At 38.7% G+C, this 109166-nt stretch overlaps 2 protein-coding genes across 4 annotated transcripts; both read right to left on the reverse strand.

Moving 5' to 3' along the window:
- Window positions 1–29270: 29270 nt before the first annotated feature.
- zgc:100829 (uncharacterized protein LOC445149 homolog) lies at window positions 29271–77890 on the reverse strand. Of its 2 annotated transcripts, none has more exons than XM_057820505.1 (6): window positions 77729–77890; window positions 76744–77190; window positions 63122–63263; window positions 62932–63031; window positions 49150–49438; window positions 29271–30112 (listed from the first exon to the last, which is right to left on the reverse strand). In XM_057820505.1, the coding sequence occupies exons 2-6, from the start codon at window positions 76913–76915 to the stop codon at window positions 29901–29903; spliced, it is 915 nt and encodes a 304-aa protein (XP_057676488.1). In that variant the 5' UTR covers window positions 76916–77190; window positions 77729–77890; the 3' UTR covers window positions 29271–29900. The 2 variants fall into 2 exon arrangements, with proteins under 2 accessions (XP_057676488.1, XP_057676487.1); XM_057820504.1 differs by having other exon boundaries at window positions 29271–30118.
- Window positions 77891–83686: 5796 nt separating this feature from the next.
- puraa (purine-rich element binding protein Aa) lies at window positions 83687–102692 on the reverse strand. 2 transcript variants are annotated; one of them, XM_057820506.1, is made up of 2 exons: window positions 102523–102692; window positions 83687–89498 (listed from the first exon to the last, which is right to left on the reverse strand). In XM_057820506.1, the coding sequence occupies exon 2, from the start codon at window positions 89414–89416 to the stop codon at window positions 88538–88540; it is 879 nt and encodes a 292-aa protein (XP_057676489.1). In that variant the 5' UTR covers window positions 89417–89498; window positions 102523–102692; the 3' UTR covers window positions 83687–88537. The 2 variants fall into 2 exon arrangements, with proteins under 2 accessions (XP_057676489.1, XP_057676490.1); XM_057820507.1 differs by lacking the exon at window positions 102523–102692 and adding an exon at window positions 99948–100095.
- Between the last annotated feature and the right edge of the window lie 6474 nt (window positions 102693–109166).

Genomic DNA, 109166 nt, shown 5'->3' on the forward strand with positions numbered 1-109166 from the left:
TCCGATTCTTAGATTGTTCGCGATTCAGCCGTGGAAGATTCGAGAACAATTCACAAACATCCAATTTCCGATTATTGAAATATGCCAAGTAAAGCGGAAGTACAACACACTTAGCGCGCCGCGCGGTCTTCGGGATGCAATGAGCAAGAATGGAGCGAGAGTAGCTAAACATCATGCTTCTCATTACCCGGCCCCTCGGGTAATGCCAATGCTCAACTCACGGCTCTAGCTCAACTCATGCCACGAGATAAAAAAAACACAACATACCTGACTGCTGCCGAAAAGCTGCTACAAAGTACATCCACATAATGTTATGGTAGATATCATTTATAGAGGACTAGATGCCATATAGATTCGGTAGCGTTAGCAGCACATCTACAAAAAGCTAGATGCGGGCGTTAGTAAACGGCCGCCATCTTAAAGCAGTATACTTCCCTGCAAGGCTGTTGTAGCGAACCTTCCAAGCAAACCCAATTAACTTTTTATCTAAAATACTCCTAAATCGGTAAAATATTGACTTGAATATATCTTTAAAATAGTTTTAAAACTTTCACATGTTGAAAGTAGACAAAAGGGAAATTATGGAATAACTGGAGCAATTTTAACAACTTTAACGGTTGATTCACAACATTAAATTAATTGAATGTAGTTTAAAGCTGCTGATACAGAATGGGGACTGGAGTTTTTTATTTACTGCTATTTTTGTATATTTGTTTACTGCTATATGTTAACTTGATACTGAAATAGTAGTTTGGCTTAGCCGGAGAGTATTTTTGAACAATTTTGGAACTAATGTACAAAACATTTTTAAAAAATAAAAAAAAAAAAATTTAAAAAAAGGAGGGGAGTGCATCTATAATCGTTTTATAATAAAATCGGAGCCTCTGAATCGTAATCGTAATCGAATCGTTAGATTAACTCGATTAAAAATCTTAATCGTTTGACAGCCCTAATATATATACAGTATTTTTTTTGTCATGAATGGGACACTCTGAATCTATGTTACAGCTGGGTCCCCCTAAAAACAATTCCAATGTTAACCTCTTTTCTAAGCAGTATACTGGTTGATGTAAAAACTGATAGAGATTAAAATATAGATTCATGAATTTATTCATAAGTAGTTTTATGCATTTATTATGAAGGTATTTATCGGTTAAACAGTGAAAATTAGAGGAAAACCTTGCATGTTGATTTAGAGTGTGCATTCATGAATTTTCTGTTCGCACCCCTAAAATTTTCAATGAAGTGAATTCAGAAGACAGTTTTGTTTGGTGGATAAATAAGCACTTAGTGTGCATGCTAGTAGTTTCTTTCCAAATGGGTAGTGCCAACTACTGGCCTGGCATATGTATTGCAACAGTCTCAGTCGTTGTTGCGGCTTCTTTTAAAGACCAAATGTGAAGTAATTTCATTGAAAAAAGATTTTGGGATTTTTTTGTCTTTTTGGGTCCAAAATGTGGATTATAATTGGTCAGTGAAGAAAACAACAGTCTGGACATGAAGTTCAAGGTGTCCTGAAAAAAGGAACCCCTCTTTGGCCATTGTAAACAATATAAAGGCAACATCAAATGCATGCAAATTCGGCCAAAATTGGCTTAGGTGTTAAAGGGTTAATAAAGAATTTAAGTGTTCCAAAATAGTTTTGTGAATTAATAAGCATCAACAAAAATTTCATTGCTAAATTAGTATTCAAAAAAAAAAAAAAAAGAAAATTATTAGTCGATTAATCGTAAAACTAGTCGGCTGACTAATCAGGAGAAATTTGTCGTTTAGAACAGCCCTAGTGTACCAGAACATATTTCCTCCACACCCTTCTCATCTTTTTAATCCCTGACCCATGAAGAGGGCCCCTGGATATTTTCGCCTTGGGCCCCAAAATTGCCAAGTCCGCCACTGCCGAGAAGCAATGCAACAATACTGTTCCATAGCGGACTTCCCTCGCAGTTTTCTGTGTGACGTCATTTCCGAAGATTTCCGAAGATTGTCGAAGTAAAGCATTTTCATTGTCAAGGGCGTTGCTGTGGGTTAAACAAAGAATCTGGAAGGGTTGCATTAAAAAAATAACGAAAATATGCTTATTATTGTTTAGCCATTGATATTATTCAAAAACATGGTTGGCCAGCCTTACTTCACATTTGGTCTTCAAATATGGGAAGGAGTGATTTGACTTGTCAGCGTGCTCACACAACAAATTAAAACAAGAACGCATGCACACTCACCATCAGCACTACCTCAGCAAACACAGCAAGACAAATCAAAAACATAGCGGCCCAACAGAATTGTACACTACCATATTATTTGTGTCTGACATGCTTCCAAGGCCTCTTGCTGCTGATAGCTCTGAGAGAATGTCTTACATGATTTTATAGCAGAAATCAATGCAACCCTTGTTAACCTTTTTTATTGTCAGTGAACTCTTATTAAACTGACTATGAGCTGTGATGAGACTTTAAGTTCCTGTGTACAGGGAGAGATTGCGCTCTGTAATACAAATTACCCACTGTCAGCTGTTTAAAAAAGATGTCGTATTTGTGTTGAGATAAAATGAAAATGACAACCGGCAGAAATTACTGCCTCTGCAAATAGTATAATGCGGAGCTGCGGTTGACATTGTCAGTGATGTATTCATTTAAAAGTGTATGAAATGAATCATCTGTCAAGTGTTTGTGTAAGTATAAAGGGTACAAGAGTAATTGACTTAAAGATAGTGGTCATGCCATCGCAGATAATTCTAAAACTGCACATGCAGCATGTGTTTAAATATTCATCATTCCCATGTTGCACTAGGAATCCCAATTTGGGCTTATTTCATAAATGTTCATCAGTTTCAAGTGGTGTCTACTTTGTTGGTTTGGTTGTGACAAATTGCTAATTTAATGACTAATAATGTGATATAATCAAATCGCTGAATGAAAGAGTTAGAAGGCCGAGATGAAAATAAATATTTACTTAGTTTGACACGCCAAATAAATGAAGGTCGTTAACAAGTCTGCCAAACTGAAATCAGTAAAAAAAAAAAAAAAAAAAAATCATGTCTATAGAATGAAGCTTAAAAATCAAGAAAAATTAAGCCATTCCCTTCAGTTTTGAACACTGAAGACACACCTTGCTCATTATTCAATTGTTAAGTCAAAAATACAGTAGATGGCACTTTGTCGACGACCGTATTTTTCGGGCGATAAGGCGCACCTGACTTAAGCCGCCACCCACCAAATTTGACGCGAAAATGACATTTGTTCATAAATACGCCACGTCACACTGGACTATAGCCGCAGCTGTCCTCACTGTATTATGGGATATTTACACCAAAAGATATTAACTGGTAAAACTTTATTTGACAGCGGCATTGCAAGACTGTTTAAGACCAAATATACCACAATTGCTGCTTCATTGCTTCAAGAAGCATCATTTGGCCATCACTGCTCCCTTGGGGGAGAGTCACCCTCTGCTGCCACCTGCTGTCAACACTGTTGTCATCCAACATGCCTCTTAGCATGCATTGCAGCAGTTCAGATGTAAATAACAATCAAAAATCATGTTCTGTCCTAAATATTTCTTCAGTTACTGTTCCAGTTGTTTCATAAATTGCTACCTATGGTATTTAGTACCACTTTATTTGACAGTGGCACCATAAAACTGTCATAAAAATCATCATAATTATGACATGACACTGCTATGAGCATTAATGAATGCTTATGATGAATGTCATTTTGAGTCATTCGGAAAATTATCTCACTTTTGAATGGATATAATAGATCCTAGCCGGACATAAATGGAGTTAGTGACATAATTTGCCGGTTGATACTTAATGACATCTGTCATAAGCATTCATCAATGTCCATGATAGTGTCATGTCATAATTATGACGGTCTTGGCAGTCTTATGATGCCGCCGTCAAATAAAGTGTTACCTGTTAACCCAAATAAATCAACAAATAAGCCGTACTGGACTATAAACCTCAGGATTCAAAATTAGGGAAAAAAGTAGCGGCCTATAATCTGAAAATTATGGGATATCCCACAAATGCCTCTGATAGATGGAATACATACATCATACCAAGTCGTCCCATGCTGCGACAACGCCATTGGCGTGGGAAGTGGGGTGCTGAGGCTGCTGCAGCACCCCCTGTTGTTGGGGGGAAAAAAGTTTTGGTTGATTATTTTTGTTACAAATAAATAAAGCACATTGAAACAATAGCATATTTAAAGCAACATTAGGTATTCTGCAAAGATGGCAGAGCAACAAACGAGACAAAAAGTTTTGTCTGAGGAGGGAAAAACAGGAAGGCTACCAGGATATACAGAATAAACATTGGCACGGCTTTCTCTCGCTTGCGTGAAACCCACCCCCCTCAACTGAACTCTTTAACGCTGACGAGTTCGGGTGGGGGGGATAGCCACACTAAGCCACATGGTTTCTCACCGTCATATTCGACTGCTTAGCCACAATTGGATTCATTACCTTATTACTATTCATCCTTCACACAGCCTCTAGAAACAGAAATGTCGTATAATCCAGCTGCAGGTGACCGGGAGATCATGATTACACGACACTGTATGGGTGTCTTCAAGGGAAAAGCAGTCTTCCTTAAGGCAAAACACTACCGCTTTTGTCCACCGGCGTCGCTAAAATCGACCAAAACTGAAGCCTGCCATGTGTTGCTTTAACTTTGGGGATTAAATATATCTGTTGAAAAAGTTTTTGTTTGTTAATAACTAAGCATGTGCCAATAACCGGTTTCAAGGTTTACCTTGGTACGAAAACATCACGGTTTCAAAACCGGAAAAGTTTTCTGTCATACCATCCCTAAGGTATTATCTATTTTTAATGTCGGAAAAGACGGCCGCGGCATAGAGGAGGAGGGCCAACCGACATGTAAAACATGTTTGGGGAGGGTGGCTGCTGAAGAGGCAATACCTCCAATATGATTTTGCATTTATACAAAATTAAAGGTTAGTAAATACTATCATTAACGTTTCCCACCAGCTACGAGAATTATCTCCAGTGTGTTTAGTGTGTCTAGCGGTGGTATTTATTTTAACTTAATATTATACTTATGCAGGGTCCCCCTAGGATTGATCAATCTAAATTCAAGACTTTTAAGACCTTTTTTAATGCTATTTCAACTGAAAATTAATACTTTTCTTGCACCCATTATTTAGATCATATTGAATCATATTAAATAAATAAAGCACTGAACATCAAATTTAACCTCAATTACTAAGTGTGTTTGACAAAAGAATGCACATATATTGAAGATACATTTAAAACACATTTAAAGTAACATTATAAAGTCTGTCAGAATTTTTTTAAACACACACACGCACACAATAATTATGGACAAAAAGAGGAGGAGGACAGGACTCGGACCAGCCATCTTCTGTAACAGGCTAGCCGCTAGTGCACCTGCCAAGACCCCAGTGAACATGGCTAACTCTTGAGTTAAAACGGCAAAATTCACATTCATTCGAAAGGCAAACCGAAATGTTTAACCAGGTCCACTGCCTTTGCATGACCCATAAACTGCAACCTAAAGCATCTGGATGTAACTTGAGCCCCTATCACATACTCCAAAACAACGGGAATGTCGCGGGACTTAACCGTGCAGCAGTTGTGTGTGAAAACAATTTCCCGTGTCGACTGACATGGGAAGCAGTGTGTGTGAAAGCAGGCGTTATATTCCCGGATCACAGCAGATGGCTGATGACTTAAATATCATAGCGGCGGCCGATGTAACCTCCTCCCTCTTCGCAGTAAGAGGAAAAGCGGTAAAGAAACATCGCAATTATAAACATAGCAAGCTGGAAACAGCTATATTAAACTGAAAACATGACCAAAATTAAAATGTCAATTATTTCGTCGGGCCGGGCCAGGGTTCTTTCTCGCTAACTTTTTGAAATAACTATATATTAACCATGTATGAATGATCAACTAAGGAATACTTGTTATAAAATAAATAATTTGGATTAAAAAAAAAGAAGGCGCTGTATGGTCATTGCAGAGCCAGAGCGTGCCTATACGCCCTTTTTAATCTTCCCCTCTGCGAGTCCGCAAAACCGCATCTGTTTATTTATATTTAACAAACTTTTCCAGCGTTATTTCGTTGTGTAAATAAATTTATAATGATCATAAAAATATGTAGTCTATTTAAACATTAAGAAAATGTGCGTTTTTTTTCCTGCCAGCTGAGAATTCGTTATAAAAGACAGGCTTTTATGCAGACATCGTCACAAATATTATCACAGAAAACGCGGGTCGGGCTTTAAGACCCGCGGACCAGTTCCGGTCGGGCTGGATTTTTTAGGCCCGATTTTACCTCTATCTAAAAGTCTTGATGAGCTTATATTGGCTGCAGTTACGACGTCGGGAATGCTCCCTCCGGAAAAAAAACACGATTTGACCAACATTACACTACACCATCTTGGACATCAACTGATCCAATGAACCTACTCAAATTGACAATATGTGAAATTCCATGGCAATCAATGACTTTTTGAATGATATATGAGTTAAAAAAAAAAAAAAAAAAAAAAACTGAAAATAACTGGACTGTAACACAAACATGCTGGACTGTGTGTCCCGGGCTGTTGGGGGACGGGTATCGATAAGCATTTGCTTTTTCCCGTTTTCCTTTGTCTGTCATCGTCTTTTTTTTTTTTTTTTTTTTTCGGGCAAACTATTCCTCAGTCTGTGTCAATGTTTCTCCTTTCTGGCCAAAATATCCCACACTCTGAAACTGTCAATGATTCTGATGATGATGACAGTGACAATAAATTCATTCATTCATTCATTCATTCATTCATTCATTATGTTTAACAAACTTTTCCAGCGTTATTTCATTGTTTAAATGCATTTATAATGATCATAAAAATATGTAGACTATTTAAACATTAAGAAAATGTGCGGTTTTTTTTTCTGCAAACTGAAAATTCGTTACAAAAGACAGTTATGACATCGGGGACGCTCCCTCTGGAACAAAACGCAATATGACCAGCATTGTGACAGTCGATGCCGACCAAAAATGACGTAATATCCGAAACAGATCACCAATGGACTCATTTGAAGTACATGAATGGTGGTCTGTTTTGGTGTTCAGAATCCACAATACTTCTGCCTGCAGGGTTTTCGTTCCACCGACAAACGGACGCATTCCCGATGCAGAGGTGGATGGATTCTCCGTTTTGCCGGTTGTGGTGGTATGGCACGCACGAGTTGCATTTCGATTTGTAATGCAGTGCATCGTAAAAATTCTATGCGTCATCTTCGTTATGGATTTTAAAAAAAAAAACAACAACAAAAACTTAGTCACGGATATAATTTAGGTTGTGCTGAGATGTTCTTGAAAATTAAGACCACGGTGAAAAAATTCCAGACTTACAACAGCTAATTTAATACCTTTTTAATACCTAATTTTAATACCTTTAATAATGGAAAACTAAATTCAATGCTTTTTTAATACTTTTAATAACCCGCGGGCACCATGTTATGTTCCAATTTGCTAATATGTTTTGAAAAATAAAAATCCTGTTCAATGTAAAAAGATTTTTTTTTTTAACCAATATATCTCAAAGTAACACATTTTAGAGGTGTAATTGCAATACCATCATACCGTAAAACACTGATATTTTTGCTTAAGGTTATCATATCGTCAGAATCTCATACCAGAACATGCCTATTAATAACATGGTCACCACGTTGAATAAGGCGCTATTGGAACAGAAACGTTAACTGTTGACAGAGGAGGCATTAAAGTGGTGCGAAAATGATTTTTTTGCTTAATAGAAACAGTGAAATCTTCGAAATTCTTTTCGAAATCTAACTTTGGTGTCTTTAAATAGGTAAGACATGCTTGCATTGTAGCAATATTATTTGTTATTGTTGTTGAGCCTCCACCGTGCAGAGTGCTGTTGATTATTCGTGTCCAACTGACCTGTGACCTTTTAGTTTTCAAATGGGTTTGTGCGTCATTGCGCCGTCTAGCTGCAGTGATTTGCATTATAACACACGGGCGCTTTTATTTCCAATACAAAAACTCCAACACACACTGAAGGTCAAATAGAACACTGTCTTTGTAGTAGCCTAGTAGTAGTACGTCAACTATCCATCATGCGTGTGTGCTGCCGTTGTGTACGCCTTGTATTGAGAAGAAGCGCGAGCATGGCAAATTTGGATCGAAACAGCTGTTTTTGGATGGGAAGAACTAAAAAAGATCCTCAGCACCCCCTGCTATGAGTGACATCCAGCGCCCCTGGACGACGCCGGCACAAACATTTGAAGCCTTAATATGTGATTACATGGCCACTTTGTGCTTGCCACACTCCCACTCATCTTAGGAGAGCTGACTGACAGAGTGACATCATGGTTCACTATCATAGTGAATATGGGAGGTCATTATATAATAAAAGTTTGACAACCGAGATCTTGCCAATCAGATTTTCTGACTAACTAGAACAGCTTGAAAAGTGACATTTTCACAAATCCGATTAAAGGATATAAAATATCGATATTTTTATTATTTTATTTTTTACAAAAGGTGTCCGGTCAGCTTTGAATGAATAATTACTGCAAATAACTATGAATGGAAATTCCGCTTTTTTTTGTTTTGTTTTACTGTATCTGCGTAGTTCACCCTTTGTGTTGTTGATGCTTTGATTCTGTGAATGGGTTTGTATGCACCCCTCCTAGCCAGCAGAGCCCATCAAGGCAATTTATAGTGACTTGTACGCATCTCGTCTTCCCTTTCGAGGCGGCCTCCTCCCACCCGTGATGAAGCACACTTGGCCAACACCTCCCAGGCAGCCTCGACAGTCATGTGCCTTTGTCGTCTATTCCTGGCAACCTCACATGTTTGATTGGTCACACTTCTGTGTGTACGTGCGCGTGTGCGTTTGTGTTTGGTTGAGGGGCTCTGCACGTCCTGTGACTCAGGTGCTCAGGGTGCCCCCTGGAGACAGGGGGAGTCATTACTAGTCCCACATGATGATGACGACGATGATGACGACCACCACAATGATGACGATCGACAACGATCGACAACTTTTCCCCCCACTCCCGCAGTTTTTTAGCTTCTTGGACGAGTATTGAATTGTCACCCCGTGCGCTTAAGAGCGTAGCAGGAAACAGCATCCACCACGCATGGCAACCCCGGCCCATCGCCTAGCAACGCGTGTCCTCTGCCCCAGGAGGAATTCGGTGGTCTCTGCTGTAGTCACACCATGCATTTCCTGGAGGGAAATCAGCTTTTTTCTTCACCCCCCCCTCCCTCCACCTCCATCGCACCGACGCCGGCGCCGTACCTCAGTTACATTCCAGCTGGCTTAGCTGTTTTTGGAAGGAACCTTTACGAACGTGTGCAAATTTCACCAAAAGTGAAAGGGGGAGAAAAAGTAAGGGAAGCCACGATGGAAATGTGGGAGTGGAAGTTTTATTTTTACATTTTGTGTGTTTTTCTGTCGTCACGAAGGAAATTTGCCTTGAACTCACCTGACCTTTTCCAAAATGTCAAGCTCAGAAGTCAAAACCCCCCTACCCTAATAACAAGCCTTTAACGAGCCTTTGTGTGAGAAGAGTACGTCATCGCCATCGCCTCTGCGTGCAACTGCGTGTTTGTTCCTTGCCCGCCTTCCACGCCTGTTCCCACAGTATTCCCATGACTGCCCCCCCCATTCCCCTCAGGGCCCAGACTCCACCAAAAGGCAGAGCTGCGTTGGCGAGCGGCAAGCTGCTTTAGCCCACCTTCCTCACATCTGAGAACCTCTGTGAAATCCTAATCCCCAGAGCAGGGTGAAGCGCGGGCCCAGCTTGCCTGACCTCTCTGGTTGCCATGGATACAGCGCACTATAAATAAAACAGAGGGGCTTTTTTTTCCCGAGCAGTTTGGCAGGGCTGCGTGGCCTGCACGCTGGTGGGTTTTATTTTCTCTCTCCCTCTTCCTCTCGCCCATTCTCTTGTTACCTATCGCTTCATTCCCATTCGACACTTCCTTTCACTTCCACTCTTCATCATTGAGTGTCCCTCTTTCATTTCCCCGCCTCCTTATCAGACTCCATTCAAGGCCTCTCAAACCATAACCTGCCTGTTGCCTCCATATCAACCTCTGTAGGTTAGTACTCAAAGCCCAGCCGTGTCTTAAGATATGAGTGACCCCGACTTATGCCTTTTTAGCAAAGCCATCACTGGGATGATTTTTTTTTGTCACTTGTGAGAGTAACCCTAGGAGGCAAAATGAGGTTAAAAACTAAAGATGTCCCGATCGATCGGGTCCGATCACGTCATTTTCAAAGTATCGGAATCGGCAAAAAAATATCGGACATGCCTTTTTTTAATATATATATATATATATATATATATATATTTAATTTAATCGTTTTCTAATTGTATTTAACGTTACAGACAAAATGTCTTACACTCATCCAGAGTCTTTAGTTTAGGCTTAAAGTAGGGCTATCCAATTTATCGCGTTAACGTCAGTAATTAATGTTTTTTCAATTTAATCACGTCAAAATATTTAACGCAATTAACGCATGCACTGCACGACCCACTCACGCATTGTCGCGTTCAATCTATAATGGCGCCGTTTCACCTATATATAGAGCTAAAAGGCAGCGTAAGATGAGCAGAGTGAATTTTGGCAATCTTTGGAAATTTTTTTTATATTGGCTAAAGCTTTACAATCCCCCTCTCAATAATTAGGTCTATCGTGGGAAGCAATGTAGGGAAGAAAGATAGTAGTTGATCTTTTTCTTAACACCATGTGTTATTTTCCAACGCAGAGAAGATATATCAATTGGTGCCACTATGCACAGTCATGGGTGCACTTCCCATCATGCATTTGGGCAGAACAGTTAAATGGCTACAGTATCATTTACTGAAAGCTCAACAAATACACTAGATGGCAATATTTAGTCACAATAAACAAAGTCACATTTATCCTTTGAGAATTACAAGTCTTTCTATCCGTGGATCCCTCTCACAGAAAGAATGTTAATAATGTAAATGCCATCTTGAGGATTTATTGTCATAATAAACAAATACAGTACGTATGTACTGTATGTTGAATGTATATATTCGTCCGAGTTTTATTCATTTTTTTCTTAATGCATTGCCAAAATGTATATGATCGGGAAAAATTATCAGGAATGATTGGAATTGAATCGGGATTAAAAAAAAGCAATCGGGAAATATCGGGATCGGCAGATACTCAAACTAAAACGATCGGGATCGGATCGGGAGCAAAAAAACATGATCGGAACAACCCTATTAAAAACAATTCATTTTTTAAAATTTTAACCTGTCCAGTTCAGCTGCTTAGACACAGATAATAGGAATCTGAGTAACCTTACAGTCTGAACAGGTTTAATGTATCACATGGGAGTTTGATATACTCCCATTGTGGATGTTCATTATGTTTTATTTATTAGGAGAAAGCAGTGAGCAGGAAGGTTATGAGAGGACAGAAAGGAAAGAAGCAGACAGAAGAGGAGAAGAACAAACAACAACAAGAAATACATTGTTACACGCCTATGCTACTGATAAACATAGTGGGGCTATCGTTAGCTAATTATATTTGACTGTGGACACCATATGGGGGCGTGATACTAAAAGTGGTGGATGAAGTGCTCACTTTTTTTTTTTTTTTTTAACTTAAGTACAGATACAGGTGCAAAAAAAAATAGTTAAGTACAAGTATCTAAGAGAAAAAATACTCAAGTACAATAGTACTTGCTTTAAAATTTACAAGTAGAGCTGAACGAATACTCGAGTGACTCGAGTTTATAAATTGATCAGAGTAATTCTATCCACCTCGAGGAATTGTTTAATTTTGCCAGCTCTAAGCATCATGTTTTGCTCAGGCTACCTTTAATGCGGGACAACGTGCTTACCTCACGTGCGTAAAAGAATAATAAGCAATAATACCTCACTGCAGCCAACAGCCGCGACAAACTATGCCAACGATGCAACAAACTACGCCCGCATGATGCTACGGTGGTAGCGTCTGATGCGTCTCATAGATATCACATGTACGTATACTGTATGGAATTAGATGTGAAATGACAGACTCTGCGGCGTTAGCACATTTATATAGAACTTAAGGATGTAACGGTACATATATTTGTATTGAACCGTTTCGGTATGTGGTACTCGGTTCGGAACGGAGGCGTACCGAACGAGTTTCTGACGTAATGAACCCTTACTTTTCGAGGCTGTGAGTCGATCGGGTTACAGTTTCTTTGTGTAGATTATATTTACTCCGGCTTATCTACTATAATGAGGTTCAACACAGTACGACAGTATAACCCAGAAACGTCAACGGCGCGACAACGTGGCCGCTGCGAGAACGGAGTGAAATGCGGGCGTTAAAGTCAATCAGCCAATGCACACCAGTCGTATTGCGGCCGCGTGTTAGACGCGTCCCAGAAGCGGCTCAACATAACGCACGTGAAAAGAATGGCAGAGTTCATTATTTGACGCGAGGCGCGACCCTCCTGCGTCAATACTACGACCGGTAGCTAGGATAGGGCAGACCGGAAGTCATTCGTGTAAAAATACGGTGGATCCGGTCGATTTTCAAACTAATATGCAATCGTAACCAACCCACTTTTTGAGTCCATCAGATCTCTTGAGTGGTAGATCGGGGCACAGTTGACTTGTCTTTGTTGATTTACTGCTGTCTTCTCTGCTATAAGAATAACCAACACGGCCCCGTGTTCAATACAAAACCCTCCTCACAACCACAACAAAACAAGTAGGAACTAATATTCACATAGGAACTAAAGTTATACAACATAAAATATACAATATAAATGAATACTACATCACATTTGTAAAATATAAACACATAATAAAATAAATAATAGCCCATTTAAATAAAATAAATTGAAATGAGCTAAAACACCTGTAATTAGATATTAAGAAAAATACACAGATCCTGCTAACACAATTAAATTTATTAATTTCGGTGTAGCGCTTTAACTTGAGAAAATCCACCAATAAAGCTTTCTAAAAACGTTCATAAGAAAAAAAAAAAAAGATTCATTGAGGCATTTCATTTGTAAAATACATGTTAAAATCTTTGTCAGTGCGATTGCTTTTCTCTTTAGCACAGGACTTCTTTTTTCTTCTTTCTTTCAGAAAGAAAGCTGACCAATACGCGGGGTCTGAAAGGCAAATTGTTGTTGGATTATTATCTTTAAATACCCGCTACTTTTTGAGCAGAATTCTAGCTTTGTGTAGGCTAATGTTCCTATTGTTGAAAGCACAAAGGTGTGTAATAAACAACTAGCACATTTATATTTTGCATTTTGTTTTCTTACTGTACCAAAAATGAACCGAACCGTGACCTCAAAACCAAGGTACGTACCGAACCGAGATTTTTGTGTACTGTTACACCCTTAATAGAACTAGATGCAAAATGGCAGACTCGCCGGCGTTAGTAAACAGCCGCTATCTTAAAGCAGTAGACTTAGACACAGCGCTAATAAATAAGATTAACGTTACTTTACCATGCTAACGTAACAGCCCTGCGGAGGGCTAGGTTTCTATTAATTATGACTACTGTCGATGCGTGGCTAACGTATCTTACATACAGGCTTTGATTAATCTGTAAAAACCCAGCGCTGTACAGTGATGAGGGTGTAAAATAAACCCAAAATAAAGCTAACTGTCAATTTTAGCTCAGGAGTCATTGCTGGCTAAAACACCAAGTAGCACCGGTGCCTGATGTGCTCCAATAAAACAGCAGGTATCATACATTTATTTTGAACACTGCAAAGCTCCAAATCCTATCAGGACTTAAAATTTAGACTTACTTAAAACTTAACCAGAAATTAAAAATAGCTTGACACTAATGGAAATTCAATTGAAACACGTGGGAAAAACACCTAATTTTTGAGTGATGTGTGTTATCAAGCGTAATCACATTTTTAGGTAAGAAATAATTTTTTTTTTTTAGATAAGATCTAGAAGTATATTTGAAGTTCATCTGTTTTTTTGTGTTTTTCTAGTCACATCTGAGATGAAAATGTTGGCTGTTTTCCATGGTGTACATCGAAAACAAATGGTAAATTGTGTTTTACTTGTAAAGCGCTTTTCCACCTTTCAAGGCTCTCAAAGCGCTTTACACGACATCACCATCCACCTGCTGGTGATGCAGCACCAGGAGCAATGTGAGGTTCAGTATCTTGCTCAAAGATACTTAGGCGAGTTCATCGGGGCGGCAAATCGAACACACAACCTCTGGGTTGGGGGACAACTACTCTACCACTGAGCCACGCCACCTGATTGTCGACATTGATTGTCTGAAAATGGTTCAATATTAGGTGAAATGTCTTGTTTTCTCATGTATAATTATAATTGTTTTATCCGATTACTCGATTAATTGATAGAATTTTCAATCGAATACTTGATTAATAAAATATTCAATAGATGCAGCCCTATTTACAAGTAAAAAAGTAAAAGTATTTTCACCGATGCAAAAATGTATATACAGTACATATACAGTATATACAGTGCCTTGCAAAAGTATTCGGCCCCCTTGAACCTTGCAACCTTTCGCCACATTTCAGGCTTCAAACATAAAGATATAAAAATGGAATTTTTTTGTCAAGAATCAACAACAAGTGGGACACAATCGTGAAGTGGAACAAAATTTATTGGATAATTTAAACTTTTTTAACAAATAAAAAACTGAAAAAAGGGGCGTGCAATATTATTCGGCCCCCTTGCGTTAATACTTTGTAGCGCCACCTTTTGCTCCAATTACAGCTGTAAGTCGCTTGGGGTATGTTCCTATCAGTTTTGCACATCGAGAGACTGACATTCTTGCCCATTCTTCCTCGCAAAACAGCTCGAGCTCAGTGAGGTTAGATGGAGAGTGTTTGTGAACAGCAGTCTTCAGCTCTTTCCACAGAGTCTCGATTGGATTCAGGTCTGGACTTTGACTTGGCCATTCTAACACCTGGATACGTTTATTTTTGAACCATTCCATTGTAGATTTGGCTTTATTTTTTGGATCATTGTCCTGTTGGAAGATAAATCTCCGTCCCAGTCTCGGGTCTTGTGCAGATACCAACAGGTTTTCTTCCAGAATGTTCCTGTATTTGGCTGCATCCATCTTCCCGTCAATTTTAACCATCTTCCCTGTCCTGCTGAAGAAAAGCAGGCCCAAACCATGATGCTGCCACCACCATGTTTGACAGTGGGGATGGTGTGTTCAGGGTGATGAGCTGTGTTGCTTTTACGCCAAACATATCGTTTTGCATTGTGGCCAAAAAGTTCAATTTTGGTTTCATCTGACCAGAGCACCTTCTTCCACATGTTTGGTGTGTCTCCCAGGTGGCTTGTGGCAAACTTTAAACGAGACTTTTTATGGATATCTTTGAGAAATGGCTTTCTTCTTGCCACTCTTCCATATAGGCCAGATTTGTGCAGTGTACGACTGATTGTTGTCCTATGGACAGACTCTCCCACCTCAGCTGTAGATCTCTGCAGTTCATCCAGAGTGATCATGGGCCTCTTGGCTGCATCTCTGATCAGTTTTCTCCTTGTCTGAGAAGAAAGTTTGGAAGGACGGCCGGGTCTTGGTAGATTTGCAGTGGTCTGATGCTCCTTCCATTTCAATATGATGGCTTGCACAGTGCTCCTTGAGATGTTTAAAGCTTGGGAAATCTTTTTGTATCCAAATCCGGCTTTAAACTTCTCCACAACAGTATCTCGGACCTGCCTGGTGTGTTCTTTGGTTTTCATAATGCTCTCTGCACTTTAAACAGAACCCTGAGACTATCACAGAGCAGGTGCATTTATACTGAGACTTGATTACACACAGGTGGATTCTATTTATCATCATCGGTAATTTAGGACAACATTGGATCATTCAGAGATCCTCACTGAACTTCTGGAGTGAGTTTGCTGCACTGAAAGTAAAGGGGGCGAATAATATTGCACGCCCCACTTTTCAGTTTTTTATTTGTCAAAAAAGTTTAAATTATCCAATAAATGATGTTCCACTTCACGATTGTGTCCCACTTGTTGTTGATTCTTGACAAAAAAATTAAATTTCATATCTTTATGTTTGAAGCCTGAAATGTGGCGAAAGGTTGCAAGATTCAAGGGGGCCGAATTTTTTTGCAAGGCACTGTATATATATATATATATGAATATATATTTTTTTCATAAGATCTAAAAGTTTTTCAAGTGAAAGCAGTGAATTGGTCTTTTTTTTTTATTCTACTCACATCTGAGAGGCAATTGTTGGCTGTTTTCAACAATGTACATTGAAAATAAAGACATTGATTGACTAAAAATGGTTCAATATTAGATGAAATGTCTTGTTTTCTCATGCATATTTATAATTGCTCTTTACCTAATTTTCAGTCGATTACTCGATTACTAAAATATTCGATAGCTGCAGCCCTAATTCAGATACTTTTTCACACCACTGTAGCACCTTCCTCAATCACAATAGTTGTGATTCTTCGGTTGTGTCATCACAATGATTTGAATTAAAACATTGAACCGTAATTGATAAACTGTTCAGATTTTTGATGCTCTACTTTTATATGATGCATTTTTTTCATTGAACAACAAAAAAAACATGCTTAGTCATTGGTTACCATTGACGGCGAACTTGGAACAGCTGGCATATCATCGTTGCCAGCCTCTCCTAGCTAAAATGGATTGGACGTCTATTGCTGTCAATAGCCGTCAATGAGTTCATAGTGGCCTCAGACCAAATTAAACATATATTTCAAGGATCCAGCGTAAACGCTGTGACTGAGCCCTAAAAAGAAAGACAAGAGTTATTCCTGAGCCGCAGCAGCAGAGAATAATTTGGTCACGGCCGTGGGAGGTTGATGGGAGCGGGAGGCGTGCGGGGGAGAGAGGCTTTGAAGGGAGTTTGGGGTTTGACCGTCTCGCTGTCGCGCAAACATGCTTGACAGTTCATTCCTTTCCAGTTAATGCGGAGCCGAGCGCAGGATGTTAACCCTCCGCCTGCATTTGATGAGCCGCACCCACTCCTCGCAACACTTCCTGCTTTTCCAGCTGTCCATGGCAGGAGAAGACTGCGTGGTAGAATGAAACACGGGCACGGGAATACAGAGAGAGGCTTTCACCGGAACGCTGGTTAATACATCACAGCCTAGCGTCGCAATGCCAAGCTTCTCCAACTAGCAAATGAGCCAATTCATTGAGACTTTGAACAACAGAATCACGCACAACCCATCCTCAAAGTCAATTAATGTATTTACTAGTGCAGTATTTACCAACTTTCCATCAGTATATTTTACACTGAAAGAAGCTTTTGGTACCTGAACTTCTAGTAGGCATTTACCTGACTAAATATCCTCACGAAAAAAGTTGCATTTATCTTAATTATAAGACAAAAACACACAAAAATATGTAAATAAAAGGTTTCAATTAACTGGAAACTAGATCATTTCCCATAGTGCAGTGGTTGGGAGTCGCTGTACTAGTATACCGTAGTAAGTAGGTTGTCCATAAAATAACATAAAGGTCAAGTATAGAATTTTCGACATTGGAGTTAGCGGGGTTTTACCGTATTTTCGGACTATAAGTCGCAGTTTTTACAGTACAGTAAAATATTGTCTTTCCACAGTGGTATGAAAAAGTATCTGAACCTTTTGGAATTTCTCAAATTCCCGCATAAAATCACCATAAAATGTGATCTGATCTTTGTCAAAATCACACAGATGAAAAAACAGCGTCTGCTTTAACTAAAACCACCCAAACATTTGTAGGTTTTCATATTTTAATGAGGGAATTGGGAAAAAAATGACAAGGAGGAAAAATAAGTAAGTGAACATCACATTGAATATTTTGTGCCCGCCCATTTGGCAGCAATAACTTCAACCATACACTTCCTGAAGCTGCAGATTAGTATGGCACATCGATCAGGACTAATCTTAGTTCATCGATCAGGACTAATCTTGGCCTATTCTACTCTACAAAACTGCTGTAGTTCAGTCAGATTCCTGGGATTTTTGGCATGAATCGCTGTCTTTAGGTCATGCTACAGCATCTCAATGGGGTTCAAGGCTGGACTTTGACTTGGCAACTCCAGAATGTGTATTTCGTTCTTCTGAAGTTGATTTACTTCTGTGTTTTGGATCATTGTCTTGTTGCAGCATCCATCCTCTTTTTAGCATCAGACGGCCTCAGGTTTTCCTGCTAAACATCCTGATAAACTTTTGAATTCATTCTTCCATTAATGATTACAAGTTGCCCAGGCCTTTAGGTAGCAAAACAGCCCCAAGTCATGATGCTCCCTCCACCGTGCTCCATGGTGGGGATGAGGTGTTAATGTTGGTAAGCTGTTCCATTTTTCCTCCACACATGACGTTGTGTGGTAATTCCAAACAATTCAACTTTGGTTTCATCAGTAGACAAAATATTTTGCCAAAACTTCTATGGAGTGTCCAAGTGCCTTTTTGCGAACATTAAACAAGCAACAATGTTTTTTTAGACAGCAGTGGCTTCCTCCGTACAGTCCTTCCATGAAAACCATTCTTGGCCATAGTTTTACATATAGTTGATGTGTGCACGGAAATATTGGACTGTGCCAGTAATTTCTGTGAGCTTCTGCGCTGAACTCTTGGCGTCATCTTTGGTGGACGGGCACTCCTTGGGATAGAAGCAACAGTGCCAACTCTCTCCATTTGTAGACAACTTCTCTGACTGGCTATTGATGAACATCCAGACTTTTAGAGATAGTTTGGTATTTTTCCCAGCTTAATACAAATCGACAATCCTTGATCGCAGGTGTTCAGACAGCTCTTTTGACCGACCCATTATGCACATCAGACAATGCTTTACATCAAGACAATTCTTACCAGGTGTGTGTTTTATAGCGGGAAGGGCAGCTTTAAACTACTCATCAGTGATTGGGCACACACCTGACTTGAGTTGTTTGGTAAAAATTAGGTATGTCAAAATTATCACGTTAACGGGCGGTAATGAATCTTTTTAATTAATCGCGTTAAAATATTTGACGCAATTAACGCACATGCCCCGCTCAAACAGATTAAAATGACAGCACAGGGTCATGTGCACTTGTTACTTGTGTTTTTTGGAGTTTTGTCGCCCTCTGCTGGCGCTTGGGTTCGACTGATTTTATGACCATGAGAACTGTGTAATTATTGACATCAACAATGGCGACCTACTAGTTTATTTTTTGATTGAAAATTTTACAAATTTAGTCAAACGAAACATTAAGAGGGGTTTTAATATAAAATTTCTATAACTTGTACTAACATTTATCTTTTAAGAACTACAAGTCTTTCTATCCATGGATCTCTTTAACAGAATGTTAATGTTAATGCCATCTTGTTGATTTATTGTTATAATAAACAAATACAGTACTTATGTACAGTATGTTGAATGTAGTGCTGCAACGATTAATCGATTAACTCGAGTATTCGATTAGAAAAAACATATTCGAATTAAATTTTGTTGCTTTGAGTATTCGTTTAATTAAACTGGTGGTGTAATGTTTATTTTGAAAGTGCTTGCATTTAGTTTTATTGATTAGGGTGGATACACTGCCCTCTCGTCTACTTCTTTTCACATGGCTGAATCCAACTGCTCCCTGTTAAGACCAACGAAAGTTTTTGTTTGAGCTAATGTTTTTAATGCATTCATAATTTAAGTTTATTGGTATATTGAGCTGTTTTTTTTTTGTGGGAATATGTGTCTGAACCTCATTTGTTAAGATCATTGTAAAAAATACTTTTGCATTTTATAGCATTTAAGCTAGCGGACTTTTCGATGTAAGTTAGCCAATTATTCTTTTGCTGTACATAAATCCTCATTTTAAAAAAAATTATACAGTTTGAGGCTCAGCTCAGGTATTTTAATTTTCCTGTTCCTTATCCGATTACTCGATTAATCAAATTAGTCAGTCCATCGATTTAATCGACTACTAAAATATTTGATAGCTGCAGCCCTAGTTGAATGTATATAACCGTCTTGTGTCTTATCTTTCCATTGCAACAATAATTTACAGAAATATATGGCATATTTTATAGATGGTTTGAATTGCGATTAATTACAATTAATTTTTAAGCTGTGATGAACTCGATTAAAAATTTTAATCGTTTGACAGCCCTAGTAAAAATTGGTTTCAATTCCTCTTGAAGTCTCCTTAGGCAGAGGGTTCACTTACTTATTTTTCCCCCTTCTGTCATTTTTTGCATGCTATCCTCATTAAAATATGAAAACCTATCAATCTTTGCGTGGTTTTAGTTAAAGCACTGTTTTTTTCATCTGTGTGATTTTGACAAAGATCAGATCACATTTGATGGTGGTTTTATGCAGAAATGTGAGAAATTCCAAAAGGTTCAGGTACTTTTTCATACCACTGTACATGTTGCTGTACAAGTTGTGTCCAAATGCCTATTGAGAAAAGGTCAAAGGTCACAGAGGTTAGAAATATGGCGATTTTGCTCTCTTAGAGTGCTCCACTAGTTTATGTTATAGTTACACAGTAACTTAACTGGGAGTAGTATTCAACAGCTTGAAAACGAAATAATTATTCACTATCGGTCAATTGGTTACTTCACCTATTCAGCTTTCATATCTTCAATTTTTACAAAAAAAATGCTCATATCTCTGGCGACTCATATTTCAAGGTATCACTGTTATAGGCAATTCAGAGATTAGTTTTGGTTTTTGGTTTTGAGATTGACTTGCTTGATTTAGCAGGGATTCGTCATGACTTGCTTGAAACCTGGAAGACATGTCTTCCCTGTACGAATTTCATTGTCCAGGTGTGCTTAACGTCCCGACTCACATCTTCTTGTGATGTGGCTACCTCAACTCCGTGAGGCTATGTGAGAAGCCGGCTGTGCCAGACGAAGTAGCTGTCACTATGATTTGAAATTTTGTCCATCACATGCCAGACTGAGGCCTAAGCCACATTTCCTCTATAAACGACACGCCGCCCTGGCACCCGCAAACATTTCATATCGTTGCTGTGGAGACGGAGGTCACATGAGAGGACCGACCCTCGCGTCTGGGCGCTCGGGTGACATTCCCGAGGATTAGAGTCACGATGCTGCGTAAATGTGAGACGCCGCCCTTGGCAAAAAGACAAATACAGTCCAATTTAACGGGGCCGGGATGTGGACAGAGCCTCGTCTAAAGTAGGGGCGAAATGCGTCTCGCATTAGTATGTATGTAGCCCGCGCGGAAGCGTGGGCGTACTGCGAATGTGTGTGTTGACGCTGCTCTGGTGAGCATGGAGTTAATGCAAACAGGGCTGTGGCAGTCCTCCTGCCCCTCAGCCAGATTAATCATGCAGGAGAGACACAGCAGGGCCCCCGTTCGTTCCGCCTCAGGGTGAAGCTGTGCCCGCATGCTCTCCGTATCACATGGCCCTTGCCCCAGGGGTGGGGTGGAGGGGGTGGGGGTTATTGACGGTGTGCTGGAACGCCACGGCACGCAGCGAGGCTTTTATTTCTTTTCTCCACGCTTGCTTTTTTATCACTTCTCTCATCCCTGTCTTTCTTCTCTTTCCTCCATTCGCCCATCTGTGAGCTCAAGGAAAAAAAAATTGGAGAAACAGACGTTCGTCTCCCCTGCAAGGAGACAACAACAGCGTCCCTTTTTTTTTTTTAATCTCCCTCCGGAGGGCCCTGACGACAGCGACGGCCTGGTTCGGTGCGCGATGAAGAGGGCTAGTGTGTCGGGGCGGAGGGACGTGAGGGGAGGGCTGCAGAGGCACTGGCCGCAGATATCTCTTGGAAACGAGTCCACGACGTCTCCGCACGTCAGAGAACAGCCACGGCCATTGTTTGGCTTTCGGGGGCGATAGACGCAGCGGCTCGGTCATTTGAGTACTTTTCCAATACTGCTGCGTGACTGTGGAGGAACATAATGTGTGCTGCCAAAAGCTCTATTGGTTAGAGTTTCATAGTGAATTTCTGATTTAGAATTAATTTGGCTTGCAAGGAAATGATTGGAATTCACCGCCAATGACGCCGATGGATGTGCGATTCATTTTGAACTTGCACTGAATGATCATGCTTTCCAATTTAGGGATGAAAAGGTTGACAACTTTAACTGTAGACCTACGTCATGGGTGGGGTGCATCAATTTGCCAACATTAGCGAGTAGGTAGGATCATTAGTAGACATTTGCAAGCATGAGCACAGCTCCAACAAAGCATGAAGGCATGAATGTGTAAATTTAATTCCATTTTACACCGGTCCTGTATAAGCATTCAGGTCATCGGGTTGGTGTTCAGAGAAGCGTTTTGCTGTGGGGTGATGCTCTGCTCGTACTGACAAAATGAAATAGAATGGAAACAACCACTGTGAAGTTTCCCCCCCCAATAGACACCAATTTTTACTGGTAGTCCCCGGGTTACGATAGACTCGATTTGCACGATTCCGACTTCTCGACGCCGGAGTCTTGTCCGCTCGTCGCCAGTCTTTTTTTAAGCTGCGTAAACTAGGGCGACCAAGCGTCCTCTTTTGCCCGGACAAGTCCACTTTTCACGTCCTCTACGTGGCGTCCGGCCGGGTTTTATAAATTCATCAATATATTCAGTTTTCATGATTTTTCATGGGACCAATTTGAGGAGAATCCCTCCGGCCGCTGGGGGGCAGCGTGTCAAAAAAATACATAACTTAGTCAACCACTAATTGTGCAAGTTCTCCCACTTGAAAATATCAGAGAGGCCTGTAATAATCAACATGGGTAAACCTCAACCATGAGAGACAGAATGTGGAAAAAAAAAACAGAATTGTTAAAGAATTTATTTGCAAATCATGGTGAAAAATAAGTATTTGGTCAATAAAAAAAGTTCATCTTAATACTTTGTTATGTACCCTTTGTTGGCAATAATGGAGGCCAAACGTTTTCTGTAACTCTTCACAAGCTTTAAACACATTGTTGCTGGTATTTTGGCCCATTCCTCCATGCAGATCTCGTCTAGAGCAGTGATGTTTTGGGGCTGTCGTTGGGCAACACGGACTTTCAACTCCCTCCACAGATTTTCTATGGGGTTGAGATCTGGAGACTGGCTAGGCCATTCCAGGAGCTTGAAATGTTTCTTACGAAGCCACTCCTTTGTTGCCCTGGCTGTGTGTTTTGGATCATTGTCATGCTGAAAGACCCAGCCATGTCTCATCTTCAATGGCCTTGCTGATGGAAGGAGATTTTCACTCAAAGTCTCTCGATACATGGCCCCATTCATTCTTTGCTTTACACAGATCAGTCAACCTGGTCCCTTTGCAGAAAAACAGTCCCAAAGCATGACGTTTCTACCCCCATGCTTCACAGTGGGTATGGTGTTCTTTGGATGCAATCGAGTATTCTTTCTCCTCGAAAACACAAGAACCTGTGTTTCTACCAAAAAGTTCTATTTTGGTTTCATCTGACCATAACACATTCTCCCAGTCCTCTTCTGGATCATCCAAATGCTCTCTAGCGAACCGCAGACGGGCCTGGACGTGTACTGGCTTCAGCAGGAGGACACGTCTGGCAGTGCAGGATTTGAGTCCCTGGCGGTGCACTGTGTTACTGATAGCAGCCTTTGTTACTGTGGTCCCAGTTCTCTGTAGGTCATTCACTAGGTCCCCTTGTATGGTTCTGGGATTTTTGCTCACCGTTCTTGTTATCATTTTGACGCCACGGGGTGAGATCTTGCATGGAGCCCCAGATCGAGGGAGATTATCAGTGGTCTTGTATGTCTTCCATTTTCTAATAATTGCTCCCACAGTTGATTTCTTTACACCAAGTGTTTTACCTATTGCAGATTCAGTCTTCCCAGCCTGGTGCAGGTCTACAATTTTGTCTCTGGTGTCCTTCGACAGCGCTTTGGTCTTGGCCAGAGTTGAGTTTGGAATGTGACTGCCTGAGGTTGTGGACAGGTGTCTTTTATACCGATGATGAGTTACAACAGGTGCCATTAATACACGTAACGAGTGGAGCTTCGTTAGACCTTGTTAGAAGAAGTGAAGTGTTGGTGACCAAATACTTATTTTCGGCTCTAATTTGGAAATAAATTCTTTAAAAATCATTCAATGTGATTTTCTGTTTTTTTTTTTTTTCCACTCTCTGTCTCTCATGGTTGAGGTTTACCCATGTTGACAATTACAGGCCTCTAATCTTTTCAAGCAGGAGAACTTGCACAATTGGTGGTTGACTAAATACTTATTTGCCCCACTGTATATTGGGTTATATGTGTACACAGAGATACAGTATATTGTGTTAGTCTTGTATTACTTGTTCTGCGTGTGACAAAATATTGAAATGGTGATATATCGTGCTACTTTGTATCCCAAAAGGTTATCGATATGCTCCTGCCAAGAATTAAGATATCGTTTTAAAAAGGTGTCAATGTCGAAAAAATAAAATAAAAAGGAACCAACAAGTTGCTACCAAAATCTTCCACCATAAGAGTGTCTCATTTAACTCTACGGGTGCATTGGCGGTGCACGACGCCCAATCCATTTAGACTGGGAACGTTCGTTCATTCAAAACCAGAGCATTCAGTCATTCTGTCCGATTTTCAGGGCATTTACAGGTCACTTGTGGTTCATTTTAGGGCATTTACAGGTCATTTCCTGTTGAGTTTGAGTCACTGCCTGTTCATTTGGGTGATTCCCAGGTCACTTCCTGTTCTGTAACTCAAAATAAACAGAAAGTGACCCATAAAATACCCCAAAATCAACATAAAGTAACTGAACATCAACAGGTAAATGACCTTAAATGGCCCAAAATTACCTCATTGCCTGGCATTGGCTGCCACTGACGGCCATAGGCGTCTAATCCATTTGAACTGGGAGGTTGGCAGCGAATGAACGAAAGTTGGCCTCCCAGTTCAAATGGATTGGACCTCTACTAGTGATGTACTCATTCCAATTCACAGCAGAAGCTTGTTTTTCTGTTTATTAGTTGTTTGTAGAATATCCTAGAAGGATTTCCTGACCAATGTATCGATAACTGTTGTATCGCCATATCGTCAGATCATCGTTATCGTGAGCTTTGTATCGCAAATCGTATCTTATCGTGAGGTACCAAGAGGTTCCCACTCCTAGTTTCTTATGCCTCAGGGTTCCGTCATCTATGTTAATAAAAGGAAATACCAAATTGACACAGAGGAGTATTTCTTCATAGTTAGCGTGTGTTGAAATTGACACTTTACACAGAATACTACGGTACTGTGCTGCCTGTGAAGTTTTACCAGAGAGCCTGCCCAGTTGAGTTTTTACGATCAATACGTATATAATGGCAACTGTTGACTTCTGTCGGAGCTTTGTATTGGCTTGATCTGTAAAATCCCGTTTGGTGCCGCATCGTTGCGCTGCCGATGATTGCAAACTTTTAAATCAATGTTTGATTTTGCCTCTGCTGCCAGTGCTCACTAATAGGGTAGCTATCAGTGACCCTGCCATTTATTTATAAATGGCATGGTCATGACAAATAACAGTCTTGTGCTAAATGGAATATGAAACCATAAAAATGCACTTATTCAGGACGACATGGCAAAATTACTCCATATGGTCAAAACTGTCGACTTCACCTTTACTGTCGCACCTCCCGAACGATATTTTATGACACTGGACATTGGACATATGTCATTTCCCTTCCCCGGCTTTGGAGAATATAAACAAACCAAGAGGCGTGACAGCTAGCTGACATGCTAACCCGAACCGAGCAATGTTTCAAAGTCTTCGAAGCGGAAAATCACACATAACTAGCCCGGATTATTTGACATGACGACTGGGTTGTCGATTGTCTTTGCGGACCGGCAAACCGCCCGGCGGAGAGCAATTTACAGCTCGTTCCCCGGAGGAGGGCAGCTGCAGTTGTTGTGCAGCTAACGTGCAGCTGATGTGCATGAGGAGAACTTTTTACATGCCTATCAATGATCAAACGTAAGTGGTCCTTTATTTAAAGAAAGTTGTTTACTTTGTACTCGCTGTATTTGCATTTGACATAATACAAAACAAGATGTTTACTCACTTCCTCGTAAGTCCAATGGTCCCACAGTAGTAGGGCCTGTTTTAGCCAATATCCACGGTGAATGGGAACCTCTTGAAACTCCAAAAAGGCACACACGCCTCTCCCTCATCCAGCAAGATTTTTCCACACACATCCAAGAGGTCCATATCATTCAGGAGCATAAAATACCGCGTGTATTATGAAATAAACACGCTTTTTCGTGTCAAAAATTCGTTGGAATGCTTTTAGCTTTCCAATGATGTATCACACATGCATATCAGACAATTTCATAATTTGGCCAAATTGGGGGTCTCAAAGCGGAACTTGAAGTCACCTGAGTGTTTTCCCCAATATACTTTTTTTTTTTTTTTTTTTTTTAATAAAACTGATTTTTTTCTATCCAGACAGAGGATGCACTTGTTTCCGCCCTCGCGTGAACACACTTTAAATACATTAAAGTGATACAGTATAGGCATCTTTGAGTGAAAATTCAAGTATCTCGAGGCTGGGCCGAGTGTCCTCTTTTTTTTTGGAAACCAAAATATGGTCACCTCAGCCTAAAAATTACCTAATTGTACCACATGCTGTCTTTTTTCTTTTTTTAACTTCATTAACTTGATGTGTTCTGTTCTCACGAAACGAAGTTGTTCAGCTTGACAGACAGCAAACAAGGCGATTGTGGTTTTTGAAGTTTTTTTCCTTCCTTCACTTTTGACAATTTGTAAAACTGTCCCACACATATGTACACTTATGTTCAAAACGGCTCACATTTTAGCAACATAACACCTGACACAGAGCAAATGGTGTTCAAACGTCCATCTCGTCTGATCAAAATGTAAATTTAGTTGATTAAATTAGCCTAATGTGCCTAGCAAAAGTCCGCTAGCATAAATGCTAGGAATGCTAACGTATTTACAATTTTCATGGCAAATCGCTCACATATAACTCCACAAATTTTAGCTCTAAACTTTATTACAATTGCAAACACAAACATATATTATCTTAAAAAACTTAAACTTACAACTTATGTGGGCCAAACGAGAGGGCAGCTGTCCTATATCGACGAGTCTCCCTGTCCTATATCGACGAGTCTCCCAGTCATTGAAGCCAAGGCGACAGTCAGCCACACCCAATGCTACCACCAGAGGGCATGGTTTCCTCCATCATGAAACAAAATAAAATACTTCTGCTTTACTTTTTGGAGTTTTGTTTAAGGGTTAATTCAGATTTACGCGGAAATGCGGTTTACGTCGCCTGCGTAGGAACAGAATTCGTTCGTTACCCGGGGATTACCTGTATAAAAATGATGTCATTCGTTTATACTATGTTTGTGCTGTAAAAAATTTCGTTTGTTCAGCTATTTCTCATAGATATTGCGATATTAATTTCGAGCGTAACAACTCTCAATAACAAAGGGGTGTCCCAACAACTAGCGCAAATGCAGCACAAACGAAAGGCATCCCTTCAGGTGCATTTTGCAGTAGACGGGGAGCTTCGAGTGAAGTCATCACTCGAAATTAATATCTCAAGCCCCCCATTTACTGGAAAATGGACCCAAAGGGGTGCCATTTATTTGTGCTATTTTTGCGCTAGTTGTTGGGATACCCTTCGTTATTTAGAAAATTGGTACGCTCCGACAACCGCGGTAGTTGGATACGGAAAAAGTGCCATGATTTGAAATCAATATGGCGGAAAACACTCAGGTGACTTGAAGTTCCGCTCAAAGACCCCAAATTTGGCCAACTTTTAAAATTGTCCGAAATGCATGTGTGATACATCATTGAAAAGCTTAAAATCTCAATTTTCTGGGGAAAGAAAAATTTTGAACATTTAAAAAAAAAAATGTAAACAGCAAAACCCGAACTGGAGGTGAGAGCAGAATTAAAGACGCCATGACTTTAACGAGATATTGTCGCGTGCTTACCTTGTTTCGATCCAAAAACTCGATGCGCATGTATCACTGAGTGTCAAGAAACAGCTGTGAATGGCCAGAGCTGGATTTTTGGGGGATTTTATGGGTGAAACATGGTAATATAACAAGGGTCACGATGCAGGAATCGCAGACATCAAGGAGTGGTTGGGATTTTCTTTTTCATATATTTACCCTTTTAAATGTTTTTTATTTTCAATTTTTCTTTGTTTGGATCGATTATCCATCATGTAAGATATTGGAGAAAATATGACAGTAACGAAAAAAAAATACAATTAAGCGATAGTTATGAGGTAGATATCCGTGACTTTTTTACAGACACCACTTTTTTCATTGTGACGTAATTTGTTTAAAAGTTTAAAATATGCGAGTGAATAAAAAAGTTGTTTTTTTTAAACGAAATATTAGACATCAATTAATGTTTCTAAGCTAAAAATGACATTTTGAATAATAAATAGAATAAATTACCTTCGTTTTATGGCTGTGTTGAAAACATATCATGTCTCGGCCCAGAAATTCCTTTATTAATTGCAGACATTTATTTTAATAGCGCTTATTTTCATTGGGGATGTAGCTGAGCTAAATTTGGGACTTGGTGGGTACGTTCAGATCGCAGATCTAAACGCAGGAATCCGATTTGGTCGTGTTTTTCCGACTCGAATGAGGCATTAACTTCACGGTCTGAACGGGACAAGTGGCATAGAAACTGACCACTTCAAATCCGATCTGGGTCACTTTCATACGTGGTTTAAATCCGATCAGGGGCACATTTTTCCAGAATGTGGCGGCGGTCTGAACTGTCAAGTCTCCCAAATCGGAATTCATGCAGCAATTACGTCCGCAAAGAGGGAGAGCGGCAGGCAGGTCGGCAGCATAGTAGCTGTGCATTAGCATTAGCGCCTAGCTTGAACTCGGCTTTTACGTAGGAGCCGGGCTTGACCACAATCATTAAAAAAAAAAAAAAAAAATGAACAAAAGGATAATGCGATAATGCTCTGTTTTCTTTCTGTGCAGCAAATGAGCAGTATTGCGTATATGACCGAGTCAGGTCAAATTGACGCACACGCTCAATGGAGCAAGGCAGTCTGAACGGGCACGCCAAAAAAACTGATATGACAAAAAATTGCTACTGTGCATTCAGACCTGCAGTATGAACCTGGCCCAATTGACAGAGTTGGTATACATGAGTCAACTATACTTAGATGCCAACTACATGACTTGACCATTTCCATTTGAAAAATGAGTTAAGATATCATGCCATCTGTTTTTGAGTTCTTTTTAATGTCGTGTGCGCAAACCTGGCAACCCACCAATAGGCTACGATGCAGAGGCAAGATCTGAAGTTGGCTACACTTGGATTGACGCGTTATGTTCAGAGCACGGATATAGTCTGATTTTTAAATACATCCATTTATTGCTTCTTTAAATCCATCACACAGGCTCGACAGCCAAGGTGCCTCAAAATAGTACATACTGAAAATAGTCTGTTACAAATCATTGTCCCTATAGAAAATGTAAAAAAAAAAAAAAAAAGTAAGAGTAAAAAACACACCATACAATTGTTTAATATATCACTGAGACGTAACACTGAGCAGACTTGGATATTTGCCAATAAAAATTATGCATGCCAGAGTTCCATTCAATGGGAGGTTAGGAATTTTTTGGCACTATCATTGGTCCTCAAGTGGTTGCACTGAGTCAAGGAGTCATGTAAAACAGTCTCAGTGAAGTGACTCGATTAAAGCAAGGATACCTCTGTACCACATTCCACCTCAGAAAATACAAAAGAAAACCACACATGACCAAATACAATGTGTATCACATGACAAATGTGACTGTCGCGTATGACATTCAAGCATTTCCATTTTTGTGCTTTGGTAGTGATAACAATGTAACAAAGTGTCTCCGTTGGTCGAGTCGTCCTTCTAACGACTCAAACTCCACAATGGTCCAATATCGTCCAGTGTGGCATCTCTCAAGATTCTTGGGGTCAGCATTGGGATTACCTGACAGAAGAAGTGGCGGCTACGCACAAGTGGCTGGGTTTGGTCGGGAGAGGAGGCTTTGTGCGTGGGGCGGGCTTCGGGGAGTTTGGGCTATCAAGACTGAAGGTTTTCTTCAGTTGGGCTACGCGGCCCAGCCCGGCAATAGGCGGCGTGCTCCCAGATGAGCCCACCTTCACTGAGGATGCTCTGCTGGGTGCTTCTACTGGATCTGCACCTTGAAAACACAAGAGATTTTGTTTTAGGAATGTGGCACCATAGGTAGCACTCAAGTCTAGATTCAGATGTAAATATTGGAGTTGTCTAATAATGACTTTTTAACGGATATCCTTATATTGTCCAACTCAAAAAATCCTACACAGATATCAAATCAATACAGATATATGCGGCTGTGCACGTAACGTGTTATTGCTAATTGTATTGTGATGTCCCACTGGATGTTTTAATAATGATAAATGTAACAACTTCAAAGTTTTCCAAATAAAATCTACATTCTGTGAAAAATGAGAGAACTTCAAGTTAGTTAGAGAAAGTAAACGTGCCATATAAATATTATAAATTGAAAATGAGCCAAAATATCCATACTTAAATAAAAAAGAATCATTCACAATTAAATCACGTTTACAGCAGTTACCCCAAAGGGCCACAAGGATGTGACCAAAGCTTAACAAATACAGGCAGGCAATCATAGGGTATACAGTGGGGAGAACAAGTATTTGATACACTGCTGATTTTGCTGGTTTTCCCACTTGCAAAGCATGTAGAGGTCTGTAATTTGTATCATAAGTTCTCTTCAACTGTGAGGGACGGAATCTAATACAAAAATCCAGAAAATCACATTGTATAATTTTTAAATAATCAATTTGTATTTAACTGCATGAAATAAGTATTTGATACATTACCAACTAGTAAATATTTCGGCTCTTAGTTCTTTTTTAAGAACCCTTCCTGTTCTCTGCTCATTACCGGAAGTAACTGCACCTGTTTGAACTTTTTACCTAAATCGGCAAAATCTTGAATTGAATCTATCTTCAAAACAGTTTTAAAACTTTCACATGTCGAAAGTAGACAGAAGAGAAATTATGGAATAACGGGAGCAATTTTAACAACTTTAACAGTTGATTCGCAAAATTAAATGAATTGAATGTAGTTTAAAGCTGCTGATACAGAATGGGGACTTGAGTATTTTATTTACTGTTTAAAAATGTTAACTTGAAACTGAAATAGTCGTTTATTTAAACCTGAGGGGCTTTTTATACAATTATTGTAACTAATGCACGAAACATTAAAAGCATCTAATAGCTTGGGGGGTTTGTGGGATTTTCCACTGAGGTTGTTTGTGTGTTTTGCTTTTTTAAGACAGTTTACAATATTATTTGCACGTTTTACTGACTGACTATGCCATTTCTGTTTGTTATTTATAATGTTTTGTGTTTGTCACTGAATAAACAGGTCAGTTTCTTGTTACCAACTGTTGTGTGTTATTCAAACTCACCTAATTCAGCTGGCTAGTTGTTATCAAGAGTACTAAAACCTTTTTCAACATGAGTCTGACAACTAAGTAAAGAGGCTAAATAACTTTAAACTTTAACACATGCTCAGATAGGTCGGTATCGGCCAGTATCAATATCGGATCGGAAGTGCAAAACAATATCGGTATCGGATCGGAAGTGCAAAAACCTGGATCGGGACATCCCTTGCTCTCGATTGTATTTTTATTTTAAATTGCCTTTAAAGATGACATATCTGTTCTATGTGTGTTGTATTTTATCAAGAAAATTGCCCCCAAAAATGCGACTTATACGCCGATGTGACTTATATATGTTTTTGTCATCTTCGTTGGGCATTTTATGGCTTGTGCGACTTATAGTCCGAAAAATACGGTACTTTCTTCACTGTACATATATATGTAGATTAGTGCTGCAACGATTAATAGATTAACTCGAGTATTTGATTAGAAAAAAAAGATTTGAATTCAATTTGGCTGCTTCGAGTATTCGTTTCATTATTGTGGCGTTGTCATGGTTTATTTTGAAAGTGTTTGCAATCAATTTTATTGATTTGAGTGGATACAATCCCTCTTGTCTGCCTCATTTCACATGGCTGAATCCAGCTGCTCCATGTTAAGACCAACATAAGCTAAGTTTTTGTTTGAGCAAATTTTTTTTAATGCATTCGTAATTTAGTTTATGGGTATATTTAGCCGGTTTTTGTGGGAATATGTGTCTGAACTATTTGTTAAGATTATTGTTAAAAAAAAAAAGTTAACATTTTATAGCATTTAAGCGAGCGGATTTTTGCTATGTAAGTTAGCCAATTGTTCTTTTGTTGTACACAGTGTTGTTAATAACGGCGTTACAATATAACGGCGTTACTAACGGCGTTATTTTTTTCAGTAGTGGGTAATCTAATTAATTACTTTTCTCATCTTGGCAACGCCGTTACCGTTACTGCGGATGGAAAGGCATGCGTTACTATATTGGTCGAAAAGTCTGAGGGAGACGGACTCACCGAGACGACAGAGCAGAGCAGGAGTTGGGAGGAGGCAAGAAAGTTGTGACGCCGAGCAAACGCGATGCTAGGTAGCTCCAATAATACATGTTGTAGCCGATAGCCTACAAACTACGCCCGCATGTTATGGTAGATATAGTAGACATGGTAGATATCACATGTACTGTATATAGATACAACTAGATGCAAAATGACAGATATGGCACTAAATGCGTTAGTGGACAGCCGCCATCTTGAAGCAGTAGACTTTTTAGGACGGCTCTGTTGTAGAGAACCTTCCTAGCGAACCTAAGTAACTTTTTATATAAAACACTTCTAAATCGGCAAAATCTTGACTTAAATCTATCTTTAAATGATGAAACAGTTTTAAAACTTTCATATGTCGAAAGTAGAGAGAAGGGAACTAATGCAATAATGGGAGCAATTCTAACAACTTTTAACAGTTGATTCAGGGTAAAGAGTAAATTAGGGCAAAGAATTGGGCTCGGGCCAATTGTACCAAAAAACTTCACATAGTGTGGCCAATGTTTTTTTTTTTTTTTTTTTTTTTTGAGGAAAAAAAAAAAAGTAATTATCACCAATTACTTTGCCAAGTAACTAATTACTCTTACATTCAGGTAATTGAGTTACTAACGCAATTACTTTTTGGGAGAAGTAATTTGTAACTATAATTAATTACTTTTTTTCAGTAAGATTAACAACACTGGTTGTACATAGATCCTTATTTATTTATTTTTTTTTTTTATACCGTTTGAGGCTACGCTCCGGTATTTTAATTTTTCATGTTACTTATCCGATTACTCGATTATTCGACAAACTAGTTCATCGATTAATCGACTACTAAAATAATCGATAGTTGCAGCCCTAATGTAGATATATATTCAATACTAGGGAGTATAAAAATACTCAGTCTGTGGTTTTGGTAGTACAAACTCAATGTATCCATGAATCACACACTTACTGCTTACACACTTTTCCCACAATTTCTTTAGAACACCTGAGGGAGTATGACGGTGCCAAAAAAGGTGAAAATAATCCAAAAATATGTTAAGCAAATAAACCTGCAAACTGGGCCCGATTGTTATGAAAGCTCGAATTCTTTCAGCGACTCTTTATCATTTCCTCTTTCCAAAGACTGCGAACGCGTCTTTCTTCACTCCACTGTTGTTTTGTTGTTTTCTTTTCCCTTTCCGCCTCCCTTCATCCCACTCTGGCTGAGCAGAGGTCATCCTCCGTGGAAGTGCAGCGGGGACACAGCTGGCTGTACTTTGTGTGTGTGTGCTGGCTGAGGTAGTGTGTTGGGAGAGGGTGTAATTGAGGGAGGAATGGAGGGAACAGGCGCAAGAGAGGGGAGGAGGGAGGCAATGGAGAGCAGACAGACGCTGCTCAGACACCAGAAGGCTTGAGGAGCCACATATTTTTAGCGTCATCCCCGGGGGACGCGGATATGTGAGAGTGTGTGCGTGCGTGCGTGCGTGCGCAAGCAGCCTCCACGCACACAAAATAGAGCGACAAGCATGCGTCTCCGTCAGCGGGGATTTGAAGAGACGCATTCTCACGCCACACAACAGCAACGGCGAGGCTCACGCGGCCCTCCCGCTCGCCAATTCGCTCAGGCGTGCGACCAATCTCCGCTCAGCCGCTCCTGAGGCCTTCTCTTTGAAAAAAATGAACGTATGAAAGCAGGTTGTGCGACTGTTTATTTTTGTTTACGCTTCACCTTGGTTGTTTTTAACCCCCCGCCTCCGCCGCCTTCCTCTGACCTCTGACCCCGCCCCCCGGTTTCTGTGTTAATGTCCTCTCGCCGCGCTGCGTGGGCCTGCCCCTGATTGTCTCGTTGTGTTGTGCAGTCGCCACGGAAACCTTGGGCAGGCTCCAGCAATTGAGGCTGACACACATTCAGGCACGCACCGAGTGCGCACAAGGCGGACACACACGCGGATTTGTGCGCACGCATCCACAAACGCACACTGAGTGGCGGTCAGAGTGTGTTTTCTGTGCTTGGAGCCTTGGTGCAGGTCTGAGTGGAATACTTAATAAACGTAGTGGCAGACAGAAAGAGGGAGTTTGTGTTTTTTTTTTTATTCAGCGTCAACTAAGGTGAGAAAATAATAAAAAAATAACCCAAAAACAAACACACCCAGTCTGCACAGAATGTAGTCATTTGGCAAACAATTGAGGGAAAAAAAAGACTTGTCTGCATCGAAATAAACAAAAATATCTGCGCTAAATCACCTGAGATTGATGAATAAATCTCAAATGTAGATCTCTCGCATGAACAGTGTTGTTACGGATTACTTAAAAAAGTAATTTACAGTAATTACTAATTACTAATCTAGTTACTTTACTGATTACTTTATTATCAAAGTAACTAAGTTACTTTAAAAGTAACTTATCAGTTACTTTTTACCAATTTTTTTGCTTTTGCTGCCTCAACATAAAAATAACAGAAAAATGTCATCGCGTGTAATTTTTTTCACATAAGGCTTACCATAATCTTTGAGTTAGCGGGGGTTTAATTAGTCTACCACCATTGACTCGCCCTAGCTTAGCCATTCCGGAGCACTGAAACTAACAAATAACTGACAAACTGCACAAAATTTGTTTAAATATACTCCAACAACTAACTCCAAGATAAAGCCTTATGTAAAAAATTCTGACCTTCCCCTTTGAAATAAAGACCTAGCCGTTAAAATGTTGTCTCTAAAAGTTGTAAAGCAATAAAACAAACAACAAAAAATAATGAAATGAACAAAAATCCTAGGATCGGGTAATAAACAAATACAGTACTTATGTACTGTATGTTGAATGTATATATTCGTCCGAGTTTTATTCTTTTTTTTTCTTAATGCATTGCCAAAATGTATATGATCGGGAAAAATTATCGGGAATGATTGGAATTGAATCGGGAGCAAAAAAAAAAAAAAAAGCTATCGGATTGGGAAATATCGGGATCGGTAGATACTCAAACTAAAACGATCGGGATTGGATCGGGAGCAAAAAAACATGATCGGAACAACCCTAACGTAAGTTTTCATAATGGGTCAAAATAATTTTTCAAACAGATCATGTGACTAGCACCTTGGAGACTATCCTTTGCTTTGCTTAGCCAAAACTACACCAGAGGAGGCAAGATGGATATTTAGAATGTCTTTAAAGCTAAGCTTTCAAACGCTGCCAACAACAACTTGAACAGTTGATTGAACTTGAACAGTGTCAAGATATATATATGTATGAATATATATATAAATATGTATGAATATATGTTAGGGGTGTCAAACGATTAAAATTTTTAATCGAGTTAATTGCAGCTTAAAAATTAATTTATCGTAATTAATCGCAATTCAGACCATCTATAAAATGTGCCATATTTTTCTGTAAATTATTGATGGAATGGAAAAATAAGACACAAGATGGATATATACATTCAACATACGGTACATAAGTACTGTATTTCTTTATTATAACAATAAATCAACAAGATGGCATTACCATTATTAACATTCTGTTAAAGCGATCCATGGATAGAAAGACTTGTAGTTCTTAAAATATAAATGTTAGTACAAGTTATAGAAATTTTATACTAAAACCCCTCTTCATGTTTTCGTTTTAATAAAATTTGTAAAATTTTCAATCAAAAAATAAAGTAGTAGCCCGCCCTTGTTGATGTCAATAATTACTTACACAATGCTCATGGGTGCTGAAACCTATAAAATTAGCCGCACCCAAGCGCCAGCAGAGGGCGGCAAAACTCCGAAAAACACAACAAGTACACCTTTCACTGTGCTGTCATTTTAATCTGTTTGAGTGGGGCATTTGTGCATTAATTGCGTCAAATATTTTAACGGGATTAATTAAAAAAATTAATTACCGCTTGTTAACGCGATAATTTTGACCTAATATATATATATATATATATATATATATATATATATATACACAGTATTGGCCAAAAGTTTGGAGACACCTCAAAGGTGGATACTTGAAGAATGTAGAACACAAAACCTGTTTTCAATTATTTCACTTTTTTTTGCCATTCCACATGTTCGTTCATAGTTTTGATGTCTTCAGTGAGAATATACAATAGTAGTGAAAATATATAAAACGCAAAAATGATGAAGTGTGTCCAAACTTTTGACTTTCGTTTCAGTCTTCAACATGCTTCTCCCCCCAGTCCCACAAATGTAAAACTCCGCCTATGATTACAAATGCTAACTATAAAATGTACATAATTACACATATTATAAAGGCTGGATACAAACTGTAGAAGTGCTGGCTGTCTCGTTACCTGTCAGCTTTGTCTAGAGTTTTTTTCGCGACGCTTTGTGCTGTAATTCCAAGTGCTTCCTTGTTGAATTGGATGTCGAGTATATAGCGGTCGACAGTCTTTCTGAGCCAGCGCAGAGTTTGCAACGCACGAAGATATTTTTGTGATTTTTACTGGACGGATATGTGAAGTGATGGCTATATCTCCAGTGAGCAAATGCAGCCGTTTGTTGTATCTCTCCGGCTCCTTTACTGTTAGCATCCTGATAGGTAGCAGGCTATATTGTTGACCACCGTGGCAGACGGCGCGCGCACAGGCAGCATGGTAATACACGTGACCCGTTTTTTTCCCCCCGATGAGAAAACGTGAGATGTGATATCACTCCCGAACTCAAGCGCAGTATTTTCTTTTCAAATGCTCTTCGTACATGAGTACAATATTCTTCATTCTACATACAGTATGAGGCAACAACAAAATAGTAACGCACAGGCACCGAGGAAACTAACTTTAATCAGATTACTGGCTTGGAAAAATGACCGTGTTAGATTGCTCGTTACTGAAAGAAAGTAATCAGATTACAGTAACGTGTTACTAATGCGCATGAAGGGATGTTGGTAAAAGAGAGAGTAGGCGTGTAGTATAGCGCCGCTGACCAGACTGGCGCTGAAATTAAAGACCAATCTATCTCTTTAAAGACCCCTCGTCAAGAGAGCGCAAGAGGAAGGAGGTGGGGGAGGCAGAAGTGGGGCAGAGGGCAGAATTCCCGAGCAGCACGTCTGTGGACAGAAGGGCAGGGTGTGTGTGTGTGCGTGCGTGCACGCCGCTGGGGCCCCTGTCACTTATCAGCACGAGGCTGAGCGTCGCCCAGGGCTAGAGTCGGGAAGCGGCGCAGGAATGTGCGTCCTTCCTCCTGAAGGTGAGGAGAGAAGAGAGGAAAGCCGACCCCGCCGATACAAAGAGGAGGGGGGTATAAACACCAACACGCACGCATACATCTACACAACGCAGACACTCACTGTTACAGATGCACACGGATGCTGCGGATCTTCAAAATGTATTAATATAACCAACATCACCACATGGCAGATTGTTGAACATCACGCGGTGGAGTCGCTAAACACAATCTGTTCCGATAAACGGTCATAAAAATGGGAAAAAAATCAAACGACAGCTACTGTGCACTATTAAGGGTATGAACTTTTTTTAGGTTTGTGTGGTTCATCAAGTATGAAATTTAAAAACTTGATGTTTTATGTCTAAGGCCATGTCCACAGCTCCAGTGGTATGAAAAAGAATCTGAACCTTTTGGAATTTCTCACATTTCTGCAAAAAATCTCCATCAAATGTAAACTGATCTTTGTCAAAATCACACAGATGAAAAAACAGTGCTTTACCTAAAACCACCCAACGATTGATGTTTCCATATTTTAATGAGGATAGCATGCAAAAAAATGACAGAAGGGGTAAAAATAACTAAGTGAACCCTCTGCCTAAGGAGAGTTAAAGAGAACTGAAAATAATTTTTACCAAACAATTCAAGTCAGGTGTGTGCCCAATCACTGATGAGTGTTTTAAAGCTGCCCTGCCCACTATAAAACACACACCTGGTAAGAAATGTCTTGATGACAAGCATTGTCTGATGTGCATCATGGCCTGGTCAAAAGAGCTGTCTGAAGACCTGTGATCAAGGGTTGTTGATTTGTATAAAGCTGGGAAAGAACAAAAAACATCTCTAAAAGTCTGGATGTTCATCAATCGACAGTCAGAGAAGTTGTCTACAAATGGAGAGGGTTTGGCACTGTTGGTTCTCTCCCAAATAGTGGCCGTCCACCAAATATCACGCTAAGAGTTCAGCGCAGAATACTCAGAGAGGTAAAAAAGAACCCTAGAGTGTCTGCTAAAAAATTACAGAAATCACTGGCACTGTTCAGTATCTCTATGCACACATCAACTATATGTAAAACTATGGCCAAGAATGGTGCTCATGGGAGGACTCCACGGAGGAAACCACTGCAGTGCAGTCTAAAAAAAAAAAAACAAACATTATTGCTCATATAATGTTCTCAAAAAGTACTTGGACACTCTACAGAAGTTTTGACTCAATATTTTGTGGACTGATGAAACCAAAGTTGAGTTGTTTGGGAGTAACACACAACGTGATGTGTGGAGGAAAAATTGAACAGCTCACCTACATCAACACCCCATCCCCACCGTGAAGCATGGTGGAGGGAGAATCATGATTTGGGGCTGTTTTGCTGCCTCAGGGCCTGAACAAGTTTCAATCATTAGTGGAAAAATGAATTCAAAAGTTAATCAGGATGCTTTGCAGCAAACATGAGGCCATATGTCAGAAAGTTGAAGCTAAAAAGAGGATTGATGCTGCAACAAGACAATGATCCAAAACACATACGTAAATCAACTTCAGAATAGTTTCAGAAGAACAAAATACATGTTCTGGAATGGCCATGTCAAAGTCCAGACTTTGCCACAGATGCTGTGGCATGACCTAAAGACAGCGACTCATGCCAGTCATCCCAGGAATGGAAAAGAAGAATGGGCCAAATGGGCCAAGATTAGTCCTGATCGATGTGCCAGACTGATGCGCAGCTCCAGGAAGCGTTTGGTTGAAGTTATTGCTGCCAAAGGGGGGCCTACAAAATATTAAATGTGATGGTTCACTTACTTATATTTCCCCCTTCTGTCATTGTTTGCATATTATCCTCATTAAAATATGAAAACCTATAAATGTTTGGGTGGTTTCAGTCAAAGCAGACACTGTTTTTTCATCTGTATGATTTTTACAATGTTCAGATCACATTTGATGGTGATTTTATGCAGAAGTGTGACAAATTCCAAAAGATTCAGATATTTTTTCATACCACTGTATAATGGAGTCATGTGATTATTGTCGGGACGTCTCATTGGTAAAATCAGTAGAGCTATAATACACCAGGCACGTCTCTACTCTTGGCATCGCTGGCAAAAAAAATAATAAATATAGTATGTAGGATAAAGAGGAAAAATGTAACAACTCTTGTGTAGCTCAAAGTAGCGGAGTAAGAGTAGCGTTTTTTTCTTCACAAATCTACTCAAGTAAAAAGTACAGGTTAGTAAAACTACTCTTAGAAGTACATTTTTCTCTGCTTTATTCACTTTTGCTATCCTTTGCAAATGAAAAATTAAGCAGAGCTAAATTTACTCTTGTTGAATGCACAGCGTCTGATTAGCAGCATATATTTGGTTGTTCTAGTAGCTTCAATGACTCTCAGGAAGCTGCTTTCATTGTAGTCCACTTCCGGTTGTCATAGTAACAAAAGCCGGACTTGCCACCCTTACCGGCAGTTCAGTGGCGAGATTCGATTTCAAATTTTGGTGACCATGCTCGTAACTCAAAATACTGGATATTCTTGACCCACAAAAAAAAAAAAAATAAATAAATAAATAAATAAAATAATAATTATTATAATAATAATGAACTAGCATTCTTATAATCATGTTTTCATAAAAATATATATCCTAGATGTTATTTATTGAAATATATAACAGCACAGCAAAAGTCCGCTAGCTTAAATGCGATAAAATGTTAAGGTTTTTTTTTTTTTTTTTTACAATGCTCTTAACAAATTATTCAGACACATATACCCACAAAACTGCTAAATATACCTTTGAACTAAATTACGAATGCACAAACAATCATATTTGCTCCAACAAAAACTTAAGACCTTATGTTGGTCTTAACAGGGAGCAGCTGGAACCAGCCATGTCAGAGCAGTTAATGCATATGACAAATTGTTCAAACACATATTCTCATTAAAAAAAAAAAAAAAAAACTGTGAAATATACCTCTAAACTAAATTGCGAATGCATAAAAAAATCATATTTGCTCAAACAAATAAATACAACCTAGTGTTGGTCTTAACAGGGAGCAGCTGGATCCAGCCATGTTAGAAATAAGAAATCGTTCAAACATATTCCCAATAAAAACTGAGAAATATACCTCAAAACTATAAATGCATAATCAATCATATTAGCTCAAACAAAAACTTACAACCTTATGTTGGTCTTAACAGGGAGCAGCTGGATCCAACCATGTTTGATGAGTTAAAGCATATAACAAATCGTTCAAACACATATTTCCCTAAAAGACTGGAAACATAACTCTAAACTAAATTACAAATGAATATACAATCATATTTGCTCAAACTAAAACTTACTACCTTATGTTGGTCTTAACAGGGAGCAATAAAACTAAATGCAAACACTTTCAAAGCAAACCACACTAAGTAAACAAATCCTCGAAGCAGCAAAATAAGATTTGAAGCTTTTTTTCCTAATCGAATTACTCGAGTTAATCGATTAATTGTTGCAGCACTAGTCTGAACAGCCACAAAGCTGAAAACACTGAATATTCCTGACCCCCCCCAAAAAATAAATAAATAAATAAATAAATAAATGAATAATAATAATAATAATAAAAACAATCAACTGGCACGATGTTCTTCAGTAACGAAAATTAAAAAAATGTTCAGGTGTACTTGCATCGGCCACCCTGACATAATTGTTACATATCTATTCTATATGATTGTTATTTATCGGCCTTAGAGTTTATTCTGAATGTGATTCTTTTGTTTTAGGCATCATTTGACACCCGCGGCTCACATGACAGGTCACTCTTCCTGCTTTCGGGAAACAGGAATGGTTGTCACGACCCACACGCAAACAAAAACAGCTGAGGCATTCCGCGCTGTCGGCCACCTCTTCCCCTTGCAACGAGCTTCCTGCTATTGTCAAGGACAGACACTTGCTCAGTATTCTCTGTCCGGAGTGGAGACTTTTTTCCGGCTCAGCGTCCAACGCGTGTCTACCTCCAGCTGTTCTTCTCCCATCTTTTTGTTTGTTAGTACATCAGTTTAATTCTGTAATCATCTGTCAATTACATCTCTTAACTATACTCTTTTAAATGTTATTAATTTCTTAGGAATTTGCATTCTTTGTTTATCACACTAGGCTTTTGAAATCTGCTATGAATAAGTCAGTTATCTTTGTCTGTGACTTTTGGCAATTTGACTTGTCTCTGCTGACCAGATAATATGACCCAAAAAATGTATTTGTTGCAGGATGAGCCTTCGTCCAGCAGAGGGATCTAACTGGAACACACTGGACTCTTTTACTGACACTATCATCGTTTTCCACTGGATGGTGCTAATTTCAAAATGACTCACAGATTTATTTTAGGATTCGTCTAGCATTGAATTTTAATGAAGAACAACGCACAGATGAACCATAAATTGACATTCACGCCTATTGACAATTGGGAATCTTGAGTGAAGCTCTCATGCATGTTCTTTAAGTGTGGGAGAAATTTGAGTACCCAGAGAAAACCCACTATTTTCATCTGTAGCATCCCTTGTCTACTAGTCCTTCTGAAAAAAATTTGCATATTGTGATAAAGTTCATTATTTTCTGTAATGTACTGATAAACATTAGACTTTCATATATTTTAGATTCATCACCCACAACTGAAGTAGTTCAAGCCTTTTATTGTTTTAATAATGATGATTTTGGCAAAAAAAAAAAAAAAAAAAAAAAAAAAAAAAAATCAAGAAAAACCAAAAATCCCTATCTAAAAAAAAAAATGCATATTTCATCTGACCAATACAAAAAAGTGTTTTTTTCATACAAAAAAAGTCAACCTTTAATTAATTATATCAGCTATGCACTCAACACTTGGTCGGGAATCTTTTTGCAGAAAGGACTGCTTTAATGTTGCGTGGCATGGAGGCAATCAGCCTGGGGCACTGTTGAGGCCCAGGATGCTTCGATAGTGGCCTTAAGCTCATCCAGTGTTGGGTCTGGTGTCTCTCAACTTCCTCTTCACAATATCCTCCAGATTCTCTATAGGGTTCAGGTCTGGAGAGTTGGCAGGCCAATTGAGCACAGTAATGCCATGGTCAGTACACCATTTACCAGTGGTTTTGGCACTGTGAGCAAGTGCCAGGTCGTGCTAAAAAAATGAAAATCTTCATCTCCATAAAGCTTTTCAGCAGATGGAAGCATGAAGTGCTCCAAAATCTCCTGATAGCTACTGTAGCTGCATTGATCCTGCCCTTGATAAAACACAGTACACCAACACCAGCAGCTGACATGGCACCCCAGACCATCACTGACTGTGGGCACTTGACACTGGACTTCAGGCATTTTGGCATTTCCTTCTCCCCAGTCTTCCTCCAAACTCTGGCACCTTGATTTACGAATGACAAGCAAAATTTGCTTTCATCTGAAAAAAGTACTTTGGACCACTGAGCAACAGTCCAGTGCTGCTTCTCTGTAGCCCAGGTCAGGGGCTTCTGCCGCTGTTTCACACACGCCTGTGCACGGTGGCTCTGGATGTTTCTACTCCAGACTCAGGCCACTGTTTCTGCAGGTCCCCCAAAGTCTGGAGTCGGCCCTTCGCCACAATCTTTCTCAGGGTGCAGTCATCTCTTCTGGTTGTGCAGCGTTTCCTGCCACACTTTTTCCTTCCCACAGACTACCCACTGAGGTGCCTTGATACAGCACTCTGGGAACAGCCTATTCGCTCAAACATTTCTTTCTGTGTCTTAGCCTCTTGCTTGAGGGTGTCAATGATGGCCTTCTGGACAACAGTCAGGTCGGGAGTCTTGCCCATGATTGCGGTTTTGAGTAATGAACCAGGCTGGGAGTTTTTAAAAGCCTCAGGAAACTTTCGCAGGGGTTTTGAGTTAATTTGTTGATGAAGATGATTAGGTTACTAGCTTCTTTAGAGTACTTTTTCATGATATGCAATTTTTTTGAGATAGGGATTTTTGGGTATTCTTGACTTTTTTGCCAAAATCATCAATATTAAAACAATAAAAGGCTTGGACTACTTCAGTTGTGTGTAATGAATCTAAAATGTATGAAAGTCTAATATTTATCAGTACAATACAGAAAATAATGAACTTTATCAATATATTCTAATTTTTTTTAAAGGACTAGTATATACCAAAACCATAACTTGGACAAACAAAGAGGGAAAAAATGTCCATGCCTTTGCACAGCCACAAATTAGTACTCAGGTTATTCTCTTGGTTTTTAATCTAGTGCTACTGCTCAGCATTCACACACAAAATTCTAATCTAGAGCATCGCCATGACTAGAAAGACCCCAAAAACGCATGCTGGCAAATTTCACAAATCACAAGCTGCATTCGCTTTTTTCCCTTCCAAGCTGGCCCGGTTTGACTTGCCACTCCATAAAGATTCCGTGAGGCTGAGGTACTATTTGGCCAGCATATTAGCAGGGGAAAAAGGAAATAAATCCTTCTCCAGCTGCATTACGGCAAAATTTTGCACAGGCTAAACACTCCCAGTCCCGGGGACGCAGTAACGTCAAATGTGGGGAGCTTACTTTTTAATTCACGCCACTGAAAAATGTCTTGAATATATGAATTTAACCCTTTATTGCCAAATGTATCACATTTGATACACTTAAAATTTCATGATTTTGAGACTAATTCAGAATTTTGACATTTCTTTTTGAAAAAAAAAAAAAGATAGATAGATAGATAGATAGATAGATAGATAGATAGATAGATAGATAGATAGATAGATAGATAGATAGATAGATAGATAGATAGATAGATAGATAGATAGATAGATAGATAGATAGATAGATAGATAGATAGATAGATAGATAGATAGATAGATAGATAGATAGATGCAAGTCAACACATGCATCTTGCAGGTTCCATGCGGAAAAAAAAAAAACAGGAATTAGCAAGGGTTATAGATATTAGAGCGCTTATTACACATGCTCATTTTGACTTTTTACAAATCTGAAAAAAAGGTTTCATTAGGACCTTATTTTTCAAATTTTGGGATTCTCTGATAATTGCTTCATGTTGCAGGTATTTAAGGGTTAAGTATTTATTTTAAGTTCAATATTTTCCATCTTTGTATTTGAAACAACCACAAACTATATAAACTACTGTATAATCATTTGGACTTGGTTAGGGTTGCCAAACATCTCTTGAAAAACTGAATCGTCCCATATTCAGAAAGAAAAGTTTTTAAGGAACACGCTTTGTCCCATATTATTATGAAACTCGAAAATATTGTCTTATTTGCAGAACGAAACAAAACAGTTTGGTGCTTTACAAGAATATGCAGGGAAACATTCCCCTGCCTCTCCTGCTTTTTGACCAATGAGCTGGAAAAAATGACAATAGGAAATCTCAATCATCTCATTGGTCGAGGTACTGTCGATAAATGAGTGCAGACATGGCCCGATTCCAAACGGATTCTCCCTCAAATCTGATTTTTAGGGATGAATTTACACACTATTTTGATTTGGGCCTGTTGAAACTCGGCCAAATTATTGACACACCTAACAGGATGAGAAAGATTGAGAAGCCTCTTGTCCATAGCTGATATGAAACTATCTCCTGAATGAGGTTTCATTCCGTCTCGTAATTGGATTTCTGTGCTTTGTGACTGTTCAGACTACAAAAGAGCCATCCAGTTTCAATCTGGATGGGGTAAAAATACAGATCGGATTTTGTTTGGCAGCCAAAATCGGATCTGGCTGCCAAACAGTGGTGTTACCAGGATGCCAGGTGTGAGTGGGCATTAGTCTTACTTGGGGGGGGTGTTCACATTTAAAAAAAAAAAAAAAAAAAAAAAAAAAAAAAAAAAGCTGCAATGCCCAAGTAGGTCGAAATCCAACGTAGGGTTACTGCACCTTAAAATATGTTTTGTTTTCTCCTTGAGATAATTGTTGTTGTGATTTGGTCTAAACAAATAAAAGTTGATTTTATTTTATTTGACTCAAAACACATTCATGACTGAACAGTATGGACATGCAGGTGACAATGTTTTTTTTAGGTAACCTATTGTGGTTACTCGGTTTTATTATAATTACGGTATTATAGTTACTCTTTGTTCTGCAGCCCCTTTGAGCTCAATTTGACCCCCTTAGAATGCTTCAAAATGCACCAAAATCGGCAGGCAGGTCAAGACAGGTGCACTCTTTGAAACTGTGTAAAGACAAATTCCAAATACACTATGTAGCGCCCCCTAGCAGTCAATTTTTGTCACGCCGACGCTTTGAGCCCTACTTTGACCCCCTCAGAATGCTTCAAAACTCACCAAACTCAACAGCCAGGTGAACATTGGTGAAAATGTTGATAAAATGTAAAAAAAAAAAAAAAAAAAAAAATTTAAATCAGAATATGCGTAAATGTGTGTAGCGCCCCTTAGGAACAAAACCAACATTTATTTTATTTTATTTTATTTTTTGAAGGTGAAGGAGGCGGTAACAACGCAAAGGTTAAAACTTCATCACATCAGTACTATATGAATGGGATACCATACGTGGTTCCCAGACTGCCATTAGTACTACATCCAGTTTTCTTTGGGTGGGCAGAGCGTGTCCGTAGGTGGGCACTGCCCACCCCTTCCTCCCCCCGGTAACGCCCCTGCTGCCAAACAAAGTCTGATTTGAATTTTAAGCCCATCCAGAAAGAAACTGTATGGCTCTTTTGGTTTAGGGTTTAAATGTACGTGCAATTCTGCACAGTTTGAAGAAACATTTATTTTCCTGTATTCGCATTTAATGCTCTTTTGAAAGTGCTGTCTTAGCTAGCCAAAATAAATGTTGTTGCATGCATAAACACTTGTTTCTTTCATTGTAGATTTCCTTGTTTTATTTCTGCAAGACATAAATGTTTGTGATATGATTACTTAATTATTTAGACTAATTAATGCAGCCCTAGTTCAGACTGCAAAAGAGCCATCCAGTTTCAATCTGGATGGGCTAAAAATACAGATCAGATTTTGTTTGGCAGCCAAAATCTGATCTGGCTGCCAAACAAAATTTGATCTGAATTTTAAGCCCATCCAGAAAGAACTGTATGGCTCTTTTTCAGATTTTCAGGTCAGATTTTGTTTGGCAGCCAAAATCGGATCTGGCTGCCAAACAAAATCTGATCTGAATTTTAAACCCATCCAGAAAGAAACCGTCTGGCTCTTTTTCAGTCTGAATTAGGGCTGCAAGCCGCTGCAGCTATCGGTTATTTAAGTAATCGATTAATCTATTGATTAATTAGTTTAAATAATTGAGTAATCAAATTACAAACATTTATGCCTTGCAGAATAAATTCTAGGAGATGTAAAATGAAAGAAGCAAGTGTTTATGCTTGAAACAATTTTTTTTTGGGCTTGCTAAGATAGCACTTTCAAAAGAGCATTAAATGCAAAATAAAATTCCTTGGTGTTTTTTCAAACTATGCAGAATTGCACTTTCATTTCACAAGAGCAATAATTGCATTCAAAACTAAATTAACATGACTGAGCTTAGTCTCTAAGGATAAAAAAAAAAATATATATATATATATATCCATATATAATGAGGATCTAAGTAAAACAAAACAACAATTAGCTAACTTGCATAGCAAAGTCTGCAAGCTTTTTTTTTTTTTTTTTTTTTTTTTACAAAACTCTTAACAATTGTTCAAATAATGTGCCACAAAAAAAAAATCTAAATATACTTCTAACCTGAGTTATGAATGCATAAACAAACATATTAGCTCAAACAAAAACTTACAACCTTTTGTTAGCCTTAACAGGGAGCCGCTGGATTAAGCCATGTGAAATGAGTTATGTCATATTCACTGTTGCCACTAGAGGTCAGCGTATCCACTCAAATCAATAAAACTAAATGCAAACACTTTCAAAACAAACCATTACAACACCACTCTAATTAAATGAATCAGATAAGGAACACAAAAAATTAAAACACCTGAGCTGAGCCACAAACGGTATGAAAAAATAAATAAATAAATGAGGATCTCAGTACAACAAAAGAACAATTGGCTAACTTTCATAGCAAAGTCCGCTAGCTTAAATGCTATAAAATGCTAAAGTTTTTTTTCTTTCTTTCTTTTTTTTACAATGCTGTTAACAAATACATATTGCCACAAAAAAACACCGCCAAATATACCTATAAACTAAATTACGACTGCATTAAAAAAACAGATCAGATCAGACAAAAACTTATGTTGGCCTTAACAGGGGAGCAGTGGATTCAGCTATTAGTTATGTCATATTCACTGTTGCCACTGGAAGGTAGTGTATCCACCCAAATCAATAAACCAAATGCAAACACTTTCAAAACAAACCATTACAATGCCACTCTAGTAAAACGAATCCTCAGAGCAGTTTGTTCAAAGCTTTTTTTCTAATCGAATTACTCGAGTTAATCGATTAATCGCTGCAGCACTAGTCTGAACAGTTGCAAAGCACACATTAAAAACATCTGCGAGAGTGGCAGCAAATGACTCTCCCAGTCAGAATGGATTAGACGTCAATTTAGGGCTGCAGCTATCGATCATTTTAGTAGTTGATTAATCGATGAACTAGTTAGTTCGAATAATCGGGTAATCGCATAAGGAACAGGATCTGAGTGTCAAACAGTATTAAAAAAAAAAAAATTAAATAAGGATATATGTACAACAAAGAGCAATTGGCTAACTTACAAAGCAAAAGTCCGCTAGCTTAAATGCTATAAAATGCCAAAGTTTATTTTTTTACAATGCTCTTAACAAATAGTTCAAACACATATTCCCCCCCAAAAAACGGCTAAATATCCCTTTAAACTAAACTACAAATGCATTAAAAAAAAAACATTAGCTTCACATGGCCGAATCCAACTTCTCCCCGTTAAGACCAACGTAAGCTAAGTTTTTGTTTGAGCTAATGTTTTTTAATGCATTCAGAATTTAGTTTATAGGTATATTTAGCCATTTTTGTGGGAATATGTGCCTGAACCATTTGTTAAGACCATTGGAATAAACTATTGCATTTTATAGCATTTAAGCTAGCGGACTTTTTCTATGCAAGGTAGCCAAATGTTCTTTTGTTGTACTTAGATCCTCATTTAATACATATATATATATATATATACATATATATACATACAGTTTGAGGCTCAGCAGAGGTATTTTACTTTTTCATGTTCCTTATCCGATTACTCGATTGTTCAAACTAACTAGTCCATCGATTAATCGACTACTAAAATGTTCGATAGCTGCAGCCCTAAAACAAACCATTACACTGCCACTTTAATTAAACGAATACTCGAAGCAGCAAAATTTAATTTGAATATTTTTTTTCTAATCGAATACCTGAGTTAATCGAATAATTGCAGTCAATGGCAGCCAAAGAATTACCGAAAAAGTTACGGAGCTTGGCAGGAACAGTTTCAATTGATTTCCATGGAGTGCTTTGAGTTACAAGCATGGTCACGTAACAAATTAACTCTTATATCAAGGCACTGTTTTACTATATCCTTTCACCCACCCAATATGATTTAACGTCTAAAGGATCTATGTGTCAACGCAGGGTCATGGGGCCCTTTCAACGGTCAAATTCCTAACCCAACATGCTCTTTCCCATGATGCAATGCTCACTCACCTCTGGCTTGTGGCACTGACTCAGTGTTTTCAAAGCTTCGCGACTGCAAGCCCGCTTTGGGAGCCGCCGCCGTCACCGACGTCGCCTCGCTGTCCATTTTGACCGCGGCGCCGAGGGGAGGAGACGGCGCCGTGCTGGCCTGCCTGAGATTTGCGAGGCCGGGTCTCGCGTTGACGGGCCCCGGCGCCACGCTCGCGGTTGCCGGCCTCACAATGACAGCGTCTCTTCTCCTGGGAGTCTTGGGCTGGAAGGCGGGCTCCTCCTCAGTCACGCTGACTGACTCCTCTTCCTGCAGAGGCAAAAAAAAATAATTTGGGCTTGACAGCTATTTCATGTACGGTTGCATCACTGTCACTGTCATTACTCATCAAATTGCCCTTCTTTTTACAAAAATGAGAGTACACGGTAACGACACAAACAAGAGCGATGACCACTGATTAAGGCTTTAATTATGTGTGGGAAGAAAATTACGAGGCGACGTGGAAATCAAGCCGACTCGCTAATCTTCCTCGCTGATCTTGCGCCAGTTTAATCATCAATTTTGCTTCCTTGCCTCTTAATCAGATGGACAAACCTGCAGAAGGCTGCGGCAGTCAACCCACTTTTCAACCAAAGGGACTGATTATTCTGCAGTGAAACCTCCAAATTTGAATGCATTAAAGGTTGTTGAAATTGGAAACTGACCAAGATTTGAGATTCAAAAGGGAAGCTTACAAAAGAAATGTATATTAAATGTCTGAAAATCTCTAAGGTCATTTTGCTAACGTCTTAATTGTAAACAGTTTACATACGTGTTTCAAATTGCCATTTTTTGTGTGCAGACAAACCTTTATTGAGGTTATCCAACAGAACCGGCTAAAAGCTATAAGTCGACTTTAATAAACAAGAACAGAATACCATTAACACATTAAATATGATGTGTACATTTGGCGCATTTGATGTCCGCATCCTTCACGCGTCATCAAAGTTAAAGGCGCTTTCACAATTCATCGTTTTTAACTTTTACGATACGGCAGTTAATTTTACACTTGGGTGATAGTTAAGTGGTCAACTCCCTTCTCGAGCCTCCCTCCTCACCTCCTTAAAAGCTCCGCCTACATCCCGGGAAAAAGGTCGGAGAGTTTTACTAACAGCGGTCAAATTTCATGTGACCCTTCAAAATAGCTTGGCCAGTCCATAAAAATTGTACGAGAACAAGAAAATTGCCTTTATACTTTTAACAAACCAGGGCTGTTTTCGTCAACGATGACTATAACGAAAATATTTCGTCAATGAACAATTTTTCCATGACGATGACGAGACGATAACATGCTAAAACATGTCTTTGGTAGACCAAAACATAACGAGAGGAATTCCATTGTTTCCGTTACGTTCACAATACGTGACATTTTTATGTTTAGTTAACCTGCATCGTAGCAGTGTCTGGTTGTGTCACTCTTGTGACATGCTGCACCCCCCCACCCCCAACTCACCAGTGTCCTCTCCAGGCTTGCACACACGGCAAGATTTGTTTTCTTATTTTGGCCAGAGAGAATATGCAATGTTGCTTTAGCCTTTAATTCATTCACTCCCAGCCATTTTCACAGTACAACCCCCTTCGCCCCACAGCCCACAGAAAATTCTGTTCTATTGCTATATAAACATGGAACCCACCAAAAGAAAGATTAGACTCTCTTCTTTCAACAGGAAGAAAAAGTTACTTCATATCTTTTTCCATTCTTTAGAAATCCGCATTAGAAAATAGCTTAGTTTGAGCAATTTTCCAATTTCTGATGAAAAAAAATTGAGAAATTGAGCTTTTTGAAAAAGCATACATTTCAAACATAACCTTGATTTTTAACACAGCTATTTTTTGCTTTTGTGACATGCCAAACATCTGAATTCCCTCCCCCGAAGCCGGGGCAGGGAAATGACAAAAGCCTGACTAACTACGGTGTCATAAAATATCGTTCGGGAGGTGCAACAGTAAAGGTAAAGTCGATAGTTTTGACCATTAAAGTGATCCTCTAACTTAAATACATGTAGGCTCTAATAAACCACAATTGTTCTCTTGTACTAAAATATGTTGTTAGAAACACATAAAATGTTAAATCAATGACAATATTTTATAATATTTAGTCCATACTTTGACCGTTAGTTGGCGCCATGGTTTGCGGGCTCGCAGTGATGACGTAATTGGTATCTTTCCAAATGTGTAGCGTGTTAAACAATTGCTTATTGCTGCCTAAACTCGCGAAGTAAAATGCCACGATGTGCTGCTTTTGGATGCAATTTCCAGTCAAATAGAAACAAGGAGAGTGAAGTGAGTGGTCAAGGTGGAATTATTATTTTTAGTGAATAAATGTGCATAAGTGCAAGGTTCTCCCCCTTTTTGGTCCCTGTATGCACGTACCCTACCCACCACGCGTTACAACTGGCGCCCGAACATTGTTCCTGGATCCTCAGTCAAGTAAGGGATCTGTCTATTTTCTGGATCCGACGGTCCCACCACGTCTGCAATATTGGTTTCGGATCTGTCCATTTTTTTGATTTGTCGGTCCCACAGCGGCTTTTCGGATCAGTCTATTTTGTGGAATCGACGGCTGCGACATTGCCATGGGATCTGTCTAATTCCTCGATCTTCCAGTGAGTAAAAAACGCGGACTTGGATTACTATTGCTATCTTTTATGTTGACTATTCTTCGTGGGAGTTTTCCCCAAATCATACTAAATAATTAAAGCACTATGGCACGCTACAGTGACGACAGTGACTCTGACGTGGACCTCACAACAATGTTGGAGTTCGTCAGGGAACGCGTGTTTGCTTACTGCTGAGCTCCCGAGTGAAAAGTGGTCAAGGTGGAAATGTTATTTTTTGTGAATAAATGTGCATAGTGGAGCTTCTCCCCTTTTTGGTACTTTTATACACGTATCCTAGCTACCACGCGTTACAATGTACAAGACATGGATTACACAAGGTGTGCTCTTTGGCCTGTACTGTATGTAAAGCACACGACAGCTCTGGATGCTAACAATCTACATAATTATATTGGGATAAGTTTGAAAACGCAATATGCTTACCTTGAATATCTGCTAATAAAACCGGACAGCATACACTCTAACTCCCAACCTGAGTTCCCAACAGGACTCTCTCGCATCACCAGTTTTGCCCAGCTTTTGTCTTATCAGGTATTTGCTGCACGCAGCATTTTGCCCTGAAGCTCGTCTTGTGAACGACCGACAGTGCTGTCCTGCTCTTCACTTTTCAGATCTGGTTCAAATAGGAAGGGTAGAACTGACGACATGTTGTGAAAACTAACGAGTGACACGCTGGAATTTCAGCAACGGGACCAGTGACGTCACGCACTGCGACGTAACAAGAATGGCGACCTATCACTTAAATTTACAAACTTTATTAAAACAAAAACATTAAGAGGGGTTTTAATATAAACTTATTATAACTCATTCTAACATTTATCTTTTAAGAATTTCTTGCCTTAAAAATAGAGGATCCCTTTAAGGGGTAATTTTGACATGTCGTACTGAATAAATGCATTTTTATTATTTCATATTCCATTTAGCACAAGACTGTTATTTGTCATGACCATACCATTTATTTAGCAATCGGGGAAAAATACTTCGGTAAAAAGAATATCCTGCAAAAATATTGGAGAGACTGAAACAATGACATTTTGTGGCTCTCTTCGTCACATTTTCCTCGTTCTGAATAATTCCCCCTCAATGGACTGAATTCTAAATCAGATGAAATCATAACCCTGCCGACGTCATCTTCCTGTTGGGGACGCTAGAGCCCTATAATGGTAGACGTGGCTAAACGGCGGATTAAAAAAATTAATTTCTCGTCATCTACGCTTCGCCAAATTGTTGTATATAGTCTAATCGTCTCAAAATATGATTCCAATTCACATAATAATGCTAGGGTTGTTCCGATTGCTTTTTTTGGCTCCCGATTCAATTCCAATCATTCCCGATAATTTTTCCCGATCATATATATTTTGGCAATGCATTAAGAAAAAAATGAATAAAACTCAGACGAATATATACATTCAACATACAGTACATAAGTACTGTATTTGTTTATTATGACAATAAATCCTCAAGATGGCATTTACATTACTAACATTCTTTCTATGAGAGGGATCCACGGATAGAAAGACTTGTGACTTTGTATATTGTGACTAAATATTGCCATCTAGTGTATATGTTGAGCTTTCAGTAAATGATACTGTAGCCATGCCCAAATGCATGATGGGAAGTGGAACCATGACTGTGCGTAGAGCTACCTACCAATTGATATATCTTCTCTGCGTTGGGAAATAACAATGTGTTAAGAAAAAGATCAATTGCTACCTTGCTTCCCCACATTGCTTCCCATAATATTTCTAATCATAGGGAGAGGGATTGTAAGGCTTTAGCCAATTAAAAAAAGGCTCCAAAGGCTGCCAAAATTCACTCTACTCATTTTACGCTGCCTTATATCTCTCTATATAGGTAAAACGGCGCCATTACAGATTGAGTGCGACAATGTGTGAATGGGTCGTGCAACGCATGCATTAATTGCGTTAAATATTTTAACGTGACACATTTAAAAAAAAAAAAAAAATTACCGCTGTTATCGGGATAAATTTGATAACCCTATCTTAAGCCTAAACTAAAGACTCTGGATGAGTGTAACATATTATGTCTGAAACGTTAAATACAATTAGAAAACGATTTAATTAAATTAAAAAAAAAATTTTAAATTAAAAAAAGGCATGGCCGATATTTTTTTGCCGATTCTAATACTTTGAAAATGACGTGATCGGGACATCTCTAAATAATGCTATTTAAGACATTTTTTTTAATCCTGTCGTACACACTTTGAATATGCTCTGTGACTCATGTGGTCAACAGAGCAACAATCTGCTTTAAAGCTACCACAAGAAAACACAATGCTTAAAAGTATGCGAGGGAAACATGCAAAAAGTATTTTGAGGAACTATAAGGTAATAGAAGACTCAATAAAAACACAAATAGTAAGTACTCGCTGCTTTTAACCAATGTGCGCATGTGTTGGACGTCTCGCTGCGTAGGGACAGAATTGCAGAACACCAGCAGTGTTCGTCCACTGAGTGACAAATGTCATCGAACAATTGTGGCTTATTAGAGCCTACAAGTCTTTACCGTATGAGGTTCCCTTTAATTATGTGATTTGGACGCAAATTGTAGGCTAAGATGGTGGCAAAGCATTACTTTTGTCAAAACTCCTCAATTCACCCAACATAGATCCTTGCCTGTCTTGGCAAAAAGCTATATAAACAATACTGTTGTTGTTTTTGGCATGAGCTAAAACAACAGCCAAAACTGGTGACTACGAATATGCCAAACCTAGATCAAGTGTCCATGCTAAATTCATCAGCACGGTTTGAGGAACAAATGAGGGGGTTTGCTTCTCTGCTAGATTTAAAAATCATGAGAACAGCGATCTCGGCTTGCCCAAAACTCCTCTGGGAACGTTCCCGCAATCCCATCCATCTGCGAGCGACGCGTCCCTCTAATTCCCCGATCAAGTTCATCAACCATCTGTTCTAGGTCGGCCCAAATATCCCATCTTTTTTAGTTTCTTCTGCCTGTGTGTGTGTGTGTCAACTCCACACATTTACATGCACGCTACATAAAAAAGTGTGGTAAAGTAAAAGACAGGATTGGCCGGGGCTGGGGGGCAGTTAAGTTCAGCTGTTCCAAAGGCAGAAAGCAATGAAGGGCCCTTGTTAGTGCATTAGCAGGGAATGCTGGGGGAAAGACGATATGTAAAGAGGTGGCGAGGGAAAGGACTATCGGCTTAACCTCAGTTTCCTGTTACTATGAAGGAAGTGGGAATGACCTGATAAGACCTCATTAAAGCCTCTCAAAAAAATCAATTCCCACTATAGTAGCAAATAATCATCCTCTATTACTTCTCTAAACTGTGTGCATTCATCATCGGTACCTCGTGTGCGGATTCCGTTGCTGATGAATGCTCACTCACTGACACCTGTGGGTGCAACAAAGACATTACACGAGGGTTGGTCATGACGAAATCCAATCGCAGGAGTCACGATGACATCAAGTCATTGCGCTAACTCACCGCCAGAGGGTGTAAAGCGCTCGCTTCACACGTTTGGCCTAGTTGGGAAGAGTTCATGTAATCAGTTGAGTATGCTCAGTATTTGGAATTAAAAGTACAGGCGGAATTATGGCAACGTTAAATTAAAATAAAACTTATGTAATAGTAAATTGGCGGAGGAAAACCTACTCTACAAGTGCTTCATCGTTGCATGATAGATTAATTGTAGACATTAAATAAATAATATGTGAGTGTGAGTAATACCCGGGGAAAAAGCTGAGTCTCACCACCTGCCAAACAAGAGTAAGTTGAAATCAGTATTGTTTTTGGCAGCCCTAATCTTTTGAACAAAAATATTTAATTGTCTTAGTCATATTTTGGTATAATTTCAAAATGTGTTCATCTTTATCTAATTTCAGGCATGAAATTGTCCCAGGGGTTAAAAAGGTGAGAAGGGTGTGGAGGAAATATGTTCCGGTACACTGTACAACTAGGGCTGTCCCAAACTACTAATTTTCTCCTGAGTAGTCGACTAATGTAATATATGTATTAGGGCTGTCAAAATTATCGCGTTAACGGGCGGTAATTAATTTTTTAAATTAATCACGTTAAAATATTTGACGCAATTAACGCACTTGCCCAGCTCAGACAGATTTAAATGACAAAAGAGTGAAAGGCCCATTTGCTAATTGTGTTTTGCGGAGTTTTGCTGCCCTCTGCTGGCGCTTGGGTGCGGCTGATTTTATAGTCTTCAGCACCCAGGAGCATTGTGTAAGTAATTATTGACATCAACAATGGCGGGCTACTAGTTTATTTTTTGATTGAAAATTTTACAGATTTTATTAAAACGAAAACATTAAGAGGGGTTTTAATATAAAATTTCTATAACTTGTACTAACATTTTGCTTTTAAGAACTACTAAGTCTTTCTATCCATGGATCGCTTTAACAGAATGCTAATAATGTTAATGCCATCTTGTTGATTTATTGTTATAATAAACAAATACAGTCCTTATGTACAGTATGTCGAATGTATATATCCGTCTTGTGTCTTATCTTTCCATTCCAACAATAATTTACAGAAAAATATGGCATATTTTATAGATGGCTTGAATTGCGATTAATTACGATTAATTAATTTTTAAGCTGTAATTGACTCGATTAAAACTTTTAATCGTTTGATAGCCCTAATATGTATATATACAGATATTTTTGTTTTTTTTACTAATTTAGCAATGACATTTTTATTGACACTTATTAATTCACAAAATCATTTTGGAACACTTAAATTATTTATTAAAAGTATAAATAAACATGTCAATAACAATAATTAATCACACATAAACCATGAGGTCAAATGCTGATAGCATTTACTAGTGCAAAAGAATGGAATGAGGCGAACACGGACTTTCCAACATGATACAAAACAGTTCTTTAAAAAATATCAAGCATGAATATTATAGTGTTATAATAATTATTCATTGCCAATCATATTTTTCATAGATGGTGTCATTTTAAAGCTCTTCATAGTGTAGAATCTGAATTCTGTAGTATTACAGTATTTACATTATAGAGTATTTATATTATATTACATATATATATATATATATTATAGTATAGTATTTACATTATATGTATATACATTTTATACATTATAGTATTAATTCAGAAGTATGTGGGATTAACTCCAGAAATCGTTATTTATATGATGAACATGATGTGCTTTTATTTTGAAATGTTCACCGGACAGACGTTCGCTAAACCGCTCACTGTAAGCTTTACAGTCCGCAAAAAAGCACTTTTCGTCGTTGCTTGTGGTGTCACTAATTTTTTTCATTTGCTGATGCTGTTAACCAGCGATTTTTCATGTTTGAAGTGTCACCTTTTAACCGCAAGTTTGCGTTTTGGAGAAGACTGTTTTATAGCAGGCTAAAGTAGGTTGTCTTTTTCCCCATTAGTCTCAGTGTAGCAATGCTAACATACAGTGTTTAATATAAATGTGTTTCCTTATTTTGTATACCGTATCTGAACTGTAATTCTACGGCGTGTTAATGACCAATAAACATCTGCGAAAAGAACTGGAGTCTCATATGTCATCTACACGCACACACGCGGTGATAAAACGCAGCCGTGGAAATTACCGCCATCATTTTTATTTACCTTGCGATAAATGGACTCTGCATATCGCGACAGGCTTAGCAACTTCTATAAAACGTCGTTAAGTTAGTTAGATGGACTTAAAACCCCCTCCCTCTAAAAAATCTCCTCGGATCTACACAATTCACGTAGGTCACCCTATTTGACTTCAAAACGGCGAATTTCGGCGAAAGGTGAGAGATTTTCATGCCTGTAATTTTCGTCAACGAAAAATGTCCTAGTTTTAGTTCACAAATACACATCGTCTGTAAAATCCAAAATTTTCATCCCGAAATAAATCAATAAATAAGGCTTTCCAACGATTTCGAATGAACATTGAAAGACGAGCATATCTTGTAGCGTCTCTAAGGACAACGCCAACATCAAACACTCAGGAGGAAAACAGTACAGTGGTACTTCTTCCAAATGTCTCTACATACAGAATTTTCAGGTTACATGCCTCTTGTTACAAAATAAAATTCAGGATACGAGAGGCAAAAATACAGTATGGGCTGCTACTCATAGCTTCCAGAGTTTACTGAAAGTGACATACTTATAGCTGCTCTGTCATTGGCTACTGCCTAGCATCTTCAGGCATCCAATTGGCCCATAGGGACCTCGGGACATGAGGTGTTCTGACAGCTTTACGTGAGTGTATTAACTGATTCTTTATTCATTGTTTTTTTTTTAATTATGCACAACTCTCATTTGATGTTCATTTGTCAACAATCTAATTGTGATATACATTGTAGGCCAAAAGTATTGGCACCCCTGCAATTCTCCCAGAAAATGATTGCAATTACAAATGCTTTGGTAGTACTAGTAATACCCTCATTGATTTTGCTTGCAATGAAAAAACACTTAAATCATTAGCATTTTACACAAAACTCCAAAAATGGGCCAGACAAAAGTATTGGCACCCTTTGAAAAATCATGTGATGCTTCTCTAATGTGTGTAATACACAGCACCTGTTATTTCCCTGTAGCACAAAACAGGTGGTGGCAATAAAGAGATCACACTTCCTTGTGTGTACCACATTGAGCATGGAGAAAAGAAAGACGACCAAAGAACTGTCTGAGGACTTGAGAAGCAAAACTGTGAGGAAGCATGGGCAATCTCAAGGCTACAAGTCCATCTCCAAAGACCTGAATATTTCTGTGTCTACCGTGCTCAGTGTCATCAATAAGTGTAAAGCCCATGGCACTGTGGCTAACCAACCTAGATGTGGACGGAAAAGAAAATTGACGAGAGATTTCAATTAAAGATTGTGTGGATGGTGGATAAAGAACCTCGACCAACATCCAAACAAGTTCAAGCTGTCCTCCAGTCCGAGGGTACAACAGTGTCAACCCGTACTATCCGTCAGCGTCTGAATGAAAAGGGACTGTACGGTAGAATACCCAGGAACCTTCTGAGCCAGAGACATAAAAAGACAGGCTGGACTTTGCCAAAACTTACCAGAGAAAGCCAAAAAACTTTTTGGAAGAATGTTCTCAGGCCAGATGAGACAAAAGTAGAGCTTTTTGGGAAAAGGCATCAACATTTAGTGTACAGGAAAAAAAACGAGGCCTTCAAAGAAAGGAACACGGTCCCCACAGTCAAACATGGCGGAGGTTCCCTGCTGTTTTGGGCTTGCTTTGCTATCTCTAGCACTGGACTGCTTGACCGTGTGCATGGCATTATGAAGTCTGAAGACTACCAACAAATTTTGCAGCATAATGTAGAGCCCGGTGTGAGAAAGCTGGGTCTCCCTCAGAGGTCATGGGTCTTCCAGCAGGACAATGACCCAAAACACTTAAAAAAGCACTAGAAAATGGTTTGAGGGAAAAGCACTAGAGACTTCTAAAGTGGCCATTCTCTTTTGTGTTTTTTCATTGCAAGCAAAATAAATTTTCTGGGAGAAATTGAGCATCATCTGAAAGAATTGCAGGGGTGCCAATACTTTTGGCCAGCAGTATGTTTTAAAATAAGTCAAAATTTGAGTCCACGCTGACTGTAGGTCTGTTGTATTTCCTCATACCCAGAGTCAACTATCCACAAGTTTCTCATCTCATTAGCTAGAGGGCTAGCAGTTGAAAGAAATGGAATACAGCCTGCAAATCGGAGGCAACCAGTCCAAAACCTGTTCTAAAACGCCCCTTTGCCTAGACTTAGTGTTAGAGCAGGGCGGTAAACCGAAAATTTACCGTCACCGAAATTCTTAACGATGACCGACGTAATTTTGACCATGTCGGTAAATTCGGTAAATTAATAAAACAAGAAAATATAGTCTTTTCATCTCGCTTTGATTCTGTGTTGTTCGTCTATGTTCATTCCCCTTTAAGAAAGCAGTGAATGTGCTTACGTAGGGACTCGTGATTAGAGCAGGGCGGTAAACCGAAAATTTACCGTCACCGAAATTCTTAACGATGACCGACGTAATTTTGACCATGTCGGTAAATTCGGTAAATTAATAAAACAAGAAAATATAGTCTTTTCATCCCGCTTTGATTCTGTGTTGTTCGTCTGTGTTCATTCCCCTTTAAGAAAGCAGTGAATGTGCTTACGTAGGGAGTCACGTGATCATCAGGAAGCCAATCAAACAAAAGCCCGGTAAGCTAACGCTAGCAGCTAACGCTACAAGCAAAACGTGATGGAGTGTGGCTTAAGGGAGGTTCACCAAACTTTCAACCGACATTTAGTAGACTCTTGGTGGCATCCAGACGGGCTTTCACCCGCTGTCCTCCTTTGTTCTCACGATTTCCGGAGATGGTGCTTTCAGTGCTTTCTACTGGTAGCCAGGCTAACGCTAGCTAGCGGCTAACGCTACAAATGAACGTTATGGAGTGGGATAACGGCTCTAACCTTGTCGAAACGGCTGAACTTAATGAGTGGATTGGGCACGGACTGCATCTAGCAATTACTATGTGGCTTTATTTTGTATCTGTCTGTGTGTGATTCCTCTGATAGCTTTTGTGATGGTAAAGCATTCAGCATAAAGTACAATCCAACGGCAAAACTTATAATGACCGAGAAATGGCCCCAGCTATTTTTATTGTGCGTGCATTTATTAAAAAATGCACTGGGGGGAAAAAAAACCCTTAAACCATAAAGTAAACACTTGTATTTAATAATTATGTCACAGCAGCCATTAACAATAAGTTGTCTTTTTGAAGTGTACTGTTCAAGCTCAAAGTCATTTGTGTTACAATTACATGTTTGCACAGGCATATTGATTTTGACAATGTACATTGTTCAAGTCATACACGCTGTTATAAATGTTCATACTTGAATTCTTATTGCTTACAATACATTTTTATAAACTTAATGTTTAGACTGCATGTACAATTGTTAAATACAGTATATCAAATTGAATGCTGGTAAATAAATCAACAAGAAATAGTTAATCTGTATTTCATGCATTGATTCAGATTTTCAAATTATATAACAGTCCGCTTGGGCGAATTTATCGTCATTTATCGTTATCGAGATAAATCTGCTCAATTTATCGTGATACATGTTTAAGGCCATATCGCCCAGCCCTACTTAGTGTACAAAAATAGGGCCCTTTGCCAAACCCCTTAAACTTACAGCAGCATGCCACATGAGTGTCGCAACCAAACACTTCAACAATGCAGGCTGACATCATGTACAATAAGAAAATGTCACACATTGTGAACATATAACGCAAACGATGGCGCATATTCATCTCGTCAGACGAAAACTGGCATTCATCTCGTTATCTTTTCGTCTCCCAAGACACATCGTTAGCTCGTCTTCGTCATTTGATGAAAAAAATTGTATGTCAACGATATATTTTCGTGATCGTCATTGTTGACCAAAACAACAATGGTTGAGATAAATCTAAATCGGCAATGCAGGATGTTTAAACAGCCCAAACAACGCACACACATTATTATTTTTTGTGAAGAGATATGGTGAAAACAGAATGGTCGATCAACATGCCACAACTAACTTCAAAATCACCAGCTCCAGAAAAAGCACACCCTAAAATATCAGAGGGCCATGTGCTTTGATCGTGAACGACTACCTTTTAAGTCAGTAGGGGTATCTATTACTTATTGCAACGCTAAATCACTGCTCCACAAGAGCCAATCTATACTTTGCAGTTTGCACATTATATTTAAGTGGTAAACACACATTGACAAATAATCACTTCCAGTTTGAGCTAATATTTTAGTGTGTTGGGAATCATTTATGGATCAGGCATGAACAATATACAGTGGGGCAAATAAGTATTTAGTCAACCACCAATTGTGTTAGTTCTCCTACTTGAAAAGTTTAGAGAGGCCTGTAATTGTCAACACGGGTAAACGGGTAGACCTGTGCCAGGCTGGGAAGACTGAATCTGCAATAGGTAAACGCTTGGTGTAAAGAAATCAACTGTGGGAGCAATTATTTAAAAATGGAAGACATACAAGACCACTGATAATCTCCCTCGATCTGGGGCTCCATGCAAGATCTCACCCCGTGGCGTCAAAATGATAACAAGAACGGTGAGCAAAAATCCCAGAACCACACGGGGGGACCTAGTGAATGAACTACAGAGAGCTGGGACCACAGTAACAAAGGCTACTATCAGTAACACAATGCACCGCTAGGGACTCACATCCTGCACTGCCAGACATGTCCCCCTGCTGAAGAAAGTACACGTCCAGGCCTGTCTGCGGTTCGCTAGAGAGCATTTGGATGATCCAGAAGAGGACTGGGAGAATGTGTTATGGTCAGATGAAACCAAAATAGAACTTTTTGGTAGAAACACTGGTTCTTGTGTTTGGAGGAGAAAGAATACTGAATTGCATCCGCAGAACACCATACCCACTGTGAAGCATGGGGGTGGAAACATCATGCTTTGGGGCTGTTTTTCTGCAAAGGGACCAGGGCGACTGATCTGTGTAAAGGAAAGAATAAATGGGGCCATGTATCGAGAGATTTTGAGTGAAAATCTCCTTCCATCAGCAAGGGCATTGAAGATGAGACGTGGCTGGGTCTTTCAGCGTGACAATGATCCCAAACACACAGCCAAGGCAACAAAGGAGTGGCTTCGTAAGAAGCATTTCAAGGTCCTGGAGTGGCCTAACCAGTCTCCAGATCTCAACCCCATAGAAAATCTGTGGAGGGAGTTGAAAGTCCGTGTTGCCCAACGACAGCCCCAAAACATCACTGCTCTAGAGGAGATCTGCATGGAGGAATGGGCCAAAATACCAGCAACAGTTTGCGAAAAGCTAGTGAAGAGTTACAGAAAAAGTTTGGCCTCCGTTATTGCCAAGAAAGGGTACATAACAAAGTATTGAGATGAACTTTTGGTTTTGACCAAATACTTATTTTCCACCATGATTTGCTAATAAATTCTTTAAAAATCAAACAATGTGATTTTCTGTTTTTTTTCCACATTATGTCTCTCATGGTTGAGGTTTACCCATGTTGACAATTACAGGCCTCTCTAATATTTTCAAGTGGGAGAACTTGCACAACTAGTGGTTGACTAAATACTTATTTGCCCCACTCTATACACATATTTCTCATATCTTTACTTCTTCAACAGTCAATTATTTGCTTACCTTCAAATTCAAGGATATTCCACGTTGTGTCGGAGAAGGAAGGTTTTCTCTCTCAGCGGTGACTTCAGCATTTTTTCTGCTCTTCAAAATGGTTTCGTTGCTGTAAAAGATAAATTCATAAGCCTTGCTACAATGAGGAAATGTGCGAATTACAAATCCCATCTATATAGATTGTAGAAAAGTATATTACATTCTGTTGTTCTGTGGACAAGACGTCATCTTGTCTCCCAATCCTGAGATAAATTTGGAAGTCAACTCGTCCATTTCCCCGATCACAATCACGGCCACATCGCCATCGCGACCCAGAAGCCAGCTCACATTCTTGCTGTTGGCTGTGAGGAAACACCACAATATTTGGTTAAACAGACTGACCGCTCTCACACAATGGCAATGTTTGGGGCAAAATTCCAGACTGAGGTGAAAATCTGGACTCAAAAACAAAAAACTGATGATATATAATAACACATAGATATTGCCGATTTGTTAAATAGAACACATACGTAGTGTAGGGGATGAGAAAATATGTTAAAAAGATGATACATCGTGATACTTTGTAGCCCAAAAGGTTATCAATATTCTCCCACCAAGAATCGAATCAATCGATATATCGTTTTAAAAAGGTGCCACTGTTTTGAGAAAAAAAAGGAACAGTTTGCGACCAAACTCTTCTATTAGAATAGTGTCTATGTTAGCTCCCTGGCTGCCATTGACAGCGCGACACATCTAATTCATTTTGACTGAATTGGACGTCCAGCGCCGTCAATAGCACTGAAACCAAAGCACAACCTTTTGTTTTTGTGCGCATTTTCTTTTCAGGGTATTTACAGGTTACTTCCTGTTGACTATGAGTCACTTCTTATTCATTTGGGTTCCCGCCTAAATCACGTCCTTTGCAGTAACCCAAAATCAACAGGGAATGACTTGTAAATGCCCCAAAATCAAGAGAATGTGACCCGTAAATGCCCCAAATGAAAAGGAAGTGACCTAAAATCAACAGGAAATGACGAGAAATGTAAGACTGCCGCTATCGATTATTTTAGTAGTCGATTAATCTATGAACTAGTTAGTTCGAATGCTTCAGTAATCTGATAAGGAGCATAAAAAAATAAAATACATGAGCTGAGCCTCAAACGGTATGAAAAAATAAATAAATGAGGATCTAAGTACAACAAAAGACCAATTGGCTAAATGATATAGCAAAAGTCCGCTAGCTCATATACTATAAAATGCTAAGGTTTTTTTTTTTTTTTTTACACTGTTCTTAATAAATGGTTCAAACACATATTACCACAAAAAAAACCGCCAAATATACCAATAAACTAAATTACGAATACATTAAAAAAAACATTAGCTCAAACAAAAGCTTAGCTTATATTGGTCTTAACAGGGAGCAGCTGGATTCAGCCATGTGAAAGGAGTTATGTCATATTCACTGTCGCCACTAGAGGGCAGTGTATCCACCCAAATCAATAAAATTAATTGCAAGCACTTTCAAAACAAACCATTACAACAACACTTTAATTAAACGAATACTCGAAGCAGCAAAATTTAATTCAAATGATTTTTCTAGTCGAATTATTTGATTTAACCGACTAATTTTTGCAGTAATACACTGTTTAAAAAAAGGAAGAAAAAAAAGGAAATGACGTGAAATGTAAGACTGCAGCTATCGATTATTTTAGTAGTCGATTAATCGATGAACTAGTTAGTTCGAATAATCCAGTAATCTGATAAAGAACATGAAAAATTAAAATACCTGAGCTAAGCCTCAAACGGTATGACAAAAATAAAAATAAATGAGGATCTAAGTACAACAAAAGAACAATTGACTAACTTAATTTAGCAAAAGTCCGCTAGCCTAAATGCTGTAAAATGCTAAGTTTTTTTTTATTTATTATTATTATTATTTTTAACAATGCTCTTAACAAATGGTTCAAACATATTCCCACAAAAAAAAAAACAACCAAATATACCAATAAACTAAATTAATGCATTAAAAAACATGAGGTCAAACAAAAACTTAGCTTATGTTGGTCTTAACAGGGAGCAGCTGGATTCAGCCATGTGAAATGAGTTACGTCATATTCACTGTCGCCACTAGAGGGCAGTGTATCCAACCAAATCAATAAAATTAAATGCAAACACTTTCAAAAGAAACCATCACAACGCCACTTTGATATAAGGAATACTCCAAGCAGCAAAATTTAATTTTAATCTTTTTTTCCAATCGAATTACTCAAGTTAATCGAGTAATCGTTGCGGCACTAGTGAAATGCCCCAAAATTAACTCATTGCCTGGCATTGGCTGCCACTGACTGTCATGGACGTCCAATCCGGGAGGGTGGCAGCGTCTACTAGTCATTTACTCATTCCCATTCACAGCATATGGGTGAAAATAGCTTGTTTTTCTGTTTGATGGTTGTTTTGTAGAATATCGTAGAAAGATTTCCTAACACATGTATCGATAACTGTTGTATCGCCATATCATGAGATCATCATTATTGTTTCATTCATTTCATTTGACCAATATTATTTCAATTTTTTCAGTTATATGAAAAAAATACAGAACATATAAGCTAGCCTTGTTCATTTACATAACTATCTATGACAAAAACAACCACGACAAAACAATTCCACAGATAAGTCAGCTCCTGCTTTTGTGGGTTTGTTTAATAATTACACCCTCATTTGATTTTAATCTTTAATAGTTGCACTTTCTGTTGTCTTTCAACAGACTGTGTAGCTCCACGCTGACGCAAGCAGCTGACGCAGGTATGACATTGTGAGTGCTGGTTGGCTTCAAATTAGTGAACCTGTTTTGCCAGCCTACCCAGTGGATCACATTCCATCTGCCAAAAGGAGCATTACAATAACACAGTAGTCAGAACAAAGGTTGATAAACATGACACACACTAGACGGACAGCTGCAAATAGGCGTCTTTGTCAGGTGTGGGTTAGAAGCGGCACTGTAAATTTGAGCCTTGCTGCAAGCCCTGTAGCACCATTAAGAATAAAAACTAATATGATTACACAATCATGTAGGAAGCTACAACACAATGTGAATAAATGTGAAGTTTTCTATCTGTATTATATACAGTGGTATGAAAAAGTATCTGAACCGTTTAGAAGTTCACTTATTTTTTCCCTTCTGTCATTGTTTGCATACGATTCTCATTAAAATCTGAAAACCTATAAATGTTTGGGTGGTTTTAGTGAAAGCAGACACTGTTTTTTCATCTGTGTGATTTTGACAAAGATCAGATCACATTTGATGGTGATTTTATGCCGAAATGTGAGAAGTCCAAAAGGTTCAAATACTTTTTCATACCACTGTACCAGTGTTTTTTTTTGTCATTTTTTGTTTGGTATATGATATCAGTATTATATACCAGTGTTTTTTGTCCCGTGGAAAATCATCCACTTTTATCTAATTGCTCTAAAACTGGTTTTTGAAAACAAATTCATAAATGTGCTGCTGCCGAGTGTCTGCGCTGTCCAATGGTTGGTTATCATGTAATACTCCGTATCAGCAAGTGGAACAAGTAGCTAATTACTTTGTTTCGTGATGCATCAGGTGGAGGTGATTAGCCGCTAGCAAAACTACAATTATGACAGCAAAGGAAAGTTTTTTTGAAAAGGAAAGAAGCCAACTCAGATCTGGACACTGGACAAAATTCAAAAAGTCAAAAGAAAAGCAAAGAGTGTTTTTTCGCCGAAAGTCTCTGGCATGCGGCAATATAGCAAAAGTTATCTTTCATTGGGATTTGTCATACACTAAAAAACAACTGGACAAAGTGTGATAAACTTTTACTGGGCATGCAATGATACAACAGGCGTCATAGTGAGTGAGTAAAAGTTAGATTATAAAGATAAAATGTGTCCGTCTTTGTGTTAGTTTGACTTAGGCATGTGCCGGTTACCAGTTTCAAGGTTTACCGTGGTATGAAAACATCAGGTTTCTAAACCACAAAAATTTTCTGTCATACGGTAGTCACGGTATTAGCCATTTTTTAGGTAAAAAATGTAGCGAGAAATCCGTGGCTTGGAACGGCAGCGCTCAGCCCCCCCCCCCCCCCCCCAGTTGTTACTCTGTCCTGTTTCTGTCGTTGTGCTGTAGAATAGACATAGTAGCTGAAGGTGTTGAAACTACACCTGAGCTTTTCCCCCCTCAAAAATAGACAAAGTAACTAGTATGGGAGTACTTCGGTTACCGAAAAGAAACAGACGGCCGCGGCTTAGAGGAGGAAGGTCAGCTGACGTGCATGCAACACCTCCCAGATGATTTCACATTTACGTCAGCATCATCCACTTTACACAAAATTTAAGGTAATTAAACACTGTCATGAACGTTTCCCACCAGCTACCAGACTTCACCTAAGCTGGTTGAATAAGTCTTGCGATGGTAAAACAAATACCATAAAGTAAGCTTGATAACAAGGCAGATAACGTGACTAGTTACCATGCCAAGACGGCTAACTAGTTTCCTCTCTACCATTAGCCTAATTTTGTAAAGTCTTCCGCCATTTTAAACATCTGCCAACTTGCAAATATGTTGTTAAAATTTTTAAAAATCCTGTTCAATGGAAAACTATTTTTTTTTTTCAACCAAACATCTCAAAATAACACATTTTAGATCATCATTAGATCATCACAAGACGACTAAGGTTCTTCACACTTTTCATGGCCTTTTAACCGAAAATGCAATTTTAGCTTAAATTTAAGACAATTTGATTATCCGGATTTTAAATTTAAGATATTTTAAGAATTTTACAAAGAAAAAAGTGTGCCTTGGCTCAAAAAAGTTTTTTTAAAAAAACACTGTTATAGAGAGTACTGTATCTATAATAATTGACTTCAGGAAGCCATCAAAACTAGGCATGTGCCGGTATGAGACTCTGACGGTATGATAACCTCAAGCAAAAATATCACGATATTGGAATTACAGCTGTAAAATGTGGTATTTTGAGATGTCTGCGTTAAAAAAAACTTATTTTCCACTGATCAGGATTTGTATGTTTCAAAACAACATACATTATTAGCAAATTGGAACATAAGTATCATAAAATATTGTAAATAAAATCGAAAACAAATGCAGTCCTTCAGGTGAGCCTAAACCACAGCCACAACCACAGCTTTACAGTATATTATTATCATCAAAAAAAAGTTGAATTATTGTCTGATTTCCATATTTGTTTTACAATCACTAGAAACAATAAACATGCTGGAGTTAACTCTCGTAGCTAGTAGGAAACATTCATAACAGCGTTTACTAACCTTTAATTTTGTATAAATGTACGGGTCATTATGAAAATGCAGAATCATATTGAGGTACTGCCTCCTCAGGCAGCCACCCTCCGCAAACATGTTTTACATATCGGTTTGCCCTCTTACTCTCAGCTTTGATGTGGGAAAAGTTCAGGTGTTTCACCTCCTCCAGCCACCGTGTAGCTCAGCTGACTCTCTGAGCAACAACTGGAGGGGGAGAGAGGTGAGCCCTGCAAGTGAGGGGTTTCTATCTTTGGGACATAAAAAATATCTAATACCGTAGGACCGGTATGAGGGCAAATTTTAGTGGTTTTGAAACCGTGACCTTTTCATACCAAAGTACACATTGAAACCGGTAACCGGCACATTTCTAATTAAAACACTCTTCACATCAGTGTTGTTTATCTCAACGATGACGATAACGAAAATATTTCGTCAACTGACAATTTTCTTTGATGACGACGTCATGATGACGAACTAAAACGTGTCTTCGGAGACTAAAACATAACGAGATGGATGCCAGTTGTCATCTGACGAGACGAGAACGGGATGAAAATTCGCCAGAGTTTCCGCCATAACTTCACAATGTGTGATATTTTCTTATCGTATTTGTAGTTAGCACGCATTTTAGCAGTGTTTGGTCGTTTCACTCATGTGACGTGCTGCGCCCCCCCCCAAACACACACAGGCTTAAGTAGGGGTGTGACAAAATATCGAAATGGTGATATATCGTGATACTTTGTATCCCAAAAGGTTATCGATATGCTCCTGTCAAGAATCGAGATAACGTTTTAAAAAGGTGTCAGTGTTTAAAAAAATAAAATAAAATAAAAAAATTCGCATTCACAGTCATTTTGTCCGATTTTCGGGGCATTTACAGGTCACTTGCTGTTCATTTTAGGGCATTTACTGGTCATTTCCTGTTTAGTTTGAGTCACTGCCTATTTATTTGGGTGATTCCCACTAAAACAGCCCATAAGATACCCCAAAATCAACAGGAAGTAACTGAAAATCAATAGGTAAATGACTTTTAAACGGCCCAAAATTAGCTCATTGCCTGGCATTTGCTGCCACTGACGACCATAGACGTTCAATCAATGATTTCCTGACCAATGTATCGATAATTGTTGTATCGCCATATTGTCAGATTCATATTGTGAACTTTGTATCGCAAATCGTATCGTATCGTGAGGTACCAAGAGGTTCCCACTCCTAGGCTTAAGCTTGTGCCCAGTCCAGGCTCCTTTTGTGAAACACATGTCAGGTGCTGCTTGGTAGGTTTTGTTTTCTTATCTTGGCTTTGCCATGTTGCTTTAGGCTTTAAAGGTCTTTACTGAGTGATCATCACAGGCTAAATTAACTTGTAGTGTGAGCATAGCGTTTGCATTAGCATTAGCGCGGTGACTCAATGTCTTAAACTCTTGGAAAACTTTTTACATTCATTTTGTGGTGTCTAAGTGAGTTTAATTAATTGCAGATAATTTGCAGCTTTCCTGCTGAGTGTGTATTGTCATCATGAAGTTGATGATGTCCTTGTAGACTCGTCTGTCAATGTACATCCGAAATTGATGCAAACCTTTAATTTACTTATTTATTCATGGACTAAAACTTTTGAAGTTTATAGTCAAAAACATTTTGAGAATTATTGACTTAGACAAATTTGTCTGAGTTTTCATTGACTAAAACTAGACACATTTTGAAATAACTAAAATATGACTAATAAGTATTTTAATCCAAAAGACTAAGATTAACTCATTCATTTCCAACCATTTTCACCGGAGCAACCCCCTTCGATCCCGGCCGTTTTACTGGATTTTGACTGATTTTGCTAGGCCCACAGAAAATTCTGTTCTATTGCTATATGAACATGGACCAAACCAAAAGAAAGATTAGACTCTCTTCTTTCAGCAGGAAAAAGTAAGATCATATCTTTAGATATCAGCATTAGAAAATAGCTTAGTTTAAGCAATTTTCCAATTTCTGATGAAAAAAAAACAGAGAAATTGAGCTTTTTTTTTTTTTTTTTAAAGCATACATTTCAAACATAACTTTGACTTTAACGCAGCTATTTTTTGCTTTTGTGACACCCAAACATCTGAATAATGTTTTCCTTCTACAAAATAGCATAAACAACAAGACAAATAGATCTTTTGATAACAAAGTAACAATTTATTTACACATAACTAAACTATTGAACTGAGAGATGACGCTGTTGTGGCCGCGGCTGTATCGGCAGACGGGGTAAATTTTTCCCTCATCACCGCCTGTCTGTCTCATCAAGATAGATTTTTTTTCATCTTTCTTTTGTAGTGACCACTACCTCATAACACAATTCACCTAGGGAACTTGTGTGGGGCATGTGCCTTGTGTTTACATCGTTCTCCACATTTTTCTCACGCTTCTTACTTCTTCCAACTTTCGTTTCCTGACTTTTTCTTCATTCATTTCCTTTCATGGTCAGTTCTTACCAAATGCCCAACTGCCCTCCAGTGGCCAGTTTTATTGCTTTAAAATGGATTTGGATCGTTGTGCTTTGGAGCGAACTTGCATCACAACCTAGAGATGTCTCTTGTGAAAAAAAAAAACGTAAAAGACAAATACGTTTTTGGGACACTGAAACAGTTAAAAATAGAACGTATTTATACGTTTTGGGAGCAAATGAGTTAAGACGAAAATTAAAAGAGCTGCCAAAAACAACACTGCTTCACAGTCTGTCATGCCCTGAAAACCAGGAAGTAGCTTGCTAACTAAGCAAACACACAAATATAGTGTTTCTCTATATTTTTAAGTGCAGTTAATATTTTGTCCTTGGCAATAAGCCTGAACGATATATCGTTTAGACATCGCCATCGCGATGTACGTGTGCGCGATAGTCCCATCGCAAGCACGTGCGATAGTTTTTCTTTTTTTTGATCCACATACGCCTCACTTTCTGGTCTGCGCACAGCCTCCTACCCTCCTTCTCCCAGCCTTTTGATCCTTTCAGTCACTGGGCACAACGATGGCTTTGATCTGCCCAAAGAAGCAGACTTCACACGGGCATCTGTCAATCATCGTTTAACTTCTTAAACAGTTGCAAGGAAGCCGAGCTGGAATGAATGTGTGTACTGTGGGGACGTTGGAGACATTTAAATGCCAGAAGTGATCATGAGGAGTTTGAAATTTCTACATGTCACTTCAACGGTCACAGCTAAAGTAGATAAACAGAAGCATTTAATAAAGCCAAGCATTTATCTGCTACAGTACTTTATTCTTGTTCAAAAATGATTTGGTTGGACAGTTATGTTTAAAACTTATCATAATTATGACATTTGAAGTGCTTAAAAACCATTTATTTATATACATTTTTTAAAATCACTTTGGGGGGGAAAGTGAGAAAAAAACATGTCTTTTATGTATCTCTTTCCAATGTTAAATCTGAATAAATACATTGGGCACAAAAAACACACACACAAAAAAAAAAAAAAAAAAAAAAAATGGGGGGGTGCGCGACTTCGCAGTTTTTCACTTATCGCGGCAGGTTCTGGTCCTCATTAATCGCGAAAAACAAGGGATGACTGTACACTGTGGTGATGGTGAGTCATCTAAAGTCTTTCCAAACAGCTATTTAAGTCATCTTCTGAAAATTTCTTGAAAAAAAAATATATACATTTTTTTTTAATATCGCAATATAATATCGCAATATATCGCAAATCCCAAAAAAATCGCAGCAATAGTTTTTTCCAATATCGTTCAGGCCTACTTGGCAATATTTCATTTTTTAATGTTCTTGTTCTCTCAAAAGGCAAACATGATTCGCCTGCACAATTTCTTAGTTCGCAAGTCCCTTGACAAGAATAGCCTAAAGGCAGCATGAGACACTAGCTTCCCTATGTGCATATAAATGAAGTTGAGCTCCCCCACTCGGCTAAGCATAATTCTGTCTTTTGTGTTACAAACACATACTTTTCCTGTCAACTTCCTGCTTTGTCCCCATGCTAATTGTTTCAAGGAACGGCTCGCTTCCTGCTATACCCAGACAGATGAACCATTTTCGCAATCTGGAGTAGAGTTAGAACCCTTATAATCAGCCTGCAGTCTTCATCCAGTCTGCCGAGAGTAACATTGCTCATTAAAAAGAGAAAGTATTGTCTTCTTCCTCATAGCGTCAAGACTGAAAAATAGGCAAGGCTTCGTTTTCAGCCCTAAGAAACAGCTCACATAACAGTATCAGTCACAGTTCATACACCCACTTAGCATTTAAACCAACTGTATTACGAGTCCGAAGAGCTATTTGGTGTTCAGTCACGACTGTGTGTCTTTCCACCGTAAATTTTCCCCTAGCAGAGAGAAAATGCAGATGGGTAAGATTCTGCAGTGTGTCGAACCAGTTTGAGACCGTGACGTGGTGTCTTGTGAGTTCAGCACGCTTCTTCCCCTGTTGCAGCGACGATGCTTGTGGGGAGTTTTTGAGTTTGTTTTTTTTTTTGCTGCCATAATTTTCCATCACATGTGATTTCTCAATCTGTCAACTGGTGTGACATGACTACAGTGAATAAAAAAAAAACCCTGTCACATTGTATTGTAGTCGCAATCCACAGTGACTCATTTAAAAAACAACACATTCATACTTTTGTCGCAAATACTGTTGGCAATTATGAGTTAAAATACGCGAACTATTCATTACATGATAAACATGAACATTCCAAAAAGGGCTAATAAAATAGCTCTGTTTAAAGATTCTTTACAAGGATAAACTTCTGCTTTGAGGAATGAAAATAAACCAGAGTAACAGTTCAAGATTTTTTTTTAAGATGCCAAATATGCCAAAACTTCTAAAACTGCTTGTTGACAGTACATAGCGATTAAAAAAATTAAATCTTTAAGTACTGGAAAATATATCCTGAATCCATTTGGTTCATGCAGGTCAGTGTTTTTTTCGTCAACAATGACGATAAAGAAAATATTTCGTTAAAGAATTTTTTTTCCGTGACATCATACGAGCTAAAAACATGTTTTCGGAGTCTATAACATAACAAGGTGGATGCCATTTTTCGTCTGACGAGACGAGAACGAGACAAAAATTCGCCATAGTTATAAATTCACAATAGAGGTGGGAGTCTTGGGGTACCTAACGATTCGATTATGATTACGATTCAGAGGCTAATTAGATTCGCTTGGAAGGTTTGGTACAACAGACTTCCAGAGAAGTCTACTGCTTTAAGATGGCGGCTGTTTACTAACGCCTGTGAGTCTGTCATTTCGCATCTAGTTTTCTATACATGTGTTAACGCTGTCGAGTCTGTCATTTCACATCTATTTTTCTATACATGTGCTAACGCCGCCGAGTTTGTCATTTCGCATCTAGATCTATATACATGTAATATCTACCGTAGCATTATGTGGGTGTAGTTTGTAGCGGCTGTCTGCCGCAGTCAGGTATTATTGTTTTTTTATCTAGCGGCATGAGTTAGGCATGATGTTTACTCTCGGTCCGTTCCTTATTGCGTCCGGAAGACCGCGCTGACTCTGTTTTAGTTCTGCTTTACTTGGCATATTTAAATAATCGGAATTGATGTGATAGTTTCTTATCGTATGTGCAGAGGTGGGTAGTAATGCGTTACATGTAATCAGTTACATTTACTTGAATAACTTTTTGAGGAAAATGTACTTCTAAGAGTAGTTTTACTAAGCTATACTTTTTACTTTTACTTGAGTAGATTTGTGAAGAAAAAAACGCTACTCTTACTTTGCTACTTTGGGCTACACAAGAGTTGTTACATTGTTCCTCTTTTTCTACATATTAGATTTTTTTGTCTTTAGCCAGCCAGCAATACTAATGCCCCATTCCCACTGAAACTAGTGGGTCAACGCGCGTTTTTTCCAAGCCGATGCAACCCACTAGCAATTGGCATTTGGCACCTTTCCCATTCACGAAAAAAAAGCAGTGTCTTTTTTTTTTTTTTTCTTTCACCCGTCTATCCCCCCACCCCTCCTCAACCGTGCGTGAGGTTACGTGACGTCACCACGCTAAGATCAACGTTGACAAGTGCGACCGAATTCATTCAGTTCAAGGAAGTAAACAATGCAGAGCATTATGGAAGCCTCCTTTCCATTTGTGTTCTGTTTTCATGCTTTTTACTGCCCTCAAAATGGTTGAAATGCGGCAAAGGATCAACACTCTGCTTGTGCTGAGGCAATGTAGGCGACGTGAATTCTTCTTCTTCTACTAGCTTTGTTGTTAGCATCGACGTAACTACGATTGCGGGGCGTGTTAAATGGGAGGCAGCTGGCATGTTGTTATGACGCATCACGTAAGAGCCTACGTCACCACGTAGATTAGGGTTTTGACTGTTGACCCGGGGTTTTGCTTTCACACTGCATGACGATCAGAGCCGAGGTGATTTTAACGCGGGTCGCTTGGCGGGTTGATTGACACGGGTTGAGGCGGGTCGCTGCACCTTTCCCACTGCCACCAAAAGCCGATTGTTAGTGGGTTGACACAGGTTTTTTGGCCAGTGGGAAAGGGGTATAAGAGTAGCTCTTTCGATTTCACCAACGAGAAGTCGCATCAATAATCACATGACTCCGTTATACCAATCAGACGCAAGCTTGTCGTTCTATCTTCATGCCAGCTTGTTCAATCATGTGGTTTCTTTAAAGCACTGTAAAAAACTAAGTATTTAATATAGAGCGCTGCGCTGCCCTCAACAAGACTCAAAAGCGCAGATTTTAACATTTCTCCCAGTTTTTATTTGGCACCGATTGACCACGGAAAACTGGACATATGATCTTTTTAATTTCAAAATAGTAATTATGAAGTAACTCTTCACGACTCAAACTATGAACTATTTTCTCCACCAGAAGGCACTCATGCTCTTTGGACGAATAACGGTTCATTTATAGGATTTTTTTTTTTCTTGTCGGAATTCAATGATTTTTATTTTTTTTATTTTTTTTTTTATTTCTTTGGCCTAATGAGGTTTTGAAATGGGTTATTGTACAGTATTATTGTAACAACAGTGCATATAAATAACTGTGCTGAGAAAAAAAAAAAAAAAATCAAAACAAATTTGTAGGCAGTTACTCACAATGTTACTCATTACTTGAGTATTATTTTCACCAAATACTTTGTTACTTGTAGTTGAGTAAATTTTTTTGTATGACTACTTTTACTTTTACTTGAGTAATATTTCTTTTAAGCCACGCTACTCTTACTTGAGTAAAATTTTTTGCTACTCTACCCACCTCCACGTATGTGCAGTTAGCACACACATTTTCGCAGTGTTTGGTCGTTTCACTCATGTGACGTGCTGCGCCTCCCCCCAAAACACACACAGTCTTAAGCATGTGCCCATTCCAGGCTCCTTTTGTAAAACACATGTCAGGTGCTGCTTGGTAAGTTTTGTTTTCTTATCTTTGCTATGCCATGTTACTTTAGGCTTTAAAGGTATATGCTGAGTGATCGTCACATACTAAACTAACTTGTAGTGTTAGCTTAGCGTTCCTTTAGCATAGCGTTCGCGTTAGCATTTAGCGCGGTGACTCAGTGTCTTAAACGCTTGGAAAACTTTTTACATTGTGCTTGTCTGTCAATGTTCATTCAAAATTATTTTAAACCTTTTATTTATTCATGAACTAAAACTTTTGAAGTTTATAGACGAAAACATTTTGAGAATTTTCGACTAAAACTAGACGAAATTTGTCTGGGTTTCCATTGACTAAAGCTAGACGAAGACAAACACATTTTGAAATAACTGAAACATGACTAAGAGTAATAAGTATTTTCGTCCAAAAGACTTTAAAAGAAATTAAAAGAGCTGCCAAAAACAACACTGATGCAGATCAAAAGTGTGTAGCTGAAATGTAACTATGAATTTTGCCGACTGATAAATTGGTGTAAAGACGCATTCTTAAGTTTCCTACGTGGCCGTGTTTGAAACAGCTCAAGCACTTTTAATACGAAGCAGCTGGAGTCTGTTGAGCTGCAGTTAGCTTGTCAGTGAAGAAACTTTAAACTAGCCAAATGGATTCAAAATAAACGTTGGCAAACAGCTGTTGGGATGACAGCGAACATGAGCGCCATGCATTTAATTCACCATGACGAATGTATGCCTTGTGGGCAAGGCTCCCAGGCTTTCTATTAGTTGATTAAAAACAACTTTGCAAACATTGCCATGAGAAGAAGTATTTGTATTGTAAACACCAAGATGGGGGACAGATGGCGAGTCGAGTGAGCATTGGCTCCGTTTTAAACCAGTGAATTCCATGATTTCATGTGCTCCATGAAAAGTTAGCGAATTCCGCTTAATTGTTTGCAAAAACTGATTAAATTAGTAGGTTGTCATTAACCGCTAAACTATTAAATGCTCCTCCATTCGATGGCAGAAGGTAGAATGAAACTATGTATACAACTATTAAAATTCATGCAAATTTGAAACAAGATGGTAAATGGTGTTATACTATGTAAAATAAGAGCCATGGCTAAACTATGGTTGGAAAACATAGCTTTAAATCAATCGAAATTGGTGCACGTGTGATGATGTCATGAGCAAGTTGGGTTTTTACCTTTCTTTGGCTTTTTCCTTTCACCTTCTCGCTCCAGTTTCTCCTCCCGTTCTTTCCAGCGCCGCACCTGCTCCTGGCGCATCTTCAGAAACAGTGTCTTTTTCTGGTCTTCGTTGAGAGCCTCCAACACATCGGGGTCGATGTACATGTCCTTTAGTATCTGCTGCAGCATTGTGGCGGCGGTTTTGGCAGTTTGGACGGTGGATCAATGACCGGTGGTTCCACCTGGCTGAGACGCAGGGAGGTAGTTTCTCCTTTCACAGTTGAACAGCGGTGCCTTTATAGTTTCATGCTTTCAAATGTGGATGTGCCAAGGATGCTCCTGTGGACGAACTTCACAGCTCAAGGCAGATGATCATCCTCACTCACTCATTTGAAGAAGAAAACCGCTCTTTGTGGAGGGTTTTTCACACGTTGCGATGTCAATTTCCTGTCATCATCGAGCATCTGCACAAGGAAGAAAACAGAACAGCCTTCTTGACGTTTTTCATTCCTGTAAATTACGAGAGTCTAAATCCAAACTGACAGACTCAGCCCCGAATGGGAGGAGACTGTTCAAGGAATGGACTGCTTCTGTCATCATCTTTTAAAAAAAAAAAAAGAAGAAGAAGAAGAAAAGGCAACCACTAAGCAACCATTCTACCCCTTTTCTTTAACCCAGAATCCGTTCACAACCAAACTTTTACCAGTAGAAGTTAGTTTTTAAATCAAGTACTGGTTTTGGGGGGAAAAGTGTGAAAAAAATTCTGTCACTGAATAGAATCAGCCCTGTTCCACCCCCTTAATGAAATCACTCCAAAGAGACATACAATGGCTACACACAGGCAACAAAACAGTTTGAGAAAAAAGGAAGCCTATCTCAAGACAGAACCAGTGGATGCCATTAAATACAACAGTTTAGGGTGCACGCATGGAAATTAAGGAAGGGAAAGAAGAAAGAAGAACATAGAGAGAAGTTAAAAATAGACTTTGTTGAGGTACTCACAGAAGGATGTAGACAGCTGCTCAAGAACAGCGTATGCTAAGTAAGCTGAGAGTCACGAGAGCCTCCTTGTCTTTGTGTGTATGCCTGGGTTGATGACATCACAGCATTCCATGATGTCCCGCCCTCCATCATCCCTCCTTGTACCCGCCTTTTTCGCTATTTCTTAAACTCTAGCTGGAAGTTGCAACTGTCTCACGTGATCGCATTTTATTGACGTCAGAGTACGTTTGATGTTTTAAGTATGTGTGTGTTTAGGGGTGTAGGGATGGATTTGTGTGAACATACAAATGTATATGTATTTATATGTTATTTTTTAATAGCCGTTAAGTCGTTTTTTTGTTTGTTTTTGTTATTTTAAATAACCTTCACGGCGTTGCCCGCTCCTTTAAGAGTCGCTGACGTCATCACTACGGTCAGTTCCGCAGTCACGAAGATCCCAAAACGGTAAATTTGTTTCCACTCAAACTAACATTTATATTATAAATACGTATTAAGTGTGAATAAAAGTACAGCCAATGTTGCACAACGCCCAAAACAAACGTGATATAGCTAATGCACACGCTAGTAGGACTTGTTTGGACTTACTTCCGCATTGGAGTATGCATGCGAAATGATGGCGGTTAAGTTTTTTTTTTTTTTTTTTTTTTTTAAATAAAACATAACATAAGTGGCAGACAAGCCTAAGGAATAATCATTAATACAATATCAGAAATTACAACCACAAATTAAATGTAAGTTTACATAAAAAAGTCATTGATACAATATCAGAAATCATAATCACATAATAAATGTAAGTTTAAAAAAACATAAGTAGAGTGAAAACTTTTTAAAAATAATTAAAAAAAAAAAAATAATAATAATAATAAGGAGAATTTTTGGGTCTATCAGCTAATACAAGCTCCTCAACACAAAACGAAGAAAAATAATGGCATAATTCTTTGTGGAAAAATATGAAAATTTGGAATAGATTTGCAATATTAATTCTTATGTATGAAAAATGTACAGAGACTTACAAGTACATACACCAACTGATAAATGCTTAAATATAGACTTGAAATACAATTGTAAATGAAGTAAAATATGTACAAGGAAAATGTAATACCATAAAATGATAAATTAATGGATTAATCATTTACAGTAAAACTAAAATATAACTGGCAATCCAGGTCTAAATGATTAATAATAATATGCATTACAGTTTAAATAAAAATAATTACAAATAAATGTATGATTCAAGTTGTCCAAATCAATCTGAATCTATGAATGAATACATCAAAAATGAAAAAGTTACAATATGGGGGGAAAGTTTGCATAGGGACAATAGGGACATAATACTACCAACTTTTCAAGATGCTCAAATTGTCCCCACCAACTTTTAAGCAACCGTATATGCATGATATAATGAGTTCATTGATATAGCTCATTTAGATTGTCTTCCGATATGTTGTTAGGATAGAATTCAGCCTACCATTATTAAGTGAATTATTTTCATTATGTTCAAACTTACAATTACCTCTTTTCACTTGCTGAATGCGCCGGTCCATCCCCCCCTCCTCCCAAACACACGTTTAATTGGCTGATGATTTGACCCACCCCCGACACACAACCCACGCACGCTCACACACAGCCGCGACAAAAATACATGTTGACAACATGCCGCCTCCTCCGCTCCCTGCGAGGAAGGGGATATTGGAGGTTTTTTTTTTTGGGTCAGCAGCAGCCACTGTAAGTGATGTAACGTGTAGGAAACTGCTTAGAGAGAAGTTTCCTTTCGTTTGTGTTTTCTACTGATAACGTTAATTAAACTGTGAGAAATGTAGTGAACTCTGCTGGAAACTATAGAACTAAAAATACGTGAGCAAGAAGCTGTTTAGAGAGAGACTGCATAACCTCAACACAACGTATACACAACATAATCATTATTAACTATGTACATTTTTTTTTAATTATTTGGGATGCCGCGAGCTACTCACACTCTAGCGTTGCAATAGACTGGATTGTGATCAACGTAATGAGCACCCGTGATTTAGCATATTAATTTATTAGTTTCATATTTGGCCGAATGGTTAGCACGTCTGCCTCACAGTTGTGAGATCAAGGGTTCAATCCCGGGCTCTGGCCTTCCTATGTGGAGTTTGCATGTTCTTCCCGCGCCTGTGTGGGTTTTCTCCAGGGACTCCGGTTTCCTTCCACATCCTAAAAACATGTGTAGTAGGCTGATTGAACACTCTAAATTGTCCATAGGTATGAATGGAACGGTTGTATGTCTCATTGTGCTCTGCAATTGACTGGCAACCAATTCAGGGTGTAACCCACCTATTGCCCTTAGTTAGCTGGGATAGGCTCCAGCACCCTTGTGAGAAAAAGCGGCATGGAAAATGAATGAATGAATGAATATTTGTAAGAAATGTATTCCTGAGCCCCGTTTACCTAATCTGTTTGGTCTTATTCAAGTCCCATCCTGAGCAAAGTGTACATGCAGGTTATGCTTTTATATTGTCCCTACCAATATTGAGACCAAACCTACGCTCTTGGTTTCAATAGCCCAAAACAAAACACATTAAAAAAATACTACTGTGATTATGACTATTATGGTGATTATTATGGTAGATATCAACATTCAAATGAAATTAAATTAATATTTAGCAATATATTTGGCGACACAGTAGCAGAGTGGCTAATATGTCCGCCTCACAGTTCTGATATCAACGGTTCAATTCCGAAACATATATGCTTTATTAGACATATATTTTTGAAATAAGGAAGGCGAGCTGGATTCGTTGATTAAAGATCAAATGTGAAGTAATTTCATAAAATGCCAAATAGGGTCACAATTAAAGTAATTAAACATTGTCCAACAAATAAAGCATCAAAAAATAATTTATATGTTGTATATTTGACAAAATAATCGCGTTTCCGAAGTTCGAGCCTGAAAGGGGACGAACCCGGAAGTGACACGTCACACCGAGAACAGCGCTCCATACGGCCGCCGTACAAAGCCCTTCAAACAATGATTCAAACAGCAATATAAGCGAAAGATCGAGCGCAAGTGAGGAGATCCAAGTTTTTGAAAAGTTGGAGGAAGAGGAGGAGGTTGGAATTTTATGTTAGACCGTACATGTATTAGCCAGACGCTAATCAGGATGCAAACAATGTGCCCAGACTACCTGACATGGAATGGAGACATCACAAGACCCATCGAGATTGCAAGATTGGTAAGATATAGGCTGTTATTATTTTTATGATTTGAAGCATGTCACGTAAATAAACCACCTACTATTGCCTGGGATAAAAGGAAGGTTTTGACAAATCCCCGATGTGTTGTGGAATGAGCGGTGTAGGCTAGCGACGTTAGCTTTTGTTTGCCTGGCATGTTTCGGTGAACACTTCCGCCTTCGTACCCTCTGACGGGGGCGAAGGTGTTCGCCGAGGCACGTCAGGTGGATAAACCACCTACTATTGCCTGGGATAAAAGAAAAGTTTTGACGAATCCCCAATCATGTTGTGGAATGAACGGTGGAGGCTAGCGACGTTAGCTTTGTTTGCCTGACGTGTTTCGGCGAACACTTCCGCTTTCGGATAAAAGAAAAGTTTTGACGAATCTATAAGTGTAGGCAAAATGAACTCAATACAACTATGATCGTGGATTGCCACGAGTTTGCTTCTGCTGTTTATTCCATAACACGATCGCGGTTTTGCCTCGAGTTACCTTTCAGCTAGCGTTGCGACCTTCTGCTGTTCATTCCACAACAGCTGGCAGCTCTGCTTTGACAAAGTCATCAGTCATCTTTCCAAAAATCCCACTTATGTTTTTGCATATCCTTGATCATAACCAGACCAGTTGTGGAAGCAGGCATCTTCGAAGTGTTTGTAGCAGAGAACACTACTCGATGATGGCGTGAAATTCATTTCGTGCGAACGAAAGATGTCCATTTACGTGCCCAGCTATCCTTTGGCCACTCATACAACTTTTCTTTAAATTGAAAACAATACATCGCCACACACCGCCGTGGCATCTTACGGAGAAGCAATGCAACAATACTGTTCTATGGCGGACTTCCCTCGCAGTTCTCGGTGTGACGTCATTTTCGAAGAAAAGCATTTTCGTTGTCAAGGTCGTTGCTATGGGTTAAAGAATTTGGAAGGGTTGCGTTAAAAGAAATAACGAAAATATGCTTATAATTGTTTAGCCATTGATATTATTCAAAAACATGGTTGGCCAACTTTACATTTGGTCTTTAAAGTGCCTGTGACACGACAAAGCATGTTTATTTCATAATACACGCGGTATTTTATGCCCCTGAATGATATGGGCCGCTTGGATGTGTGTGGCAGCGATCGCTATTTTTATTTAGTTTTTTGAATCCCGCGCCATGAAAATGAGTGACTTCCGGCTTCGGTCTTGCATTGAGGAGGAGGGCGCTGTGACGTGTACGGTAGAAGACGTCCTCTTCACGCTACAGTGTACTGTTGTGTATGAGGACGAAGGATTCAGCTGATTTTGCGGATTAATACGTTTATTTTTCGCATCACGCCAGCCAAACGGCTGCAGAAAAATCATTCTGTATGAGGGAGAGGCGTATGCGCCTTTTTGGAGTTTCAGAAGGTTCCCATTCACCGTGGATATTTACTGTGGGACCATTGGACTTATGAGGAAGTGAGTAAACATCTTGTTTTGTATTATGTCAAAAACGAATACAGCGATTACAAAGTAAACACCACAAACTTCCTTTAAATGAAGGACTACTTACGTTTGATCATTGATAGGCATGTAAAAAGCTCTCCTAATGGTCATTAGCAGCACCACGTTAGCTGCACAACAAATCCAGCCACCCTCCTCCGGGGAACGAACTGTAAATTGCTCTCCGCCGGGCGGTTTGCCATCCACTAAGACAGTTGACAACCGGGTCGTCATGTCAAATAATCCAGGATAGTTATGTGTGATTTTCCACTTCGAAGACTTTGAAACATCACTCGGTTTGGGTTAGCATGTCGGCTAGCTGTCACGGCTTCTGGTTTGTTTACATTCTCCGAAGCCGGGGAAGGGAAATGACACATGTCCGATTTAATGTCATAAAATATCGTTCGGGAGGTGCGACAGTAAAGGTGAAGTCGACATTTTTGACCATTATGGAGTAATTTTGCCATGTCGTCCTGAATAAATGCATTTTTATTATTTCATATTCCATTCAGCACAATACTGTTATTTGTCATGAACATGCCATTTATTTAGCAATTGGGGAAAATACTTGGATAAAAAGAATATCCTGTAAAAATATTGGAGTAGAGAGACTGAAACAATGACATTTTGCGTCTCTCTTCGTCGCGTTTTCCTCGTTCTAAATAATTCCCCCTCAATGGGCTGAATAGTAAAACCGATGAGCCCAGTCTACCGCTGACGTCATCCACCTGTTGGGGACGCTAAAGCCCTATAATGGTAGGCGGGGCTAACCGGCAGATTAAAAGACTAATTTCTCGTCATCTGTGCTTTTCTAAATTGTTGTATATAGTCGAATCGTCTCAAAATATGATTCTAATTCACGTAATAATGCCATTTAAGACTTTTTTTTCTCGTGTCATATGTTCTTTAAATTTAATGGAATACAGGGAATTTGCTGATCGTGTTATGAAATGATAGGCTGTTGTAACTTCTGTATTTTGCAGGGCCGTTTGAATTCGGCCATTTGTTAACAAACAGCGCTCTCTAGTGACCACGAAGGGAACAGTTAATGTACATTACGTCACTCCAAAAGACAAAGCATGCTTTGCTGCTCATATCGCAGAAGCAAATGACACTAATAGAATGGAGTAAAATGTTTCCTTTCATTTGAATATTACAGAAATGAGAAAATTGAAACAGATCATCTGGTGTAAGGGCACAGTTGACATTTGTAAACAACTGACCTCACTATGATTGTGTAATGTAGTGTTCTGCATAGGAATGAAAGTAGCACCATCGAGAGGATAAGAGAGCACTGCTTTATTTTACAGCCTGTTATGACATACAGTAGTAGAAATCTCTATAAGACAACACATGTAAATTGTCAGGTCTTCTGCCACCAATTTCGCATTTTGAGGCTGTAAAATTAAGCTTTAGTCATTAGTATTGATGCAAATGTCAGACAATGGACAAATACTACATCAAAATCAAATATACTTTCCCCATCAGTGAATAGTTGACAATTTGGTATTTTTCTTCCAACAAGAAACATGAAAACACATCTTTTGAATATAGATTCTCTATCGGGCAAAATTAAATGTCAAATATACATACGCTATATTTCATGTATCAAAACAAAGATGAAATAGACGAGATAATGACATTCGAGATAAAGTACTGGTCAGGGGTTTTTACAACCTGCGTGGGAAAGCAAAGTGCTACTACACACAACAACCACTGAAGACAGTTCACCAAACTGGAAATGAAGACTGGATTCAAGCACCTTTTCTTAGCTTAAAGCTAAAATGGAAATTTCAGTTTACAATATATATTTTTGTCCCCCCCCCCCAAAGTGTTTGATGTTCTTCAAACGCTTGTTGCCCTTCCGGCAGCGGCGTTATCTCAAGTTATTGTGAACTGCTTTGACCCAGTGGTGGTTATGTCCTTCAACTGACCTCCAATCCCCTCCAGTATATATATATTTTTGAGTGCAAATAACAGCTTACAACTCCTTCACTAGAAATAAACATGGAATTCAGCCACATCTTTTCAAATAGTAATCATATATATTTTAATTGATATACATATATTGCCACAATTGGCACATACAATATTGCACAGTCATGAAATGTTGCACATAAAAAATAGATATATTTTTTGTGGGCGAAAACATTCCAAAAGATACAAATAAAGTAAAATAATGCTGAGAAGGTAAAAAAAAAACATGCGCGCTACTCCCCATTAATTGAGCGACTGACAACATATATGACTACCTAAAAGCCAGAGCATATCAAGAAGTGGGTGAAAGGATACGGGTGGAGATGGAGGCTTGTCAACTATTTCTAATGTTCTCAGCCCACTGCTCTTCCTGATATATAACGTGCTTGGTGCTAACTCCTGTTTCATCTTCCATCAAGGTGAACCACCCTTCCCTTCCATGTTTACATGTAGGCCGATACCTGGATGGCTGGGAAATAATGTTAAGTGACAATGAAAGTTTTGGGAAGAAGGACTAAGCCTTTTTTTTTTAAGCACCGTAAGTCTGGGCCGAGAAAACTGAAAACGGGTCGTTGAAAAGAAGCCAAACTTGCGATCCAAAGCACCAGGCCAGCGTGTAAGCATGCGGAGTGTGTAAGGCACCAGGTTGTTTTATATGCTGAAGAGTATGCTCCCAGTAAGCTTTTACCATGTATAGATGGCGAAGGACAGTCTAGTTTGCTGGTTTCCAGTCAAACCTAAACATCACGGAAGCAAACGCTGAACTCAATGCTGAGGTAAATTGATCTGATTGTTGCCAGTTTCTCTTAATGTGACTGGCAAAAAGTTTATAAAACTGCTATCACACATCTATGAGATGCGACAGAACTGGACAACAGCCAGTCGTTTTCCGTGTGGCAGTCCAAATATATCATCAAACCCCCCAGGAGGATACTGGGCCAACAACCGTCTAAAGTAAAACATTAGCCTCATTTACACAGAAATCCCGCGAAATGGCCGGAACAGATCTGACATTTATCCGCCTTTGTAAATATGCCGCAATGTTGTGCGTTCACATGGCAGCAAGATATCTGATTTTGCGTGACACTACTTGTGCCGCTAAAGTCAGTTTTCTATCATTTCAGGTATCATTCCGACAAGACAGACATTAGCTTTTAAAGGGTAAGTTCAGAAATTTAGACATTAGGCTTAATCTTCAAGTTAGCGCGGGTTAAATGAATGTTTCAACAAATTCCGTGGAGTTTTTGTCAGTTATTTGTTCGTTTCAGGGCTCTGGAGTGGCTAAGCTAGCACGAGTCACTGGTGCCCTCTTAGCATGCTAATAAAAAACAATATTAACTGTAATAAAAAACAATATTAACTGATCTAACATAGTCAAGTAAATTCAAAATGCATTGTTCCAAATACCCATGCGGCCAAAATAATGTCATACCAAACTGCCATAATTCATTTAATTCTGCAGGACTGTTTTTTTTTTAGATGTGTAATGTGACCACAATAGAGGCTCCGGCCACTTGTGCTTAGTCTGCTGGGGAGTGCTTTTCATTCCCACAAAAAAATAATAAAATAAAATCAGCGGTTAAAAATGGAAAAAAAAAAAAACTGATATCACTCCGCCCTACTTGACTAGACAGACTGTTCCCTGCAGAGCTGCTGGAATACAAATGTTGCTGTTCATACAACAATTATTGATATGCAATGCGACGTTTTAATAACTATATCCTGAAAACATAACTAACACTATCGATTGCATGGTTCATCAGGGATTCTCATGCGTCCATATATTGTTTTTTTTTATTTGTATGCTAAGCAGGCACCATTGTCTCGTGCTAGCTTAGCCAGTCCGGAGCCCAAAAACTAACATATCAACAACAAATCAACTTCCATGACTAATTAAACGCCCGCTAACTTGAAGATTAAGCCTTATGTCAAAAATTCTGAACTTCCCGTTTAACAGCTTCTGCATTTTTTAAGCATATTGTGACCATGGCTCATCAATGGACATAGAAACAGTTTCAAAATTACTACCTCGCGAGAATTTTACAAACATCCAGCACTACCAATCACTTCATAGCCAAAGCTTTACTTGCACTGACTTCAGCTTGAAACCCTTGACAAACTGGCTTTTAAATTGCAACCAGGCACTGTACAACTAATTGCCAGATAGTAATTTTCCAACAAGAGTCCAAGAAAAAGTGAGCCAGAGCCAAGGGAATGTTATGCTTACGGCCTGGTATGTTTTTGGAATGATACCCAAGACAAAATAGAAAAAAAAACATACTTGGACACAAACAACTGCTTTCAAAGTGAATCTGGAAGTCACGTTTCACACCCATTTTTGACATGAGGCTTAATCCTCGAGTTAGCGACTGTTTAGTCGGTGGAGTTGATATTTAAACAAATTCTGTGCAGTTTGTCAGTTATTTGTTAGTTTCAGGGCTCCAGAGTGGCTAAGCTAGCGCGAGTCAATGGTGCCTGCTTAGCATACCAATATAAAACAACATATGCACGCATGAGAATCACCGATGACCCATGCAATCAATAATGTTGGCTCGGTTTTCAGGATAGTTACTAGAATTGTAGTTTGAACAGCAACATCTGAGTGATATCACATTGACTTTTTTCACCGCAGACAGAACTCTATTGTGGTCGTATTACGCATCTTAAGAAAAATAGTTCTGCTTTAAAATTAAATGAATTACGGCAGTTTGGTGTGACATTGTTTTGGCCACATGAGTATTTCGAACAATGATTTGCAATTTGAATTTATTTGACTATGTTGCATCTGGTAATATTGTTTTTTTATTGGCATGCTAAGCAGGCACCATTGACTCATGCTAGCTTAGCAATTCCAGAGCCCTGAAACTAATAACTGCATAGAATTTGTTAAAATCAACTCAATTGACTAATTAAAACCCAGCTAACTTGAAGATTAAGCCAAATGTCAAAAATTCTGAACTTCCCCTTTACGAATCGACTTTTAATACTACTGCCAAAGGTGGAAATTAGTTCACTAGACTTTACCCACCGTTTTATTTATGGCAAGGAACAAAAACAGAAAAATGCCAGATTCTCCAGGCAGTGTAAAGGAGGCATATTAGCACTTCTCAATGGGCTTCACAGAACCAGAGCTGAAGCCCATCAGGAAGGGCGTGTGGTCACAGAACTGGACCCTCAGGAGTAGAGCTTTCGTGCAATACAAGCAAAGTATGGAAGGGCCCTTAAGACAATCTTTTTGGGAGACCTAAACAATTAAGTGCAGACAAACATGCGACAGCGCGCCTTAATCGGCACTGTTTAAAGACTTTTTTTTTTTAACCGCATGTTCTTGCCAATTGTTCATTTATCTGCATTTGCTACATGTTATTTAACGATTATGCATTTAGTACCTTTGAACCCAACACATTGCATTACCGACGACACACAACGATAGTCTAATATATCCATTTGCATGGCAACAATTTCAACTGATACAAGATTTGTCTTTGAATGCCTCAGTCAAACACGTCAAGAACCACTGACCAATATTGATTCGATTTTGATGCAATGCATATTGCACGTCATAGAGAGAGCACTTGTTCCATTTGGAAAAACTGCACGACATCTAACCAGTTTCCAAAGCAGGCCTAGCCCTCATATGATTTGTGTGTAAACACATTTCTAGTCACAGGATGGCAAATACATGTGACTATATTTTCTTTTATTTTATAAACCTTCTAAATTTTGGTTTTGAAAAAAATAAAATGTCATTTGTGCTGAAGTTATTAGCTTACGTGTAAAGGAAATGCTTACTCTCAGATCTCAACATTGCAAACTTTTTTTTTTTTTTTTTTTAGCTTTTAAGTGGTACAAAAGTTCTTTTACTCTGTTAATATTTGAAATAAAGACTCCATATTGTTTGTCAAGTAGGAAACAATGTTCAAACATGTTATTACTTTTTTTTCTTTTTTTATAGCAGCCAGTTACTGTATTAATGGTGGATAAGTGGGCTAACATCCAGCGATGAGTGACAACATGTCAGAACTGTCAGCTTGTGGTGGTTTCTTACATTGTGGGTGATGCTCCCTTGGAGTTAAACCTTTACAGTTAGATTTCTTTCTTTATACAGTAGAGTTTATGGTTAGATTTCTGGTTATTTTCGTGCCTGTGTCTCAATCCTCGTCCCCATCGTCCGCCTGCACCTCCTCATCTTCCTCCTCCTCCTCTTCTTCCTCCTCCATCTCGCACGCTCGCTTCTCCCGCTGCTTCTCCTGGATCTTCTTCATCTCGTCGGCGTATTTACAGAACGTATTCCCGAATTTGGACCACACTTTGTAGGGCACCGTGATCGAGTTGCGATACGTCGGCTTGACCTCGCTTACCCGCATGAATACGCCGTACTTGTTGGAGCCCACGTCGAAGAAGAAGCGCTTGCTGTCCACAGTCACTGACGAGCCTTCAGGGAGCTCCGTGGGCTCCTCATCCACGCCGTAATCGTCAATAAGTTTGGCCAAAGCGTCGCGGAACTCGATAAGTCCTTGGGCCGGCAAAGCGATGGTCTGGCCCTGCGTGGACACCAAGCCGGGTCCCCGGCTGACGGTCTGCCGGACCCTCAGGAAGCGTCCCCTCTGGTTCTCCTTTAGATCCATGTAATACTTCCGATTCTCCCGCACCAAGAACTCGCTTTTGAGCGCTCGCCGCGGCTCGTCATGCACCATACCCGGGTTGCTGGGACCCAGCTGGGCGTAGTGCTCGATGAAGTCCCCCAAGTAGTCGCGGAACTCGACTGCCACGGACATGGAAAGAGTGAGGCGGCTCTTGTTGCCACCGGCCCCGACTTCGGCTATCTTCAAGAAGCGGCCTTTGGCGTTCTGCTTTACGTCCAAATAGAAGCGTTTGTTTTGGATGTCAACCCGCTTTGACGCCAGCTCTTGAGTCTCGTGCTGGAGGACTGAAGCCGAGCCCGCCCCTCCCGTCGCCGAGTGCATGGAACCGAAGCCTGGGCCCGTGGCTGCTCCTCCCTGCTCACTTCCACTGTCTCTGTCCGCCATGATGCTGCCTGCCTGCCTTCTCCCTCAGTCTAAACCGCAAAGACTCGACCAGTCACAGCCAGCGACGCAGCTCTCGCGAGATCTGCCGGGAGGTACACAAAAAAACGAGAGGGTGAGATTTGCATTTAGAGACTGTGTAGAGGCCGCAAAGAGCGAGTCAGCGAGTTGCTGGGATTAATGCGAGCGTCCGCCATATTGAATGTGTCAGCTCTGCTCGTAATATACTAGCCATCGTCAAAAACTACCAAATGTGAGTAGTTAGCGACACTGGCTGGGTCCAGTGTTGTTAATCTTACTGGGAAAAAAATGTTACAAATGACTTTTCCCAAAAAGTAATTGTGTTAGTAACTCAGTTACATGAATGTAAGAGTAATTAGTTACTTAGCTAATTAACTGGTTACTTTCATTTTTTTTTTTTTAATTCATGTTTTTTCTTTTCATTCCAATATGTATACACAGGGGTGAAAGTGGCTAGAATTTCTTGCCGGAACTCCCCAACGTGAAGGTCACCACGGAGCCAGAAATTTTATTATTTATTTATTTACTTTTCATTTTTTGGGAGGGGGGGGGTCAAACCTCTTAAACTACTGAAATGCAAAGAAAACTTTTACACACAGTTATTTCTATAACATATATAAAAACTGATTTTCATTCAAAATTGTATTTTTTTTCCCCAATGATTTGCAAAATAAAAGTTAACAAAAACAGCAATAACCCCAACCTCCATAACCTAATCTTTATTTTCCCTCATTTCCTCACATACTAAATGTCAAATCTCAATTTTAACTACGTGAGAACATAGGATATATATTAAAATTGAAGTTAATAAAAACATTTACTTTTGTTTGATAATGAAGATATAAGTAACATGCATTCAGAAAAATAAGTACAAATGACTTATATTATGAAGAGTGAAATGGAATATATTTTGAAGATCGCGCAAACTTTGACCTTTTTAAATTATAAGGAAATGAATAAGTAGCCTAACATAAATGAACAAATATAAGTCCAAAGTGCACATTGACAGCTAAGATGTTCTGAACCTCCCCATCAGAGTCAATAAAACTAAATATGATAGCCTCCTCAACTCTTTCATTGCTATTAAAGATTTGATCCATTTTGTTGCATTGCCCTTTTTTGTCGCATCAATTATTTTTTTTTTTTTTTCCTGTTCCAGAAAACGTGCACATTTGAACCAATCAGAGCTAAACATCTCTGCTGATCACATGTCAGTATGTTATGAACGGATAAATGAGTCCAGGCGTTTTGCTTTGCTGCGTGCATTCGCACATTGACGTGACTCATGATCGTCGGACTCTGATAACTGCAGGAGCTGGGATTAGCAGCTTAGCTTTTTTTTTTTTTTTTTTTTACATAGCGTTTTGACAGTTGCTGTCATATTTTCGGAATCAAAGCACCGTGCACCGTAACTGCATTCCGGCCCTGAATCTTATACCAGAACTGCGTTCCTGACTGTTCTGGCCCACTTTCACCCCCGTGTATACATATATACATATATATATTAGGGCTGTCAAAATTATCGCGTTAACGGGCGGTAATTATTTTTTTAAATTAATCACGTTAAAATATTTGATGCAATTAACGCACATGCCCCGCTCAGACAGATTAAAATGACACCACAGGGTTATGTGCACTTGTTACTTGTTTTTTGGAGTTTTGTCGCCCTCTGCTGGCGCTTGGGTGCGACTGATTTTATGACCACGAGAATTGTGTAATTATTGACATCAACAATGGCGACTTATTAGTTTATTTTTTGTTTGAAAATGTTACAAATTTTATTAAAACGAAAATATTAAAGAGGGGTTTTAATATAAAATTTCTATAACTTGTACTAACATTTATCTTTTAAGGATTACAAGTCTTTCTATCCATGGATCGCTTTAACAGAATGTTAATGTTCATGCCATCTTGTTGATCGATTGTTATAATAAACAAATACAGTACTTATATACAGTATGTTGAATGTATATATCCGTCTTGTGTCGTATCTTTCCATTACAACAATAATTTACAGAAAAATATGGCATATTTTATAGATGGTTTGAATTGCGATTAATTACCAATTTTTAAGCTGTGATTAACTCGATTAAAAATTTTAATCGTTTGACAGTCCATATATATATATATATATATATATATACATACATACACAGTGGGGAGAACAAGTATTTGATACACTCACAATGGGAAAACCCATTAGCAGTGTATCAAATACTTGTTCTCCCGACTGCATATGGCGGAAAACACAGACAAGGCTGAAAAAGCCGTTTCTGCTCTTGCACTCCTCTTCAAAGAAACTTCTGCATTTTAAGCCAAAACAACTGTTGAGTTTGGTAGAACAATATGTCTATATGCTGCCATAGCCAATTCATGGCGTGTTAAGCCCCCGAACTAGTTTTAATTTGTCCGTTTTACCCTGGAAACCCCCATTTACAGACGTCGCTCAACCGCTTTTGTTTCAACCCAGCCATAAAACGAAAATTATAATTATTATTCAAAATGTCAAATTTTTAGCTTTGAATCATAAACTGATCTCTAATATTTCGTTTATAAAAAAAAAAAAATTAAAATATTCACTCGCATATTTTAAACTTTTAAACAAATGATGTCACAATGGGAAAAAAATGGTGTCTGTAAAATAGTCATGGATATCTACCTCATAACTATCGCTTAATTGTATTTTTTTGTTACTATCGCATTTTCTCTGATATGTTAGATGATAAATAATTGATCCAAACAAAGAAAAATTGGAAGAAAAAAATCGTTTAAAAGGGTAATATATGAAAAAGAAAATCTCGATTTCTGCATCGCGACCCTTGTTATATGATCATGTTTCACCCATTAAATCTCCCAAAAATCCAGCTGTGGCCATTCACAGCTGTGTCTTGACACTCGGTGATACATGCTACATGGAGTTTTTGGATCGAAACAAGGTAAGTACGCGATAATATCCCGTTAAAGTCATGGCGTCTAATTCTGCTCTTGCGTGCTCTCACCTCCAGATTGGGTTTTGCTGTTTAAAAAAATTTTTTTTTTTTTTTAAATGCCCTCCTGTTCAAAATTTTTCTTCCCCCCCAAAATTGAGATTTTAAGCTTTCCAATGATGTATCACACATGCATATCGGATAATTTTGAAAGTTGGCCAAATTGGGGGTATCAGAGCGGAACTTCAAGTCACCCTAGTGTTTTCCGGCGTATATATATATGTAGCGGAAAACAGGGAACAAGGGAACAAATGTATTTGGCGGAAAAACAGACAAGTTTGAAAAAGCTTTTTTTTGCTGTTGCACTCCTCTTTAAAAGAAACTGCTGTATTTTAAGCCAAAACTGTTTTGTTTGATAGAACGTGTCTATTTGCTGTCATAGCAGGTTCATGGCGAATTAAGCCCCCGAAATATTTTTAATTTGCCCTGGAAACCCCCGTTTACAGACGAAGTGCAACCGCTTTTTGTTTCAGCCCAGTCAAAAAAGAATTATATTATTCAAAATGTCATTTTTAGCTTAGAATCAATTATTGATGTCTAATATTTCATTTAAAAGAAAAAAAAAAAAAACGATGTTAGAAAATTATTCACTCGCATATTTTAAACAAATTACGTTACAATGAAAAAAATGGCGTCTGTAAAGTCACGGATATCTACCTCATAACTATCGCTTAATTTTTTTTGTTACTGTCACATTTTCCCCCATATTCTAGATAAATAATCGATCCAAACAAAGAAAAATTGAAGAAAAAAAAGTATAAGGGTAAATATATGAAGAACCATCTCGACCACTCCTTGATGTCTGCGATTTCTGCATCGCAACCCTTGTTATATTGCTATGTTTCACCCATAAAATCCCCTAAAAATCCGGCTGTGGCCATTCACATCTGTGTCTTGACACTCGGTGATACATGCTACATGGAGTTTTGGGATCGAAACAAGGTCTGTACACAATAATATCTCATTAAAATCGTGGCGTCTTTAATTCTGCTCTCTCATAATCTTACCTCCAGTTAGGGTTTTGCCGTTTATTATTATTATTTTTAAATGCCCTCCTGTTCAAAATGTTTCTTCCCCCAGAAAATTGAGATTTTAAGCTTTCCAATGATGTATCGCATGTGCAAATTGGACAATTTTTAAATTTGGCCAAATTGGGGGTCTCAGAGCAGAACTTCAAGTCACCCGAGTGTTTTCCGCCATATACAGGTCACACAATGTCAAGTTCAAAGGGTTTTTGGGACAACTGGCCCTAGCCCAATTCTTTACCCTAAAATTAACGAGACACAGGGGTATTGCGGATACTGCGATAACTAGATAGTAACCTTTGATATGTGTTGAAATCATTTAATTCTGTGAATCAACCATTAGAGTTGTTAAAATTGCTTCCGTTATTGCATTAGTTCTGTGTACTTTCGACATGTTTATGTTTTCAAACTTTCATCATTTAAAGATAGATTCAAGTCAAGATTTTGCCGACTTAGGAGTATTTTAGATGAAAAAAAGTTACCTAGATTCGCTAGGAAGGTTCTCTACAACAGAGCCTTCCTGAGAAGTCGACTGATTTAAGATGGCGGCTGTTTACCAACGCCGGCGACGCTATCATTCCGCATCTAGTTCTCTATACATGTGCTAACGCCGCCATCTCTGTCATTTCACATCTAGTTCTATATATTAGTACATGTGATATCTATCGTAGCATATTGTGGGCGCCGTTTGTAGGCTATCGGCTACCGTCAGGTACTATTGGAGTCACCTAGCATCGCGTTAGCAATGGCGCCACAACTCCCTTGCCTTCTCCCCACTCCTGCTCTGCTTTTTCCATGTCTCTGACTTTTCTCGCATCATTCAACCAACGTAGTAACGCATAGTTATGCACGCCTTTACATCTTCAGTCATGGTAACTGCGTTGCAAAGATGAGAAAAGTAATTAGATTACTCACTACCGAAAAAAGTAATGCCGTTATACTCTAACGCCATTATTAACAAGACTGGACCCAGCACACATTCGCGGAGTTTAGGGGGGGCCAGCCCCATGGTGGCCGAAAAGTGTCATTGCATGTAATTGACTTTCCTATATATGATTTTAAAATTAAGAGTTTTCCAATAAAATATTGTCTATAAAAGTTTTAAAACAATAAAAATGAATGAAACAAAAAAGATTTTAATAATGGGTCAAAATTATTTTTCGAACCGATCATGTGACTAGGACCTTAGACGGTCATTTGCTTTGCTTAGCCAAAACCACACGAGGACCGAAGAGGCAAGATACGTAATGTTTTCAAACCAAACCTTTAAAAATGCGACAACTATTGAGCAAGAACCAAAGATTGAAAATGTAGACCATAAAACGCCAGAGAGCACCGGCAAAATGGTGAGCAGAGTTTCAATTTGTCCCACTAAAGACCATAATTGTACAACAGAGCCACCACCGGTGTCTTGCCAATGTCGTTACCCCCGTCAGAAATTGCATCCCTTGGCCGCGGGGGCGCACACACACACACACACTAGTGTTGTTCCGATCATGTTTTTTTTTGCTCCCGATCCGATACCGATCGTTTTAGTTTGAGTATCTGCCGATCCCGATATTTCCCGATCCGATTGCTTTTTTTTTTTTGTGCTCCCAATTCCAATCATTCCCGATAATTTTTCCCAATCATATACATTTTGGCAATGCATTAAGAAAAAAATGAATAAAATTCGGACGGATATATACATTCAACATACAGTACATAAGTACTGTATTTGTTTTATTATGACAATAAATCCTCAAGATGGCATTTATATTATTAACATTTTTTCTGTGAGAGGGATCCACGGATAGAAAGACTTGTAATTCTTAAAGGATAAATGTGACTTTGTATATTGTGACTAAATATTGCCATCTAGTGTATTTGTTGAGCTTTCAGTAAATGATACTGTAGCCATTTAACTGTTCTGCCCAAATGCATGATGGGAAGTGCAACCATGACTGTGCGTTGTGGTACCAATTGATATATCTTCTCTGCGTTGGGAAATAACATAGGGTGTTAAGAAAAAGATCAACTACTACCTGTCGTGCCCACATTGCTTCCCATGATTATTCTAATCGTTGGGAGAGGGATTGTAAGGCTTTAGCCATTTAAAAAAAAAAGGCTCCAAAGGCTGCCAAAATTCTCTCTACTCATTTTACGATGCCTTTTAGCTCTTTATGTAGGTAAAACGGCACCATTATAGATTGAACGCGACAATGCGTGAGTAGGTCGTGCAGTGCATGCGTTAATTGCGTTAAATATTTTAACGTGATTATTTTTTTAAAAATTAATTACCGCCGTTAACGCGATTAACCCTACTTTAAGCCAAAACTAAAGACTCTGGATGAGTGTAAGACATTTTGTCTGTAACGTTAAATACAATTAGAAAACGATTTAATTAAAATATATATATATATTAAAAAAAGGCATGTCCGATATTTTTTTTGCCGATTCAGATACTTTGAAAATGATGTGATCGGACCCGATCGGTCGGGATACTTGCAAGTTAATTTTATTGCTGACACTGCGTTTCGGGGTCATCAACATGTTGTTTCCCCCCTGCCCCAAAAGTCAAACTCTGCCTATGTTTTTGTGAGAATGACATTGAGGATCTCGACCTTATGTTTTATTAATGTGACTTAGTGCAGGTGTTCTGGAAGGATATACGACAAAGGCGTAGGTTTGGTCTCAACATTGGTAGGGACGATACTGAACCTAATTAATTTATAAGATAAATGATCAATGCAAAAAAAAAAAAATCTATTGATTTATACTACCTTACATATGTATTGGTTCAGGTGATATACCGTTCGATTCAAACCTTTGTTTTCAAAAACTACTAAAACATTTTGAAAACTGTCTGGATTTTATTAGCAAATTTAAATTGCAATATTTGAACATGACAAATTATATTAACATACGCAATAAATACAAACTTGTTAATAATCTCTTAACTATCCAGGAATGCAATAAAATAAACATTTGTTTTAACACCACTCAAATTGAAAAAGAAATTAAGTTTAACTGAAAAAACTTGTTAGTTAGGGAAGAACTAAAATCAAATTGGAGCCTTCCTTCAGGTAAAACACGACTGCTTTTGTCTACAAGCACAGCCAAACTAAAAAAAAAAAAAAGAAAGCTCCTGTGGGCTGCTTTAAGACCTCATAAATAAAATAATGAAAATTAGGGGAGAAGGTAAACCTCGGTCCACTACATTTATCATAGTTTAATTGATAACAGTAGAAAACACATAAAGGACAACACTTTTAAGCAGCTTCCTACTCGCGTTTTGTTGGTTAGCAAATTCACACAGTTTAATGTTATGCTAACTCTGATGCAGGGCGGACTCTCAGTAGCAAAATTTGTGGTGTGTATCTCACCTCCACAACTTGACATCTTTTTACATTACTCACAGTGGCTGCTACTGGCCGAAAAAAATAAAGACTTGGTTTATGTGATTGTAATACTTGGAAAATTCTTCATTCACAAATGCAGGTACTTACAAAACCTTGTTTTAAACATTGAATGAATGAGTTTCTTCTCTAGTATAGACCCCAATCACGTGACGTCACAACTCCGCCCCTCCTGACTGGTGCCGCCATATTGTCCGTCAGCTCATCATGTTTACATATTACCGCTACGTACATTCCTCCTATTACTGCGTGTTTTTCTGCTTGTCTTAAGGAATCACCGCCTAGTAAACGAACCCAAAAACCTTCCTGACAATCGTTAGCATTGATTAATCAAAATGGTGAAGGCATGTGTGGCGGTTGGTTGCAGTAACAGAGAAGATAAACGGTCATTTTAGTAGTTGCTGTGTGCCCATTGTTAAAAGGGCAAATCTCTAAAGCAGCACGGTTTGTTATCTCGGTCCATGATGCGTTTGTGTCGACAGCCGTAAGACAGCGTCAAAAACATCAATGTGATGCCAACACGATCGCAGACATCATCAGACGTAAACTACGAAGCTCGTCGCCACGGTCGCGCAGCAAGAAGGTGAGCGCAACAACAGATGTTGTGCCGAAAAATAGCCGCCCTGCGTGAAATCTCCCCCCCCGATGGGAGCGCCCACACGGAAACGACTTTCTTCTACCGTGAATATGTATTATTTTACTTTGCTTGAACTAATAAATGTCATACCTGTGTGACGCACACACACATCACAGATGTGTTGTTCTCACAGCAAAGGATGATTAAACGTCAGGGTCAGAGAATAAGACATAACAATGCTCTAAAGACATGCCCTCCAGCAAAATCACGTTACTGATCTGCCATTGCAACGAGAGTGCTGTGTCTGACCTGCTGTAAGATGGATATGTGAAAAACAAAAAACAAAAAAAAGATGATGATAACTGGACTGTAACACAAATATGCTGTCTGTGCGTCCCTGGCTGTTGGGGGACGGGTATCGATAAGCATTTGGTTTTCCCGTCTTTCCTTTGTCTGTCATCGTCTTTTCTTTTGGGCAAAATTCCACACTCTGAAACTGTCAATGATTTTGATGATGATGACAATGACAATAAATTCATTCATTCATTCATTGTCATTGGGATATGGTCGTGAAAACCTGTAGACTAATACATTTCTGTTCTAAGATGGTTATGTGGCCCAGTCCACGATTTGTTACTAAAATACAGTACTAATATTTTGTGTAATTTATTTAAAACTGATCTTACAGTCGTAAATCCATTACTGTAATGATCTTACAGTCTTAAATCCATTACTGTAATGCGTCCATGAAAACATTTGATGTTTTCACGTCAATAAAACGTCATAAATAAGCGCTCCCGTCAGGGTGGACATTTCACGCGGGGCAGCTATTTTTCGGCACACACCGGCCCGTTGTCGATCAAGTTTCATTTTACAATCGTGACAACGGTGACGCTCAGCTGACCAAATGTTGGTTTATATTCGGACCGGTGCCGATTTTGGGTACCCGACTCCTCATCGTGGCATAAACTGGAGTATGATTGGAAATTTTGTGGTCTCAGGACGAGCTCTGACGCACGGGACGAGGCCGGACGGTAGGAAATATGGATCTGGCGACTGGATCGACCGAAGCTTTTCCAAGTAACGGCTTTTATGCAACTCATCCAATGAGTTTACAGCAACTGAAAGCACCGGGGCTTCCATAATTTGCAAGTGAATCCACCTTTAGAAACTACGATCATTGACAATACGGACACACAATGATGGACAATATGGCAGCACGATACAGCGATAATGTGATTGTGTGACGTTGGTGATTGGGGTCTATAGGTCTCTGAAGCTGATCAATCAGCAAAAAGCCCTTAATTTGGTGTCTTTGTTTGAGAGGGTTAATATTTCTTTGTAAAGCTCTGTGATCGTATATGTGTGCAGGTGTGTGTGTGTGTGTATAAATACAAACATATGGCAAGCAAGTAGGAGTTTGTAGATTATGATGTAGAGCAGGGGTGGGCAAACCGGTCCTCGAGGGCCGCAGTGGGTCCTGGTCTTTGTTCCAACTGACCCAGCACAGATAGTATAACCAATGAGGTTTCAGCAGAAATGAGAAGCACCTGACTGCAATCGACTGACTGCACTTGTAAAACAGCAGATTGGTGAAAATGTGTCCTCTTAATGGGTTGCAACAAAAACCCGCACCCGCTGCGGCCCTTTGTGGAATAGTTTGCCCACCCCTGATGTAGAGTATTATTTGTTGTTTCTTGTCATAATGTTGTACTTTCATGAGCCTGTTTTTGTTTGTAACCTGTATAATTATGTTAATAATAATAAAAAAAGAAAAACAACCTCATGAGGATAAGCGAAACGGAAGATGAATGCTGCTCAGGTTGAAGGTCACATTGATTTCGCCCTGACAGTGGATGAGATGTTTAGCTTTTTTTCCTCCTGGGTTTCTATTGCTCATAATAAATACGTATTTTGGAAAAACTACCATTGGTGTTTATTCTACTAAGGAGTGACAACATTTATCCCTGACACAAAATATGCCATTGCATTTCGAGTGTAATGTTCCGCCAAAGAATTCAATAAATGACACATTCAAAATGGCAGCACCATTTACGTACGTCTCCGCGCCAAGGCTATATCTAAACTCTAAATACAATGGATGTCTACATTAGCATTAGCCACTGAAACGTCACCGGACTTAATCGAAGGAGGGACTTTAAAAATGGCTACGCGACGATTATCAGTAAGTGACAGCTTGTACTTTGCTTTCAAGGAAGGTTGTTAGTCATCTTTCTCACGTTTGTCTTCGACTTTACCGCGTCGTTTCTGAAATAGCCGTTCCAACTGTGGCTAACCGAGAACGAGCTAAACCAAATCACTATCTTTAAGCTACAAATGAAAAATGCCTAAGTGTGCTGACCTACAACTTGCATTACTTTAAAAAAAAAAAAAAAAAAAAGGGGCTTAACAAAAGACATTGTACCTTCATTTGCGAAGCCGTAAGACACAATTGATAGTTATCACACGGAGCGACATAGTTTACATAAACAATGTGACAGTGAGATTTAAAAGCAAAAGACGTACCTTAATTTGCTACCTATCAGGTTGCAATTCTTTCCTTAGGTGCATCAATAAGTGTCGTTGCAAGTGACACCGTGGCAAATGCAAGCGCCTTATCTTAGAGACGATGTGTTCTTGCATAAGTGTCGTGTGTATGTGACGTGATCTTACGTGCTTTATTTTCTTTTTAGTGTATGAGGAGCGCAACGTGGAACCACAGAGGAGCTCTTGTTTTGCACGCGCCCAGATCTTGTCAAAGGATGGAAAACACGTATTTCATGAATTAATATTCCACCCTTTTATGTTGACTGTACTTTACCATACATTGATAATAAAGTTGTGTATAACGAGCCTCATTTAACGACTGAAGAAACTTGTCACACAGTGCAAAGCAAATCTTAAAATTATAATCAGCCATTTTTTCTTAAAGAAAATTTTAATTGATTTTTTAAATTAAAAAAACAACAGTTTTTATGTATTGTGACATTGAAATTTAAATAACATTTTTTTTATGAGTACATATTTAAGTGAATAACCACTAACACCTAAATAAGCACTGGACGATGAGATGGTCAACTCAAGAAACGCACATTCATGACACTTAAAAAAAAAAAAAAAAAAAAAAACTTGAAATGGACTGCCTCAATGAACCGAATTGTTTTTTTTTTCAACCAAGTTGTGACAACTGTGGCTTTTAAACAAGTTCGAATCATCCTTCTGCTTATAGGGCAATGGCATTTATAATATTTGTAACTGAAAGTGCATTTCATGTCTTGTTTTACGTTGCTCATAACTTTGTAAAATTCCTTTATTAGTGAAAAATAAAATTTCGTTTATTCAGATTATATGTTTTAAAATGCGCATTTCTAGTTTTGCTTTCACTGGCGCACAATTAGTTACTATATTTCTTTATGCAATTGCGAAAAATATTACCAATAATGTTACTTATGTACCAATTTATCAAAAATTATGTGGCGCCCGCCTCAACTATAAAATAATGGACATGTACCTTGACTCTTATGATGAATATTAAATTTGAATCAACGCGTTTATTTCGAAGAGAGGTCTCGAAATAGGTCAGTGGGGCGGCCTATAAAGGGAGGTAGTTGAAAGACAAACGCTCCTAAAAAAGTAATAAAATAAAATAAACAAAAACCCGTTAGTAGTATTTTTTATTATATAATTTCAATGAACTTTCTGCTTCCTGCCATGACACCACTTTCATGTAACAAGGTAAGTTGAAGGAACCTTGGGCCGCTCAGAGCATCATCTACATGCAGGCCGTAATGTATATTAACCCTATAAAGCAAGCGAAGAGCGTGCATTCGTTATTATTTTATACAATATAAAGTAGTAGGCAATTAGGAAAACATTTTTTAAATGTATTTAAACGATGTTGGTCTCGCGGGAAAAAAATAATCATTTTGCTGGGCGATTAAAACTCGATTAAGTGGATAAACTGACAATTTTTAACCTGTTCTGAATCGGCAAATAATAAGTACTTAAATCCAAAATTCATAAAGTTATTTTTAATAACTACAAGTTTAGTGTAGTTTTGTTAGAATTACACAGTAATTCTTCTGGTTTTATTATTTTATAGGTTCTATACGCAAATAAAATAATGGAATAAGACGCATTTTATTTTCTGCGTGCACAGTTTACTGGATGTTTAAACCTTACATTAATTCAAATACATTAATTCAAAGACAAGTTTATTTCTAATATGCTGAATTAACATAGGTATATATAGCGTTATTTACCATAGATTTTTTTTTAGGCTATCGTCAGAAATTACAATTTTATGTTCGATTTCCTCTATACAAATTACATTTGTCAATTATTGTACATGAGGATTTAACACTTTTTTTTAACAGTATATTATTAAATTAGGTGTATTACTTTTCAGTATGTAATTTTCAGCAACGTACTTATTATTGAATTAGGCCCACCTGAATCTGCTTTGAAGCATGATTATCGGCTCTATAGCAACGTCACATAAGGTTTCTATACGACATGGTGAAATCAAAATGAGTAAATGAAAACCTTTACATAATGTGATTTAAATTATTTTTGATCACCGATTAAAGCAATATGATCACGTTTGAAAAACAATTACCTTGGCGACTTGTTGCACGCGTCCCGAAAATATTCAAACGAGTTTTTTTTTTTTTTTTTTTTAAATAGCCACCCAATGACATAGCAGAAACTATCATGCCGAAAAAGTAGTTCATGCGTCGCACCCGAATGTACCCGCACTCCACCCTACTAAAAGTAAAGTAATTTCTAATTATTTGGGCTATATTGACAACTTCTTTATAGTCGTGCATGTGTCACTTCCATGATTAGACTTTTACACAAGGCAACCACAAAGTTTTTTTTTTTTGCCCAAAATATCACGCGGGGTTGCTGCGTATGAAACTGGCACACAATCGCTGCATGTGATCTGCAGGCATGGCATTCGGTTGATATGTGGGTGAACTCTGCGATTCTTACATGCTAGGTTACACATGAAGACACATTTTCAAAGGCCACGATGCACTTAAATGACTAGCAATGAAATGGAGGGCATTTTTTCTAGGGTCCTTCAACAACATCTTACCAGTTTACACCCCTTAAATCATCGACGGAGTGCAAGGGACGAGTTGACGGGACAAGCCGTACATGAGGGCCTCTGCTCGGGATGGTTCGTCTGAAGCGTCGGTCGGCCTGAGATCCTCTCCCAAAAATGGATCGTAAACGACAAGTCGCGGTACGGAGAGCTACACGCACCAGTAGGCAGGAGCCGTACGCTGTTCCGTGACGTCACCACGCTCTGGCTGAGTCCGAACCATGAGCTCTGGCGTCATCTGTCGGTCATGTTTAGGAGCTGCAGTTTCGCGTCCTTAATTCACAGGTATGGAAACATTGTGAGTGCACTTTTGTGAGAGAAAAATGTAATAATTGCCCCCTCTCCGTGGTTCGTGCATTATTTTTTTTGGGGCCATAATCCTTGCAACACCAGGCCAGCAAATTGGATAAGGTTATTATTATACACCCAAAAAATAATGTCAATTGAAAATAAAATTACGTACTGTAAATTTTGACATTAACAATGTAAGTGCAAATTATTTATTATTATTTCTTAATATTTGTGCAGACAGAAGTACACACTTATTTTTATAATGATCCAAGCACGCATGTTTTTGTTAAAAGCAATCACTTCTGGAGTACCTGCAGAAAACCAATTCAATCATGTGGTTGAAAACACAGACAAGGCTGAAAAAGCAGTTTCTGCTCCGGCACCCCTCCTTAAAATAAACTGCTGTATTTTAAGCCAAAAGAACTGTTGCGTTTGATAGAACAATGTGTCTATATTAGGGGCGGGAACCTCTTGGTATCTCACGATACGATACGATTTCCGATATGAAGCTCGCGATAACGATCTCACGATATAGCAATACAGCGATTATCGATACATTGGTCAGAAAAACATTCTACAAAACAACTAATAAACAGAAAAACAAGCTATCTTCATCCTTCTGCCGTAAGTTTACGTCCAATCCCCTCCCACTTAAAGCAGGCCCCTCCCACTTCTATAGCCATGAGTGGCAGCCATTTAATGCCAGGTAAGGAGTCATTTTGGGCCATTACAGGTCATAACCTGTTGATTTTCAGTCACTTCCTGTTGATTTTGGGGCATTTTATGGGCACTTCCTGTTGATTTTGGGGAAGGAAGTGAGCCGGGAATCCCACAAATAAATAGGCAGTGACTCAAACTCAAAAGGAAGTTACCTGTAAATGCCCTAAATGAACAGAAAGTGACTTGTAAATGCCCTGAAAATCGGGAAGAGTGACGGTTGCCATTGAGTTAACTGAAACACTATTATGTTGTAAGATTTTGGTAGCAACTTGTTGAATCCAAAATCCCCCCCAAATTTTTTTCAAAACATTGATACCTTTTTAAAACGATATCTCGATTCTTGGCATGAGCGTATCGATAACCTTTGGGCTGCAAAGTATCATGATATATCACCATTTCGATATATTGTCACACCCCTAGTCTATATGCTGCCATAGCAGATTCATGGCGTATTAAGCCCCCGAACTATTTTTAATTTGTCCATTTTACCCTGGAAACCCCTGTTTACAGACGTCACGCAACCGCTTTTGTTTCAACCTAGCCATAAAACGAAGGTAAGTAATCGTATTTATTACTCGAAATGTTTGACATTTTTAGCTTAGAATCATTAAATGATGTCTAATAGTTAGTTACAAAAAAAACGACTTTATTATTATTCACTCGCACATTTTAAACTGTTAAACAAATTACCTCACAATGAAAAAATTGGCGTCTGTAAAAAAGTCACGGATATCTACCTAATAACTATCGCTTAATTGTATTTTTTTCATTACTGTCACATTTCCCCCAATATTTTAGATGATAAATAATCGATCCAAACAAAGAAAAATTGAAAAAAAAAAACATAGAAATGCGTAAATATATGAAAAAGAACATCTTGACCACTCCTTGATGTCTGCAATTTCTGCATCGCGACCCTTGTTATATGACTATGTTTCACCCATAAAATCCCCCCAAAATCCTGCTGTGGCCATTTACATCTGTCTCTTGACACTGGGTGATTTCAAAACAAGGTAAGTATGCGATAATATCTCGTTAAAATCGTGGCGTCTTTAATTCTGCTCTCGCGTGTTCTTATCTCCAGTTAGGGTTTAGCTGTTTAATTTTTTTTTTTTTAATGTCCTCCTGTCCAAAATTGTTCTTACCACAGAAAAATGAGATTTTAAGCTTTCCAATGATGTATCACACATGCATATCAGAAAATTCTGAAAGTTGGCCAAATTGGGTGTTTCAGAGCGGAACTTCAAGTCACCTGAATGTTTTCCACCATGTGTATAGAATGCAGACGTGCCTTTGTCAAGTTATAGAGAGCATCGCTTGTTTTGCAAAGGTATGATCTATACCAGTGCTTCTCAATTATTTTCTGTTACGCCCCCCCAGGAAGATGTAAGCGTTTCACAGCCCCCCCACACACAACTCTCTGCCGCCACTGTAATTTGTATCATTTGCCTATAAATTATTAATATAAGTATACCAATGCATAATATTGTGTCCTTTTTAATATTAAAGAAAAAATATATACAGTGCCTTGCAAAAGTATTCGGCCCCCTTGAATCTTGCAACCTTTCGCCACATTTCAGGCTTCAAACATAAAGATATGAAATTTAATTTTTTTGTCAAGAATCAACAACAAGTGGGACACAATCATGAAGTGGAACAACATTTATTGGATAATTTAAACTTTTTTAACAAATAAAAAACTGAAAAGTGGGGCGTGCAATATTATTCGGCCCCTCTACTTTCAGTGCAGCAAACTCACTCCAGAAGTTCAGTGAGGATCTCTGAATGATCCAATGTTGTCCTAAATGACCGATGATGATAAATAGAATCCACCTGTGTGTAATCAAGTCTCCGTATAAATGCACCTGCTCTGTAATAGTCTCAGGGTTCTGTTTAAAGTGCAGAGAGCATTACGAAAACCAAGGAACACACCAGGCAGGTCCGAGATACTGTTGTGGAGAAGTTTAAAGCCGGATTTGGATACAAAAAGATTTCCCAAGCTTTAAACATCTCAAGGAGCACTGTGCAAGCCATCATATTGAAATGGAAGGAGCATCAGACCACTGCAAATCTACCAAGACCCGGCCGTCCTTCCAAACTTTCTTCTCAAACAAGGAGAAAACTGATCAGAGACGCAGCCAAGAGGCCCATGATCACTCTGGATGAACTGCAGAGATCTACAGCTGAGGTGGGAGAGTCTGTCCATAGGACAACAATCAGTCGTACACTGCACAAATCTGGCCTTTATGGAAGAGTGGCAAGAAGAAAGCCATTTCTCAAAGATATCCATAAATAGTCTCGTTTAAAGTTGGGAGACACACCAAACATGTGGAAGAAGGTGCTCTGGTCAGATGAAACCAAAATTGAACTTTTTGGCCACAATGCAAAACGATATGTTTGGCGTAAAAGCAACACAGCTCATCACCCTGAACACACCATCCCCACTGTCAAACATGGTGGTGGCAGCATCATGGTTTGGGCCTGCTTTTCTGCAGCAGGGACAGGGAAGATGGTTAAAATTGACGGGAAGATGGATGCAGCCAAATACAGGAACATTCTGGAAGAAAACCTGTTGGTATCTGCACAAGACCTGAGACTGGGACGGAGATTTATCTTCCAACAGGACAATGATCCAAAACATAAAGCCAAGTCTACAATGGAATGGTTCAAAAATAAACGTATCCAGGTGTTAGAATGGCCAAGTCAAAGTCCAGACCTGAATCCAATCGAGAATCTGTGGAAAGAGCTGAAGACTGCTGTTCACAAACACTCTCCATCCAACCTCACTGAGCTCGAGCTGTTTTGCAAGGAAGAATGGGCAAGAATGTCAGTCTCTCGATGTGCAAAACTGATAGAAACATACCCCACGCGACTTGCAGCTGTAATTGGAGCAAAAGGTGGCGCTACAAAGTATTAACGTAAGGGGGCCGAATAATATTGCACGCCCCACTTTTTAGTTTTTTATTTGTTAAAAAAGTTTAAATCATCCAATAAATTTTGTTCCACTTCATGATTGTGTCCCACTTGTTGTTGATTCTTGACAAAAAATTAAAATTTTATATCTTTATGTTTGAAGCCTGAAATGTGGCGAAAGGTTGGAAGGTTCAAGGGGGCCGAATACTTTTGCAAGGCACTGTAGCTCAACTTACAATAAAGTATAGAAAAGACAAAGTGCATCACTTTGCCTGAATTAAAAAAAAAAAAAAAAAAAGTCACATCCAATCTGTAAAAATACATTCACGGTACATTTTTGACCATCTAATAGTGAAAAATACATTTTAATAAAATCAATCAACAAATACGAATAAATTCAAATAACCATTTAACCGTAAAAACAAAAAATAATCGAACAAAATCAACAGTGTCATTGGACAGTGGGACAGTTTTTAATTTAGCTATTTTGCACTGAGCAACTTGGTATGCCACCTTATATGATGCTAACAGTGCTCGCTGGTTTACTGATGTAACACTGCGAAACAAAGCGCGTTGATTGTTCGCAATATTTGGCACGTCTTGGCTGAAAAAAAATCAAGTGGCTTATCAATGTGAGTGGGGTCTAATGTTCATAAGTGATATCTTATTTGATGTGGCTTCCTGTTGTCCGTTGCAAACATTTTTAGACACAGATTGGTCTTTTCTCGTCTCCCACTGTATTAAAAGTCAAAGCCAAACGCTACATACGCTTAGTCATATTTCCTCTTCTTAGCTCGTCATATCTCCAGTACTCTTTGCTGTGTGCTCTTGTTTTGTTCAAAAATACTGCGCACACTTTGAAAATGATACATTATTCAAGTATGACAAAAAACTATGTTCCCCGGGGTCACATGCGCCACCCCTGGAATCGCTCTGCGCCCCCTAGGGGGGCCCGCCCCACTATTTGAGAAGTACTGATCTATACAATGGTAGAGGTGCAACAAATAATTGACAACTAATCGATTAGCAAATTAATCGACAACTATTCCGATAACGTCTCAATCGTTTAGGGCCTTATTCACCTTAAACTTGTCTAAATTCTTGAAATTGCTACATGCATATAACTTCTTAGTCATAAGTCTTATCAGATTTCTTCATTATGTTTTTGCTGAGTCAAAGAAGGACATGAACAAAAATCTGCTTTTACTTTGGAAAACAACAATTCACATTTTTGCCAATTTTCGAGCATCTTACAGTCTAAACTAGCTTCTTAATAAGGCTGCAACAACTAATCAACTAATCGATTAAATCGGTTAGTAAATTAGTTGCCAATGAATTTGATTATCGATACAGTTGTAGACTCCAGTTAAAGTCAGGAAGCTGTAATAAAATATTATTTTTGGAGGAAACAGTTATCCATTTTGTCTTCATCGTTACTTACAACATGCATAAAACACTTTCAAGGTAAATTGTGACGGTAATTGAATTCATCGGATTAAACGATTATTGGTTAATTAATCGTCCGATTAATCGATTATGAAAATACCCGTTAGTTGCGGCCATACGCGGAGATTAACGTAGGGCTGGGGGCATAGCCCTCCCCCTGGTGCCCGAAAATGTCATTGCATGTAATTGACTTACCAATATATGAATTTAAAATTAAGACTTTGCCGGTAAAATGTTGTCTATAAAAGTTGTAAAGCAATGAAACAAACAACAAAATGAATATAAAAAAATATTTTTATAATGGGTCAAAATTGTTTTTCAAACAGATCATGTGACTAGCACCTTAGAGACAGCCATTTGCTTTGCTAAGCCATACCTGAGGACAGAAGAAACAAGATGGTTATACGTATTTTTTTTCAAACCTAAGCTTTCAAAAGCGACAACAACTACTGAGCAGGAGCCAAGTATTGACGATGTGGACCATCAAACGCTGGAGAGCACCACTAAAATGGTGAGCGGAGTTTCAGTTTGTCCCACTAAAGACGCTAATTTTACAACAGAGCCACAACCGAGTGTACCATACTCAATGGACGACGATCTTGGCCAAAAGCGTAGCTGTCCCAAGCAGCCTGATTTAGAATTCCCCTAAAAAATGATGGGAAACAAAACAAATCCTGGCTGGAATATTCAGTCAAAAAGGATGCCGTTTCCTGTTTTGCCTGCTGCCATTTTTCAAACTCACTACGGTGAGGATTCGTTTTTCATGGGTGTTAGTGAATGGAAAAACTAGGCATTAAATTGGAAATCTCTGCGGAACGCCAAAAATCAGAGTCTACTACTCCACAGAAAAATGCGCGCGCTCACACATGCATGCACACCCACACACAGATAGCTGGGAGGACTTTATTTACGAGCATGGGCTTAGCAACTAACCGAGCATATATCTTGTAAGTCTTTTTTTTTTTTTTTTTTTTTTTTTTTTTTGCTGAGTCAACATGTATTACATTTACAATTAAGTAAATTAAGTGAATTTTTACTGCAGTTACTTAATAAAAGTAAGTGCAAATTGTTACAATGATTTTATCAAGTAAATCCACCAGTTATCAGTGGAGTACTTAATAAAAGTAAGTGCAAATTGTTACAATGATTTTATCAAGTAAATCCACCAGTTATCATTGTAACAATTTGGACTTACTTTTATTAAGTAACTGCAGTAAAATGTACTTAATAAAAGTAATTGCAAATTGTTACAATTAATTTATCAA

The sequence above is a fragment of the Corythoichthys intestinalis genome, chromosome 18, assembly GCF_030265065.1.
Source record: "Corythoichthys intestinalis isolate RoL2023-P3 chromosome 18, ASM3026506v1, whole genome shotgun sequence".
Lineage (NCBI taxonomy): Eukaryota > Metazoa > Chordata > Actinopteri > Syngnathiformes > Syngnathidae > Corythoichthys > Corythoichthys intestinalis.

Excerpts from the sequence above, each read along its gene's own strand:
- puraa (XM_057820506.1), bottom strand. The coding sequence starts at position 89,416 with ATGGCGGACAGAGACAGTGGAAGTGAGCAGGGAGGAGCAGCCACGGGC.
- zgc:100829 (XM_057820504.1), bottom strand. The coding sequence starts at position 76,915 with ATGCTGCAGCAGATACTAAAGGACATGTACATCGACCCCGATGTGTTG. Across the intron at positions 63,264-76,743 it reads AAGGAAAAAGCCAAAGAAAG|CCAACAGCAAGAATGTGAGC; the intron begins GTAAAAACCCAA and ends GTTTCCTCACAG. Across the intron at positions 30,119-49,149 it reads GTCAGTGCCACAAGCCAGAG|GTGCAGATCCAGTAGAAGCA; the intron begins GTGAGTGAGCAT and ends TGTGTTTTCAAG.